The 137,787-nt window shown below is 36.9% G+C and overlaps 18 protein-coding genes across 36 annotated transcripts in view; 9 read left to right on the forward strand and 9 right to left on the reverse strand.

Moving 5' to 3' along the window:
* Positions 1-5,775: 5,775 nt before the first annotated feature.
* Positions 5,776-10,038, reverse strand: LOC110769768 (stearoyl-[acyl-carrier-protein] 9-desaturase, chloroplastic). Its single transcript, XM_021973802.2, has 3 exons — positions 9,739-10,038; positions 7,333-7,837; positions 5,776-6,763 (listed from the first exon to the last, which is right to left on the reverse strand). The coding sequence occupies exons 1-3, from the start codon at positions 9,852-9,854 to the stop codon at positions 6,203-6,205; spliced, it is 1,182 nt and encodes a 393-aa protein (XP_021829494.1). The 5' UTR covers positions 9,855-10,038; the 3' UTR covers positions 5,776-6,202.
* Positions 10,039-11,851: 1,813 nt separating this feature from the next.
* On the reverse strand, positions 11,852-19,229 carry FAS1 (chromatin assembly factor-1 (FASCIATA1) (FAS1)). Its single transcript, XM_021973804.2, has 12 exons — positions 18,386-19,229; positions 17,872-17,971; positions 16,598-16,745; positions 16,383-16,506; positions 15,945-16,312; positions 15,539-15,859; positions 14,946-15,027; positions 14,727-14,867; positions 13,155-13,568; positions 12,788-12,925; positions 12,275-12,320; positions 11,852-12,196 (listed from the first exon to the last, which is right to left on the reverse strand). The coding sequence occupies exons 1-12, from the start codon at positions 18,860-18,862 to the stop codon at positions 12,033-12,035; spliced, it is 2,523 nt and encodes an 840-aa protein (XP_021829496.2). The 5' UTR covers positions 18,863-19,229; the 3' UTR covers positions 11,852-12,032.
* A 4,507-nt stretch (positions 19,230-23,736) lies between these two features.
* Positions 23,737-25,672, forward strand: FT (PEBP (phosphatidylethanolamine-binding protein) family protein). Its single transcript, XM_021948448.2, has 4 exons — positions 23,737-24,101; positions 24,323-24,384; positions 24,724-24,764; positions 25,021-25,672. Exons 1-4 carry the CDS (start codon positions 23,904-23,906, stop codon positions 25,242-25,244), a joined length of 525 nt encoding a protein of 174 aa, XP_021804140.1. The 5' UTR covers positions 23,737-23,903; the 3' UTR covers positions 25,245-25,672.
* Positions 25,673-28,059: 2,387 nt separating this feature from the next.
* GLC (HXXXD-type acyl-transferase family protein) lies at positions 28,060-30,350 on the reverse strand. The gene is made up of 2 exons (XM_021973811.2): positions 29,805-30,350; positions 28,060-29,065 (listed from the first exon to the last, which is right to left on the reverse strand). The coding sequence occupies exons 1-2, from the start codon at positions 30,285-30,287 to the stop codon at positions 28,079-28,081; spliced, it is 1,470 nt and encodes a 489-aa protein (XP_021829503.2). The 5' UTR covers positions 30,288-30,350; the 3' UTR covers positions 28,060-28,078.
* Positions 30,351-40,063: 9,713 nt separating this feature from the next.
* Positions 40,064-45,564, forward strand: LOC110769775 (phosphoglycolate phosphatase 1A, chloroplastic). The gene is made up of 11 exons (XM_021973810.2): positions 40,064-40,530; positions 41,136-41,203; positions 41,434-41,526; positions 41,624-41,695; positions 41,891-41,962; positions 42,666-42,725; positions 42,951-43,003; positions 43,465-43,562; positions 44,084-44,183; positions 45,091-45,194; positions 45,287-45,564. The coding sequence occupies exons 1-11, from the start codon at positions 40,230-40,232 to the stop codon at positions 45,391-45,393; spliced, it is 1,128 nt and encodes a 375-aa protein (XP_021829502.1). The 5' UTR covers positions 40,064-40,229; the 3' UTR covers positions 45,394-45,564.
* A 1,288-nt stretch (positions 45,565-46,852) lies between these two features.
* On the forward strand, positions 46,853-54,963 carry ARI8 (IBR domain-containing protein). Its single transcript, XM_021973803.2, has 15 exons — positions 46,853-47,274; positions 48,478-48,602; positions 48,833-48,938; positions 49,084-49,174; positions 49,772-49,944; positions 50,322-50,426; positions 50,832-50,920; positions 51,682-51,789; positions 52,304-52,394; positions 52,502-52,591; positions 53,089-53,136; positions 53,343-53,414; positions 53,484-53,583; positions 53,657-53,783; positions 54,187-54,963. Exons 1-15 carry the CDS (start codon positions 47,086-47,088, stop codon positions 54,470-54,472), a joined length of 1,800 nt encoding a protein of 599 aa, XP_021829495.1. The 5' UTR covers positions 46,853-47,085; the 3' UTR covers positions 54,473-54,963.
* A 407-nt stretch (positions 54,964-55,370) lies between these two features.
* On the reverse strand, positions 55,371-59,783 carry LOC110769773 (Calcineurin-like metallo-phosphoesterase superfamily protein). Of its 5 annotated transcripts, none has more exons than XR_015836759.1 (6): positions 59,379-59,783; positions 58,668-58,909; positions 56,908-58,464; positions 56,297-56,405; positions 55,943-56,196; positions 55,371-55,796 (listed from the first exon to the last, which is right to left on the reverse strand). XR_015836759.1 is itself a non-coding variant. In XM_088255566.1 (6 exons), exons 1-6 carry the CDS (start codon positions 59,650-59,652, stop codon positions 56,147-56,149), a joined length of 2,154 nt encoding a protein of 717 aa, XP_088111692.1. In that variant the 5' UTR covers positions 59,653-59,783; the 3' UTR covers positions 55,824-56,146. The 5 variants fall into 5 exon arrangements, 4 of the variants coding, with proteins under 4 accessions (XP_088111692.1, XP_021829500.2, XP_088111693.1 ...); XM_088255566.1 differs by lacking the exon at positions 55,371-55,796 and having other exon boundaries at positions 55,824-56,196; positions 56,908-57,090; positions 57,169-58,464; XM_021973808.2 differs by lacking the exon at positions 55,371-55,796 and having other exon boundaries at positions 55,824-56,196.
* Positions 59,784-60,127: 344 nt separating this feature from the next.
* NPQ7 (antigen receptor-like protein (DUF565)) lies at positions 60,128-62,808 on the forward strand. Of its 4 annotated transcripts, none has more exons than XM_088255774.1 (3): positions 60,128-60,391; positions 60,766-61,313; positions 62,123-62,808. In XM_088255774.1, exons 2-3 carry the CDS (start codon positions 61,141-61,143, stop codon positions 62,565-62,567), a joined length of 618 nt encoding a protein of 205 aa, XP_088111900.1. In that variant the 5' UTR covers positions 60,128-60,391; positions 60,766-61,140; the 3' UTR covers positions 62,568-62,808. The 4 variants fall into 4 exon arrangements, with proteins under 4 accessions (XP_088111900.1, XP_021829486.1, XP_021829487.1 ...); XM_021973794.2 differs by having other exon boundaries at positions 60,129-60,391; positions 61,138-61,313; XM_021973795.2 differs by having other exon boundaries at positions 60,129-60,340; positions 61,138-61,313.
* Positions 62,809-78,185: 15,377 nt separating this feature from the next.
* LOC110769765 (protein FAR-RED IMPAIRED RESPONSE 1-like) lies at positions 78,186-80,150 on the reverse strand. Of its 6 annotated transcripts, none has more exons than XR_002528635.2 (4): positions 79,975-80,150; positions 78,987-79,552; positions 78,659-78,888; positions 78,369-78,509 (listed from the first exon to the last, which is right to left on the reverse strand). XR_002528635.2 is itself a non-coding variant. In XM_088255084.1 (3 exons), exons 1-3 carry the CDS (start codon positions 79,980-79,982, stop codon positions 78,309-78,311), a joined length of 723 nt encoding a protein of 240 aa, XP_088111210.1. In that variant the 5' UTR covers positions 79,983-80,140; the 3' UTR covers positions 78,186-78,308. The 6 variants fall into 6 exon arrangements, 4 of the variants coding, with proteins under 4 accessions (XP_088111210.1, XP_021829490.2, XP_021829489.2 ...); XR_002528636.2 differs by having other exon boundaries at positions 78,374-78,509; positions 78,644-78,888; XM_088255084.1 differs by lacking the exon at positions 78,659-78,888 and having other exon boundaries at positions 78,186-78,509; positions 78,987-79,500; positions 79,975-80,140.
* A 181-nt stretch (positions 80,151-80,331) lies between these two features.
* Positions 80,332-82,601, reverse strand: LOC110769764 (uncharacterized). Its single transcript, XM_021973796.2, has 3 exons — positions 82,430-82,601; positions 81,471-82,012; positions 80,332-80,758 (listed from the first exon to the last, which is right to left on the reverse strand). Coding segments are annotated over exons 1-3 (753 nt in total). The 5' UTR covers positions 82,431-82,601; the 3' UTR covers positions 80,332-80,548.
* A 5,996-nt stretch (positions 82,602-88,597) lies between these two features.
* On the forward strand, positions 88,598-92,528 carry LOC110769777 (uncharacterized). Its single transcript, XM_021973813.2, has 8 exons — positions 88,598-88,908; positions 89,242-89,935; positions 90,052-90,134; positions 90,321-90,329; positions 90,422-90,510; positions 90,871-90,995; positions 91,068-91,144; positions 91,311-92,528. Exons 1-8 carry the CDS (start codon positions 88,860-88,862, stop codon positions 92,465-92,467), a joined length of 2,283 nt encoding a protein of 760 aa, XP_021829505.2. The 5' UTR covers positions 88,598-88,859; the 3' UTR covers positions 92,468-92,528.
* A 4,140-nt stretch (positions 92,529-96,668) lies between these two features.
* On the reverse strand, positions 96,669-102,242 carry LCAT3 (lecithin:cholesterol acyltransferase 3). 2 transcript variants are annotated; one of them, XM_021973805.2, is made up of 11 exons: positions 101,702-102,242; positions 100,938-101,029; positions 100,468-100,595; positions 100,167-100,302; positions 99,993-100,044; positions 99,385-99,485; positions 98,665-98,844; positions 98,017-98,174; positions 97,824-97,878; positions 97,265-97,318; positions 96,669-97,097 (listed from the first exon to the last, which is right to left on the reverse strand). In XM_021973805.2, exons 1-11 carry the CDS (start codon positions 101,928-101,930, stop codon positions 96,933-96,935), a joined length of 1,350 nt encoding a protein of 449 aa, XP_021829497.1. In that variant the 5' UTR covers positions 101,931-102,242; the 3' UTR covers positions 96,669-96,932. The 2 variants fall into 2 exon arrangements, with proteins under 2 accessions (XP_021829497.1, XP_088111679.1); XM_088255553.1 differs by lacking the exon at positions 101,702-102,242 and adding an exon at positions 101,419-101,673.
* A 2,214-nt stretch (positions 102,243-104,456) lies between these two features.
* LOC110769772 (large ribosomal subunit protein eL38z/eL38y) lies at positions 104,457-105,964 on the reverse strand. Its single transcript, XM_088254218.1, has 3 exons — positions 105,821-105,964; positions 104,878-105,061; positions 104,457-104,655 (listed from the first exon to the last, which is right to left on the reverse strand). Exons 1-3 carry the CDS (start codon positions 105,821-105,823, stop codon positions 104,633-104,635), a joined length of 210 nt encoding a protein of 69 aa, XP_088110344.1. The 5' UTR covers positions 105,824-105,964; the 3' UTR covers positions 104,457-104,632.
* Positions 105,965-110,005: 4,041 nt separating this feature from the next.
* HCF109 (high chlorophyll fluorescent 109) lies at positions 110,006-113,935 on the forward strand. Its single transcript, XM_021962731.2, has 8 exons — positions 110,006-110,038; positions 110,141-110,361; positions 110,684-110,755; positions 111,142-111,362; positions 111,695-111,898; positions 112,724-112,939; positions 113,103-113,289; positions 113,426-113,935. The coding sequence occupies exons 2-8, from the start codon at positions 110,196-110,198 to the stop codon at positions 113,728-113,730; spliced, it is 1,371 nt and encodes a 456-aa protein (XP_021818423.1). The 5' UTR covers positions 110,006-110,038; positions 110,141-110,195; the 3' UTR covers positions 113,731-113,935.
* A 2,228-nt stretch (positions 113,936-116,163) lies between these two features.
* On the forward strand, positions 116,164-128,150 carry DCL2 (dicer-like 2). 5 transcript variants are annotated; one of them, XM_088254341.1, is made up of 23 exons: positions 116,165-117,866; positions 118,062-118,151; positions 118,449-118,626; positions 118,950-119,063; positions 119,575-119,709; positions 119,956-120,040; positions 120,145-120,209; positions 121,193-121,333; positions 121,683-121,811; positions 121,895-122,024; positions 122,126-122,225; positions 122,457-122,670; positions 122,757-122,917; positions 123,136-123,354; positions 123,460-123,671; positions 123,791-124,065; positions 124,158-124,579; positions 124,755-124,858; positions 125,313-125,509; positions 125,914-126,123; positions 126,331-126,741; positions 127,157-127,435; positions 127,610-128,150. In XM_088254341.1, exons 2-23 carry the CDS (start codon positions 118,066-118,068, stop codon positions 127,949-127,951), a joined length of 4,209 nt encoding a protein of 1,402 aa, XP_088110467.1. In that variant the 5' UTR covers positions 116,165-117,866; positions 118,062-118,065; the 3' UTR covers positions 127,952-128,150. The 5 variants fall into 5 exon arrangements, with proteins under 5 accessions (XP_088110468.1, XP_088110467.1, XP_088110465.1 ...); XM_088254339.1 differs by having other exon boundaries at positions 116,165-117,627; XM_088254340.1 differs by having other exon boundaries at positions 116,165-117,627; positions 122,475-122,670.
* A 259-nt stretch (positions 128,151-128,409) lies between these two features.
* On the reverse strand, positions 128,410-132,679 carry LOC110760421 (NAD(P)-binding Rossmann-fold superfamily protein). 2 transcript variants are annotated; one of them, XM_088254346.1, is made up of 12 exons: positions 132,463-132,679; positions 132,268-132,323; positions 132,105-132,138; positions 131,501-131,599; positions 131,261-131,409; positions 130,951-130,989; positions 130,689-130,781; positions 130,224-130,322; positions 129,728-129,829; positions 129,486-129,569; positions 128,981-129,046; positions 128,410-128,766 (listed from the first exon to the last, which is right to left on the reverse strand). In XM_088254346.1, exons 1-12 carry the CDS (start codon positions 132,542-132,544, stop codon positions 128,680-128,682), a joined length of 990 nt encoding a protein of 329 aa, XP_088110472.1. In that variant the 5' UTR covers positions 132,545-132,679; the 3' UTR covers positions 128,410-128,679. The 2 variants fall into 2 exon arrangements, with proteins under 2 accessions (XP_088110472.1, XP_088110473.1); XM_088254347.1 differs by lacking the exon at positions 130,689-130,781.
* A 106-nt stretch (positions 132,680-132,785) lies between these two features.
* On the forward strand, positions 132,786-134,976 carry MTACP2 (mitochondrial acyl carrier protein 2). Its single transcript, XM_021962685.2, has 2 exons — positions 132,786-133,150; positions 134,522-134,976. Exons 1-2 carry the CDS (start codon positions 132,926-132,928, stop codon positions 134,696-134,698), a joined length of 402 nt encoding a protein of 133 aa, XP_021818377.1. The 5' UTR covers positions 132,786-132,925; the 3' UTR covers positions 134,699-134,976.
* Positions 134,977-135,826: 850 nt separating this feature from the next.
* LOC148293434 (calreticulin-3-like) overlaps positions 135,827-137,787 on the forward strand; it is a 4,224-nt gene continuing 2,263 nt past the window's right edge. Inside the window, exons 1-6 of the mRNA XM_088254344.1 lie at positions 135,827-135,998; positions 136,289-136,396; positions 136,746-136,938; positions 137,115-137,373; positions 137,581-137,637; positions 137,747-137,787. The exon at positions 137,747-137,787 is cut by the window's right edge and continues 7 nt beyond it. Of these exons, the coding sequence (XP_088110470.1) occupies positions 135,863-135,998; positions 136,289-136,396; positions 136,746-136,938; positions 137,115-137,373; positions 137,581-137,637; positions 137,747-137,787 (794 nt within the window). The 5' untranslated portion in view covers positions 135,827-135,862. The remainder of the gene's footprint in view (positions 135,999-136,288; positions 136,397-136,745; positions 136,939-137,114; positions 137,374-137,580; positions 137,638-137,746) is intronic.

Genomic DNA, 137,787 nt, shown 5'->3' on the forward strand with positions numbered 1-137,787 from the left:
TGGTTGTCCATTTGCTCCCACAAGCCGTTCATAAATTCTTGTCAATGTTGTGTTCATGGAATTGGGTTCGAATATCTCTAGTTCATCATAATCATACTCATCCTCCACAATCATGTTATGGAGGATGATGCACATCATCATAACGCTCTGAAGCACATCTTCATCAAATATACGAGTAGCCCCCTTAACAATTATCATACGAACTTAGAGGATACCAAAACACATTTCCACATCTTTCCTATAATCCTCTTAATAGGAAACAAAGTATTTTTCCTTCTCCAATTGGGGATGTAGAATTATTCTAACGAATGTCGTCCACTTCGGGTAAATTCCGTCTACTAGGTAGTACCCACCCGAGTAAATGACAGGACCCGCCCCGAATTCCTCAGAATTCGGGACGAATCCTGTGAAAGTTCCGGCATCAAACCGATGTCGGGCCCACTTACTAACACATGAGACTTTCTGCCGAAAATTTGGTAGAGTCTCCCCTGAAAATTGGACGTTTCCCAAATTCCTCAACATGTTAAAAATATATTTAAATATCCCCACAGGCAGCATGCAACAGGTACAATTAAACTATTTACAACAAAGGCCTCCGGTCTCACAAATCAAACCCTAGCACGAGCGATAACAAAGCAATCTAAGAGTTTCAATTTACAAACGAAAACGAAGTTTAACAGAGAGGAATGAATAAAAGAATCCTAAGAAAGCTCTGGATTCAGAAGTGCACGACTCGGCTCTTCCGCTCAGCTCAGTCAACTACTATCTAGGGGGGCACAAAACAGAAAAATGTGAGTGGACAAAAACAAAGTTTAGTTCATAGTTGAAACCCATATAATATAACCCCACCGTTTAGAAAACGATATCGAAAACCATATGCATTCAAAACCGATACAACCATATATATATATATATATTTAATTGGGTCAAAACCATAACGAAATCCGAACTCCCGAAATGAAACTTTATTAATCAACTCATCCAACTTTTCCTTATTATACCCAAACTAATCTCTCGAAACGCGTGCCCTTTGGCACAGTGAGCGAGGAAGTATCCTCACCGATAAATAAGAACGAATGAATAGATATATATAAGTATGACACCAACAAGTTTGTATTGAGGAAACAATCCAACCGATAGATTGTTTGACTAGTCCACGTGGAAGAATCCTCAATTGACCATGTGGCTAGGGAACGAGCCGTCCAACTGGGACTAAGCTCACCAGCATGTACAACATAATCCTCAATACTCGTACGCCTGTGACAAGTCCTACGAGCGCAGACTACCTCGCTAAGGGTCTACAAAACACCCCGTCAAGGGTGCCTGAGTTCCAACACATCCAAGGATCTCAACATTCCAAAGTTCCAAATCCGAGGAGGTACATAGGATAGTGCTTATAACACTTCAAACTGACATAACTATAATCCACTCTCTTTTCACAATCTCAAACCAACATCCCACGTACCCCACACATAACCAATCATAGATAGAAATTCTCGAAAATATTATACATCAACTCAAGATACTTGCAATATGCCAAAACCCAAATATATTTCGAAAATATATAGAAATATCATGTTCAACAATTAATAAAATAATAAACTCAATAAACCATTAAATCATCATTCATAGCTTCCCGCCTTAAAAATAATGATAGCCTTTGAAAACAATGTCCACTTACAAATAGTCCCACGCTGCTTGACCCTGAAAGGGTCCCACATGCTGCGTACGTGTGGTCGGAGCACCTATTTCAGAATATGAATATGAAATTAATATAGAACGCTTCGAACGAGAACTTTAAATTAAAATTCTAGTTTCTCGGGTTTCAATTAAGTGTACGAGGAATGAGACGTTCCTAAAGTCCAACTACGTGTTTCGGATGATGGGATAGCCTCGGAAGACGCTCAGTCAACCGGGCAGTCAAACTTTCCATAATGGGTCAACCGGGCCCACGGGACCCACGACCTCCGTTTTACGATCCGGAAGTTCCTATGAATTCAACAAGGTTCATAATACACGTCTTGCAAGTTTGTTTCGAATTGAACGGTTGGATCGCTCACGATCGCATGATCGGACGGTTATTGTTTAACGCAAACTTTAAGTTATTGAATTGGAACATCCGGGGTTCCGATTCACAATCCGCGAGTTCCTACATGATCCTAGGGATGCCTAGAGCAACATATATTGAAATGAAGTCGATCCAACGGTCTGAACATGTCGAACCCGAATAACTCCTAATATGCGATATCCGATCGACGGTCAAATGATAACCAAATTCATATCCGAGCATACCGTTGTGCTCGGGACAACATGAGAATCATTTTAGGACCAAGAGACCAGCCAAAAAGTGGCCCACGTGCCGCCCCACGCGCCGAAAATACGTGGGTGCCCAAAGCGATTTTTGGCGATCGGAAAAACCCCAAACCACCAGTCAAGACTTATACCTACATGATCAGGACATTGAGTGGAGCAAATTTTGTTCTTGGGACCAACCCCAAAAGTGGCCGGAGGTGGCCAGAATCGAGGGCCGAAACCGGCCAAAACTTTAATCGCTTAAATCCGTTTCAAAACGCAAAAATTAATCCTAAACAACCCAACTAGCAGCTAAAACACATTGAGAGGATGACAAAACATACCAAGTTCAAAGAATTTGGTTGCAAAAATTGCCCAAACAAGCGTCGGAAAATCACGAAAAATCTGACCGTATTTTGACGTTTTCCAGCGACACGAGCTGCGAATCAGGGCTGAGGAGGGGTGGGGCTGGAAGTGGGAGAAAATGCGGTCAATTTGGGTCCGATCCTGTGGCCAACTGTGGCCTATGACGGCGGTGGTGGCTCTTTGAGCCACCAGATGTTTCAAAAAAAGTCGAGGGGAGAGGTGCTGCGCGTTGGGGAGGGAGAGAGAGTGAGTTTTCAGATTTTAATAAACCCATTTTGAAAAATTTACAATTGTGCCATTGAGTTTGTTTTGATCGTAACTTCTTCGTTACAACTCCAATTCGAGCCCACTACGTGTCTACGAACTCATCTCGGTACGATCTACGTAATAGTACCAGTTATGGATTAAAAAGTGATCGAAATACCCTTACCCTCGGGGGGCAAAATTGTAATTTCAAATTTAAATTAATTAAATTAACAATTAATTTAAATTTGGGTCGGGATGTTACAGTAAATGGTATTGTTGATTTCATGCGTGATCTGAGGGGATTGACCTCTCAACACATCGTTGAACACTCGGGATTTCCCGAGCACGTTAAGGTCGTTTTGAGATCCCACAACTCCAAAAAAGGCATGTCAAACCCAGGTATCGAATAATGCAATAGCTTCTAAAATGATACTTTCTTTTGCCCCTCTTATTCCCATAATCTTCTTGCCAAGCAGTTGGGCAATTCTTCCACTACTAGCGCATGCAGTTGATGCTTCCAATCATGCCTGGGAAACCTTGAGCCTCAACTTTTTGTATAAGACTTTGGAAGTCCCTAGGAGTAGGTTTGCGGAGGTAATCCCTTGTGTATATAGTTTTGATTGTTACACAGAATTTGACCAAGCTCTCTAGTATAGTGTATTTCCCCATTCTAGCAATCTCATCCATTGGTCTGCAGATGCGCCAACAACCTCATCGTGTAAGACATTGAAAGTATAATGTGTTTTGTAAAATCTAAGAAATGAAATGATAGAAAGAATATGGATGATTGGTGTGAGTGGAAGCTGTAGTTTTATAGAGGGATTTAGAAGATAGAGATGGCACATGGTGCAATTGTAGCAACTGAAAATCTTATATGTGAATTTTTAATAAATATGGACACATGGCAACCGAAAATCTTATCCGAAATATGATATGTGAATTTTATAATAAATATTGACATGTGGCAACCAAAAATCTTATCAAAATTAATCTTTTAAGTATAAAAAATAAAATTAATTTGTTATAAATAGTAATTGCCCTTTGCCATAGCAATGGGTGGAAACTCAACAAAAAAATTGCATGGGCAGGCACAATTCATGTAAATAGTAACAACCATTTCCTCCCATTACCTTTTGTAATGGCAAATGGGTGGAAATGCTTTTAGAACACAACCACTCTAGCAAATTTAGCTTAAGCTCATGTCTACAATTTAGTATATTTAAAGAATGCTGCTATTTCCAACCCGTCTTATTTCCCCACTCACCTTATATTCAAAATTTTAAATACAAATTTAACCATTTGTAAAATGACTTCTAAGCCCCTCTGTCTCTTATTTGAGGTTTTGACACTTTTTCACTTTTTTTTTCCATGAAGAAAAAAGAAGCTTTTATTAAAGTCGAATATGAACTTTTGCATCTGTAGCCAAACAATTAAACAAGCACTCAGTGCCTACTTCATCCCACAGGTGTGACCCTTCTACTCTAGACACAAAAGAAGCCACCAAATGAGCAGCTTGGTTACATGCTCGTGGTGCATACATAAACCGCACCCTTCCCAATTGTCGGCCCAGCTCCCTAATGTCAAACACGATCCCACAGTCCTACTGAACAAAACCCCCACCAACAAAGCCTCAACCGCCACCTTCCCATTCAGTACTCCGATGAATTGAACAAAACCTCAATTTAACAATGTTAGGTCTTATAAAAATTGAAGAAAAAATTGAAGAAAAAATGATGAACCTATCAGTTACCTACCCCATTGCAGTGGCGGCAACTCCTCCGCTCCTCATCACTAGCCAACCTCCTCTATTTCTTTTTCCCATGTTTCTGATTCAACTAAATAAAATTCCACCTTGGGTTTTCTGATTCAACTAAAAAATTATTTTGGAATATTAGAAATTGTTACTTAACCACTTGGTTGTTAGGAGATGGAAAATAAGATGCATCAATTGACAATAAATTTTCATACTTTGTAGATTCAAATTGTGGGTATAGTGGCGAAGTGGTGGAGCGTGAGAAAGAGAAGACGAGAGAAGACAGGAAGAGAGAGGAAGGGATGTATTAATTAAAGGGTATTTTGGGAATAATGGTGGGTGAAAAAATAAAATCGTGTTTTTTCAAATTTACATAGTGGGTGAGAAGATAAGATGAGTAGGGAAATAGGACAAAGGTGGAAATAGCAGCACTCTATTTAAAAGATGCCTTGTTTGCGTTCTTGGAATGGGCTTCCATTTCAATTCAAGGAAATGGTCGAAAATGTCAATAACTCACTGGCACAGCCAGCCCTCTTTCTGGAGAAAAGCTTAGTTGCAATAGGGATAGCACCGTTTTGCTATCTCCGGCCAATAAAACTATGCCACGTGAAAGTGTTATCACGCATGTCATAACGTTATTGGCCTGAGATAGCAAAATAGTGTTATCCTAGTTTCATGGAAGTCTTTCTCCTCTCTCTATGCACATAATGGTTCGCTATCATATCTTGGCGGTCTAATAACTTAGGCCGCGCCTCTATTTTGAATTTTGATTGAGATTGAGAGAGATCCCGATTATATTCCAATTAATATCACATTCGCTTATCTGGGACTCACTTTAGAAACTGACTCAATTGTGGTAATCTAGTTGTGATTAGAGCTGCTTATCTTCTACTGCTTTTTGCATGCTTCTCTCTGGGGTTGGGTTTTGTTCCTAAAATTGATGATACGCAACGCATGCATACACATATAGTGATAATTGGGTCAGAATTGGAATTCTCTTTTACGACTAGCCGAAGAAATAGATGAAGCAAGCAATCAAACAAGAACAATTATGCTGGACTTCAAATATATGCAGTAAGTATCTAAATCACAAAAGCTCAAATAATAGATAGCATGAGTTGATTTTGCAAAGAGAATAATAAAACAAGGGTCTGCTTTCCGGAAAAGCATTCTTCCTTGACAAAGAAATGTTTTGACAGATAATTCCTTCCATTACTTTAGATAAGCTCACCATTCTATCAAAAGGGCAGCAGCAGGTACTCTTACAGAAACACATTTTAAAAGGAAAAAGGAAGATGCTTACTCTTTTTAGTTTCTAGGTTGAACATAAACACTTGTACGAACAGCTATAGTTCACTCGACCCAAGACCAACACAAGAAAACAGAGTATCTACAAAAGTCTTCATCACAGAGAACTTCCCAACCATCTCACACAGAGAAGGGGGCATCATAATGACAAGGCCAAAATGTAGATTGGCAAATTCTAACTATTACTCTACGAGACAAGATAAGATGGGGGCCAATGCTAACCACATGCAGCAGCACTTATACCTTTATTTCTCTACCAAAAATCCAGCTGAATGGAACAGTGGATGATTGCTTCGCCCTTCCCTGAGCCCTCTCCTCCAACCTTCTAATTCTTGGCGGCAATCCACACACGAAATCTTGTGCTCTACGTCCCTCGCCAGAAAGACCCGTCAACTTCTCTATGTTCCATCTTCCAACCAAAAACTCCAAAATATCAGCATAATCCCTAGCAGTATACACTTCAAGCCGCTGGGCAACAGCTGAGAAATGTTCGAAAAGATTATCATCTTGACCATCGTACATCAAGTGGGCTGGCATTGATATTTTTTTCTTCATCATGTCAGCTAAAGCCAAGACAGTGCCATTTGGATCAATCTCAAAGAGCTTTTCCACAATTTTTGTATAGGCAGTTTCATGGCGTTTTTCATCTGAGGCAATGGTACCACATATCTGAGCCAATTTCAGGTCCCCATGCTCTTTGGCTTGCCTGGCTGTGTTCCCATGGGAGATGAATGTTGCCCTCTCTTGAAATGAAGTATATATGAACCCAAGGTAGGGATTGTTTTCTGTTTTAGGGTCCTAAAAAGGAACAGATAATTGAAAACTAGAATCCAATAATAATCATAAAAATAACAATATAAGGAGAGAAGAGGGTGCAGCTATGTTTCAAGTGTGAATGTCATATAGCAGTGAATCAGGCAAAAACTAGACTGAAATTCCACTCTAATTGACATGCAGATGTTCTCTGAGTAACTAGAATTATGGAGATATGATCATAAAGGGAGACTTCCAGAAACAGAAATGACATGGAAAATTTAAGATCATGATGTACTTTTTAACATTATATAACTGGTTCTAGTCTTTCCTATACTTATGACCAGCTAAAAGGTCTTAAGCTTCTTAATCTGTAGTCAAGGGGAATGATGTAAAAGGAAAAAAAAAAAGGAAAAAGAGAAAAAAGAATATAACAATTACATTGCACCAGCAGTTAGCATCCTTTATGATTAATATAATTTCAAAAGCTTTCCTACAATGCCAAAATTCCTAAGTGTGGACTCAGAAAAGTATCCCAAAAATATTATTGTTCAGAAATAACCAAAATTGAAAGAAAGAAAAAAAATAAGAGAGAGAATAAAAAAAGATCTCACCATTCCTGATCCAATAAGATACTGAATTGTCTTCTCAATTTGTCTCATATCTACTCTTCCCGAGAGATAAAGATACTTGTGAAGAAGGTCACCATGCCTATTCTCTTCGGCAGTCCAGGCCCTGGTCCATACCGCCCAGGAAGTAAGGCTTGCACCAGTCTCATCCCGAACTCCATCTAAGGTATTAAGCATTGTCTGGTATGTTGGTAGGGCTTCTTCGGTGATCATATCTCCAACCAACACAACAAAATAATCATCAGGAATTTCCTTTGCTCTTTCCCTCAGCTCCTTAACTTGCTCATAGAATCCATCTGACTCAGGGAGTGGAAGAAAATCTTGTGGTTGCCAGCACTTCTCAACAGGCTTTAGGTGCACCAAGATGTTATTCTCAGCCCAACCTTCTAATGATGTGAAGATCTCAATCTGTTCAGGAGGCATTGAATGAGTCACTTGAACATGTGTCTCACGTGGAGGGCAATAAGACTTCTTCAGATTCTCGGTCTCTCTATAACAAGCAGAAAAAGAAGATCTTAAAATGGTATACTTCAAATGATAAATCTAACAACCATTACGAAAGCTTTCTAATTCCCCAAATAACATACTTCAAGTTACATTGCAATTAGATACATATTCCTATGAAACCTCATATTTCACCTATACATAATTCTATATAGGTGAGGGAGAAAACATACATATACAAGAAGCATATGAATAGATAATGAAAATAAGAAACAAGCAAAAGAATTCGAATACCAACGGGGAGAGAGGGAGAGAGAGGGAGAGAGAGAGAGAGAGAGAGAGAGAGCATTTTGCTTTTAAAAGTATGCTCATCTAATAAGACACAGGAGCAAACTTGAACAACCACCATATAGATAATAGAGAAGTCAAAGATACAGGCGGCTACCAAACTCAGAAGTAAAACCAAACGGAATAAACATAATTTGTTTCTTGCAGTTGTTACGGCTAAAATTGAAAACTTGAGAACATGACAAAGGTAGATTTCATGTATACCAATGCAAATGACAATCAAAATACCACTAACCATGTCAAAAAAAAATATGACACTTCACATTTGATAAATGAGAAACCAGGGGGAAATAAACTTGGATAATATTGCATTATATGAATAATAGACTATGATAATTAATTCGGGTGCATATGATAATTGTTTAGCAGAACTCCTGAACATAAAGATGGAGAGAGAAATAGAGTTTAAGAAATTCATACAATGAGCTGACTACCTACATTGCACCAATCCATGAAAATATATACAATTGAAAAAAAGAAAAAAAAAAGTAAAAAGTATAGTGCAAAGACTCAAACATTAAACAAACGAAAGTAGCTGTACTTAATTGGAAAAAGAGACCGAGTATCCAACTAGAGTGACAATCGTCAATCATACAAGTTAAATATCTGGGGTGGATACAATAATTACTCAAACACAGAAATAAAAAAATAATTTAAGTATTGGAGAAAATATAAAACATCAAACTGCCAGAAATGAAGGCACAGGGGACAACAGGACATCAATCTTTGTATATGAAATCTCATATTATTAAATAGTATGTTAAACAAATGAAACTAGTCCACCTACAGAACCTAGTTCCAAAAGAAAGTATAAACCCAAGAAATCAGACCTACCTCTTAACAAATGTGAGAAATAGTTACACAGCACAAGCACACCTTCAGAATTCAGATTGAAAAGAAGAAAAAGAAAATCACCGTATCACTTTCAAAATCTTACCCGCTAGATCAAATCTTACCCGCTACAGATAAAATTCAATAGGAATAAAAGCATAAAAGAATTCTCTTTAAGAAAAAGAAACTAAAATAGGATTAAAAAATAACATTTAATCATGATTGGAAGTTCTTTTGTATGTTTCCCCAGCAAGGATTGAACAGATATACATGCATGCAGTTAAAAGAAAAATCCTAATAATAATAAACAAGAAGAGACTAGCTTACAACCTGATCTCATCAAAGAAGTGCCCATGAATTATATCTACATAGAGCATCATGCAACGTGCAAAGCTAAATGAAGGGAGAGGACAGAATAAGAAAACATAATTTCAATTATGTTTCACCGATCTCAATAACCACATAACATTTCTCAAAATGTGTACAATCTGAATGAGATTTATTTAAAAAACAAACCCCAAAATTCAAAAAACACCATCAGAAAAATAAGAAACAGAAGAGTTTTTCTTTGTTTCTTTAAGAAATTAACCCCATATTCAGTTGCATTAGCATAAAAGATTTTAATTTTAAAAAAATACAGATCAACAGAATGGCTAAAAAATCATTCTTGAAGATACCAATTTGAATTTTTTGCGAAGGGACAGAGAACCCAACATGATCAGTCAAGCAAAATTTATTTAAAAAACAAAAGCAAAGAAGGAAACTCACTTAGGGGAGGAGTGAAGAGTGGAGGCCATGAAGATTTTTGGAGATCTGAGATTGTGGGACTTAGAAGGGAGGTTGTGAGATGGGAAGGTCATCATGGAATTGAGACTCAGAGCCATTTCTGCTTGATTTCTTTCTTTCTCTCTTTCTTGAATCCAAAAGAGCTTTGCAAAACTGTTGAGTTGGTTTCAGTTCAGCTTATATGACGTGTTTATTTCTTATAAAGTGGGTGTGGGAGAGAGAGGGAGAAGGCAACACGAAGAGATGAGAAAGGAACAACCGCAACCAAACGAGGAAATGTTTGGCGAGAGAGACGGAAACTTCATTATTAAAGTTGCCGTATTTCCATAAGGACCAGTCATTTCTAACCTAATTACGTTACTTGCCACTTTGAATTTGGGTCGGTTTGGTTTGGTTGTCATTTTTATTTTTGGAAAATGCTAGGCTTACCACATTTTTCATACCACATTCATACCACCTCTCTAATAGAGGTGGGCCCCATTGTATTGGTGGGCTCCACCTCTATTAGAGAGGTGGTATGAATGTGGTATGAAAAATATGGTAAGCCTAGCATTACCCTTTATTTTTTAGGCTTGTTCTTGCCGACTTGCCGAAACGCAAGCCAAATCTAGTCTTATATTCTGTAGAGTCTTATATCCAGAAAAATCTCAAATAATAATACAACATAGCAGTGCAGGAAACAAAGCCTAGAAAGAATATAGGTTGCAATTCTCCACCAAGCATGTAATTAATTAGTGTGTAAGGGGAAATCCTTGACCTGAAAACGTTTGGAGATGCGTGCTTGTAAATTCAGCTGGAATTAGGGACAGATAGATAAAACCAATGAATTAAGGTGTTGTTTTTTCCGTAAACAAAATCTGAGAGAGCCAGAAACAGCCACCACTACATTTTCATGGGTGCGGTGGGTGGGACCCAAAACAAGAAAGAAGAAGATCAAGAAATAATATTCCCACATGGATCCGTTACTTGCTGGTTGCTGCAGCATATAGATTATAGAGATATAGCCTCCAGTCCAGGTGAGGTGACTCCCCATAATGCATAATGAATAGAATGGTGAATATTCATCTCGTCTGATTCTTTGCGTTTTGTTGTCACACTCACATCTCATGTGAGATGAGATGCAATGTGATGTTTCTTTTTCTTTTTTTTTCAATTATTCTTTTCTTTTATTTATGTCTCTTTTGTAAACAAAATTATTTCAAGGAGCAAAACTGTAACAAGAAAAACGAAAGGCAAGTAAGCAGAAATTTTCATGGCGATGGACATGGATGGTTGTAGTAAATACTAAACAGTGTAAGAAGAAGGAACCAAGTTCCCCAATTAATGACATTTAAAAGGCCAACAAGTCTAGCTCAATGGAAAATGGCATTAACTTGTAGATCAAAAGTCTCGAGTTCAAATCCCCACGACATCATAATTGTGTGTGTGAGATATCCCCTCCCCTTTAATTTTGACAATCAGTCAAGCCAAACTTCAAGCTGGGAGTTGGGTGTGTGCCCCAACCCCAGACAGCCCCAGGTACCATATATGAATTACGAACAAAGGCAAAAGCAAGAGCAAAGGCAAGGACAGCCAATAAATAAACCAATCTCCTACCTGTATTTTCCTTCAGTTTTAATTGTCTAATTAGCTCTCTCAGGCGAATGTCAATTAGCTTTTATTTGTGTGCCTCATATTTCATTTGTGTTTTATGCATGTCCCGTTAAAAGTAAATGTATTTGAAGAATATTTGGTGAATAAGAGCAGTTTTGAATAATTTCAACCATGATTACTTTATATATATATATATATATAACTATGGACAAAATCCTGAACGTTTATTGTCAAAGCTTTTCCACCAATAACGTACCCATATTATATAGTGACTCAAGATACTTTCCCAAAAGCCAAAAGCCAAAAGCCAATTTACGTTGAAAAGTCACGTGTAGATGTTTATTTCAACAACTAATTGCTGCTCTTTAATAAGGGCATACTTTGTATCCAAAAACACACAAGAAAAGGACATTGTTTGATTATTGATAGTCAGTCTGTCAGTCTCAGTCTTTGTAATCGTAAAATGATTAGTTAGATATCAAGCAAGCAGCAGACGTAGAGATTCCTAGCCTATTGAATCTGTTTTACTTTCTGAAACAAAAAAAGAGTTTACACCAAACCTCTATGGGATTTGGATTGGGACAATCTGGGTATCTGCAGCGGATTACATGCTATGCTATTGACCGAAAAATCAGCCCATACATCCATTCCATATATTACAAAAAGAAAAAACAAAACGCAATCTACGGGCGTCCATATGTGCAACTCTGCTGCCCTTGTCCATAACAACCTGGCTTCACAGCTGGCTGAGGTGAGTTTTCATTAGGATTGAAACTTTTACCAGTAGGCGGCAAGCACCTTTTCGAGAAAAATGCAGCAATACTCTTGGTCTGCCCAGCTCTCTTTTCTGTTGATCACAAAGGAATATTAGTCTTAAATAACCAGATTCATTATGGTAATTTGAGGATGGTCAGGTCAAACATACCTGGAGATATTGACAAGCCAACTTTTTCCAAAATTTCTTTCTTCACCTACATTACAAGATGAACATGTATTAAGCAAACCACAACTTTCTACAAACATAGATTACTGTATGTTGTATATCCATTCATCAGCCAAAGCAACTCAATTACTACTAACCTTACCAGTTAGCTTACCACCATAGTAACTAAATTTTATAAACTAAGCAAAAAAGATAAGTATCTACATGAACCCCTTTTTTAAGACACGACACTAGCGAATGTGCTTGTTCTGGGCCTAAGCTCAACACAATAGAGCACCAGAGGGCACAGACACATAACAATTCCATAAACAATTGTGCCTAATTGAAATATCACGCAGATGGCAGCACAAACCATTTTACATCTCTACTCCTGAGTGACCAAACTCGGAGATTTCAAATATTCAAGACTTAGAGTGTGTGTGTGTGTGTGTGTGTGTGCTGGGGAGAGTGGGGCGGTGGGGGAAATGGCAATTAACCAAGTTATGAGTCAATAACCTGCCAACGGTTATCTGCAAAATCTGATATCTCACGCACTTTATTCCTTAACTGAGACTTCGACATATCTGGGAACTTTTTCTGCAAAGTTTGTAACACTTTATTGATGCCCTGTGAGCATGACTGAATGGCAGACACCTGAAAATTGCAAGATTATAATATTCTTAGCAACCAACTATTGACACTGTCAACAAGAAAGAAATTCAAAGCAAAGCAAAATATTTATGAAGCTAACGCTCTCCCTATTTATAGTTCATACTATCAATAAGTTTAAATTGGATGCAGTACTAATGAAACAGCTCATGTAAAATTGAAACCTCACACAAAGGTTTCTGATTCAAGATGTAGAAAGAAATACACTACTTACTATTGTAGGCAAATCCGATTCTGGTATAACAGTCACAGAGGAGATTGATTTAACACAGGGCGTGCCATTTGAAAGGCAAACTTCTTGGTCTTCTTCTGATATGCCATCAACTGATATCTCCACAGGTGAACTGCCAGGAAATACGTGCATACTAAGAGCTTGCAAGCACATCTGTTCGAGCTTAAGAATACCATTAAGATCTTCAGCTGTTAGCAAAGAGACCTTCTCATGCATCAAATTTGATATAATTAAAGGCTGATTTTTCTGAAGAGAGCGTTCTGTCAAATTTCCTAAATATTTTTGCTGTCGAAGCAAAATAGAGAATTTCTCGCTCTCTAAATCTTGCTTAAAACTAGGTGAGATTCTGGTCTCCTCATATGTTATATCAGTTTCCATCCTGTCAACTTGTACTCCCTGCATGCATAAAAAAGGGTAAGTTTCATAAATAGGTACTTCAACTTTTTGATTACATGGTGATCATTTCAGCCAAATCGTTAACGATGTGTTCATCTATTTATTTTATCAAACATAGATGCCTCAGTGGTTTCCGGCCGGGCTGATTTTTATCAACAATATCCTTAAATGGACTTTAAAAAATAGACAGTTCGGATAATCAATTTATAAGTAGAGTGGGACCCACAAATAGTATTACATGAGGAACCATCGACTCAAACCCACTGTACATATATTATATTACAGTAACCAGTTAAGGTATTTCCAAGCTATGGAATAAACTTGCCCCAAAAAGCGTTTTACATGGGGCATTCTCTGAAAGTAAAGGAACAGCTCAAACGTTTCAATTAAGACCTTTTTAGACCAATACACATGAATCTCTTTTCGAGGGACTGAAACATAAATGAATCCACGTCAGCTAAAATTAGAATTTTTTTTATTAATCATGAGTTTTCAGGTTTTCAGGTCTTCAGGACTTCTAGCAAGAATTTGATTTTCAAATAACATCACACGAGGGAGAGTTGAAACAATTAATTTTAGTTGTACATGTAGTTCAACAATTTGACAAGAGTACTTTGCAAATGGCTCAAGACAATACAAGCACAAGTCTTACACAAGTCAGCTAGGATAAGTAAAAAGAAGTTTAAGGAATGTAGGCACCTAATAAAATATTTTTGCAAAGTAAATCATTCACATTATACTCACCAATTGCACCTGTAAATGACTAGAAGGAAATGAAGATGTGAATGACTTAGATATCTCCGTACAATACTAGTTGAGTACAACTAGATGAGAATTATGAGCATTTCGATACTACGGAAGTCTGAAAATTATGTAACTAAATGAAAACTCATCCATGAAACTGAAATACAACTATAAACCACTCTTTACCTTTTATTCTGTGAATGGGAATGGACAAGATTTCACTCATTAATAACAAGTAGAACAATTTAGAGTGGAAAATGTTATGCCTAAAGAGTCACTCCATGGCATTAGTTTTTACAATGGCCTACACACATAGCACACCAACCAAATTTGTGGACATACTCAATGACCATCCAAAACATTATCACAAGGGTAAAAAGTAACTTCGCAACTTCAATCATCAAAATTACTGACCTCGTTTTCTGAGAGATACCCATCAGGTACAAAAAAGCCATCTTCACTTTCATCTTCATCATCAGCTTTTGAACACCCCTCTTCTAAGCTTTCCTCTGCATCGTCTTTATCACAATCAGACAGGCTTTCACCAGGATCCTCCTGGATAATGACACAGTCATTACTGACAATTATCGCCTACATATCAACTACATGGTATGAAAAAGAGTCACATATTACCTCTTCCCACTCCTCATCACTATCCACATCATAATCCAAGTCCGGGTCCTTCCTAAAAGGGTGACAGGGTCGAACAACATGACTGAAAACCACATTATAACAAAAATAATCAGTCTAATATTTCCGCCGCAAGTAGCTGAGCCTTCCAGGGGCTAGGCAACCAGGGAAAAAAACCTTTCTATACTAAAACATAACACAAAGTGTTATGAGTTAATTCCACTATTGCATAAAAACACAACAGAAAATTCCCATTCACAACAATATGCATTGTGTAAATTTAGATCCAAATAGACAAACAAAAAACATGTAAAGCACTCAAATGCTTTACTTTCTTGCTCCCCTTTTACTGTTGTAACATAGCTACCAGATATTATAAACAAACATGGCATGTTTCCAACCAATTACTTGGCAATTGACAAATGATATGTTGCTTTCTCAAACTTCAAGCAGTCATCCAAGTTGACTGATCAAATAGTGGACTCTTTGTGGGTGCCTATTTTAGACCCTCTCCTTTCAGACACAATTTGGGCTTAATATATCTCACTTAAGTCTCACTCTCCCATAACTAAAATTCATGGAAGAGATGAACTCACCTTTTCTTAGGCCATATACCATAGAATGCAGGTCTACAGCTCTTATCAAATTGTAGCAACTGCTTTCCCCGTTTGCACTTTTTAACATCAGTAAGAGAAAAATCTGTATTAGCCTGACATGATTTATCATCGGAAACATGTTCTCTCCATCTATCTACAAGTTTCTCTGTGCTTAAATCATCACCATGAACTAGTCCTTTACTGGTTGTGAGCTTAAGTTCCTTAAATAGTTCAGTCTTAGGCTTCTGACGTATGCCCCAGTGTTGGTTTCTGTTTGACCGAATATAATGGCCTAAGTGGCGCCAGGAAGACATGTGCAACCTGCAATGTACAAAGAAATTATCATTATAAATTGAAAAGAATGCATCTTTAATGGTTATATGGTTTGAACATTAATGATGCCAACCTGCGGATATCCTCAGCAATAATCTCCTCATTAGATGAAAGAGTATGATCCATTGACTGGGTGACTAGGTCAGGCATATTTTCACTGTTTTTACTCAACAAATCAGACATAATTGCTTTAGTTGGAAATTGGTCACTCTCGCATGCCATGATGGTTTTGCTTCTTTTGACAAAACGTTCCATGATTGAAGCTTGCTTTTTAATGGATAGTTGCTTTTTCAACTCAGCTTCTTCCTTTTCTCGACGGCGTTGTTCTTTTTCAGCATCTTCTTGCTGCTTCCTCTGCAGTTTCCTCATTTCAGACTCTTCTTTTTCACGACGCTTTTCATCTTTTTCTGACTCTCCTTGAAGCCGCTTTAGCTCCTTCTCCTGAAATACTTCTACAGTTAATCCTGACAAGAAAACTAGGAAGCCCGGAGGGTGTCAACAAATAACTTACACTTAACCATTCTTCCTTTTGACGCTCACGTTCCAATCTTTTTTTCTCTTTCTCAGACACTCGTTTATCTCTCTCCATTTGTTTGATTAATAATTTCTCTTCTCTTTTAGCCTCTTTCTTTGCCCTATGACAAAGGTCAAACAAAAAAAAACCTTATTAGGAAATCAAATGAAAATTTGATATACTCTTTAATCATACTCACTGAATATACATACATGTCTGCGCCATTTTTCACTGATAAGCGATCCATTAATGAGCGGATCTTTGCCTCGCACAGTGCTTTATCAAGCTGTTCGGATGCCTTCATCAGGTCATGTATGTAATTTTGATCGCTCTCTGGCTTTTGTAATGCCATTGCCATTGCTAGCACAAACATAAATGTCAGTAACCACCTCACAATCCAAAACTAAACGAATGTAATGAAGATGACAGTGTAGTATTTAAAGGTGCAGAATGTTCAAGTCAGGATCATGGACACCACTAAACTAACTTATATTTCTTTTCATAGTCAAATGAAAATGAATTAGATAAAACTTACATCAATGAGCCAAATTTATGTGTACAGTGGATAAACTAACAAGACACTAAATGCGGGCTCTAAAACTTAAAGAAACATAGTCAAAAGGTATAAAAGATTTGTCACATCAGCATACAAGAGAATAGGACTCCAGTTTGCACCACCTTTAATTACTCCACACTCTCAGCCATTCACTCGGACCTTGGAAACATTGAACAACCTTTTCTCCAACATAAAGAGACTTTTTTTGTACCAAGGCATGTCACTACCCAAAAAAGATCAAAGAAATCGAATATAAGTTACAAAGATAATCTGTAACAATGTGGCACCACCCTTCCCAAAGAAGCATTTTGGAATTTCTGATTGTTGATTGGAAACATCAATCTAGTGCAAACAAGTCACTTCCTGTCTTTATTCTTCAATTTCTATGCATCGTTCGCTTTTCTACATTTACATTAATCAGCTTAGAGTAAATGAAAGGCTAGCCAACCCCTTTTCTTATTTCTGCTTCAAGAGGTGTTTATGCATGGCTAGTCACATCAAAACTAGTAAGCATTGAGTTAGTACATCAATGCTCCCTAGATACATCATGTGCATTTGACAAAGCATAATATGATTTTTCTCTTGGTATACAGTCTCAGGGAGCCTTCAAATTACAAAAAAAAGGGACAAGGAAATCAACTAGATTGCATTCTTCTGTTTCAGCCAAACAGCAGTAACATGTTACAAGGTTTTTAAGGATAGAGGTAAATATTTTGGTGTATTGACTAAGAATGATGCGGAAGGCAATATTTATGTTGACTATCAGAATTAAGGTGAAACCCATCTGGCATGTGATGACAAGACAACTATCATGTGATTCAATTATAACACAAGTAAAAAAGACAAACAAATCCATAGAATTATTGCTCATCATTATGTAATGCACAAGACACCCAAAACCAGTCATTTAATTAAGGAATCAATATGTACCAGAAACTGCAGTAATCCTCTCATGGATCTTTCTTCGACAAGTGCGCCTAATATTCAACACTCCGCGCACAGGTGCTGGCATCAACTTTACATCCCTTGTCTATACAATAGGTAAGAAAAGATAAAAACTTAAAATACCAAAGATAAAGTAAATAGTATGCCCAACAAAATATGTAAGCAAGAAAATGGTAAACACTCAACATATCAGAAAAAGAAAAAGAAATGTGGGTAAAAAAAAAAAGCCTTTTAACACACATCGGTATTCCCTCCCAGCGCCAAATTAAATAAGCCCACAATAGAACTGCAATTAGATGAAGACCTATACATACAAAAGAAGCACAATAATATAAACAAAATTAACCAAAACATAAAGTAACAAGCAAGGTTCACAAATCTATCAACAATTCAGGAAGCCACATAAATTGAACATACTCAGTTATCAAAAAACCAAAACCAACACAAATGGGTACAAATTGAACATTCATAAAAATTCAATAGTAAAAAGAACCATCACCTCCCAACACCAAAGACACGACTCGGACTCGTCCTCCAAAACATCAGCATCAACATTCGGCACACCGTACATCACTCTTTGTCCAACAAAGAGCACAATGCTCTTCACATAGGCCAAAGTCACATTCCCAAAAGCCTCATTTCCGTTCTTGACCTTCTCGAAAACCTCCTCAACAAGCTTCGACAATGGCAGCCCACTCTCTTCGATCAAAGCCCCAATGACCGAATTCATATTGTTACCAAATTGCTTCACATCTAAATCGACTCTCTGACCCGTCACTTCCTTGTAGAACCCAAACAACCCATCAAGCTGTTTGCGAAAAGATTCAATCTGAACCTCTTTTGCCTCAAGTCCCAAACATTCTGGGCTCAGGCTAGCCCTCTTTCGCTTCTGGGTCTTCCTCACTCGATCTTGGTCGTTGGATTTCCGGCCTCTTGGGTTATCTCCGCCGTCAATTGCCACCACTTCACACATCATTTTCAAACTCTAGGGCTAGAAAAGTCCGATTCACTCAAACACATATGAAAATTCACAGATCAAAAGCCCGAACTCCTAGATAATCTGAACCAGACGGAAAAACGACGCTGCTTGGGTCCAATGGATTGGGGATTAAGAAGAAAACGAATAGGACAAGTGAACAGCTGAGTATTTCAGAAACCCTAATGAGAGAAAGAATGGCTTTTCCAAATATCTTCACCGTCTTTTCTTCTTTTAACTTTTTAAACAAAGAAATTCTTGGAGATACTGAAAAGATGGGTGGGAGTTGTAGAGACAGAGCGGCAACCAGATATATGAAGTAACAATTTTTCCAACAGCTATGAATAATTTTGAAGACGAAACAAATTTATTTATTTTTTCTGTTTTCTATAAATAATTAATAAAATGGTCTTGGAGAATAATATTACCAAAAGGGTTGCCATACTTTTATTTTTCCCGCCAAAAAGGTTTGCCTCCAAAATTGCGAAAATAACGCTTTTTATGATTTTCGTTTTTCGCGCCACTGGTGTTCGTTTGCGCGGGACACCGGAAAATGAGACACGTGGGGGACGCATGGCATTTGCCAGTACTCGTGGCGCCGGAGGAAAATAGTATAATTAAATTCCATGCAGAACAATTTAGAAACATGGTTAACAATTTTGCCACAAAATAATTAAAATTAAATATTTATTTTTGTTTTTTTTCGAAAATGTGTCTTTTTTTATAGTAATTCTCCCTTTATTACTCGAAAGTAAACTGGTTTTGTAGGATGTCAAAGACTAATAAGAAAGAGAACAGCAAGAAACAGGGAGAGATTTTATTTTATTTTTTTAAATCTTATGTTCAAAATGTCTGCCAACATAAGAACTGACCTCTTTCATTACTTTTGCTTTTAATAAGTGATAGTGAAGATTCAAATATTCTAAGTTGGATCCCTTAGGCCATCTTCGGTAGTGTAGTGGTGGGCTAAATACAGTCAACCCATAAAATTTAGTCCATTATTTATAGTTTTTTAAGGAATAGTATTGGGCTATATTTTTATTGTCTCGAGCAGTGCATGACTAAATCATGACTAAATATTTTATTAATTTTTAGTATATGATTTAAATATATTGGTTAATTTAATTAAAGTACTATTTATACCCTATTCAAAATACATTTTAGAATGGAGTCACCATTTTGGCCAACACTTTACCCCTTACGGGCCGACCCGGTGTGAGCGGGAATTAGTCTGGGTTGTGGTTAAGACTTAAAGGTGTTACCCATAGTTGGGGCCCATCCAAGACCACGTCGTGGTTCAAACCTAAAAAAAAATACATTTTAGATGAGGGGACTTTTTTTTGTATGAAAAGAGGAAGGATAATAGGTAAATGATGAAAAAATTGTGGGAAATTCTATAGAAGGTTGAAAAGAGTAAGGATAGTATGTAAAATGAAAGATGAAAAGAACGTTGGAAATTATGTAGAAATGAGGTTGGTATTTATAGAAAATGAAAAAGGATTTGTTTAGATTATATATATATATATATAAAATACCAATTTTTTGGATTTTTTTGGAAAATAATAATAATGGCTAGCTGACGTCAACCGACCTTAAATAGCCCACCCATAAATCAAGCCAAGTTTGGGCCAACAGTTTGCCTCCTTGGTATGGTGATTAGATTTGGCCCAATGACATGGCATGTTTAGCTCATTTGCTGAAGAGGACTTTTGGATGTGAAATTGCTAAATTTGTGGGTGTAGCCCACTGCTTAGGCCATTTCCAACTTTAACGAGCTAAGCGTTTGGTTTTCAGCCTAAAAACGTTCTCCGACCCATGTATTGCGTGGCCCTATATATTGTCTACTGGATTGCATGGACTGGTGAACTCCACGGAGAGAAGAAAAGTAGCCCACATGAACAAGTGAATAAAGAGGGCCCCGTCTAACACAAGCACTGGGATCGACCAACGCTAGTGCGCTTCGCGTGGCAAGATCAGGCGAAGTAGTCGTTATCCAACGACCACATTTCACGACACTTTTTGTTTTTTTGTTTTTGTTTTCATTCAAACCCAATGTTGTTTTCATTTTAAGTGAAATTATATTATATTTTGAATGCTGAATTTTTTTAGGGTAAAATATTTATAAAATTAAATCACGAATATTTAAACAAAAATAATGTAAAGATAAATTAACGAAAGAACAAAATTATGGGTTCACCATTCTTGAACAATTTAATAAAGTTACAAACTCAAATTATAAGTGTGCATGGCTGGAGGAAAAAACTAGTTGAGTCCGAAAAATATATGAATAATTGTATTTTGGAGGGTGGAATTTTGAGTTTAGCCCAAACGTGGTTGGAGATGGTCTTGTAGTTTCTTGAAGATAAACACCACTAAAAGTCGGTTTGTTTAACAAAATAAATTTATTGGGAATAAAACTCTCATGTCTAATATGAGAGGATATTAATAGGAGATGTTCACTCATGTGTTTAGCAACCCTGAAAAATGTCATTTTATCTAATTCCCTTGTTTGGTTTATGTAGTATTAGAAATGAATACTTGTTCAATTTTCCAATATTACCCTTCATTTTGTTAAAGTTATTAATGAAAAGTGGTATTTGAATAAGGGTAAGTTAGTACAAGAGAAAGTGCATTACATTCCTTCATAGGTATATATATGAGAAAAAGAAGAAGTAGTAGGCTGGAAATGGCATACCAAAATGGAACTGAGAGAGCCCAAAAATGAGAATGGTAATATATTCATGAATTGAAGATCAGGTACTGTGCTGTGCTGGACCTTGAAAAAGGGTGGTTGGCACACCTCGATGGCTTTTCACTTATCTTTTGTAAGTGGACTGGACTCTGGTGGTGTTTGTGTGTCCGCCTCAATGAAAAAGAAGATGGTATTTACGTGCGAATGTTTTATAATTATATATGTGGAATTTGATTGGCAAGAAGACGCGGGACAAAACTTACAAGAGATAAAAAAAAAAACACAACAAGTGGGTCTGCTTGCTTTATGTGTGTGATGGATAGGTTTAGAGAGGCGGAGGAGGAGAATGGAGTTGTGGTTTGGCCACAAAGCGAATCATTTCCTTATTTGGAAGGTTCTCTGGTGACCAATACTTTATGTATCTCGAGAAATCGAAGTATATATATTGATGGGCGACAATTGCTGAACATCCAATCCAAATTGATTCTGTATCCCTTTGTTCCTTTGTTTTTTGGCTACGCACGCAGTCTTTGTCCAGCTTTGATTCACTCACTTGTTCTTTTTTTTATTTATATAAAAATAAAATTGATCGGTTGGAACTGGGAAGAAGAATAATGAAATCATGAAATGATCCCAATTCCCTCGATCGAGGGCTTTCATCAACTACTAGTACTAGTACCTAAAAAAGAGTCGGGCTAAGGCCCTCTCTTGCTCATCAGTCAATTCTTGTATCTATTTATCTCTCTTTTTCTTGTGTTTGTGCGGCCTCATCCTCTCACTCTCACACCCAAAAAAGTAACAAGCGCACACCACAATGTCAAAATATGCAAGGAAGGCCCTTTGCTCATTGCTTCCTCTCAATCACAATAAAATTAATTTCTTTAAGTAAAGCATATATATATCTGGAAGGAATGAAGTCATATATACAATAACTATACGTAGGTAAGACCAATAGAAGTCCGTACAAGGGCTATATAATCAGTTGAGAAAGGACGAAAGAAAAAAAAGAAGAAGAAAAAAAGTAATGAAAATATCTGCCATATAGCTCGATCATCGTGAACTTTTGACCTGTCCAAATGAGCACGGCACTAGATGGAGACGGATCGTTGGGTCTAACACTCTAAGGAGAGAGATTTCGGCAGTTGATAATAATAATATATGTACGTTCTTATATTTAGCAGATGAGATCAGAGACAGACAGGACAACCGATATGTATAGTGGGGAATGGGAATGGGAAGTGCATGCGTAGGTACTAGGTCCCCTGAAGATATCAGTATTTAGGTGCATGCGTGGTTTGCTGCTGCTCATGATGTATATATCTGACTGACTCATCACTGCTCACACCTACTGACGATATATATATAAACCAGTGACATGATATGATATGATGATACGATGAATATATAGTTTATGAGTTGGCAGTGTGCAGTGAATCCTACAGTTTTGAGTTCATGAGCTACACAGCCTACAGTTTTGAGTTCATCGTCAACTATTTCGAATCTCATAATCATCTATGTCCACACTCAAAATTAACCACATTCTTGCGATTCTTCTAAACCCTTCGGTTCAGTTCATCACATCCACACACGTACTCATTCCAGACTAGCAACTTTGTTTAAATCCCACCAAGATTCCCTGAGAAAGCGATCTGCCACTGCCTCGCCTATGCCACACAACCCAATAACAAAACTTACGCTTTAATTTGCATTTATGTTTGTTTTTCTTTCTCTTTTTATCCGCTCACACCATCACATTATCTCCAAATGTAAGAATAATTATTATTCTTAACTAATTCAGTTACAAGTCTCTAATCACTGACTATTTCATATATTTAATGAAAAAAAGAATTTGAATAATTTGAGATTGCCAGGTAGCTAGAATTTTCTTCTGGAGGGAAAGAGCAGATTTTGACAACATGTACGATGATGGGGGAGCTTTTTGGACCGACACCGCATAAACTGATGAATGGGAGAATAAAGAGTGGTGGTCCACTACTTGACTTTACAGGTTTATGAAAGAGAGGAACTTAGTAAGAATCAAAAGAAAATAAAAATATCTCAAGAGCAAAAGGCAAAAGCGGTCCACGGAGCAATCAGAATATCTTTTTAAGTTACTGGTTACACAAGAAGAAAAACAAAATGCGCAGCGCAGCATGCAACAGAATATAAATAGCCAATGGCCCTCTCGAATTGGATCACCAAACCAAATCGATCTTCTCAATATCCAATCCAACTAGTTATTTGGATACTTTGTGTTTGAGTTTGAGTTTGAGTGTTTGAGCTTCGTATATATATATATATATATATATTTATTCGTCAAAATATATAAAAAGAAAGAAAAGGAAGAAAATGCCTAGGGACAGGGACCCGCTTGTTGTTGGAAGAGTGGTAGGTGATGTTTTAGACCCGTTTACAAGGTCTGTTTCTCTCAGGGTCACTTACGGTATGAAGGAGGTTAACAATGGTTGCGAGCTCAAACCTTCCCAAGTTGTCCACCAACCTAGAGTTGATACTGGTGGGGATGATCTTAGGACTTTCTACACTCTGGTAAGTAAAGTAATATACTATTACTACTTTATTAATCTACTTTCTTCCATTCCATCTCATCTTTTGCATATATAATATATTTGCATGCTTCTCGACTCCCCCCCATCTTATTTTGCATAATTAAGTCCATACGTACGGGGTCAATCCATCCTCTTGCTTGCATGTTTTTTATTTATTTATCAACTCTCCAGTACATATGATACATTAATTCATTGTTGCAGGTCATGGTGGATCCTGATGCACCTAGCCCAAGTGACCCCAACCTAAAGGAATATTTGCATTGGTGTGTATTATTTGTCGCTTCTCTCTCCCAAGGAATAAAGACATCTCTCTCTCTCTCTCTCTTTCTTTCTCCCTCTTTTCCATAGAAATTTGTCATATTCCCTCCCTATAGATTGACTATATCTTCCCCTTTTGGCTTAAGCAATTTGCCATCAAAGTTGAGGTTTCCAGCTCAAATCTTCATGCCTTTTCCAACCAAATATATATTGGGGAAAGAGTATATATAGACGAAGAAGGATTTGCTTAGGAAAAAGAAGAACGTTCATTCATTTATTCCTGGTTGTTTTCGGAATATCAGTTAAATGTTGGTCTTATACTTCTGATTGTGCCAACTTTTCAGGCTGGTTACGGATATTCCAGCAACAACTGCGGCAAGCTTTGGTGAGTAGTTTCTATTATATTATAGTTATGGTAAATCTAGCATTTTCTTTCTAGTTATTGGGGTTTGGGACCATATAAGTTGGAGCTTCTACATTCCTCCCAATAGTAGTGTGACATGTGTGCATAAAATTTTCAAAGAAATGTCCAATTGGGCTCGCTAGTCTACAAAAGGCTTAATTAATTAACATTTGATTATATTTTTGGATGCATGACCAATTTATAATGAAACCCCATATACGTACATTTATTGATGTAGGGCAAGAGATTGTGTGTTATGAAAGCCCACGGCCAACGGTGGGGATTCATCGCTTTGTTTTGGTGTTGTTTCGGCAATTGGGTAGGCAAACAGTGTATGCTCCGGGATGGCGCCAGAACTTTAATACAAGAGACTTTGCGGAGCTTTACAATCTTGGATTACCGGTAGCTGCCGTCTATTTTAATTGTCAAAGAGAAAGCGGCTCCGGAGGAAGGAGAAGATAATTAAGTTTGATATTATTAAGCGTGTGATACGTGTAATATTATTAAAGAAGCTAGTTAATCTATATATAATGTGGAAACTAATAATAATAATAATTTAGCTAGCTAGTGGTAATCAATCTCCTACTAGCTAGCTAGTACATGCCATGGCACTAAGGCACTAGGGCACTAGGGCACTAGGGCACTAGGCCACCAGGACACCAGGGCACCAGGGCACAGCATGTTGTATGCTTGTTTGAGACTACATCTTCGTACGAACTCCACTTTCCAATTAACAAGACTAGCTATATATAATTAAGTAAATGTCAAAGTTCTCTTCTTCGGTCTAATTAAGGGGATGTCGACTCGTTATAGTTATACATATATACAAAGTGTGGGGTGTAATTGTAGATCAAATATTCATAATATATTATATTTATTATAGAGATCAATTCAATTCTCGAATGATGAATGATTATGTACTTTCCATTCCATGCATGTAACATGTTGTCGTCTAGTGCTACTCAGATGACATCGCGGTCAGCTCAGGTATCATTTGTGCCAAATTCTGCACTATAATTCCCACTAATTCTCACATCCCTCGAGTTTGACTAACACCAACAAAATAAATTGTTTTTTTTTTTTTTTTGTCATACCTTGAGTTTGCCTAATAATAAATACACGCAATTACGAATCTCGCAAATTATTAGACAATAAATATATGTTTTTCAGTATGTCATTCCGTACAGTTCACCTACTACTCCATATGAGTCCAATTTTCCTGTTATCAAAACTCTTGTTCCCCCATGTTTCTTCCTTAATTTTGTGAGTGATATGTGGCACACAACTTAACACTCATTTAACTATGTTAATTGTTATTCGTATTAAAAAAAAATAGTAGAATATTAAAATTAAAATAATTTTATTCACAAGCACAGTCCCTTCGTCTTCTTCGCCACACACCCTGCGATGCAACAGATCCAGATCCATACATGCCTTCACTTATTGTGGTCCCTTTATTTCAACACACACACCCTCCCTTTCTCCTCTCTCTCTCTCTTCGCACTGCCGCACTAGATCCAGAACCCACATGTCCTCTGCCTTGACGATGCTGGCAAGCTTCATCGCGAGTACGACATTCCCGCGGCTACCCGTCACGACCTTGAATTTCCCATGGTTGCTTCCTCCAAGGAAGAACAATCCATAAGGTTGATGGAGGATCTGAGTCAAAGAAGATAAATATGTTCTGTTGGGCTAGAAATTTGATGAGAAATAAGAGGAAAGAGAGCCTTAGCTAGGTTGTGGAGGATAGGGGGTTGCCATACGTTGGTGGCCGTGCGCTGAGTGGTTGTTGAAGATCGATGGGAGGGTACTGGGATTTTATTATTTTACTTCAATTTATTTTGTTAAACATGTATTTTAATATATTTTTAATTTTTTTTAAAGACCTAAAGAGTTAACAGAGTGAAATCAATGTTAAGTTTTGTGCCACATATCACAAAACTAAGAAGGAAACAAGGGGGTGCAGGATTTTGGTAACAGAAAAATTGGACTCCTGTCTATATATGTTGTAAAAGAATCCATACAAAATAAATAAACTATAACTATATATAATATATATTAATTAATGCACCTTTTGGCTGGAGTTCTTCCGATATAGACCCTTACAACTACTATATCCTAGTTATATACCAACTTATTTTTAAAATTTTTACTGAAAACTCAAATTTAAAATAGGTTTCTATGTGAGATAGATTTGTCATAGTATTATTAACTAAATTACATTATATGCCACCTACCTTCATATTTTATTTATAATTTATTTTCAAGCATGTCATGAACTACATTAATTATAATTAATACTTCCTATTAATAGCATATCAATCACCCCATTCATTTTGGTTGGCATTCCCTCTACACATCTCCAATCCCTAAAATTTCAAACAAACAAAAAATCCCTAAATTAGATATCCAATAAATAATGTATCTATAAAAAAATATAAATATGTATATAATATAGGTACTTTATTTACAATTTTTTTTTTAAAAAAAAAGAAAAAGATTCGTTACTTTGTAATTGAAATTTCTGTAAATATTTTTATAAATGAAAAATAGGTACATTATTTATAAATTAAAAATTATGTGTTTTTTTTGCCAAAAAATAGGTACGTTGTGTAATTGATTCATAAAAAAAAGGGTGGAAAAAATAGATTCATTATTTTATTTTAAAACATTATAGTTATATTAAATGTTTCTTCATAAATTCAATAGACCCTAAACTTGAATTTTTTAGATACTGAATATAATTTTTTTTAAAGAAAAAAAACTTACCCTAAAAATTCCTCAATTTAAGCCAATTTAAAAAACCATTTTCCTATACAACAAAACACCACCATTTGAATATTACTGATAGTATATTCAGCACAATCAATGGAGAAAACAACAATTGCAAATATGTAGGGGTATTTTGGGAATATAAAAATTACAATAAATCATATATTGAGCTTGATAAAGTAACTTGATAAGGTGGATCTTAGTCATGGGTTTTTACTTATAAAAAACGGGGTTTTTAGTAATAGGAACAAAAGTAACGAATTGCAGTTAAGGAAAATTCAATTTGGAGGAGGTAAGCCAAATCTACTATTATATGTGTATTTGCTTCAAGAAGGCTTATATAGCATACAATACAATACCACACGGTCGTTCTTCTCTTCAACTTTAACCTCCGTCTTCGGAAAATCGTAATCAAGATACAATACCCAGCTAGTTACACACATATAGATATGGTTCCATGCAAGCATGTTTTTTACAACATTTATGTGTTTTCTTTATTTATTTATATATATATATATATATATTCAATCATCGAATAAGAACTTGTGGAAGAGGGCTTGGAACTTTTGCATTTCCTTATGAGGAAGCGCCACCAAAATATTAACCCCAGCAGCACCAGCTCTTCCAGCCGTATTAGTAGTACTAGTAGTTGAGGTTGAGGATGAATATTCATGCATATCTTGTTGTTCAGGAAAGAGCAAAATGATATCCTTCCTGTGATATACAACGGGACAGCTGTACCTGGGTTTACCCCAAGGATACTCCACGTCAGCAAAGCCCAATCTCCACCAGGATGAGACCAGCACCTCCCCGTGAGGAAAGCCCTTGTGTAGCTCTCCCCAGTCGATGACGGATCTTGCATACTCATCTGTCATCCTTGTTGCTCCCTCAGACACCATCTCCACCATTTTCGAGAAGGGCACTTCCTCCAGTTCCCTGCACTTGGCAGAAGCGTAGGCAGTCAGCACTGCATTCCCAGTGTAGGCTTTGGGCAGCGGAGGCTTCAGCCTCGGCCTTATGTCCACCGCATAAAGAATCCTTGATTCTCTACTACTACTACTACTACTTGCCGCCCTCTTGTAATTAACATCTTCATCATCGTCTGATGATGATGATAGTGCCTTGCACCGCCAAATGAGGGCCGTGACCACGTTAAAGCTACTACGAGCAGTGGTGGATTTCGCCTTGTCTTTGAGGCGAGCCACGTCGGTGGCAGTGAGCCGGAAGATGTTGAAGTCAAGCTCTTCTTGGGTGGCTTCAAACACTGTAGGGTTTAAGTCATCGAGGGTGGACATATTCTTGAGCTCTTGTAACTCAGGGTGGAGGAATGGGACATGGGGTGGGGATCGAGCAGCTAAGATATGACGGTCTTTGTAAGGAATGGCTACCAAGGGCTTGTTCGCAGCCACGGCAGCCAGATTGTCCAAGAACAGTCTGAAGCTTAAACCATCAAATGTTGCGTGGTTGTTAGATATGCCCATCGCAAATCCACCACACTTAAATGTTGTCACCTGTTCAATTCATAATTAATTAATTCTTCAATCAAAGTTCAAACCACAAACTAACTAATTAAAACCACCACTGACTAAATATTTCCCTATATATATATATATATATATAACATATTAACTGCATATGACTCGCTAGTATACTGGTTTGGAGTATTTACTCTCTCATGCAAGGTCCTAGATTCGAGTTTTGTTGTAGGTATCTTAACAGCTTTCAATTATTACAGAGTCAGAGAGGCCAAAATAGAGAAGCATGAGAGAGGGGAGAGAGGTGTGCACGCATATAGAAACTAACGGCAAAGGAGCTAACCTATATCCAAAACGGTGCGTTGGTGGAGAAAAAATATAGTTATATACTGATGTGGCTTAATGAAAGAAAGGTGGAGGTGTCAGATCTCTTAATTGGGGATCCAGATCTATCTATGCATAATGCATGCACCTACCCCGGCGGCCCGTGTAAGTTTATAATGGACGGAAAGTGAAGGGATGCCATATTTGTCAGTCTCCTATAGGTTGATGAATATCAAAGACCAATATATATATATATATATATATATACATATATATATTGTGGTATAGTAGATTGAAAGGTGTAACATCACTTTCAAGGGTAAGGGTAATATGTACCACTCAATGAGCCAGCATATGCATGCGGATGTACCATAGAAAACCAAATGGCACTGAATTATAAGATGTAGCTTTATGCAGGATAAATGACGGTGATCAAAATAAAAATTAATACCTGCAGAATACAAAGTGGCTGATCATGATCATGATCATCGCCAGTAGCAGGGTTCAGTATACGAGAATCCATAGCGCTGCAAACCAGTTGTGCAAAAGCTGAATTAGGATAAACCAAGTCTCCAATCTCATCTAAAGCATACTCACTAGAGGCCACCACGAAGCCTGCCCCGGATGCATTGCAGTCGATCTCTAAGCGACTCGTGTTGGGGTTCAACTTCAATCTTCCTGCCAAGAAATCATAGGGAACCAATATCTTGGCAAGGGCATCCTTGACTTTCTCAGCTACAATTTGGGATTCAGGAAAATCTTTGTGTGCTCCAAAGAAATGGACGGTTTGGACATCGAAATTGAGAACTTGGTCTATGTTTGATAAGAAGACGGTTTTTTTCTGTGTTTGTTGGGATGGGAAAACCAGGCATGAGTGGTGGACAGTGACCTTGAGATCTTGGAGGAGACTCAGAGGATCATGGAGACTTCCCATGTTTCACTTAATTAATTTTGCCTTTTGCCTTGTAGAATTCTGATCTATCAAACTGACTCTCATATTTATATTTATATATATATATATATATATATATAAAATTTAGCACCAATTAATTAAAGATGTTTAAGAGCTGATGACAAATAATAATGTCAAATAATTTCCATAATGTTCACAACCAACATAATTAATTATGGTTGAATAAGTATGACGATTATGCAGGCCCTTTAATGATAGACTAACAGTATTTAGACACAACTTAAACGACAAAAATTTCAAAATTTTGCAGATACATTATAATCTAGCTAATAGTGATGTGTGATCATTTGATTCGGAATCGATGCCGCATAAATTGATCATACAAAAGGTCAAGCACTTGACAATTTGAGTAAGAGCAAACTTAAACTTGTCTTTAGAAAATTAATACGAATTCAAGTGACATCACATGATCATCCCACACCCACCCACATTTGTGTAACATTAATTTCCTTGTTTAGTTTAGACAATAATGTAGTCATTGTCTCAACAAATCACGATCAAAGAAGGGGATGGGAATGGACCGGCAAGCCTTTGCTCAACATATAAAACCCTAAACTTTAAAATTTTATATAAAAGTGGGAGGTGTCGGCATTAACTTCCGTAACCACTTTCATCAGCTAATTAATTAATATCGCTTTTCACTTTATTGTTAGATGTAAGGTATAATGCGAATCACCATCCATATCATGAATATTATTCTTCATGCATCGCCGTTTTGAAATTTTAATTATTGGTACGGCTTATTATCACAAAACGTCTTTAAGGTTTAATAAACTATCAAATTGTATCTTTAATGTTTTTTCGTGTCATTCATGGTCCTCAAGGTTAGTATGTGTGATCACAAAGGTCCATGCCGTTAGGTTCCGTTAAAAACTCTGTTAGCTTGTTGACGTGACATATATATATATATATATTACAAAACATCCCTGAGTTTCACACATCTATCACAAATGGTCCCAGCGAAATTTTTTAATTTTTTAATTTAAAATTCATAACAATTTTAAATGAAAAAACCATTTATAGAAGGATTTTAACCTTGAGGACCATTTATGAACTCTAAACCCTTCGTTTTTTCATTTTTAAATTTTATGAATTTTAAATTATTTTTTAATAACTCCATTAGTTTGTTGATGTGACATATATGTGGAACCCACATCTACAATAATATAGTGTCATGTGTATTTAAAATACAATATATATATATTTAAATAATTTAAAAAAGAAAACCAAAATTTTATGAATTTTAAATGAAAAAATAAAAATAAAAATTGCAATGACCATTTGTGATAGGTGCATGAACCTTAGGGGTGTTTTGTGATATATATATATATATGCCACGTCAAGCAAACTAATGGAGTTTTTTGACGGAACCTAACGGCAGTGACCATTTGTGATCACAAATACTAATCTTGAGGACCACGAATGACAAAAAAATAATATTAAGGATGCAATTTGATAGTTTCGTAAACCTTATGAACGTTTTGTGATAATAAGCCTTATTTGTACACATATTCCCTTAGAATTTATTATCAATAGTTGCTCTAGGTGATGCGTCATTTTTTGCGTGTTGATGAAGAGCCATCATCCAACTCAAGCACATAAATATACAACAAAAAGTATCATCTGCGACATTGACAATTTGACATGTCATGACTCATGTATGGATACTTGTAACTTGCCTTTGCCTCTACAAACGTGGATAACCATCCGATTGTCCATTACGTTACATGTATGTATGTATGGACTGTGTATGTTTGATATCAGGGCCGTTGGTCAGATCATGAATAATTCAAAAATTATATCATATGATATGATCAAAGCTGTCTGTTTTATTATATATGCATGGTTGATGATAGGCTTCAAAAGCTCCACGTACATATGCGAGAGAGAAAACAAAAATAATAAAGCATCCATCTATCTTTCTTGTCCACCTGCACTATCATTATGTGGCCCCCCATTGCATGGTTTTCCCTTTAGCGCTTTATCTAGTACATACAATCATCTTAACCACCCACCCCCTTCCAAAAAATGTTAGGTCCATTTGGTTCATGAGAAAAGAGGCTTGATGATGAAAAATTAATTACTTTCTTATGCTTGGTAAGTTTAAGTATGAGAAATAGTTAACTGGTACATAAGAAACTATGAGGGAAAGTGAAGCCCTCCTCCTCTATTGAGTTTTGTTTTCCCTCCTCATGTGAAAGTTTGAGAAAATAAGCCAACATTAAATGCACATTTTTTAGGATTATTTTGTCCCCATTAACAATTTAGAATTACAATATATCATTAAATGCATTCTTTTTATTATTATTTAATTTAATACAGGTATAATTGAAAAATTATACAAACTTCATTTTTCCATTCCTACTCAAAACAAACATGGGAAATGAAATAAAGTGATATATTCGGGTTACTTTCCCAACATTACCAAACATGGAAAAAGAATCTTTCATTTCTCATCCTTTGATAAGTAACATGGGAAGTGATTTCCCCTCAAATCCATTACATGAACCAAACAGGGCCTTAGTTGAAATGGGAATAGCACTATTTTATTATTTTTGACCAATAACGTTGTGATAACACTTCCACATATATGGCAGAACATTATTGGTCAGAAATAGCAAAATTGTGCTATCCCTATTTCATGAAAGTCTTTCTCCACTTCCACACATGAAAGTTGGCAACGTCAAAAGTTAATGATACAACTCCACTCCCGGTAGAAATAGCTTCCTTGGACAACGCTTTAGTAAGAAGCACTTTTGTTGACCTATCTTATATATAAGCGTTTTTGTAGAAAATACTTTTATTATAAATATGTTCAAATTTTTATTAAAAGTCTAACTGTAAATCTTGAAAAACGATGCTAGAAATGAGTTTGATTATGTGAAATTATATTGGTTTTAGTATTTCTATAAACAATTCTAAAACATGTAGTTTTTTATTATTATAGAAATTCTAGGATTTCATTCATAATTCAGCCACAAAGGGCCATTATAATAATGGAGTGACTTAATATCAAAATTAAGACAATTTGTTGCACATCCACTAAACAATTAGTTTTTTTTTTGTTGAGAAATTTTGGAAGAATTCATAATTCAGCAAAAAAAAAAAAAGCCACAAGTCACAAAGGGACAATACAAACTATCCACAAAGGCCCATTACAAACTAGCAACAAATGGCCATTACAATAGCAGAGCGATCTAACATCAAAATGAAGACAATTTGGGGCTCCTCCACTAACGATCTCGCATGATCGAAGAAACTCTATCATAGACATCCCAACTAAGAGTTCAAATTCATAATAACCAATAATAGATAAAGCTTGAAAAAACTAAGCCATAACAATACAAATAAAACTCCCACAATAGATATGTGGAAAACTCTCACAAAGGAGGAGAGGTTAAAAACTCTCACAATATGATAAATGAAAATTACACAGAAAACCCAAAGAGTCTTTGCGACTTATTACAAACAAAAAGAAACTGCAAAAATGATTGTGATAGAGATCCGACATTGAAACACATATGGAGATGGTGCATCGAGATGCATCCGCTTGTGATGAGTGGAGGAAAATCATTATAAAACTAAGACAAATAAGGGAAACCTTATGTCTTTGAAAATTGGGAGAATGAGAGAAGGGAGGAACAATAATGGCTTCCTTCTTCCTCAAAGTGGAAACGGTTGTAGAATATTTTTTGAGAGAGAGGGGACTAAAGTTTTTGCATTATTACTCTAGTATAGACTTTGTTTTTTTTTAAAATTACTAAACATGTAGTTCTAAACGTGTCATAATAATTACTTATTAATTTATTTATCGAACATAATAATTACTTATTGTTATTTAGTTCAATCGATATATAATTTATAAACATCGTGACATTGATTGACTCATCTTTAGATTTGCAAACTACCAATATTAGATAGACATATGATACGATAAGGATCTAAGTAGCAATAGTTTATTGTAGATATACTTTGCGGACCTTAATTGTTATATTTAGATATATGTCGACATCAAATTTATTGACAAAGGGACCATTTGGGTTCCCAGTACTAGAGGCAAAAGGGTCATCAGCAGTTCAATTACAACAACTCCGCATAAGAGGCTGAGCTTAAAGCTTAAGATTTCTATCACAAAACCAGCTAAGTTTTTCGGTGTTAATGCCAACATGAATATGATCTATATTCCGTTTACCATCATTGGAAGAGCTACCCTTGGGTCTCACCTAAAAAGAATATGATCTATATTCTAGACACTAGTACACTTGTACACTATTCCACAATTGAACAGAAGCAACGATAAATTGAGATTAGACGGCCAACATTGAAGCATCGATATGAAGCTTGACTTTGATATATACAACGACACAAGTACCATGTGATTTGACATTTCGTAGAGGAAAAGCAAACCATGGCTAATGGCAGACAAAGTGACAAGTGAGACTAATATCATCTTGTAATTGTTTACAACCGACATTTCAATTATTCCGATTTTTGACTTCTGTTTTCACTTTTTATCACCTAGAGGGGACAACACAATTACACAGAATCAACACAAACAAGACGGAAACGAGAGACCCCAATCAAATCACCGCTTGCCATTTATTTATTTACATAATATATATGTAATGTGTCACATAGACGTTACAATTCGGGATTCAATATCTGAAAAATCTGGAATTTAATTGATTAGGAAATAGTTAGACTAGTTATTATCTCCGTTATTTCCCTTTATTCCCTGATGTGGTTTATATTAATTTCACTCATTCCAAATAACTAGCGGAAAGACATTCTCTGATCACTACAAAAGGCCCGCTTCAGATCACATTTCTTTAACGGGCTTATATCAAATGACAAGGGCCAATACATGGATGGGGATATGAACATGATAAGGCTCGCAACCCCTTGGCCCTTTTTCTTTTTGGGCTGAAAAATGCTCCATATTGCAGCCAACCCCAAAACACACGACACACAAAATTAACATCGAAAGAAAACACTTTTTTCTTTTGTGTACTTTTTCCCTTAAAAAATTGCAACTAGTCTAGGGGGGCTCAGCTCAGCTCAACTAAAAAGAAAGGGAAATTGGAGGCTTTACCCCTGGCTCATCTAATTTATTCACTAATATCCTTATTTTGAAACCCAATCACAAATGCCTCTTATAAAAACTCCATTGACAGCCTATTACCCATTTTTCACTTTTGTTTAGTCGTTCTGAGCTCTCTGAAATCCTCTTTCACAATTTCACGATCTCACTCACTCATCCCTCCTCTCCTCTCCTCTCTTCTCTCTCTCTCTCGCTCGCACCCACATCGGCGACAATCACTGTCACCTCCTTAGAAACCCTAACCCACATCGGCGACAATGACCTTTCCACCTCTATATCTCACTCTCTGTCACCTCTTTCGACCTCTATACCTAGAGATGGCGTCTCAGGTAGCCAAATTTCTCCTACACATTTGGGTTTTCTTCTCCTTATTTCAATTTCATATATGGGTTTGGATTTTTGGTGCTTGATGTGAGTTCAAGCCGCTCCAAGTCAAATTTGGGTGAGATAGTACAGAAATTTGTTGAAACATAATTGTGGGTTGAATTTAAAATTTTACTCTCTCTGTTTACAATTAATATTTTCAGCTTGTGTAGAGAATGTTATTTCAGTGGGATTATACAAGAACTTTTTGAACCAAAATTTTGGGATTGTGCAACAAATATTTCTCAGTTTGTCTTAAGGAATATTATGCTTGAAACTTGTCCAATCTACAATGATTTTGAAGATTTTATTTTGCTTATTGAATTTGATTATTGAGTTAGGTTTTTATTTTGACAAAAAACAATTGAAGAAACACAGTTATTTGGTTCAATGGTCTCTTGGTTCAATGATATGAATTTGTTTGTTCTATTTTGGGATGTGATTTTTGAATAAACTATATAAATTGATTATGTCCTGAGGTGGAGGATATCTCCAAAAGTGACTGTGGAGTTTGTAAGTTTTATAAGAATGCCAATATTTTAACATAAGTTTGATACTGTAAAGTTGGCATATGTTGGATCTTGGTTTTCTCTATTTTTTGTAATTCAATCTTGGATATGTTTTTGGTGCAGTTTATAATCCTCAAGGTTGGTATCATGCCAAGGTTGTGTTGGTGCCGTGAAAAGGGTTCTTGGAAAACTTGAAGGTTTGTTGACAGCTCTTGCATTTATCCAGTTCCATTGTCTTGCTCTTCTTCTTCTATGAGACTGTGCTTCTTTAACTGTTTGAACAATGCCAAATGCACTATTGATGATTTCCTGATTTGTATTTTTATTCGCCTGCCAGGACACATATTCATTTTATCCATGTTTATAATAACTTTTATATTGCAATTTAGTAGTATGAAATCGTGTGCATGAATGTGAACTTTAATTTTGCAATGGTACTATCTTGTGAAAGTTTGCTATATGAAGAATTGGGCCATTTAGAAAAATCAACAATCTGTATGAAGATAGGATTCTTGAAGGTAGTCCTTCACTGGAGAAACCCCAGATAGATTTCTCCTAGGTACATATAACTCAGCAAACTTCAAGCTCAGCTCTTAAATGATGTATATCATAATTTTTTCTTTCTTTCTTATATTAAAAAATGTATGTCATACTGCAGTTTTACATTTATCCACTCTATTTGTTGTAGTGCATGTAAATGTATGTTTATGATACTTGTAGTGCCTGTAAATATGTCTGAACTTGTTTTGGTATTGGTTTCTGAATCTGTTTTGGTATTGGTTTTTGTTATGAATTTTGGAATTGGTTTCTGTTTTGAAATTGATTTCAGTTGTGATTGAATGTTATGTTTTTGTTTCCATTTTGATTGAATGATTTGCTTATAATATGCATTTTTGATTCATTTTATACAGATGGCAGTGTTCTCTTGGGGAGGAAATTGTTAACTTTCAACTTAAATTCGGTTCTAAGAGGAGATGTCGTTGAATTTTGCTAATGTGTTAAAATTCCAGGGCAAGAGTAGATGTAAATTTTTTGTTTTTTGCCACTTTCTTATGTATATCTTAAGATGTAATGAGATAACATTGTTTGTTCATCAATTTATGAAAGTCAAGTTAGAAGGAAATTTGTCCCACAAGCTTGGTCTCTAGTGATTCGAAATCCTAACTCTTAAGTCTTGAGATAATTGACTTTTTTTTTTCATGACAGTTAGACCTAGATTTTTGGCTTCTAGAAGATTGTTGTCATTGAGAACCTTCATCAATTTTGGTTGGGACAACATTCCATTTAGTTGCAAGAAGTGTATTGTAGTTATAAGGAAAAAAAAACATGTAATTGAGGGACTACTTGTGTATTAGACAGACCATGTAATTATTTAGTCCTCATGGAATGAAATTGAGTTCAATTTATTTGAGAAATTTCAGTCTTGAATCTTTTGTTTTTATATATTCGCAAGTGTATGCAATGGAAAAATACTTTTATTCAATTATACATTGAAGAGAGCACATTATATACATTATGTGTATATATAGCTCATTCTTCTTGCCCTTGTGGATGACAATGGGTCGAATTGGGGGTGGGTATGCCATTCCCATCCCTATCCCTGTGAAGCTTTTTTCCCCCATCCCCACCTTTATACCCTCAATACAAACTTGAAAAAAAAAAAGAATGTACGAGGGCAATACAGTAGCAATACACATGCAATAAAGGGCTATACAATGGCAATACACAAACTTCATACTCCCCCTATAAATTTATTCTAACACTTACTTGAAAACAAAAAGATATGAGGGGGCAATACAGTAACAATACACAAGCAATAAAAGGTTATACAATGGCAATACACAAGCAAAAAAAGGCTATATAATGGCAATACACAAACTTCATACTCCCCCTATAAATTTATTCCAACAGACTTAAAAAAAGAGAGGATATACTGAGGCAATACACAAGCAATAAAGGGCTATCCATGTGCAATACATATGCAATACATATCTGTCATGGCATTTGCCAATGAAATCACTTATTTGGTTACATTTGTGTTTTTCTTCTTTGCAAGGGGAAAGATAAAACCATGGAAACTAGAGATTCACAAATTTCCTTCTAACTTGACTTTCATAAATTGATGAACTAACTATGTTATCTCATTACATCTTAAGATATACATAAGAAAGTGGCAAAAAAAACAACAAATTTACATCTCCTCTTGGTCGGGAATTTTAACACATTTTATATATATCAACAAAATTCGACGACATCTCCTCGTGGTACCGAATTTAAGTTGAAAGTTATAGCAATTTCCTCCCCAAGATGACGCTGCCACTTGAATCAAGACAATCTTCCATCTGTATAAAACGGATAAAAAATGCATATTATAAGCAAATCATTCAATCACAATATAAAAGTTATTATAAACATGGGTGAAGTGAATATGTATCTTGGCAGGCGAATAAAAATACAAATAAGGAAATCATCAATAGTGCATTTGGCATTGTTCAAACAGTTAAAGAAGCATAGTCTCAGATAAGAAGTAAAGCAAGATAATGGAACTAGATAAATGCAAGAGCTGTCAACAAACCTTAAGTTTTCCAAGAACCCTTTTCACAGCACCAACACAACCTTGGCATGATACCAACCTTGAGGACTGTAGACTGCACCAAAAACAGATCTAAGATTGAAGTACGAAAAATAATGAAAAACAAGATCCAACATATGCCAACTTTACAATATCAAACTTATGTTAAAATATTGGCATTCTCATAAAACTTACAAACTCCACAATCACTTTTGGAGATATCCTCCACCTCAAGACTTAATCAATTTATGTAGTTCATTCAAAAATCACATCCCAAAACATAACAAACCAAATTCAGATCATTGAACCAAATAACTGTTTCTTCAATTGTTTTTTGTCAGAATAAAAAACTAACTCAATAATCAAATTCAATAAGCAAAAGAAAATCTTCAAAATCATTGTAGACTAGACAAGCTTCAAGCATAATATTCCTTAAGACTAACAGAGAAATAGTTGTTGCACAATCCCAAAATTTTGGTACAAAAAGTTCTTGTATAATCCCACTGAAATAACATTCTCTACACATGTTGAAAATATTAATTGTAAACAGAGAGAGTAAAATTTTAAATTCAACCCACAATTATGTTTAAACAAATTTCTGTACAAACTCACCCAAATTTGATTTGGAGGGACTTAAACTCACATCAAGCACCAAAAATCCAAACCCTTATACGAAATTGAAACAAGGAGAAGAAAACCCAAATATGTAGGAGAAAAGTCGAGTTGGCTACCTGAGACGCCATCTCTAGGTATAGAGGTCGAAAGAGGTGACAGAGAGTGGGAGATGGAGGTGGAAAGGTCGTTGTCGCCGATGTGGGTCGGGGTTTCTGAGGAGGTGACAGCGATTGTCGCCAATGTGGGTGCGAGCGAGCGAGAGAGAAGAGAGGAGAGGAGGGCTGAGTGAGTGAGATCGAGAAATTGTGAAAGAGGATTTCAGAGAGCTCAAAACGACTAAACAAAAGTGAAAGATGGGTAATAGGTTGTCAATAGGGAGTTTTTATAAGGAGTATTTGTGATTGTGTTTCAAAATAAGGATATTAGTGAATAAATTAGGTGAGCCAGGGGTAAAGCTGCCAATTTCCCAAAAAGAAAACATGATGAAGGTGGAAAAGCCATAACCAAAAAAAAGAAAAAAAAAAGAAAAATGAAGGCACAAGTGTCATCCAGTCGGATTGAATGCGAGCTCAGCCACCCAAACCACCACGCGGCGACAAACAACTCCTTCAAAGGGAAAAGCGAGCTAACGGCTTCAAACAACCAACACCTAAGAAAGAAGAAAAAGAAAGAGGCTTTTGTTATTTTTTTTTCTTTCTATATTTCTACCCGCTCTGTAATAAAGAAAGAAGAAAGAAAGAGAGATGCTGAGCAGAACAACAGCCATAGCAGCTTCTCTTTCAGTCTCTACTGGTTCTACAAACCCATCAAAATTAAACTATTCTCGATCGTTGGGGCTCAACAACAATCTCTCCTACACTGCTTCAAACCCTGTAATTGTATCATCCAACTCCAACTTTGCGAGCTTCGCATGGAACACCAGCAACAACAGTAACTATACAAAGCCAAGAATGGAGAGGTTCACAACCCGGGCTTCGGCGCAGCCCCTCACGAATGCTGATGAGCTCATAGACTCTGTCCAGACTTTCATCTTCGACTGCGATGGTGAGCCCTGCCCACCTCGTCCTTCAACTCCAAACTCGTTATTTTATACTTAGATTGATATTGATTAAATTTGATATCGGAGGCCTGAAAGTGTGATCATTTCAAGTAGCTCCAAAAACTGAGCGTCAAGTACTAACCGTGAGTGTTGGCTTGGCTTAGCTCATTTCAAGTAAATTGCATTTCTTTTTTGTTTTTTTGTTTGTTTAGAGGTGATAATTTTGTTGGTTAATGTTTGAGATAGGTAGGGGGCTTCCTGTATGGTGATCTTAATCTATCTGTTAGGCTTAGGATCTTAAAATATGAAAAAGCAATTGTATTGATTTGATTTCCTGTGCATTTATCTGAATCTGATATCCATTTTGTATGGTTACCTCTTTAAAGGAAAATTCAATATATTCAGAACAAAGTGTCGTGTGTGTGGGATGTTGCTTACCCAATTTATAAATATTGCTAATTGGGTGACATAAATTTGAGGGGGAACTAGGATTACTCAATCATGTTCCATTAAAATTTGAATAATGTCTTGGACAATCTTATAATGTTAATTATGTTTTGGATGTAATGCTCCATTACTAATGTTTGAACTCATCACCAAACAACTGCAGGAGTTATATGGAAAGGAGATAAGCTCATAGATGGTGTGCCAGAAACTCTTGATCTGCTACGGTCTAAGGTCTCTCTGTGAATGCGGTCATGTATTTGTACTAGTTTTGTACACATTCATATCACAAGCAAAATCATTCTACTTCATACATTATATTTAACTATTTCTTTACCCTTACTATTGGTTCCAAATGTAGCATAATATTCTCTTCTTTGTCAGCAAAAAGACAGGGACATAATTTTAAGAGACAAGCATTGTTATGTGGCCTCAAACCACTTGCATATTGTCTTTTCCTTCAGGGCAAAAGATTAGTTTTTGTTACCAACAACTCAACAAAGTCTCGGAAGCAATATGGTAAAAAGTTCGAGACACTTGGTCTGAAAGTCAATGAGGTCAGTCTGACAGTGTGCCACTTTTTTTTATATTTTTTTTTCCATGTTCATAGATTTCAGCAAGTCGGTAATTCTAATCACACCTTAAAATTTTCAGGAGGAAATTTTTGCGTCATCTTTTGCTGCTGCTGCCTATTTGAAGTCCATTAATTTCCCCAAAGATAAAAAGGTAACTAGCATGCCGGTTGGTAAAAATAAAATGAAAGCTGAAAATTTTGTTTCGATTCCCTTTGCCTAAAAGTGGGATTTTCGGAAAAGGGAATGGTTTGCTTCTGGTACCTCATGATTAGCACTAAATGAATTAACGGGTGCATGTTAATCATGAAATTAGATGATAATAGACTGATGATCGAGCCTTTTATAGGTTTATGTGATTGGTGAGGAAGGTATCTTGAAGGAGCTTGAGCTTGCTGGATATCAATATCTTGGTGGACCAGTAAGTATAAGTCCGAAATCATACAAGTTTCAGTACATGATGATGTTACTTGTACTTTTTCTATTTTATATCCTAGCCGTGAAATCGAATGACATGTTATTCATTTGGCTAACAAGAACATTGCACAAAACTTGGTGTCAGTATTTCCCTTGCATTTGTATCTTCAGTTTCGTTTTAAATTTAGGATAAAGCTTAAAAGCTTACCTATAGTTTAAAAGATCTTCAGGCACTCCGTCCATAATATGTACATATCCTTCTAAATAGCAAATTGTTGCTTGAGAGACATAACGAGGTCTACATCTTCTTTGGATGTAAAAGTAAATATTTGGAAACTGAAAGTTCCTCTGGTAATTATTTAGTATGAATGTTGAGGTAGTGGATGAAGTAAAGGAGGATAGCCTGCCTGCCCCTCTCCCAGGACCATGCAGTTTGCTCCAGAAAATCTAATTGTTTTCTCTCCCCCACCCCCACCAAACAATAATTTTTTGAAATCATCATCTTTTTGTGTGCATGCATCTGTGTGCTCGTGTGCCTAAGGCCCTAAACTATCAGGAAAAGTTAGGTAGTTACAATTGTTTATAATTAGTAGTTTGAGGGATGGACTGGGCTACAGTTGTTTATAATTCTTTTTATTCATTAATATTCCCCTGTTATATTACATGTGATGAGAAGTATTTTTTTAAATGCTTTCCTTTTCTTACAGGAAGACGGTGGGAAGAAGATAGATCTGAAGCCTGGATTTCTGATGGAGCATGATGAGAATGTATACTTCTGTCCTTTCTTGCTTCATAGAACTTTGTTTATTATTGGGTTTGTACTGATAGAAATGCAAGTAGAACTTTCTCTCAATAGAGCTTTTGCATTCCTTTTTGGAACCTTAAACTGACCATACACATGTGAGGTTCTTTCTTTCTTTCTTCTTCTTAAAAAAAGAAAAAAATAAATCAACTTTTAATATTGCTAGATCTGTTTGTTTGTTGTCTTCTAGGTTGGAGCTGTTGTGGTTGGGTTTGACCGAAATTTCAACTACTACAAAATTCAGTAAGTTCTGGTAGTTCTTGATTATGTCAATGTATGTGTGTTGAACACACTGCAAATTATTTTTGTTGCAAGGTACTGTACTTTCCTTTGTAATTAAAATTTGAAGAATCACTGCTGCTTCAAGTACCTTCTGTTTTAGATTCTTCTTGCCTCAGAAATTATTAGGGCTTTGTTTTAATTTTTAAACGTCTGAAGGTTTGGATTGAAAAAGAGATGCCACATAACTGCCACAATTCACTATATATTTTTCTTTATTTTTCTATGGAGTGTACTTGTGCTCAAATTCAGATGTATATGCAAACATTGTGTTACAAAGTATTAAATGGAAGGTAATGTACATGTTACTGTACCAAGTACCAACACCATATGGTCTTATTATATATGCAGTGCACTTGTTACATGTATTGCATTTGGTCTTCTCTGGTGGAAGTTATCATAAATCAATGTTTATGTGATGGAAGGTATGGGACACTTTGTATACGTGAAAACCCTGGATGTCTTTTCATTGCAACAAATCGTGATGCTGTCACTCATCTCACAGATGCTCAGGAATGGGCAGGTTCATTTCTCTCCTCTCTTGTTGCACTTTGTGTTTTAATTACATTATTTTCAACTGCGTTATGCTGTAAAACATGTAAAGATTTTCCTAATTGGATTTTTTTTTCAAATTCAAAAGTCATTTGTTAGGGGTAGCCATTTTCACACTCCTATTTGTACACTTGGCACTCACATTATATATGCTTTCATCTCCTTGTTTCTGTTCAATATATCAAAGCATAAAATAAGGGAGAGGAGATAGGATTGTGAAAACGGCCACCTTTTATTCGATCTTATAAAAAAAAAAAAACTTTTTAGAATTTATTAAACTCGTTAATATTCAGAATACTGAATCAAATTATCTCTGATGCACGGGTTAGTGGTTCCAAATGACTTGATTATATGAGACCTAAACTTCTAAAGTTGACTGGGAAATTTTGAAATTCTGGACCTGAAAATACCTAGCCAAACAGGTTGTTACCGAACTGATGAAGCTACTATAATTTTCTCTCAATAGCTACTATAATTTATACTCAACTTCAGGTGGTGGTTCTATGGTTGGCGCTATCCGTGGATCTACTCAACGTGAGCCGCTGGTTGTGGGAAAACCCTCAACATTTATGATGGACTACTTAGCAAACGAGTAAGTCCAATGCTTTATTTATTGTTCTTCATTGTTTTATCTTAATTCTTAAGTAACATGAGTGCTGTTATCTTTAGCAAAGACCATATTCTGATAAGAGTTTTTATGTTATATAACACCAAGGCATTCTCTTAATGTGGATATCATATATCGTGAAACATATAATGCGCTTTAATTACCTTTGTGTACCAAGTATTATACGTACCACAATATCTGTACTCCGAGATGCATTATAAGAGATATAAATGAGTATTGCATTGTAAGACATATAATGCACCTACTTATGCTGATGAATGAAGACAGCGATTGATTTGCTTTGTAAGCACAAGACTACTTCTGATAACAAAACCAATGAAGTGCTAACAAATTGTAGTGTTAGTCCATCCAAGACTTGCAAAAATGAAATTAAACTGTGCACAGAGTACACAAGTGTGTGTGTGTGCCTGCACATTTACGCTCAGAGATAGAGAGAGATCAATGCTGTCTTACATAATCTTCTTTTATCTTACTGTAGATTTATTCTTTAGTTATTGAAATTAAATTGCTCTATTTGGTTTTCTGACAAACATTAGAGGAGTTTCATCATTGACTCATCTTTTTAATCACTCACTATGCTTAGCAACCATCTAGATTATATCACCTGTCTTAAAAGTTAAAAGACACTCAAAGGCTAAAAGACGATTTTGACTAATGAGGTAAACATCAATGATTTTGTAAATACAAGAATGCAATTATTGTAACAGAATGTACAATTTTCGTGATGTAATTTTGCATTCTAATTAGTAGCTGACATGTACTAAGTCGCAGAACACTTGACATCTTAAAGAAGTGAACTTCAATGGATCTGATGAAAACATATTGGTCATATAATTGCTGATATTAGTCAGTTGAATTTAATCAATGACAGATTTGGCATCCTGAAGTCACAGATTTGCATGGTTGGGGACAGATTAGATACTGATATTCTGTTTGGACAAAATGGTGGTTGCAAAACTCTTCTTGTTCTCTCAGGTAACTAAACTAAAGTCTGCATTTTTGGCCCAAGTTTTCTTGAGTTTGTGATGTATTTGAGCTAATTAAGGCTTTGCCTTTCTGTCTAATAGGTGTCACCACTTTATCAGTGCTTCAGAGTCCTAACAACTCCATACAACCAGATTTTTACACGAACAAGATTTCAGACTTTTTGTCTTTGAAGGCTACAACTGTATGATTATTATGTTACCCCTAAAATCAATCTTGGGCGCATCTCTCATTATTTGTCTCTGCCAGTCATCACTTTTATATTATTAATGCCCATGTAATTTTTTTTTATGGATGTAGTATTCTGAAACAAATAGAAACAGAGTACATTAATAAATAAAAGTTATGCTCTTGAGATCTCTATGCAATTGTTAAACTGGTTGCTAATGTATTCCTGCATCTTCTTCCTGGCAACCAGACCAGCACATAGCTGCAGCCATCCGTGTCTCTGAATTTCTTGTTTTTGCTTCTCTTTCTTCTGTGTGATAGGCTATTGCGCTTGGATAGGTAGAGCTAGCTAAGGAGGTGTGTTCATTTCATGTCCCAAAAGTCTCTCGGTCTCACCCTAGTGGAGCCTGTTATTTGTCTCTTGTCTAAGTTGTGAAAATTGAAAATAGTATTTTATTATAATATTATTGAGTATTAGATTCCATACAAATAGATAGCGGAATATGTGATGTTCATTCTGTTTGAGGCTTTTTGTCATCCGAAAGAGACAAGTCCTCATTTGATAACCATGCTTAGTGGAGGAGAAGGAGCCCGATCCACCATTTTACCCAAATATAATTGGTAATCGTTGATTGAGATCGTGTTTTTTTTTTTCTTCACTTTTTTCTGGTTGAATGAATGATATTGGATTCGTATTCAATACGGAGTGCATAAACAAAAGTTCCATTACCATGTTTAGGAAAAAAGGAAAAAAAAGAAGGTAATAGTTCCTTATATATATATTTTTTTATAACTACCATCCATGGATGGTTTATAAAGAAAAAGTACCATTACATAAGAAAAAACATTCAATTCCAGTAACACATTTATATCAATAAAGAAAACACATAGTTTCTTATTTGAATAGTACAATGTTCGAAAAATCGTTAGATGGTAAGCGGGAGACAGGGGCCTAGCGCCTAGAGAAGTACTCGAGACCTTAGTGGGCATCTAGGCATTTTATATAAAAAAAAATTGTATTATAAATTATAAATTTATACTAAAATCATGTAAAATAAAAGGATATATAAAAAACAAGGCATGGCCATGGATAATTAGAGAGAGAGAGGGTCGCGAGTCATGGCGGGTTGTGAGGAGAAACACTTACATAAAACGAGGATAACATTATTTTGCTATTTCTAGCCAATCACGATATGCCACGCATAATAACTTCTCCATGTAACAAACTGTGATTAGCTGGGGATAGCAAAACAGAGTTATCCCCGTTTCATACAAGTTTTTCTGGTGGGCGAGGGGTTGTTACAGCCTTGTGTCAATAGGAAAACCTAGGTTTTCTTTGAAGTCAGGAAAAAAAATCTAGAAAAAAGGGAACCCGACCCGCCTAAATCCCGCCTAGCGCCTAGGGCGGCCCATTTTTCGAACCCAATTTTTTTTTTCTTTCCTATTCACATTTATTTCTCCCCCTACCCCCCATCTTTTGTTTTTTGATCGAATACCCTACCCCCCATCTCAGTCATCATGAAAAGCAACATTTTCCTCTCTTTCTTCCTCTCTCCATTTCCTCAGAATCTTCCCTCCTCCTCTAATTTACGTACTTGCCACTCCCTCTATTTCTCTCTTTCCTCCAATCCCAACCCCAGCCCTCTTTAGTTCAATGCAATTAGGATTGGTTCCCAATTAGGGTTTTGATCCTCTTCACCAGAAAACCCACGAAATGGAATCAGACGACGAGTTCGACATGCTCGACGCCAATGATGACGACGACAATGACGAAGATTTCTATAGTGGCGGCGACGACGACGCAGCCGCCGCTATGGACAGCGACGAAGCTGGAGTTGCCGATTACGAGTTCATTGACAACGACTCCGACGATTCCAATGATGTCGCCTCACATCGATACCAGGTGGCTTTCTGCTTATTTTATTTTTAATTATGACAGTTTCAGCTCTTTTATTTTCTTATTCTAGTTTCTATAAAATGATTTTGGTTATCTGAATTTTCTTCATTCTGATTCTGGGTTGTGAAAGTCGAGCCTTTTTAGTTGTGAAATGTTTATTTCGCTTAATTTTGGTGTTGGGTTTGATGACAAATTTTCTTACCTTTTCCCCGTGTTGCGGTAATGTTAATGCTGCTGATTTTGATCTTAGGTTAGGTTTTATTGATTTATCAGAAATGTGAATTTAGTTTGTGTATTGTGCTAATGTTTATCGCGTTTGATCTTGATATTTGATTTAGTTGAGGTTATAAAAAATCTGAGCCTTTGCTTATATCATGGTAATGTTAATTCTGCTATAATTTTGAGATTATTTTGATGGGATAGATTTTGACATTTGGGTTAATTTGGCTAGTGTAACAAAGGAAGGATTTGCATAGGTGCTGATATTCTTGACAAAAAAGTGATTTACATGGGTTATGGTTTAATTATATCTGATTGGTTTTTACTTATTGTCTCTTGATTTATTAAAGTTAGAGTCTTTTGTTGGTTGATAATATCAATTCTGTTTAGAAGCAATTTGGTATTTATTTAATTCGTAGCTGACCATGGTTGAATTAATTGGTTTTTGTCACCGTTGTGACAAGGTTGTTCATTATTCCATTGAACCCATCGATTTGGTAGCCTGTCTCTTGAAACACTTGGCTCTGGAAAAGTAGAAATTGAAAATCTGAGCCATACTGCATTATGCGATGAATTTGACTTATTGTTGAGTCTAAAGACGAGAAAATTTTGTCAGTTATAGATACATGCTAATTGAGCCTTTCAGGCATGGTAAATTGTGTTTGTTAGTGGTTTTCTCCTTGGGGATCCCAAGTTTTGCGTATTCTGAAAGAACTTTATTTTGTTGTGATTTCCTTACTTTCCTTTTTCTTTTTTGGAATTCCATTATATATCATTGTTTACTAAGACTATGTATGCATATTAATGTTACGACTTTTGGATGAGTGTATGTGGAGACAGAAAATAAGAATGAATATGTATATATATTTGACTGTTTAACTCAGTTGAATTACTCAAACACGCTTTGATGCTTGTCTATACACCCAAAATAAGTTTATCAATTTGGCTTTGGTCTATTATTGTTGTAATTTCTTTGCTTTCTTGTTGCAGCAAAACTACACTGTTTTGACAGAAGCTGACATTCGTCAGCATCAAGAGGAGGATATTATGAGGATATCTACAGTGCTTTCCATTTCAAAGGTTTCAGCTAGCATACTGCTCCGCTACTATAGTTGGTAAAATGCTGTCTCCAGTCTGGTGTATTTTTTATTTAGCTTTACATTTTTCTGTCCAAATGGACTGCCTTTACTTTTAGTGCTGGATATCTGGGTTACTGTGAACTAAATTTAGTTTGTCAGATCATTTCCATCAGGCCTTACCCAATTTGTTTACCATGCATTTATTTGAAAAGCTTTATGCCTTGGTGCGTTATTTGTAAGAATCTATACTTCCTTTGTACTCACAGGAGTGTCAGTAAAGTACATGATGAGTGGTTTGCAGATGAAGAAAAGGTTCGCAGGGCTGTTGGCTTACCGGAGAAACCAGTTGTGGATTACCCTAATGCTCAAGAAGTAAGCAGCCTAAGCTTTAGGATCTCATCAAGTTCTAGCATTTTTCGCTTGATAGTTGGGCATGTTGACTACTTTTTTGGTGTTTTAATGCACCAAACAGGTATATATTATTTAAATCTTTTTATAATGTGTTGTTTTTTGACAGCATAACTGTGGGATTTGTTTTGAAACCTATCCTCGTGATAAGATGCATGCTGCAGCTTGTGGCCATCCTTTTTGCTCCTCATGCTGGGCAGGTTTGATACAACTTTCATAGTGTTCCTTTTTCTTTCATGGGAAATCTGAACTTTCAGTACAGTGTGGCAAGATTTTTTCACATTTCTATTATTACCGGGGATGAATGTTGTATAAGAAAAATATGTCGGTAATTTGGTCAAACTGTTGTCTCAAGAGTCCTCCATACATATGCACCTCACCTATCTGTTCAAGGTCAGTGTCAATGGCATTACTATGGCCGCCCTTAAAAAGAAAGACTGGTGGCAAATGACCTCTCTTCTTGTCATAATTTAGTGGGTCTTTTATTGTTAAAATATATTTTTTTTCCCATAATAAACAGTATTTTGTAGGAGCTATATTATATATAAATTATGTATGTATACATGATATGAATGTCAATAGTGCAAAGCTACGTTATTTGTATTATAGCTATATTTTCTTCTACTTACTACTGAGACAAGTTTTATATTTGTTTTTACATGTCTGTCATTTTATATCCCGGAATTTGAATTTTTGAATTTTTGAACTTTCTATCTTTTTTCATTTTGTTATTGTGTATCCAAATGAGTTTTGAGTTTGATCTTACATTCTGTTATCATTTTCTTATTCCCTTCAAGGTTATATTAGCACAGCCATTAATGATGGCCCTGGCTGTCTGATGTTGCGCTGTCCGGATCCATCTTGTGGTGCCGTTGTTTGCCAAGATATGATTAATGCTTTGGCTTCCGCTGAAGACAAGGAGAAGTATTCTCGCTACTTTATTAGATCTTATGTTGAAGACAATAGGAAGGTAATCTTAAGTTGGAACTTTGACAAGTGTTTTTCTTCTCCCAAAAAATGCAAAAATGTTTAATTATTTACGACTGTTGTTGGCAAGTTGACCAATTAGCCTTAGTTTAGCTGATAAAAGATTGCTTTATTGCTGATTAAAAATCCAGCTGGAGTTCTATGGCTATTATTATTTTTTCACTATAAAACACCATTACTGACTCAACTACTGGATACCAAACCTTTTCATTGTCCTGTACAACATCATCATTACCTTCGTACTATATTACTTTGTGGATTCTAAGTGAGGTTCCAAACTTATAGTTTGCATTGGAGTATTCCTTTAACAAGTCTTCATTCAACATTTTGCTGACTCTTGTTCATGCTGGTTCTTTGTAGACCAAATGGTGTCCTGCTCCAGGCTGTGATTATGCTATAGATTTCATTGTTGGTGGTGGAAGCTATGATGTTACCTGCCGCTGTTCATATAGCTTTTGCTGGAATGTGAGTTTCTTCGAATTCTTCACAGATTGTTTTTATCTTCGCTGAATATAAATTTTGAATGGAACTGCATATCTGTGCATGTTGCATGCACACGGGACACAGGATGTGTTGATAAAATAATACATATATATATATATATTTGTTCTTCCTTCCTATTCTTATTTTATGCTTTGTTTTGTTTTCATATCACCCCTTAAATATTTTAGAATAGCACTCGGCTATATATAAATGTTTTTTTTTCAAAAAAAGAAAAGAAGAAACAACCACGTAACTTTTGAAAATTATCCTTGGATCCCCTTTTCTTTTATCAAAAAGGAAAATTACTTGGATACTCAGTGTTTGAAAATTTTGGCCTTGTCTCATTGGTGCTCATGGCATTTAAATCATATGAATTTTACATTGCAGTGTACTGAGGAAGCTCACCGTCCGGTTGATTGCGGCACTGTGGCAAAATGGATATTGAAGAATAGTGCCGAATCTGAAAATATGAATTGGTATGCAATACGTTAGTGATTAGTGACAAAATTAACTTATAAAGTTTGAGGACAGTGATCACATTTGAACATTGGACGACTCCTTGGGCCATAGGATGATGGGACAATAATCTATGTACTGATGTAAAGTGGTGTGTGGTGAAAGCATGGCCCAGTACCTGCCTTGATAATTGTGTAGCCTTTCTACCCTTGTCCACGTGGATATGCCTTTTGATCATATTACAGCATAATAACCTTATTAGCTAGATAGTACACAAATATGTGGTACTGGCCAAAAGTTGGTGTGGAATGGTCACCTTAACATGGACTTTATAAGTCGGGAACTAAGTTCTAGATGATTCCCAAAATATTGAAGGGAGTAAAATATCTCAATGTTTGGTTTGTTAAGCTTATAATAGGGACAAAGTCATGCTTATATTTCAGTTCCTATTACAAATATTTTGAAGGGTATAACCACAAAGAGAGATGGGTATCCTGGGTTACAACAGGGATGGATTGAAAGAAGACTAATCTTTAAGATTCCCCTTGTTTTGCATGATCTCACAAATACTTCACGAATATATACATGTATCCATTCCCAAGAACTTTAAAATCTTAAAGGGCCTATATCTCTCTTGTGCACATGCCAACAATAGGTCTGGTTATTTACTGTCATGTAAATGCCTTCAATACATTATAATAAACAGTGGCTCACAAAATGTTTTGTTGCCTGTATTGATTTTAGGCCAAAAATGCTAAGTTAAAATGTTGATGGATTTCAGGATATTGGCTAATTCTAAGCCGTGCCCAAAGTGCAAGCGACCGATTGAGAAAAACCAAGGCTGTATGCATATCACTTGCACACCACCTTGTAAATTTGAGTTTTGCTGGTAAGCTTTTTAGCTATACTACCTGTTGTTTTTGATTTCTTGTGCATCATAATGAAATGTGACTTATTACCTTTACGTTCGTTTCTAGTCTTTTAGGTAGTCATCTATATATATAAAGCAAAATGCAAAGAATGGTAAAACATTCAAATTACCAGAAAATGCCCTTGGTTAATGCAAACATTAAGAATTGAAATTATTAATTAAATGAGGATAATATGGTAAATTCACACTTTTTCATATTAAAAAAAATTAAAATTAAAAGAAAAACAGGTAATGGATCCTATTTTTATGGAGCACAACTACCTATTATCTTTTTTAATTCTAAAATAAATTTAAATTTTTTTAAAAAAAGCCTCTTGCAGGCGCGGAAGCGCGTGCGGAGAGGCTAGTAACTTGTTATGTCAAAGCTGGATTTCATGTTGTCATGCATCTTGTGTGAACCATATCTGCTATAAAAAAACCCCAAAAAATAATCTTTCTGGAACATTTTGATACAAGTTGTAGATGATTTCAGGCTTTGCCTCGGTGCATGGTCGGATCATGGTGAAAGGACAGGTGGATTTTATGCATGTAATCGTTATGAGACAGCAAAGCAGGAGGGAGTGGTATGTTAATGTAGTTTCCGTCTCTATTTTGATGGTTGAGTATTTTCTCAAGCTACTATTTCAGTATGTGGCATGTTATATAATTATTATTGTAATGTTATTTACAGTATGATGAGACAGAGAAGCGAAGAGAGATGGCCAAGAACTCTCTAGAGAGGTACACTCATTATTATGAAAGATGGGCAACCAATCAATCGGTATGTACAAGTTTGTCAAAAATATAGTAAAACTGATTCAGTTCTTGTCATTGTGCTTGAAACGATAGGTTTTTCCGAAGTTCCATGTTTGCTCATGTTGTAATGTTTGTTAATTATCTAAATGGCATCTTTCTAAATTAAGTCATTTTGGTTGAGTAACTTATTTAGCTATATTTTACCTTTGTAGTAAATAATTGATCTCATCAGTTACAAAGATACAATGCAAAATCTGTTGACAAACCGGTATTGTGCTTGATGCAATCAGTTTGCTTAACTATCTTTTATAAAATGTCTTGTTGCTTTTGGTTGACCTGTGTACACTTCACTCCTTGGTAATAAATAATCTTGTAAGTGTGCGTCCACACATGGATATACCTGTTAAAAAGAAATTATTCTTTAGCCCTTTGTATAATTTTAAATACATGTTTTCCATTTTAATCTGTGAGAGTATTTTAAGTTAGAACCTAAAATATTCCCTTTTTTCCCCATCACTACAGTCCAGGCAAAAAGCACTTGCAGACTTGCAGCAGATGCAAACTGTGCATGTAAGTAAAACCTTTTACTATCAGGGCTTTCTTGGTTAGTGATGCTGGTATAGCTGATTGATGTGGCTATCAATTGTGGTGAATGTGTTCCTGGGCCCATGTGTAGCATAGTGCATTTAATAAATGTACAATTTTCTCCTTTCTTTCCTACTATTTGGCATTCTGCTTGTTAAGTTATCTATAGTTTTAATTTTGTGTCAATGTAGCTTGAGAAGCTGAGCGACATCCAGTGCCAACCTGAGTCACAGCTGAAGTTCATTACAGAGGCCTGGCTACAGGTACACCACAAGTTCACTTTTCTACTGAGAGCCGATTGCTTTTTCTTATTTGATTTTCTCCATTTACAGATAGTTGAATGTAGGCGAGTACTAAAATGGACTTATGCCTATGGGTATTATTTACCTGAGCATGAACATGCCAAGAGACAGTTCTTTGAGTACTTGCAAGGTATGTCATTTTCTCAGACTTGAAGATAGACATTGCATGTTGTTGATTTATCCTAATTAATCTGTTTCTGCAGGTGAAGCTGAGTCTGGGTTGGAACGACTTCATCAATGTGCAGAAAAGGAGCTACAAGTTTACCTCAATGAAGAGGACCCATCGAAAGATTTCAATGAGTTCCGCACAAAACTTGCTGGATTGACCAGGTTATTTTGAACTAAAGATTTTACCTTCTATATTTCTCATTGGATAAGTTGACTACAGCTGGGAGGTAGTGGCTGGGTCAAAGGGAAGGGTGGTTATTTGTTAGTATTATTATTTGTGTGTGTGTGTGTGTGTGTGGTTTTGGCGGTGGGGGTTGTTGGCAACTTGGTAAAGTGAAGCAAGGCAAGTCAGATTGTCCACATTATTCTATGATTTTTAAGATTTCAAAAGCAAGTACGATCGTGTGGAAGCCTTTGCTCAACGTCATGTATTAGAGAGTTTGTTGTTTAATTTTTTTAGATTATCAAACTCATTTTCAAATCTTTTTTACTTTACATGTTGACTGACTTGGGATGATATAGCTTTTCAACTTATTGATTTATGGTTCAAATTCAATGAAAACAGTGTGACTCGAAACTACTTTGAAAATTTAGTTCGAGCTCTGGAGAATGGTCTATCAGATGTGGACTCCCATGGTGCCTGCAGCAGGACAGCAAGCTCAAAGAATTTGGGAGGCACAAGCAACAAGGGAAGGGGTGGGAGGGGCAAGGCAACAACATCTAGGTCAAGTAGTTCCAGTAGAAATATTGATGATTTAGGCCACTGGTCCTGTGAACACTGCACCTTTGCAAATGTCAAGTCGGCCACGGTGTGCCAGATGTGTGGCCAGATGTGTCAACAACGCCGATAACTTATTTTTCCTATGCAAATTGACCTACTTGGATGTCAAGGCCTTGGTTTTGCCTCTTTGGCTGGCAGGTTTCTCTGGATAAGCACCCTAGCGGTTTGCTAGGGAGGGAAAAATTTCGATTGGTTACTTTATATTTGGAATTATAGGTGCGAGGACAAAGCAGAAAATAAGAAGGGTGGGAGGAAGGAGTAATACTCTGTCCGTCTTGTTTATTGGAACATGAGCTGTATATAGTTCCTACTGTTTGTCTAGCTTCGGTGGCTGTCTTTGATTCATGCAAATGCCTTCATCTGTAATTTTCTTGTCATTATCAGTTGCTGATAAACTTGTAGCAAGTTTGAAGCTTTAAAGTGGGTTGTAAGAGTAAACTAGTTGGGGACAAGAAACTGAATTGGCCCCTGCACAAATGAAATAAGTATGTACAATTTATCTTTCTTTTTCTCATCTTGAATACCAGAAAAAAAAAGAAAAAGGAAATCCCTTTTGGCTTTGATCAGTTCTCAATAATTTCCTTTTTCAGTAGGGTGAGAAAACTCAGCTTTTCTTTGCACTAGCGTTCCGCAATTAGCAAGGCTTCCTTGATTAGATTACTCTTATGCAAGGGGGTGTGCACCTGTTTCTCTTTCTTGATTTTTAAAATGAAAAAATAAAAAACAACAAACAACTGAAAAACCAATTGACACACGCCTGGCTACTAGCTAGTTAGTAGAAAAAGAAAAGGTGGAAGGTGCGATAATATCAAACAGGATTGTGTTTAGGTCTTCATGTTTTAGGAGTTTATTTCTTTTATTTATTTATGAGAATTTAGGAGTTTATCTCAATGTAAATAAATTTAAAAGGGAGAAAGAGAGAGACAGAGAGGAGAAATCTCATAAAACTGTAGAGATCAAGCAGGAGTACATGAGGTTTTCACAACTCATCAACTCCTTAAATTACAGGAACGTAAAAAAAATTACATACTTCATTGGTCCCAGACTCTGAAGCTCTGGATGAAACTCACGAATTTTCTGCAATATATACAGGTCTAAAAGGAGAGAGAGAGAGAGAGAGAGAGAGAGAGAGAGAGAGGATTCGATCATGTATGCGTCCCACAGCCACTTCAAACTTACAGAATAGATCAGTAACAATTGTATTCCTGGAGCTTAATTTTTAGTGGCTGAGATGAGATGGATTTGGATTTCTTGGGTTTTTCAGAGTGGCACACAAGTGAACCATCAGACTTCACTAGGTTAGGCTGGGAATATCAACACGAGATGATACCAAACAACCACGGAATTGCTGCAGCATATTGTCGGCAAACCGATTTCAGCCTCCTCTCCACTTTCTGTATTTCAAATAAATCATACTACGCTTTTAAAATAACTATCATAAAAGTTCCAGTTTAAATTGACAAAATGGATGCAAAGACTGCAAGTCTTCTACAACTGCATAGAGCCATATTGTATTACACAACAAACACAACTTCCTTACTTCAGTTTTCTAAATTGAGCCACAGCACATTAGGGGTACAGCCTACAGCCACTTGTTGCAATTAACATGCTAGGGGACTAGGGCTGCCTCCTCTCCCAACATCAATTTCTTAATCTTAGGAGTCGCCTTGCCTTCTTAAATGCAACACAACCAATTCATCACCAAATCCAAACCCACTTCAAATATTATCTGCCATAGCAGACCTCAAAGCATCACTTCTTCCTGTTGTTTTGTTTGTTCATGTGAACTCAAGCCTGCATGAAATGCGTTCTATTCAGCAACAAGGAATGTTGATACAACTTGAAGAAATGTGAGCCCAATTTTGCACTCTGCAATGTGCATAGTATTATATACTTCTGGTTTTGTAGACAGTATAAGCCAACAGTAGTGGAATTGTGAGGCTATATCCTGGAAAATTGAGAATGGGATTCATCTCATATGCTTTGATGAGAGCCCTGCAATTCTGTAATCCAAGGACAAAAGAAAGAAAGAAATCAAAGTAAAACATACATGAGTAAAATGATGCAAACCATTTACAGAAAAAGAAAAAACAAAACAAAAAATGCATCTCCATTTATTACCTAGTAGTCATTTCTCCAATACGGTTCCCAGGATGACAGAGGAAAGAAAATTTAGTTTGGAGACCTTGTAACGTTTCAGAATGGTGGTTGCAAGGTTCCAAACAATTTCTTGCCTCCATCATCTTAAGAAGTCTGGATGAGTATTCACATATGTACTTCACAAAATAAAATGATGTGATTTAACAATTCAAATAATATAAGAGGACAAGAAAGGTCTAACAAATAAGCCTATCACCAAGGGTTGGAGAGGTCCCTCTGTAACTTGAGAGAAAGCAATGAGGGTTAATGACTACACTCAAATACTTTAAATAAAATGTACCACGATCCCATTCCCATGAACTACATGTATTTCAAGCAGAAATGGATTGGAGAAAGGAACCTTACCATAAAATGCTTCCAACAAACTGCCAAGCAAAGAACCAAAAGAACTTTTCGAATCCACCGGTTTCCAACACAGGAATTTGATTTCCTACTCCCTTGGTAATCATACCATAAAGAACTCCTTTCCTCTTGATCATAGTCATCTTCTTTCTTCCCCGTAAGTGAGAGAAAGTTTTCCCTGGAGATCTGTTTTTCAGTAGCCAAAGCCCCAGTCAGCAAAATAGCAGGAAAAACCACAAAGAAGAGATGTGGAAGAACAACCACCATTATATCTGGAGATCCGGCATATTCATGTTTTCCCTTTTGATTGAAAGATTTAACTACCCACCCCATATAGGTCATGTATCCTTTATCCTTGTCGTCCGTGAAAACTTTCCCAATAAACCAGGGGAATAATATAAGGTAGAATAAGTATCCTAAAAAACCAAACCATGTGAAGGGAACCCTGCTAAGCTCCTGTAAAACAAATCCTATGCCATTTAGGAAGCCCTTATTCTTGTAAGTGAAATGCCTAATTGAGAAAATGAGGAGAGCTTTTGGAATAAGGAGAATGGAGAGTATAAAGTACACAGCACACCAGAACATTGGGTAATACAAAGCAGCCCATTGACAACCCATGACCATAAACTCCTTCCATGTCCATGAGAGCATAGTACTAAGACCATTAACAGAAAACGGCCTTAAATCAGTTGAAGTCGATCTGCCCATGAAGTCAGTTGCTTCTATTTGCAGCCAATATCTATTAGGAATTGGATCCTCAAAGGCTCTATAATTCCATGGAGCAACATAAAGATCTCCCCTGGAGGTGTTATCCACGAGCTTTCTCATGGGTGCCTCAAATACCAGATTGAGATATCCAGGTCTTGAGTCATAGATCCTAGTCATAACCGACACAATTGGAGAAACAGAAAATACCAGGGCTCTTACTGTCTCGTAAGATACCACAGCATGACATTCATACTTATGATGGGATGAAGATGTTGACATGAACTGTGAATCCAGGGGAAAAGTTGGCAATATGATAGTCTTTTTGGTGCCTGACATGAAGTCAATGTCAACATACGAAACATGACCTCTATCAATGGCCAAAATTCTCATGGCTCTGCTCTTCCTCCAGTCACCCATCTCCCACTCCCAGAATTCTCTAGCCGCTGGGGCTTCAATTGAACAATTAGCAGTACCATGAAAAGATAATTGGTGTACATTTGGCTGGAAAAATTTCTGCAACGATAAAAAATGACGACTCAACTGATGATGCCGCTTCAAGTTTTTACCAAACCGTGTATGGAGATGCCCACATATATAAGCCGATATGGAATGATTGAGGAAGATATCTTTTAGGCTCTTCCCAGAGTATGAGGTTGCTGAGAATGAAAGAGGAAAATGCCCAAAGGAAATCTTGCTTAATGGTTTTTCTGATTGAGAATCCCACTGTGAGAGCTCCATATCCAGTTCTGCTAATAGTTGATCAGTTGGATGCCCAAAAAGATTAGTGGGACCTCGTAGACCAACAGACATTGTGCTATCTACTCCAACAAACAGATGCTTCCGCTCACCAGTCTGGATGGAAAGAAAAGTGTAAAATTGGGGAAATTATGAAAAGCTTTTGAATTAACAAACACTCAATGGAATGCCAGCATCTGTAGTTAAAAATTGGGAAATGGGAATGTACAATTAAAGTTCAACTCTTAGGTTACACAACTTAAAGTTCAGTTATTGAAACCTTGGAACTGTTTGGGATTTCCTTGAAAGGAATAACTCACCTGAAGTGTGACACTATTGACATTCCCAGTTCTGCCCAACTGCCCATTGATGCTATACTTTGAAAAGAAATCAAAGGAACCACCAAGCACCGGTACGCCAAAGTTATCGTGATTCCCTCTAAGATCAAAGAAGATACTCCTGTCAAGTCTACTCCTTTTTATCACATCTGCCATCATGTTCTGGTATTCCACCCACTCCTCCTCATTTTGCTTCATTGTCAACAAATCCTTGCTTTTTCCATCTGAAGGAGATAAGGAAAATAAGATTATTAAAACTATCACTATTAATATTGTTATAGAAGAAAAGCCAAGCATAACTATGAAGATTTTTTATTGAAGTATGGTTCCAAATAGCAAACACTTTGCATCCATCTCTTGCCCCATTAGTGAATAAGCTAAATGCGTCACAGGGCTTTCTATTATCATTTCAAGCCTGAGACTTGACTCATTAGTTATCAAAATTTGAGAATATCAAGATTGAGTATAGTCTCAGATTGCTAAGCTATTTATGACTTCCCCAATCCAATAAAAAATGAGAAAGCGAAAGAAAAATATTCCTCTTTTACGTACAATACAATCCTGAATCCTGACTTGAGGGATAAAAAATCCAAACATAACATGAAATCTTCGACATACATGAAGTTAAATCAGCAAAACATAAAAGGGAAATACTTTCAAAGGGGAACGGTAAAAAGAAACAAAAATAAGAACCTGTGAGATCACCGGTGATGAGGACCAGAGAAGGGTTGATCATGGAGAGAGCAGGCCCCACAAAGTTCTTGAAGTCAAGTGCTCTGTCAGGATGGTGGACACTGAAATGAAGATCAGAAAGCTGAACCACCCACACTAGTGACTCTGGGCCTCCCTTTACATCTATCACTCTCCTGTGCGAACTGGATTTTGAAGACGAGAATTCGAATTCTTCACTTGCTGCATAGACAGTGAGGCATAAAAAGAGCTCTAGCATCAGAATGGCACTCCCCATTTTGTTTTCCCCCGTAATCTTTAAATCCTCCACTAAATAGCTTTCTTTTGTGTCTTCAGGAGATTCAGAAACAGGACAAAGTCTTGTCCTTGGGCCTTGGCTATCTGTAACTTAGAACAAGAAAGAAAGAAGCAACAGATTACATACAACAACTGAATACGTTAGACATATGCAATATAGGTATAGCCGAGCGGCTATACTATATAAATATTCGAATATATTTGAGAAGTATAGCCGCGCGGATATACTATTTAAATATTTGAATATATTTAAGAAGTATAGCCGGGCGGCTATACTATTTTGACACTCGGAAATAATTAAGAAGTATAGCCGACCGGCTATATTATTTAAATATTCGAATATATTTGAAAAGTATAGCATAGTCGTATATTTAAACTTTTGTTTTTGGTCGAAATTTTCGTAAATTCGTATATTTAAACTAAAAGGAGAAATGTCAAAAGGTAAAAACAAATGGAGAAAAAGAGTAATATTTACAAAGAGAAAACAAATAGAGTGATGCTGAGTCTCATGTTCTGGTCTGGTTGCTGATTGCTCAAATTAAGAACACAATCCACTGCTATCAACAACAAAAAAACAGAAAGCACTGCCTGCAAAGTCCAGGCAATCCCCGACCTCACTCATGCCTGCTCCTCATTTGTCATTCATGAAGACATAAAGATACGCACTTGTAATTCTATCGCCACTATCTTCTTGACTACTTGTCCTCTTCTTTTTCAGGGCGAGTAATCTTTTTATCTGTCTTTTACGAATTTATATTTGTTTCCCGGAAGTTGCTGCTATCTGGGTTATTTATTATTCTTTATGGTATTTATTTGAAAGGATCCCTAGTAGTTGGTTCAATATTTCTTCAAGTTTTGGTTACATTTTCCTTTTCTCTGGGGTTCTTATCATCGGGGTTCTTGGTGATTGCTCAAATGGGTTTTTAGAGGTGACGTTAAGTATTTTATTTATTTTTCCTTGTTGCATTAGTGTTTGTTTGATTTATGTTCTTACGGATTCTAGTAATTACTAACTTAGGTTCTTAAATTCCTAGTGTTAATTATGCAATTTCTTCTCTTTTATTAATTTTCATTTGGTTCTGGACGACTCCAGATAAAAAATTTGGTGGCTTGAGCCCAGTGTGGCTGTGGAAATTGATGGAACCCTAAGAATGAGTTGGTTTTGAAGGGTTAACCGAGTAAGGTTTAGGTTTATGTTCTGGTCTTGGGGCTTGATGAGATCCATACCACATGCTGCCTACCATCTTATTCTGAATCGTACTTACATAATTACAGTGGACTAACAAATAACCTCCTTACGTCTGAAGAGTATGGCCTAATGATTCTTAGTTTCAACAATGACTGAGTAATCAAAAGTGTTCAATTGAAGCCTTGAGTACTAAAAGATAATCCATATTGCGTCATGGTTCTTATGAGAGATCATCACTGTTCACATTGTGTATCCATTTATTTTCTATAATTGTAGTTCATGGCCTGTCGAATGGGAACTACAATGCTACAGTCAAGTTTACTAGCAGTGGAGAATCAAATCTCTGAAAGATTGCCTATAACCCTTGCAAACCAGAACTGTTGCAGTGAACCAAGTTTAATCAGGCAAACTTCAAAGATTGGCATAAAGTCTGTGCCATTCCTCCAAAGGAGGTATGCTTAATGAAACCAAATGTTTTTTTTTCTAGATCATGAAGTTTTATATTGTATATGGCTTCATGCTGCGTCTCAGCCTTTTCATTTTCGAGTTTATCTGAATATTGGCCATCATGAGTTTTTCTTTCTTCTTTGTTCTTGTTTCTTCACGAATTAAAGTCGACTGCATTATCTTTTCTTTATGAATCTTAGATGATTTGAAATTTCTCTTATTTCTATGACACCTGAATAATTAATCAAATCCCTAAACCCTTCTGAATAATAGTGAGTTGCATGCATCCTTCTTGTGGCAAGGACTGCTATTCTTTCATTCATTTTTGGATTTCCTCTTTTCGCTCTGCTCTGTTCCTACCTATTTCTGAGTTCCAGAATATTATTATGCAGAATGATGCCCAAATTTTGAACGTGGTGCTGTATATTAGGAACTTGTACCAAAATCCTGCCTTCACTAAGAATTAGGGGCTTAAAGGAATGGGAGAGGGCTGCCTCTCATCCTGTGGCCATAGACCTAATGGACCTTGAACGGATGGAAGTATAGATTCTGCTTAGTCCACTTACAGAGAATGAGTTGAGTCAGTTTTGGAAATTTTGTGGGCAGTCAACAGTTGATAGAACTTTTCTTTTTGGTTTAGTTTACAGTAGATTGATTATATATCCACGTCAAATCCAAGTTCTCCGAACTGTACTTAAGAATTATACATGTCCTGGTCCAAGTATGACTAGATAAAATACTTGCTGATGCTTCTTCTTTTATAAGACTATATCGATGCCCCCTCTTAACTTGCTTATTTCTTATGCGGACACAGTTTTCATTCAACAAGGCATCGGTGGAGAATAGCCTTTGCCTTGGACACAGGTGGGGTTCCTGATAATGGTGGGCAAGAGGGCATCAATGGCAACAGCTCTGATCTCAATCGCACTCGATTGGGTCGGATAGTGACTGCAGGTGGAAGACAGCTATTGGAGAAGCTGAATTTAGCCAGAAAAAATTTTCCCATGAAGATATTTCTTCTTCTTTTGGGTTTCTACACAGCAAATGCATTGGCTACAATCCTTGGACAGACCGGCGATTGGGATGTTTTGGTTGCAGGTATTGTGGTTGCTGCCATTGAGGGTATTGGTATGCTTATGTATAGAAAGCCCCCCTCTCTATCAAGTGGGAGGCTGAAGTCTTTTGTCATGATGATAAATTACTGGAAAGCTGGTGTATGCTTAGGCCTCTTTGTGGATGCTTTTAAGTTGGGTAGTTAAAAGGTGCTTTTATCCACCTCAAGTTTGGAACTAAACTCGTGTTTTAAGTATTAACCACCCTCGCTCCATTGGTACCCTGTCCTGTCCGGACTCCGGACTAGATCCACGTGTATCATAAGATCACCAATCTCAACTTCAGTTTTGCAGATAAAAGTTTGTCCTGTCTGTCCTGTTTCTGTACATGCAGCTCTCAGTTTATTGTTTCCTGAACTCCTTTATTTATTTATTATTTTTGTTTCTAGAGAGAGAAATGAAGAGAAATGAATGAAGTTAAGTCATCACTATATATAGGCTTAATATCACAAAACATCCATAAGGTTTACGAAATTATCATATTATATCCTTAATGTTTTTTTTGTGTTATTCGTGATCCTCAAGGTTAGTATGTATGATCATAAATGGTCTCTACTGTTAGGTTCCGTCAAAAACTCTGTTAGTTTGCTGACGTGGTATATATATATATATTACAAAACATCCTTGAGGTTCATGCACATATCACAAATGGTCCTTGCGAAATTTTTTAATTTAAAATTCATAAAATTTTGGTTTTCTTTTTAAAATTATTTAAAAATATATATTGCATTTTAAATACACGTGACACTATATTTTTGAAGATGTGGGCTCCACATATATGCCACATCAACAAACTTGTTTGTACAATATCTGGCCAAGCATTCCCCAAACACTCCCAAGCCAAAGGGAAGGGAGTCCCACATCGACAAAACACAAGAGGAGGGGACTCTCCCTTCTTTATAAAAGGAGACCTCTCCCCTTCAGGAAGAAGGGGGGTTGGGCAGGCTACTTGGGCCTCATGGGCTTACCCATGAGCCCATTTACAAGCCCACGGAACATCGGCCTTCAGCCAGATCTTCAGCCTCAGACCTTCAGTCTTCGGCATTCAGCCTTCGGTATTCTTCCTCTTCTCCTTGAGTTTAAACCTATGTGCAATGTATACTCACATTATCGTAATGAGAACATACTTCTCCGTGGACGTAGCCCATTATTCGGGTGAACCACGTACATTTGTTTTCTGTATGCATGCCTATTTACTTACCGAATGCTCTCACACACTGAGGGTTCTTACCTTCAGCATCCACCTCATCTTTAAGTTGGCATATTTACTATCCATCTAGTTTTAGCGCAAATAGATTGGCGCCGTTTGTGGGAAACAATACAAAACACTGTCGTTCTCCTTCACGAGTGCTCTCGGCACCCTTTTGAGCCATGCCCTCGGCACCTCCTACAACCAGCCTTCGGCAACCCTGCATCATTCGGCGCGTGTGATGTCTTCACATCCCCCCAATGATTCGGCATCTGCCTTCGGCCTTCGGCACCCATGCATCATTCGGCGCGTGCGATGTCTTCACATCCCTCCAATGATTAGGCATCTGCCTTCGGCCCTCGGCACCCTTGCATCATTCGGTGCGTGCGATATCTTCACATCCCCCCGATGATTCGGCATCTGCCTTCGGCCTTCGGCACCCCTGCATCATTCGGTGCGTGCGATGTCTTCACATCCCCCCAATGATTCGGCATCTGCCTTCGGCCTTCGGCACTCCTGCATCATTCGGCGTGTGCGATGTCTTCACATCCCTCCAATGATTAGGCATCTACCTTCGGCCCTCGGCACCCTTGCATCATTCGGCGCGTGCGATGTCTTCACATCCCCCCGATGATTCGGCACACCTGCATCATTCGGCGCGTGCGATGTCTTCACATCCCCCCGATGATTCGGCATCTACCTTCGGCCTTCGGCACCCCTGTATCATTCGGCGCGTGCAATGTCTTCACATCCCCCCAATTATTCGGCATCTGCCTTCGGCCTTCGGCACCGATGCATCATTCGGCGCGTGCGATGTCTTCACATCCCTCCAATGATTAGGCATCTGCCTTCGGCCCTCGGCACCCTTGCATTATTCGGCGCGTGCGATGTCTTCACATCCCCCTAATGATTCGGCATCTGCCTTCGGCCTTCGGCACCCCTGCATCATTCGGCGCGTGCGATGTCTTCACATCCCCCCGATGATTCGGCATCTGCCTTCGGCACCCCTGCATCATTCGGCGCGTATGATGTCTTCACATCCCTCCAATGATTCGGCATCTGCCTTCGTCCTTCGGCCACCAGTCTTCGTCCTTCGGCCACCAGCCTTCGTCCTTCGGCCATTGATCGGTTCATAATTGTATATTATTTCTTACCCTTCTAGCTTATGATTTGGTTATGTTTTTGAGTTAAACTTGTGCTTTTAATCCTTTTTGTGTTTATCTTTCAGTTAATTGAGCTTTAGGTAACAATGATGGCTTTGGAGAACATAATTCATGCAATTCAAGCATGTTAAGGCCTAATTTGGATGAATTGATGAAGAGCTTAAAGACAAATTCATTATGGCTACAGCCCCCTGCCAGTCCAGTTCCGTAGGTCATATTGCAAGCTTTGTTTCAGCAACCTACATAGCTCGGATGAGGCCACATTCTTCATGAAAGTTGCTCCAATTGGTGTGTACTATAACATATCCAAAATTCAGCTCCATTGGATAAATCTGGAGTCCGTTACCTAGCAAACACAGAACCATGCTCAGGATGGATCTTATCAGCGCGGAAAATGAGTTAGCAATTTGTTTCGGCCTTAACTTCTTCCTCCGACCTTGGATTGGCCCAAATAACATATGGCTGGAAAGAAGACATTCTGAACTTCAATTTAGAGTGCTTAAAGTCCTAATTTGATTAAGAGAAGCCCAAGTTGTAAGCCCTTGAAGTTGCTGGTCATGCTGACCTCAGCATGTGCTGGTTGGATGCTTGGTCATGGTGAGCTAGGTATGAGCTATCATTTCTGGTTGGAAGCTTGGTCATGGTGACATGAAGATGAGCTAGGGCTGCTGGTGGGATTTAGTGGTGAAGTGCATCAACCAATTCAAGATTTTCTAATACAAGTGCATCACCCATTTCAGATTTTCTAATACAAGTGCATCAACCATTTCAGATTTTATAATTCAAGTGTTGTATGCATTAGTCTTATTGAATTCTGATTTTCACTTCCCCTAGGCCTATAAATAGGGAAGTTCTCTAAGCTTGTAATAACACCCCAAGGGGGGGAGCTCTCAAGCACTTCTCTAGAGCTCCCTTCCCTTCTCTCCCTCAAATTCTCTTAGTTTCCCTTTGTAGTTCTCAATTGTTGTAATAAGATCATTCTATTAAATTTTCTTTGTACTAAATATCAAACACTTTTCCTTTCTCTTCTTCTAAATTCTTCAAATACTCTCTTCTCCAAACACTTCCCAAACACTTCTCCCATTTCCTTCATCAAATTCTCTAAAGCTTTCAAACACATGTTCTTCCAAAATCCTCAAAGTTCTCAAACATCTCTCTACTTCCCTTCTCTTCCAAAAGTCTCCATGTCTCAAACACTTCACAAACACATTTCTCTTCCTTCCCTAAGTTCTCAAATTCTCCAAGTTCACAAACATCCTCCAAGTTCTCAACCACTCTCTTCCAAATTCTCAAAGTTCCTAAACACTCTCTTCCAAAATCCACAAAGCTCTCAAAACACCTCTCTACTTTCTTCTCCAAATCCTCCAAGTTCTCAAACAGTCTCTTCCAAATTCCCCATGTCTTAAACACATTCCCTTCCAAAATCCTCAAAGCTCTCAAACACATGTTCTTCCAAAATTCTCTAAAGTTCCCAAACACTTTCTTCTCCCTCCTCAAAGTTCTCAAACACTTCCTTTCTTCCTCAAAGTTCTCTTAGTTTCCTTAATGTTTTCTTAGTTGTAATTTATTTTTCTTTGTTATGTAAATTCTTTTCTTAAGTTTTCAAGTTGAATTAGTTTCCAAGTTTCAATTATGGTTTTTGTTCTTATTCATTATGCTTATAAGTTAATATGCTAGTTTGAAAGATTGATCACCATTTAGGCTTGCATGTTAGCTATCTTGGTTTGAATTAAGAGTATACACCATGCTTTAATTCGAATTGAACTATGAATAGGAAGAGTATGTATGGACATTCGACAACAGGGATTAGATACATACTTGGTTGTTTAAAATGTTCTTCTATGCTTAATGGGTTCCTAATGCTTAATTTTAGGTTAGACAACAAATGATCAAATTAGGGAATTAGGAACACAAGGTTATGACCACACACCATGGCTTAATCATACTTTAGCTAGAATCAATCCATTAATCTAAATTGAACTTGGGAACTTATTTGCTTGAGTTACTTATTTCTTTCTTCCTTGTTTTATGTTCTTTGTTTTTGTTTCTATTTTGTGTAGGGAAACTAAATTGGATCATTCAATCACCAATCCCTGTGGAATCGACCTCGCACTTACATATGCTATACTACCAACGGTTCGTGCACTTGCGAGTATCACAAGTTGAGGATGCAGCTTAATCCATTTTGGTGGAGCTAAATCTATGCAACAAGTTTTTGGCGCCGTTGCCGGGGATCGGTAACATTGTTTGATTCTATTTGGCTTTCCTACTTTATTTTTTTTTTCTTAACTGGACAATTTCAAGTTTTAAAGTTAATGACATTAATGGACAAGTTGTGTTTGTAGTCCAACAGAAAATGACAATTGCCCAACAAGCAAGAGAACTGGGTTTAAGTCCCAGCTTACACAACCCATTGGTGCTTGTTGCTTTGAAGCATGGAATTGGACATGTGTTGATTTTTCCTTTTTATTTTTAGTTTTTTTTTTATATTTCGTAATCCTTTAATTCTGTTTCAAGTTTTTTGTGTTCGTTTTAGCAATTTATGATAGCTTAATAAAAATGGAGAGAGATGGCAACCTCAATCATAAGAATGGGGAGTGTGGAGCAGTGGGAGAAGTCGCGACCTCCAAATGCATCATGCTCGACCTAATCGCTTCAAGGGGGAGTATTCCAATCCTTTCTCTTTAGTTGTTTTGTTATTACTTCAGTAATTTTAATTTTCTATTTCTTTTATTAAAAAAAAAATTAAAAAGATTTTTTATATTAGCTGACTCGTGGTAACTCCAGTGAGCGTCTCCGTCAATACAGTGTCTAGGAGTTCTTTAGGCGACACCTTCGGTGTCTAAGAAGTTTGGGTTTTAAGTGGGACCTTTGTGACCCCTCCAACCTTCCCGGATCCCCTGGCTGTGTTTTCTGAGGCCCTTAACTGGTCATCCATGAGTTGCTTGTATATTTGTGTGTTTTTAAAAATTAAAAAAAAAAAAAAATTTAAAAAAATTGAAATTTCAGTTTTTATTTTTTTTATCCTTGTAAATTGCAATTTGGAACTTCTTTTTATTTATTTATTTATTTTTCTTTGTGTGGTCAGTTAGTTGTAAATAATAATAAATTTTTTTTAAAAAAATCAATTTGGAACTTCTTTGTTTTCTTTTTTTTGTTTTGTTAAGTTAGTTTATGTATTTATTTACGTGGTGTGGTTAGTTAGTTTATTTCTGAGTGTTAAAAACATATTATTTTTATTTCACTCAAACACTGCATTACAAACAAAGAAAAAAAAAGAGTAAAAAATTTAAAAAACAAAAACAAAAACAAAAACAAAACAAAAAACAAAAAAAGAACATTCAAATAAATTAAAAATAAAAACAACTTCTTCTTCTTCTTCTTCGTCTTCATCTTCATCTTCATGGCATGCCTCTATTGTCTCTTACTTGCAGAATCTGCAGCAGCTCCACATGGTCCTCATTTTTTCTCTGCAGTGCTTCCACGTGCTGATTGGCACAGTAGAGCCGCTTCTGCAAGTCCGCCACCATAGCCTTCAAGGAAGCTATTTCCTCGCTCATCGCGGCACACTCCCGTGTTCTCGCCAGCAATCGCATACCCAAATTGGTAGCCGAGACCGCATGGAGAACAGTTAAATTATTGGACTCCTCCACCGCTGCTTTGTCAGACCTCTGTGCCACATGCAGATGATCTGTCGGTGTGAGCTTGCTGCCAATCATGCCTCCAAGCAGCGCTGCTCTGTTCGGCATTGCCTCAGAAAAGTTCGGTATTACCTCAGCAAAGTTTGAGGCCGTACCGTGATGATATGTGGAGTTTGGGAAGACATGGTTTTGAGGAGCCCTTATCTGCGCATTCGGTGGCGCAAGGGATAATTCAAGGTTGAGATCATCAAGGTGAGTGCATGAGGATGCCATTGTTTTGTTTTTGGATTTTTTGATGTTTTTCTCTGAATTTGCAGGAAGAAATGCGGGGTGCTCTTCTACTTCACCGAGATGAGTTTAAATAGACTTATGCAGATGAGGGAGCCGAAAGCACTTCGGATCTCGAGGGTGCTATCCTGTGCTCTTTTCTCTCGGATCCCTTCATTTCTGGCGCAAATTGCGAGCACGTTTTTTTTAAAAAGGGAGCATGTCTACACTTTCACTTACTTTTGCCTCCCTGTTTTCTGATGTTTGTGTTTTTGCTTTTTCAGTTTTTATTTTATTTTATTTTCAATTATTTTCTTCTTGTTTGACTGGTTTCTTAATAATGTAGTTGGAAGAAAAGACAAAATTAAAGATGCGTCTTGGACACCTGGTGCAAGAATCCCAACTCTTCTTTTAAATTATTGTTTGAATTGCGTGTTTATTTCAGTTTATTTATTTATTTATTTATTTTGTTTTTTATTTAATTAGGTAGTATAATTTAAAACTCATAGGATATTCTTTGAAGGAGCTAAATTTTTGGTAACTCCAGTGAGCAACCGCAGTCTATACAGTGTCTAGGAGTTCTTTAAGGCGACACCTTCGGTGTCTAAGAAGTTAGGGTTTTAAGCGGGACCATTGTGACCCCTCCAACCTTCCCGGAACCCCTGGCTGTGTTTTCTGAGGCCCTTAACTGGTCATCCTTAAGTTTTTCTCTTAAAAGAAGAAGCAGTTATTTGTGTATTTACTTAACTAAAAAAAAAAAAAAAAAAAAAAAAAAAATCTTGTTTGGGTCTTCGTGTTTTTGTTTGATTGTCGTTCTTTACATTTAGGGTCAATCGTTTCTTTGAGATAGCTAACGTTTTTATTTCCCAATTAAAGAAAAAAAAAACACACATACACTTTAAAATTAAATAATAAATAAAAACTGAAATCATTTCTTCTTGGCGCTCGGTGTCTCGACCATAGGAGCTTTGAGTTTGGCCCTCTGGCTGTCCTCTTCCGGGGCTTCACGCACAGCCTCTTGGGGCTCATCACTTGAGCTCCCAAAGATCGCAATTTTAGCTTGAGCGTAACTACTCTCGCGATCTGCTTGCTTGCGTTTACCCGGTCGGTCTAGGTCCTCCAGCTGCTTTCGCATGTCGCGAGAATACAACTCTACCATCTTTGATAGGTTTTTATTCTCGTCCCGCAATACTTCTAGCTGGTGTCGATTCACCTCCACTATCCTTGACCTCTCCCTTTTTAAGCTCTTTATAGCACTTTGACAATCTTCAACCATACTTCGCTCCGCCGCCAACTGAGCTTTCAGCACCTCTACCTCATGGGACTTCGCAAGTAGGCGATGACCCAAACTTGCAACACATGCTGTACTCTGCACGCTCAGTGCCAGGGCATCACTCGTGACTCGGTTGTCATCCCTTGTCCCGAACACATGTATATCTTTGGGAGTCACTAAATTTCTGCCAACTCCAATAGCAACATCGTTGTCTAGGAGTATTGAGTCATTGACAGACACAGGCCCCCGTGAGGAGCCAAAGTAGGGCATCCATACTGGTGCTGCTGCTTGGCCCCGTGTTTGAGTCGGTGGAGCTAGGTTGAGATCCAACGAAAATGGGTAGGAAGAGGCCATTTGATTTCTCACTTTTTTCTTCTTTTCTCTTTTGTGTTTCTGAGTTTGTGGTTTTGTTTTTATCCCCTTCTTTTTCCTTCTTATAGATATAGTCTTTGACAAACCCTAGCCATTGCAGCGTCTAAGCATTTCTGAATCTCCAGCATTCATCGAGTCCCACAACCTTCTCGCTTTCCAACCGTACCCAACACATTTATCTCGACGTGACCTTTCTGAACGGACGCGTTCAGTAAAGTCATCACGACTTTGTATGGCCCCGTAATTTCTGCTTGTGGAGTCTGCGGCGCCTCTATGCGTCGACACGTGGCTCTTGCTTTCTGCCCGTGACTATCCATGAGACGACATCAGGGACCACGTGCTTTCTTTTCAGAAATCCCACTTTGCGCTCATAATTCACGTTTTATCTTCTTTTAAAAAAAAAATTAATAATAATAAAATGTGTGGGCTTCAGAATTCATTTTGGGTCGGTTTTTCACCTTGTTTGGGTTTCAAGGTGGGTTAATTTCATTGTGGGCTTTGGGCTTCAAATTTTTTTTGGGTTTCAGAATTGTGTGATTAGGGTTTACTGTTTCATTTTTTGTTTGTTTGTTTGTTTGTTTTGTAATTTTTATTTTTGTAATTATTTTATTTGTGTATTTTAATTCTTGTGTGTTTTGTGATTTATATTTACTTTAGTACCTTTCATTTCTTGCTATGACATTGCTTGTTCCTAATTTTTAAACATTGAGGACAATGTTCATTTCTAGGTTTGGGGGTATTGGAGTTTAGCATGTAATTTTTTTTTTTTCCCTTAATTTAATTTAATTTTTTTGCTTGTTTTTATTTTTATTTTATTTTGTTTGAGTCTTGCTTTTATTTTTATTTTGATTTTATTCACTTTCCGAACACATTTGATGAGATTGTGATAAATGTTTGCATGACTTAAATGAAAATTGGATTTCATTTTATTTTAGTGTTTTTTTTCTTTATTAAAAAAAAAAATTATTTAAAAAAAAAAAAATTTAATTTGGCATTGTTCTAACATGATATGCTTGAAACCTTCTTTAAACTTGCCATTTGTTTCATAATTTTCCAATTAAAGGATTTGCATGATCTAAAGAATTGTATGAAGCATAAATTAGACTTATATAACCAACCATATAAAGTGAGCTTTTGAGCCTTGTACTTCAATTCATGAGTGTTATATACATACTCTTATTTTCTTGTCATCAAAGTTGTTGTTTGATCTCATTATTCATTGATTTGGTTGAACACTTAAAAGTCATTCATTCTTATGCAATTTGATTTCATGACATTTAAGAAGTGATATTAAGGCCCTCTTTGGATCGTTTGTGCCTTTCAAGCTAACCTTATGCATGCTTAAGCATGATTTTCCATTGTTAACCATTTTGAGCCTACATGTAAACCTTTTCTTTCATTTACCAATTTTATTTCCTCGCCTTAGCCCGAAAAACAAATATTTACCTTTCTAAGGAACTCATGAGCTTTAATTGGGATGTGTTTTTCATACTAAGTTTGGGAATGGGTGTTACATTTCGAAGAAAAAAAAAATCACACAATTGGTGAAAGAAAAGAGAAAATTTAAGTGGTGGTTGATTGAAATTTCATTTTTGGGCCTTCAAAATAAATTGGTGTTTGTTCAATTAAAGGAAAGGAGTATCAATCAATGTAAATGAAGGTATAAGGAGTTTTGATCATGTAAAAGAAAAAATCTAATCGTGATGATTCGAAGTCTTGTAAACAATTATTTTATGCTCTTACATTGCGAGTTCCTTGGACTTTGTATTATCCATACCTTTTATTTTTTTACTCACCTTACTCCCTTGGCCCAGTTACAACCTTTACTAAAGACCTAAATTGATCTTAAATGTCATGTGGTTGAATTGCATTCATTTTCTGCTTTTAAGTGTTTGGCATCCTTCTTGAGATCATATTAATGCAAGTTCTTCATCTTTCTATTTTGAGTTAAGTCTTTATGGTTTAACTCTAATCTCATGTTTATAACTGAGTGTTGCATTATAGCCCTCTTCTGAGTGATTCATTTGTGAGAGGACAACTTTGGTGAGATTTGAAGTTGAACTTGTGCTTTGTATGATTTTTGAAATTGTGTGAAAACTAAGATTGGGGAATTTGTTGCATTTGGCTATCACACTACTACACTTTGAGCATATTATGTTTTGAACTTTGCCGCTTTGTGAATAATGTCTAAAATTGAGTTTTTATTGTTAAAAACTTTTGAGTCATGTGCATGAGTCATTTCTCTTCAGAAAATGTTCGGGAAGATTGTTTTGAGTCTTATTTTTGTTTTGTTTTTATTTATTTATTTTATTTATTTATTTTTTGGTTTTTGGTTTTATTTTTGTTTGTATAATTATTTTTATTTTTATTTTGCTTAAGGACTAACAAATCTAATAAGTTTTCTAACCATTTTGTTTTGTAGAGTTAGAAAAACGTTTGTGGGTATCGTATCTGTTAAACCCTCAGGAGACACAACTCCTCCTACTAGGGATGCCTAGAGGTTTAAAGGCTTGTTGCATATGCTAAATGCAATCGAGTTACCTACGAAAGTGGTTTAGTTAACTTCTAGTTTTGTTTTTAACTTTGTTTTGTGTTGTTTTGCTCGAGGACTAGCAAAATCTAGGTTTGGGGGTATTTGATCGGTTCATAATTGTATATTATTTCTTACCCTTCTAGCTTATGATTTGGTTATGTTTTTGAGTTAAACTTGTGCTTTTAATCCTTTTTGTGTTTATCTTTCAGTTAATTGAGCTTTAGGTAACAATGATGGCTTTGGAGAACATAATTCATGCAATTCAAGCATGTTAAGGCCTAATTTGGATGAATTGATGAAGAGCTTAAAGACAAATTCATTATGGCTACAGCCCCCTGCCAGTCCAGTTCCGTAGGTCATATTGCAAGCTTTGTTTCAGCAACCTACATAGCTCGGATGAGGCCACATTCTTCATGAAAGTTGCTCCAATTGGTGTGTACTATAACATATCCAAAATTCAGCCCCATTGGATAAATCTGGAGTCCGTTACCTAGCAAACACAGAACCATGCTCAGGATGGATCTTATCAGCGCGGAAAATGAGTTAGCAATTTGTTTCGGCCTTAACTTCTTCCTCCGACCTTGGATTGGCCCAAATAACATATGGCTGGAAAGAAGACATTCTGAACTTCAATTTAGAGTGCTTAAAGTCCTAATTTGATTAAGAGAAGCCCAAGTTGTAAGCCCTTGAAGTTGCTGGTCATGCTGACCTCAGCATGTGCTGGTTGGATGCTTGGTCATGGTGAGCTAGGTATGAGCTATCATTTCTGGTTGGAAGCTTGGTCATGGTGACATGAAGATGAGCTAGGGCTGCTGGTGGGATTTAGTGGTGAAGTGCATCAACCAATTCAAGATTTTCTAATACAAGTGCATCACCCATTTCAGATTTTCTAATACAAGTGCATCAACCATTTCAGATTTTATAATTCAAGTGTTGTATGCATTAGTCTTATTGAATTCTGATTTTCACTTCCCCTAGGCCTATAAATAGGGAAGTTCTCTAAGCTTGTAATAACACCCCAAGGGGGGGAGCTCTCAAGCACTTCTCTAGAGCTCCCTTCCCTTCTCTCCCTCAAATTCTCTTAGTTTCCCTTTGTAGTTCTCAATTGTTGTAATAAGATCATTCTATTAAATTTTCTTTGTACTAAATATCAAACACTTTTCCTTTCTCTTCTTCTAAATTCTTCAAATACTCTCTTCTCCAAACACTTCCCAAACACTTCTCCCATTTCCTTCATCAAATTCTCTAAAGCTTTCAAACACATGTTCTTCCAAAATCCTCAAAGTTCTCAAACATCTCTCTACTTCCCTTCTCTTCCAAAAGTCTCCATGTCTCAAACACTTCACAAACACATTTCTCTTCCTTCCCTAAGTTCTCAAATTCTCCAAGTTCACAAACATCCTCCAAGTTCTCAACCACTCTCTTCCAAATTCTCAAAGTTCCTAAACACTCTCTTCCAAAATCCACAAAGCTCTCAAAACACCTCTCTACTTTCTTCTCCAAATCCTCCAAGTTCTCAAACAGTCTCTTCCAAATTCCCCATGTCTTAAACACATTCCCTTCCAAAATCCTCAAAGCTCTCAAACACATGTTCTTCCAAAATTCTCTAAAGTTCCCAAACACTTTCTTCTCCCTCCTCAAAGTTCTCAAACACTTCCTTTCTTCCTCAAAGTTCTCTTAGTTTCCTTAATGTTTTCTTAGTTGTAATTTATTTTTCTTTGTTATGTAAATTCTTTTCTTAAGTTTTCAAGTTGAATTAGTTTCCAAGTTTCAATTATGGTTTTTGTTCTTATTCATTATGCTTATAAGTTAATATGCTAGTTTGAAAGATTGATCACCATTTAGGCTTGCATGTTAGCTATCTTGGTTTGAATTAAGAGTATACACCATGCTTTAATTCGAATTGAACTATGAATAGGAAGAGTATGTATGGACATTCGACAACAGGGATTAGATACATACTTGGTTGTTTAAAATGTTCTTCTATGCTTAATGGGTTCCTAATGCTTAATTTTAGGTTAGACAACAAATGATCAAATTAGGGAATTAGGAACACAAGGTTATGACCACACACCATGGCTTAATCATACTTTAGCTAGAATCAATCCATTAATCTAAATTGAACTTGGGAACTTATTTGCTTGAGTTACTTATTTCTTTCTTCCTTGTTTTATGTTCTTTGTTTTTGTTTCTATTTTGTGTAGGGAAACTAAATTGGATCATTCAATCACCAATCCCTGTGGAATCGACCTCGCACTTACATATGCTATACTACCAACGGTTCGTGCACTTGCGAGTATCACAAGTTGAGGATGCAGCTTAATCCATTTTGGTGGAGCTAAATCTATGCAACAGCCATCAGCCATCAGCCATCGGCCATCAGCCATCGGCCTTCGGCATCGGCTATCGGCCTTCGGCATCGGCCATCAGCCTTCGGCCTTTTCTCAAAGCCATGCCGAACGGCACCTTCCAGTAGACACTTCTCCAGTGCCTTTTCTCAAAGCCATGCCGAACGGCACCTTCCAGGAGACACTTCTTCAGCGCCTTTTCTCAAAGTCATGCCGAACGGCACCTTCCAGGAGACACTTCTTCAGCGCATTTTCTCACAGCCATGCCGAACGGCACCTTCCAGGAGACACTTATCCCTTACGGCGCCATCAGCCATCGGCCATCAGCCTTCGGCCATCAGCCTTCGGCCATCAGCCATCAGCCATCAGCCATCAGCCTTCGGCCATCAGCCATCGGCCTTCGGCATCGGCCATCGAGCTTCGGCATCGGCCATCAGCCATCGGCCATCAGTCTTCGACCATCAGCCATCGGCCTTCGGCATCGACCATCAGCCTTCGGCCATCGGCCATCAGGCATAGGCCATCAGCCATCGGCCATCGCCTATCGGCCTTCGGCATTGGCCATCAGCCATCGGCCATCAGCCTTCAGCCATCAGCCTTCGGCCATCAGCCATTAGCCTGCTGAAGAATGAGCTGAAGCATTACTTGGCCAGTGCATTAATGACTACAAGTCCCCAATCAAGAAGTACCTCCTTAATCGGGAACTTGGGGGACTCCTGTTTGTACAATATCTGGCCAAGCACTCCCCAAACACTCCCAAGCCAAAGGGAAGGGAGTCCCACATCGACAAAACACAAGAGGAGGGGACTCTCCCTTCTTTATAAAAGGAGACCTTTCCCCTTTAGGAAGAAGGGGGGGTTGGGCAGGCTACTTGGGCCTCATGGACTTACCCATGAGCCCATTTACAAGCCCACGGAACATCGGCCTTCAGCCAGATCTTCAGCCTCCGACCTTCAGTCTTCGGCCTTCGGCCTTCGGCCTTCGGTATTCTTCCTCTTCTCCTTGAGTTTAAACCTATGTGCAATTTATACTCACATTATCGTAATGAGAACATACTTCTCCGTGGACGTAGCCCATTATTCGGGTGAACCACGTACATTTGTCTTCTGTATGCATGCTTATTTACTTACCGAATGCTCTCACACACTGAGGGTTCTTACCTTCAGCATCCACCTCATCTTTAAGTTGGCCTATTTACTATCCATCTAGTTTTAGCGCAAACAAAACTAATGAAGTTTTTTAAAAATAATTTAAAATTCATAAAATTTACAAATGAAAAAACCATTTATGGAAGGATTTTAACTTTGAGGACTATTTATGAAACCTAAACCCTTGGTTTTTTCATTTTTAAATTTTATGAATTTTAAATTATTTTAAAAAAAACTCCATTGGTTTGTTGATGTGGCATATATGTGGAGCTCACATCTACAATAATATAGTGACACGTGTATTTAAAATACAATATATATTTTTAAATGAAAAAAATAAAAAAAATTCGCAGAGACTATTTGTGATAGGTGTATGAACCTCATGGATGTTTTGTTTTATATATGTATATGTCATGTCAGCAAACTAACAGAGTTTTGGACGGAACCTAACGACAATGACCATTTGTGATCACACATACTAATCTTGAGGATCACGAATGACAAAAAAAAAACATTAAGGATGCAATCCGATTGTTTCGTAAACCCCAATCCAATTGTTTCGTAAACCTTAGGGACGTTTTGTGATATTAAGAGAGAGAGAGAGAGAGATAGATATATATATATATATATATATATATAGAGAGAGAGAGAGAGAGAGAGAGAGAGAGAGAAGTTAATATACAAAATAAAACTATTTTCTAAGGCGAGGCGTCACCTTTAATTTTGGTGCTGCCTTAGCCATGGCAGCATGGACCATGCTAAACGAGTCTTGCATAGACAGTTTGCAATTGGTTTTTTGCATGTTCAGTTTTTTGAATTATGCGTCCACTGGATCATTAGGAAGTTTCCCTCAAAACGTGTATACAAGAGAAAGTAACAGATGAAAGAAAGAAAGATAGGAAGAAGAAATGTCAAGACCCTCTTTGGTACAACTACTTGAAAGCTCTCATCATGAGCATGACATCCTTCTTCGATAATGGCCTCCAATTTCGGATAATTATTTGAACATCCTTGGACCTGGTGGTGTTGGTAGTGGTGGGATATAAGAAGGGATTGTGCAACTTCACCCCAGGTCTGCATGTATCTCAATCTCACCTCCTTTGCCATCATCTGATTTCTGATCTCTCGTCTCGTCTCGTCTCATCTCATCTCGTCTCAGCTAATTAAAGGGTTCGATTCGATGGATCAATTTTCTCAATGAAAGCTACCCAGCTTTTGGGGTTGGGGTTAGGCTAGCTATAGCGATCCGAGAAATACTAGCAACCTTCTCTCTAACCTTCTCCTTTGGACCTTCTCCCCTCTTTGCTTGACATGTGTCATTCTCTCTACACTTAAAACAATGCCATGAATATATTATACAAGCTAACTTTTGCTTTCCAAGTTTACCCTTATTACATGTATTCAATTTATCCAAAAAAAATTCTCAACTTTCTTACAATCTTATTATTTTTTTTATAAAGAAAATATCTGTTTTTTTATAAATAAAAAAAAGCGGAAATATCCCCTATTTTTTTAACGTCAAGTTTAGACTTTTAAAAAAAAAAAATCTAAACCCTTTGTGTTTTATAAAATTAAAAAAAAAAAAAGGAACATTTCCTCTTTTAAGAAAAAAAGCACATATTTTCTTAAAAAAACTAATTTACGTTAAAAAAAGATTAATAAGATGGTAAGAAAGTTGTGAATTTTTTTTGGATAAATTGAATACATGTAATAAGAGTAAACTTGGAAAGCAAAAGTTAGCTTGTATAATATATTAATGGCATTGTTTTAAGTGTAGAGAGAATGACACATGTCAAGCAAAGAGGGGAGAAAGTGAGAAATGCTAGCAACCTTCTCTCTAACCAAACTCATATTTATCATTGCAATGCAAAGTAATACTTGTTCAGTAAAACAAAATAAAATTATAATGCTAATGTGAATATATACAGTATACATTAGGTTTAGGATGCTACAACTATCCGAGGTTATAGCGCTTTTTCCCTTCCGATTCAATCTCCTTTACCTTGTCGACAACATACTGAACTTTCTTTGACAGGTCTTGCGTATGTTCCTCAATGTGATCAAATAGAAGATCAACTATTTCTCTAAGTGAAGCAGACCGCTTTCTCTCAAGGAACAGCGCCCGAGTTAATTCTTCAATCTTTGTCTTATCATCCTACAAAAGCATTCCACATCTATTAGATAATGTAACAGTTACCCATTGACACTGAGGTCAATCAAATGAACTCTTTGGAATAAATACCAAAGAGACAATGAAACACCAGGAAGAAGTTTGCTTGAAAAGAATACCCGAGTTAAACTTACTAAGATCTTCGCAACTTTCCCCTCAATGGATCAAATTAAATTGCAGAACCAGAACTTTGACAGATCTAGAAACAACGATTATTTTGTTTCTGAGTTTTTTAAATAATAAAAAAGGAAATGCTTTCCTGTCCCACCAGCCAATTCAATTTAACATATTTGACCACTCCAATATCAATTCCACATATACAAAGAGTGTGCAAGCTTTCCAGTTGTCCAATTTGGTTTATAATCTGAGTCAACATGGCAAAATTTCATGAGGCAAGACAAAAAATTTCTTCGAACAAATTAAGTCAATAACTATCAACTGAAAAAGAGGACAATAACTGACCGGTACTTGATCAGCAATCAATCCCTTTTGACCTTTGTTGGCAGTGGCAGTCAATGCATGAGTGTGCCCCTTCATGAACCTTGTAACAACCCATTTCCCAATACTAATTTTCTTTATCGATACCATGGCCTTACAACCTACCCTAGTGGGAGCCCGAGGCTTTATGGTAGTCTTATCGCGCCTATCAGGCTTCCGGTAACCCTCCTTGTTGCATACAAAAGTCCGGCCAATAATGGTTCCATCATGTTTGGATCGAGACAGGTAGTTCATACGAGTCATGAAACCCACACGCATGCCATAGGCATTATAAAATGCTTGTGCAGTTTCTTCTGTATCAAATTCCTGACCCACATACGGCTCATCTGCTTCGACCGCTACACCTACACTTGATCCATCTGTACAAGGATTTTGAGTCACTTCATCATCTTGTCCTTGTCCAAGATGAGACATCTCTTCAACTTCAACAAAGCTTCCTACCAATGCACCATCATTAGAATGCTTAAGCTCGGCATCACTTGAATCATTTAACACCCCATCATTAATATTTATATCAAGTTCAGAATCCACTGCGACATAACATTCATGGAATCAATCATGAGGATCCTAGTGCAATGCAAATTGTTCTTTTTTCTATAATCAGTAATATCAGTGGAATTCATAACCAAGAAAAAACAAGTCACTATCATATCATATCATATTTAAGCAGATTTATATAAAGCATATGAAACGAACAGCGTAAATACACAATGTAAAAAGAAAAAAGAGTCCTTATTCAATAATTCAAAGACAAAAAGAAATAAGAAGATTACAAGAATAAGTTTAACGGTAAAACCACGGTCACACCCAGAAACTAAAAGGAAATTGGAAAACCCAATTGACAGACAATCAAGATCAAATATTTTGTTTTTTGTTTTTTTTCCAAGATAAGTAATTGAAATTGAGATAGGAATTCAAAAACCAGTGTAAAGTAACTGAATTTGAAACTTACTGAGTCATTTGATTTTTCTGAAGCCCGAAATGCCGGAGGGTCAGATCCGCGGGAACTCCATGTTTGTTTCAAAGCGAGAAGCTCAGTCCCAGCGAAAGGGAAGAGGCTTTCTGGGATTTCAGTCTTCGTAATAATAATGTAATCGATATTATGCACGGGTCGGGCTTTCTAGTTGAATTGGGTCGGGTGGTTTTGTTTATATTATGCAATTAATATAAATTGTTCTATTCTCTCGAACATGGCATTGGGAGCCAACTGCCCTGTGAATCACAATCACATCACTTATGGTTATTCTACTCATCCCCCTTATACAAGTACAAACCAATAATTATAGGCAACGAAACGATTAATCCTAAATTAACAGGTAAATGTAAATTCGATTCTATTGAATAATTGAACAAAAAAATTATTTTGATCAACAGCCATCCATCCCATAGAAAAGGAAAAGGGAAAGGAAATACACACTATCATATCAACTGATAGGTAGGTAACATGACTTGACAATAGATTGAGATGGCAAATGTGAAAATTCAATTTACAGATTTCACATTTACATTACAAAACGAAATGCAGACTAGGGGACATTTCGACGGTCTTTTCCCTTTCCCTCGGATGATACAATTTCTTGGAGATTATCAGTTATGCGCTGGATCTTCTGCGACAGGTTTTGAGTGTGCTCTTCAATGTGATTGAATAGGAGGTCTATGATTTTTCTATATGAAGCAGACCGCTTTCTCTCAACCAGCAGTTGTTGAGTTAATTCTTTGATTTTCATCTGTTCATCCTGCAAGCAAAAACTAAGCACAATAAGCCCTTAAGAAAGGAGGACATGATGAATGAATGACTATGTTGTGAAAGGCTAATTAAGGACAGATTGCATAATGGAACTCCAAAACACATCTTTCTTTGTTACTACTGAACAACAATGTTACTACTGAATAAAAGGGAGGCTAGAAAAACAGGCTAACACTTTCAACTGCAAATCTCACTTACACATAGCATATTTCCCAAAACCAATAAGTTTTGAGATTAATGATTTCATTTATTCCTTAAAAACTTTTAGCAAAGTACTAACCACCCTCAGAACATTAATAATTACACCCTCAATATGCATGTAGACGTGTGAAACACAAGACTTAACATAAGGCTAGACAGACACCATGGAGACATGAGAATTAGTGAATGTGCTTATTAGGACTTGAATATCAAGGAAAAAGGAAAACCAAAAAGGGTTCATCCATAGTTCCACAACATATGGATATAGGAACAATCAATTTTTAACTAAACAAGAATTGCTTTCCATGGGTCTCTCAAACTAATTTGAACTCCGATAAAGATACTGCAGAAGGCAGATAAGCTTATAGCATCCAAACTGAGAAACAATGCCAGTTAACATGCATTTCACATAGACAAGTATTTAAAACCCTAATCAATTCAAAAGAGCATTAACTAACACCGCACTGGAAAAAATAATGAAAACAATAAAGAGAAGTTACCGTAGTAGATTGATCATTTGATCCTTTTTTACCCTTCCCTGGAGACAGTGTATGGGTATGCTCCTTGACAAACTTTGCAACTACCCACTTTCCAATACTCAGTTTCTTAACTGAAATCATTGCCTTGCAACCAACCCTAGTGGGGGGTCGAGGTCTCACACTCATCCTCTCACGCTTATCAGCCACTCGGTAACCCTCTTTGTTACATACTAGCGTTCGAGCAATGATGGAGCCATCAACCCTAGAACGAGATAGATCGTTCACACGTGTTCTGAAACCTATTCTCAGTGCATATGCATTATAAAATGCATGTGCAGCTGCTTCTGAGTCGAATTCCTGGCCCAGATATGGTTCGTCTCCTTCAACTGCATTTTGTTCCACTCTTGAAGAATTTTGACCCACTTGCTCAATTTGCCCAAGACTAGAAGCCTCCTCAACAACACAAGTTGCTAGAATTGCACCATCATGATTTAATCTAAGCTCAACATCTGCTGAATTATCTAAGACCCCATTTTGAGCCTCTGTATCAAATACAGAATCCACTGCAAAAACATAAACTTTGAGTTTGAGCCATTGCCAATCAAAAATAAACAAAAGCAACATAATACAAGAAAAGCCCATGTCCATGACATAAATTCTCAGCTTGAATTAAGCAACAAAATGGTCGGATCAGATGGGCTACACATACACTAGACTAGGAGGGTCAAGAAATCAGCATATTCCATCTCAATGATTTGCATTCATCACAATCACATGCTCATTCATTCTCAAATGGATAAACATAAATGTGTGTGTCTGTATGTGTAAGGCACAGGCTACAGACCCAATACTAAAAAATTAAAAAGAAATAAAGAGGTAAAAAGAACAACACACAAACACACAAACAAAAACACCATGAATCAACCGAATATCAGATTCTAGTTTGTTGTAAATAAGGAATCTTTAAAAAGATAACTTACTGAGTGATCGATGGTAAAGCTGAACGAACCAGAAGAGGATAGTATTAGTTACAGGCTTACAGCCACCAAACCCAATTGAACGCAACCCACTGAGAGAAAGAGAAAGGAAGCTGTTTTCTGTTCTCTCTCTCTATCGTCTTATCAGAGAGGAGTCGTTCTAGAGATAGGTGAGCGATGAATCGGGTAATCCGGCCTGTTGTGTACATTTTTCTGTTTTTGGGCCGCTAGAGCTAAAGTGTGGACTCCCATTCTCAGCCAAGATTTTAAATAAAATAAGTAAATCCAAAGCTCAACACATCTTCAATTCCCTCTTTGGCCTGCCCAAAGCCCAACAATACCCAACCTTTTTAAACCCCACTCACTTACCTTTTTTTTTAATTTTTTGCTGAAAGAGATGCTTTATTAAAAATAGTGCTGAAACAATAAATACTACCAAAACTCAAGTTCCACTTGCTTACTGTTGAGGCCCAAAAAATTCAAGATTGGGCCCGAGCATATTTCTAGCCCAACACAATGTTTAACTAGGGAAGAAGCCCGACTAGGATATGCAAGAAATTGTTGAACGCGCTTGCACAAGCTATGAGGTACATGCCACGCCAAGCAAACACACAACCCGCCATGCGAAAGGGTCAAAATGAGCCCGTAAAGCATACTGACTCTGTGAACCCACGCTTATGACCCGTTAAGCGCTATCTGGCCCAGCCATAGCCTATTACAACGCAGTAGAGCTCGAGCATAAGTATGCCAAATAAACACGCAATGTCAAACGAAATATAGTCATTTTGACACCAAGCCATGCTACAAGCTTAAGTGGGCCCAAGCCATGTGAATGCCTGGGGCTTGCTGAGAAGGTTGTGACATGGATGGTTACAAGTATTTACGAGGCCCATTGAAGGTTCAAAGGATATAAGTTTTGAGCTACTTGGGAGCACCAAAACTCAAGCCCATTTCTTAAGCCCAAACATGTGGGTAAGCAAGAGAGAGAAAGAAGGTGGCTCAATGCCTTAGGAGAATATTCTGCAACACTTAGGAAAGTCCCACATCAACCAAGACATCCAGCACCTCGTCAAAAAGCTAAAGCAAATAAGCTACTTCCCGCAGCTTGACTAAACCATGAAGACTTAGCTGATTGCTTGAAATAAGAGGCTAATAACCCAATGCCTTAGGAAAAAGCTCCGCCCAACGCCTTATAAAAATCTATCATCGTATCCAGCCATTATAACCAAGTCAAATAGAAGCCATTACAAGGACCAAAGGAAATTCATAGGGCAGGAGGAATACCCATTGGACTAACATCCCTACCCTTATTTCTTTCTTCTCCAAGCTCTAATAGGAAAACCAGAGGGAAAAGTGGGTGGCGCCTCACCCACATGAAGAGATCCAGTTGTGTGAGGTCCTTGGAACCCCAAAAAGCTTCGCATCTATGGGCTTAGGCTGGGGAAGTTTCACCAAAAAAGGTTAAATGGAAGAAAGTGAAGAAAAAAGGGAGGGAGGCTTAAAATTGAGGTTTTTAGCGCCTATAAAAGGAGGTTGTTTCTACTCAGCAAAGACACCATCATCCAGAGTGCAACCAAGCTTTTTCTCAAGCAACTGGAAATTTACTCAAGACACCCTATCTTCTGTTTCCATCTCTTCCTCTCTTCCTTTGGCAAAAATCCTCCTAGTTCTCTTCTTCCCCCACTCTGAACCTTTGTTTCTGTAAGAAATTCAAGCTTTTTTTTTTTTTTTTTTTCTCTCAATTGCTAAACTCGTGAAAGCTTAGCTCCCATGCCACAAGTTTCTCAAGCCAAGCCATATCATTAAACTGTCATATTCATCTGGTTTACTGGTGAAAGGAATCCAATGTGTTTTCTAAGGTTCTCACAAGCTTTTCAAAACTCTCTTGGAGCTTGGTTCTTGAACTCAAATACAAGGGGGCAACCTTATGTCTTTTCTTTACTGCAGCCCAAGTTCATTCGTCAGTCTGCTGGAATAAAAAGACCCCTACACTTACAATACCCAACCTTTTCAAACCACTCACTTACTCTTTTTTTTTTTCTTTTTTGCTGTTGAAAGATATGTTTTTTTTAAAGATAGCGCTGAAATAGTAAATACTATCAAAACTCAAGTCCTGCTCGCTAATTTACTAAGTAATAATAATAAGCTCGTATTTTCAAACTATAGATAATAATAATAATGATAATAAATATAAGAATGTGAGAACTGAGAGTCTCAGGTCACTCACAGGCATAATAATGTTGGCCACTATAAAATCTTGTACCCTATTTTACGTGACCTAGGCTATATATATATATATATATATATATATATATATATATATATGAACATTATTCCTTTGAAGCTACATTGATTGACCACTTAAATTGCCACTCCCCTTAGCTACCTATACCTAGCAATAAATCACTCCGCTATTTTCTCCTGCTTGTTACCAGCTGCCTGTCTGTCTATCTCTCTCTCTCTGGGGCTGGTAAAAGATAGAGAGAAAGACAGAGAGAGGAGCTTCGTCCACTGTTACTCTGATATTGGCCCAGCCCATGTTCGATGCTGCTTTGAATATGAAATCCAGTCAAGTAATGCATGTATGCATGTATGTCACCCATGCTGTGATGCTGATGGTAGCTAGCTACCTTCCTTGATCCCAATCAATCACCACCACATCAGACTCCGAGATTCAGAACGCAATCCATCAATCGAGCACACTAGACTGTATGGTACTGACAGGCAGGTGCGGCATTTGACCATTTCATGTAATTTACACACAATGAACATAATTTACATGTGGATGTGGAGTACTAGTACGACCATCAGTGCATGAAAATGAAACCCATGTGTTGATATATTGGGAGATTAGATTGCCATGTGTATAATTACTCCATTTCATGTCATGTCTGTGCTGTGGTTATATATATTTTATTGTTTATCATTCACTTCACTCATCACGGCTCAGTCGGTCATCGCCATGGGGAGTTCACCGTAAATTTACCACGGTCAAATTTGAAAAGCTAGCCATTCCCATTCACACCATATACAATAATATTATATTATAATGACCTAGCTAGGGTTAGCCATTTTCCCAACCCTTAATTAAAAGATGGTCAAAAGTCATACTCTCTCTCTCTCTCTCTCTCTCTCTCGCTCAAATTTCCTTTTTACATCTTCTCTGATAGGGCATGATGGTGATTAGATTACCGAGAGTATTTATTTTATTTTTACAGTGGCAACAGGCTTTGATTTATAATTGTTAACTAAGATATTGATAAACAAATAGTTAAGGCCATGTGTTTTACCGTCTTTGATTCCTTCCTTCCTTGACGGTCAAACTTACAGGGAGCTATTTTTTGAAGCCTTCGAGATGAATCTCTTCTCTCTCTCTCTCTCTCTCTCTCTCTCTCTCTCTCTCTCTCTCTCTCTCTCTCTCTCTCTCTCTCATTTCTGCACCCACCTCCACCCTTTTTTTTATTTTCTCTCTCCTTCTCTCTCTCTCTCTCTCTCTCTCTGTACCCAATATTACCCCATTAAGAGATATATCACAAATTTTCAAATAACATATAGGTACGCACATATATGTATGTTTCTATAATACTATATATTATATAAGCAGACGTCTAATTTCTACTAACGTTATGCAAACATATCAAATAATATATCCTATGTATCTAACAATATATACAAACAGCAGGTAAGGTAGCTAGGTTAGCAGTGCACTAATTCTGAATATATACGCAGTGCAACTTGCAAGTTTTACAGATTGAAAAAGACAATAAGTATATACCTGTAAGTAAATAAGTATGATATACACGTTTCTTTGTTTGTACGATTGGAGATATATACGTACAGATGGGAACAAATTCAGAAATTATAAAGAGCTAAGGCATAGAGGCAGTTGACAAAAAGTGCTTAAACTGAAAGAGGCGTGTTACGTATATATATATGAGACAATTGGATTTGAAAGCTTATATATATATATATATATATATATATATATATAGGAAGGAAGGAGCTCCATCTTCTTGCAAATTGCAATTGATATGTCCCTTTCGAAATGACCAAGTTATTTAGAGAGAATGAAGTTAAGATTAAACTCATCAAAGACCCGGAAGACAAGGGTTAATGTCCTCACATAGGGGTGCAGGCTGCAAACCTCTCTCCCCATACAAAAAAAAATAATATATATCTCTGCTAGCTGCATGCCTCTCTCCCCATACAAAAATAATATATATATATATGATGATATAATATTATAACTTGTCTTTCTTTCACTGTATCTGTATGTATGAATATATACAATACAATGCTTATATACTGATTAATTAATTAGACTACTTTAGGATTCCCGAACTTTTTTTGTGTTTCTTTCACTGTCAGTCGTATTCAGAGAGAGAGAGAGACCCCCGTTTGTAGCGGGGGAGCAGAGCGGATTGATGATTAGGACGAGAGGATAGGGATAATAGTTAAATAATGTGATATGGATGGATGGAATGTGAAAAAGTTATGGGTTTTGTTTGTTTGGGGTAGCCAGCCAGAAGAGTCAGAGAGACAGAGAGAGAAAGCTGGGCAGTGCAAATTGCATTGCAGTTAAAGAAAGGAGAGCTATAAATTAAAAGAAGAGAAGAATTGGTGTTGCTGGGGTGGGGATGCTGGAAGGGAGAGAGTCATGCAAAGGGTATAACTCTCTGTTGTTATTGATGGATAATGACACGTAAAATAACTTCTTCACGTATTATTATTGTATTATTGATTGAAAATGGTAAAATAGTTCTATCCTTAGAATAAAGTTTTCCTGGTGCGGAAGGAGGGGGTCGAATAGTGATGATGATGAGTCTGTCTGTCTGAAAACATATGTATCTGACATGAAATGACTAATGTCCAAATGGGCATGAATAAATGGGCGTGGACAGGAGAGGGGGCTGCGTGTGGGTTTTTTGTCACACTTTGTCAGATATATATAATTAATCAAATTTATTTAATATCATATTCTTCTACTGCACAGGTGTTTCACAGCAAGCAAATTGAAGAGAGAGAGAGAGAGAGATGGATACTGATCATGCATTCAAATGGAAGGAAAGTGGAGAGATATTTCTCTCTCTAACCTCTCTCTCTCTCTCTCTCTCTCTTTCTGGTTAATTCATACTAGTAATGACTTACATATATGATATACAATAATAATAATAATTTATTATTGGTGATCAGGATTGAGGTTACAAAATAGAATAGGGTCAGGGATAATATCTTTCAAAGTTCATATCCAAAAGGAAAAGTAATAATGAAAAGCAAGAAGCACACAAGGGGACAAATTATATAATTAGTTTGTTTTAAGACTACGAAAGCACACATGCTCATATCTAACTAAGCATTTATAGCAATACTATACAATGGACCTCCCTCAAAAATCATCTTGTTTTTTTACCCTCGTACGTGTACCTATTTATTATTCTTACTCTTAATTATTATTATTATTATTTTCTTACCCTCGGCACCTTTTTTTTTTCTTTTCTTTTTTTTGGATATTAACTAATTAATAATTAATAATTATGAGGTGCAAAGTTACAGTATCACCCTCATCACCACCCATCATGTCCTTATTGTTCATTAATCTTATATATATATATGAGTTTGATTAAAGATCCTGCAAGCGCCCGTACGTGTGAAAGAGGAGAAGGGGGGAAGAAGAATAGAGAGAGAGAGAGAGAGAGAGAGAGAAATAAATAAAAGATTGTTGCATTGGAAGAAATGATTGTCATTTTCAATTAATTCTAGGTCTGCAAATTTTTTGACCTTTCCCCTTCTTCCATGAGTTGCAATAGCTTATACCCATATACGGCCATGGAAATGGATCCTCTCTTTCCTCTCTTAAAACAGTACAACTTGCTCCTCCTCAAGTAATAAGCTAAGCTACTTCATTATATATCTTCTTCTTCTTCTTCTTCTTCTTCTTCTTCATGCATGGAGGAGCACTAGCTAGCTACACTCCTCAGTCCTGACCGCCCTCTCTCTGCTCTGATGTATCATTTTTCTTTTACTAGCTAGAGCTACAACCATTAATTCATCAAACAAGTGCTGATCTTGATTTTTGAACAATATATATATATATATATATATATATATATATATATATATATATATATATTTGATGGGTTCCATGAACTGGTTGGGTTTCTCTCTTTCCCCTCAAGAAGTCGTTCCTGCTGATCCATCCATATCTGAGGGTGATCATCATCATCAACATCATGACGGCCATGAGTTATCTGATGATCAGACCGCCACACTAGTCTCTCGCCTTGGCTTCAAGTACTCCGATGACATCTCCGGTACCGATGTCACCGGAGGCTGCTTTGATCTCACTTCTCATGATGACTCATCCGCTACTACTACTGCTGCTGCTGTTCCTAATAATCATTCTCACAACCACCTCATCCCTCCACCTTTTGGCATGCTTCATCAAGCTGCTGCATTCAACACCACCAATATTCACTCCCAAGGTTAATTATACATCACTGCTCTGAATAAAACCCTAACCCCTAACCCCCTTCAATATCTCTATATACATATTTTGTTCTCACTTCTCACAGATAGATCAGTATATAACTATACACGTGAAAGAAAATAAGGAAAGACGTATATCACTAAAAGCTTTTTCTTCTAATTCTTTCTTTTAAAACTTTTAATTTTATTTTTAATTTTTCTATTTCTGTCATTTCATTTGGGGCTTCCTTGATGATCATCATCTTAAAAATTAGCAGATATATTAATCGTAAATTTTAATTAATATATACAGTTTGGTCTACCATATTAATTAATATATTGTATATCAGGTGCAGATTGGAGTAATATGAACTCATCAGATAGCAGCACCTACAAGACGACTTCAGACCACCTGTCTATGCTGATGGGAAGCAACAGTTCGTACAGAAGCCAAAACCTTGAAAATCATCATCAACAGCCAAAGCTTGAAAACTTCCTTGGCCGACACTCCTTCGTTGCGGATGAGCACCACATCGGCGGCCAGAGTAGTAGTGGCACGCATGCATACAATAATAATAGCACCAGCAGTACAAGTACTAGTAGCTCAAATATTGGGCTTTCCATGATCAAGACATGGCTGAGAAATCAACCAGCACCAGTAATGCTACCTCATCATCATGACCATCATGACCATCATGATCATCAGCAGCGCATCAACAAGAACGATATTAATACCACCGATACTACAACAACTACTAGTAGTAGTGCAGTACAGACTCTTTCGCTTTCGATGAGTACTGGATCTCACACTCATCATAATACTACTAGTACTACTGCTGCTGGAGAAACTTGTTCATCAGATCGAGATAATACTTGTAATAATAATAACAAGCTGGCAGTTGTTAGGACCACCGCCTCAACCGCTCCTCCCCCTGGGATCGATAGCCAGACTACTAGTACTACTGCTACTGCTATTGAGGCCGTGCCCAGAAAGTCCGTTGATACTTTTGGACAGAGGACTTCTATATACCGTGGTGTAACCAGGTAATTAACAGTTTTCATTCTAGCTATCTCTTAATCATTTTAATTATTAATTATTAATGCCTTTCATTAATTAATACTATTAATTAGGGCTTATTTATTTGTTTCAATGCGTACAGGCACAGATGGACAGGTAGATATGAAGCTCATCTCTGGGATAATAGTTGCCGGAGAGAAGGACAAACTCGCAAGGGAAGGCAAGGTACGTAGCTAGTTAATTGTTGTTCCTTTTCGAGTTTATTGATTTAATTATGTAATTTAAAGATACAGCGATGGTATGGTGCATGTTTTGAATTAACTAATAGTGCTTTTCTTTTCTGGGATCATGTGATGTGGTGTAAATCAACTCTTCATCTGGGCCGGCTTTCCATCTCAATCCTCCTTGCAGTTTATCTGGGTATGTATGTACCAAGTCGTAGAGATTTTTACTTCATCATTTTCATATAAATATGTCATTTTTACTTGAATGCATGCATCCTCGATCCGTAGGTGGTTATGACAAGGAAGAAAAGGCAGCTAGAGCTTATGACTTAGCAGCATTGAAATATTGGGGTACCACAACCACTACCAACTTCCCGGTGAGTTCCAAAAAAAGAATTCTCAAACATTTTACCTATTTTGTTTTTGTGGAGCAAAATCTGCTCAATGTCGGCATTGGCATTGACATGCTCTCATGCACTTGTTTATAGCTTGGTATTCGAATCTGGGGAAAGTGTTTTACAGAGAGTATCTTCTATACATAATGCAATAGAAATACTCTCCTCTATTCCCAGCAATTAATTATTATATATAACAGGGAAAATATTTAAAGTAATCCCAGAGATAATAGATATACTTTAGGTGCATGCATGGCTTTAATTGATTATTATCTGATAATTGTGTATGAGACACTGGACAACCTTTGAGTATTATGGCTTTAATTTGATAATTAATGCCAGATCAGCAACTATGAGAAAGAGATAGACGAAATGAAGCACATGACGAGACAGGAGTACGTTGCATCTTTAAGAAGGAAGAGTAGTGGCTTTTCTCGTGGTGCATCCATTTATCGAGGGGTAACAAGGTATGAAACGAAGACAGAGAATGTCAAGTGCCTATATCAGAGTAATTGATTTTGTTCCTTGTGCATAAACAGACACCACCAGCATGGGAGATGGCAAGCAAGGATTGGTCGAGTCGCAGGGAACAAAGATCTCTACCTGGGAACATTTAGTAACTTCTCTATCTTTTCCTGCAATATCATTTGACCTGGAAATTATTCAGTCAGTCTAGCTACCTCTATCTATCATATATGATTCCCTTCTGAAACGAATTAATGTGTCTAGAGGAAAATAAGTACGCTAGTTTTGATAAGATTTTAATTAAATAAAATATCTAGGTACTCAAGAGGAAGCAGCAGAGGCGTATGACATTGCAGCCATAAAGTTCCGTGGACTCAATGCAGTAACAAACTTTGACATGACCAGATATGATGTGAAGTCGATTCTGGATAGCAGCACATTGCCCATAGGTGGGGCTGCAAAGCGATTGAAAGACGTAGAGCAGGCTGCTCAACATCAACATCATGAGATGAGTCTGCTTGTTGATGGACACAACAGATCAGCACCAACAGATGATCATCATGACAAGATGATGATGATGATGATGAATGGCAGTACTGGCACTTGTCATGATCAATATCATCATCAGCAGCAGCAGCAGCAGCAGCTGATCATGGGTAGTGGCACTGCTGCAGCTGATAACTATGGTAGTGGTACAGCAGGCGGTTGGCCAACTCTTGCATTTAACCAAGCAGCTGCTGCTGCTCATCAGGCGCCTTTTGGCATGCACTACTACTCATCACTAGTACCATATAATAATAACAGTGGGCAGAGGGTTTGGTGCAAGCAAGAGCAAGAGCAAGAGCAAGACATTCATTCCAACACTGCTCCTCAAAGCTTTTATCATCATCAGCAGCAGCAGCAGCCGCAGGATCAGGATCAAGATCTTCATCATCATCAACTACTTCAATTAGGAAGTAGCCACAATTTCTTTCGGGCAGCTGGTATGGATTCTATGGAACATAGCTCAGGCTCCAACTCTGTCATGTATAGCACTGCTACTACTACTAATGGAGGAGGAGGAGGAGGAGGAGGAGGAGGAGATCATGGTGGCTATATAATCCCAATGGGTACAGTTATATCTAATGATCACAATGATGGTTTTGGAGATGGCACTAATCATGATCATCAGGTGAAGGCGGTGGAGCTTGGATTTGAAAATGTGTTTGGCTCAACTTCTGCTTCTGTTAATGCTACAAATGTTACTAGGGATGCTTATAATAATCATGCAAGGAACTTGTATTATCTTCCGCAGCAGCTGCCGCAATCGTCATCAGTGTCATCAGTATCATCAGCAGGTGTGGCCAAGGGCGGCAGCGCATATGATATTCATGAAGCAGGGCAATGTAACAATTGGATGCCCACAGCAGTTCCAACGTCGACTAACAGTAACATCAACATGCCTCCTACTTTCACTGTCTGGAATGACACATAATATTTTATACAGTTGACTTGTGCTTCTATGCTAATTACTAGATCACCTAAATTAGCTAGCTGGGGAAGTTAGGTTTTTTTTTTCTTTTTTTCTCCTTTTAATTTGTTCGTGCTAATTACTAGATGGCCTTGCAAATTTCACAAGGGATCTGTGTATTTCAAGTTCATAAATATCATGTGAGATGCACTTTCTCATTTGCTATCAATTTTGGGAACTTGAGATCGAATCTTCTAATAGATCCTCGGAAAGTTTTATTAACACTAATTTCAGTAGCTTTTGTAATAATTTTGAATAACTTGATCAATATTTCATATATATTGTATATATGATGATACATGGAGCTTCGGTTGAGGGATTCTTCAAATAAGCTTATTTGAGGGACACCCTTGTAGGGCCCACTTCGTATTGTATTTCACTAATCCAAATCGTCTATTTTGTAGATACTCATTTAAAGATCATCTCTACAAAGAAATCACTTGAATCCAATATCATTTGACCACTCAATTGAATTATTGAAATTTTAGTACTTTCTTAAAGCACTGTATTCATTGATTTTGTAGGACACAATTGGATATCGAAATGGTTTCTGATTTGTCTAATTTTTTGCAAGAATGATCTATGAATGTAGACTTCAAAAATAAATAGTTTGGATCTTTGAAAAAAAAAAATTTAGGGATCCCTCAATAAAAGGGGACTGTATGATGATAGGCACATATGATTGTCTTGTATATTTATAATCTAGAGATATTTAGTCATATACCCATTAATTAGCACTAATATTATAGATAAACCCTACACAATTTAATTTCTATAAACAAACAAAAAAAAAACCCAAAAAATGACAGTTGTCCCTATTGAATTTAATTTTGATTATTAAATTACTTTGATGCCCTATTGAGTGTTTTGGGACTTTTTATGAGGTTTTGGAGTTGGGTTTGTTTTAAGAAATCAATGACAATTTTGTAATTTAAAAGAAGTTAAAAGCATTTTTGTTATGTTGTAAATGGGCTTTGGGTGTATTTTTAAAGTCCATTTCATATAGATTTTATATATATATAACTTGGGCTCATATATTGGGTATAATAGTGAACCTCCCTATAATCTAAGTAATCAAATGTCGAATGAGCATTATTTCCACTATTGGTTTCGTTTCGTATAGTTTTCTAGTTTACTTGAAAACAAAGGAAAATGAGTGGAAACGTATGTACTATTGGCTTTTGTTTGTTTCTTTGTGGTTGGAGATATATATATACAGAAATTCTCTTATGCGGACATCCGGATGTTATTATTGTGCGGACGTCATGTATTTTGTACTACCCCTCTCTACTTTTCTGCCTATTTACAATAGAATCCGCACGATAATAACGTGCGGACATCCGAATAAGAGAATAACTATATATATGTATTATATGCATTTGTTAGGCTATGAATTTAAACAATATATTCATATATATAGGAACTCCTTATAAATTTTCAACTCCAACTATGCTTCATAGTTTAGTGAATCATAAATTTTTATTTATTTATAGTTTATCATAAATATTCCCTCTTCATATGAAATAATAATAATAAATAGTTAGCATTAAATAAATACTTAAAATAGCATTAAAGTAAAGAAATATTTAATTATAGAGAGCCACTAGGAGTCCTTTCTCTCTCCTCAGATTTAGGAGCTCCTAGAGGTCTTCCTATTTTAAGAGTTGGATAGGGAGCATAGTTGGAGGTGAGTTTTCTCACTTCCTCCTTAAATTTTATCTAAAGAAGTGATTTAGAGAGTCCACTATTTGAATTCTCTAAGAATTCGATCAAAACTGCAGACTAGTCTAATATTAGAAACAGTTTATGTTGTTGACAGACAAAAAAAACATATCCTTGAATTAATAATTATGTATGTATGTATATGTATATGCGTATAGTAGTTTTGTAGTTATTAGTACGCAGTTATATAATTCCATAAATATTATATGATGACTGGAATTACATAGGGAGAGAGACGGGTAAGGTAAAGGCAAAGGCAAAGGCAAAGAGCAAGGCCGGTGGGAACTGGGATTGCATTGGAGAAATCAGCGGAGCACCCGTGCCTTCTTGGAAAGAATACCGTATATAATAAACACCACACACCACACCCTCCACTGCGTCAAAGATTTTATATTATTTGCTTAAATAATCACTACTTCTCTCTCTCTCTCTGCTTCTGCTTGCGGTTGCACCCTTATCCATGCAATGCAACTTCTCTCTCTCTCTCTCTCTCTCTCTCTCTCTCTCTCAAATAAGAGCTTTATTAATTCCAGCCCTCCCCAAGGAAGGAAGAAAAGTAAAACTTTAGTTATTAAAGCTTAAAAGTTAAAAGGGTTCCAACCCCTCATTTCCCGTCCCATGCGGTGTTCTTCTTTTTCTTCTTTTCTTGACAAACTTATTTGCACTTTTCTATATTTCAAATATTTGTCTGTCTGTCATACTTGTGTTAGACAAATGTTCTGTATATCATATGCAAATCCATACAAATTTTAAACTCCAAAAATTTGTATTTTCTGCTTTGGCTGCGGAAACAAGTATATGATGAATACATGGTGTGGATGATCATGGACCATTCCCTCTTCTTGTTCCTCCCTCATGTAGACGACAAGGCACAAAAAACCAATGCAGTAAAAGTCAAGTAGCTAGCTAGCTAGCTACCAAGAGACAGAGACAGAGACAGAGACAGAGACAGAAATTAGATGGGATTTGGGCTTTGGTTTTCATCAATATATAAGTTGTAGCGTAATTATTAATATTATACCTGGGAATGGGATGAGAGGAGCTGCATGCAAGCCTCCTCATGGGTGTCTGTGTCTGTGTGACTGCCTCAAACAGGAGAGAAGAGATAAGAGAATCCTCTCCCTCCCATCAGCTACCCTACCGTAAGTAGTACAAGTCCTAGGAATGCTCATTCTCCTCTCTTTCTTTCTCGGGCTTTTCTTTCATCTCTCTCTCTCAAATTTATTTGATTATTATTATTACCTCGAAACCCAAAACCCCACTAAAACTCTGTTTGGGATTCAAACCCTTTTGACCTTTGACCATGCATCCTTCCACACCTCTCTCTCTCTTCCTCTGAATAAAAATCTAAAAAAATAATAAAAGTGAGAGAAAAAAGGAAAGGAAATATTTCTTAGCAAACAATGTATATCTTGGATTGGATTGGATTTAAGTGTCCAGGTCCCAAGTCGATCTTCTTCCTTGCCAATGCGTAGTATATAAATGTGCCCATTGACACACACTCTCTCTCTTTCTCTCATTAAAATTTAAAAGGAGCGAAAGCAAACAATTAGGCATGCATGAACTCAAATTTAATTACAATACAAGTATAGGGACATGATTTGTGTGTGACTTAAGGTGGCTGCCTTGCATTAATTATTTTGAAATCTCTGACCACCAGGTATACTGTATACATGAGTCATGAGTCATGACTCATGAGAGAGAGAGAGAGAGAGAGAGAGAGAGAGAGAGAGAGAGAGAGAGAGAGAGAAGAGATATTGTTAGTTTTATTTATGATATATATATATATATATATCTGGGCTGGCTCCTTCCTTCCTTACATACTTTGATTTGATTGGGTTGGGCGAATGCATCCATATATCCTGGTGTTGCGTTTCCCTATAAACATATAACATTATATACAAAATTCATATTTAACAATGCAAAGCTTCATTCTGCATCTGCACCACACAACACCAATGAGGCAGTTACCATGTTCCTGTACTCTGCAGAGCCAACCAAGGGTGGATTCTAGCTATATATAATTAACCAAAGTTTCTTCTGCTGCATATATTCAATTACAACATTAATTTGAACAAGGTTAAAATTAAATGAATGTGATCTGATAGTGTGAATATCGATCGAGTAGCTTAATTAGTCTGGCTGGCTGGCCATATAGTATTAGTAATACCAAGGGGGCAAGATTTGTCAACCGTGGACATGACATGAGGCTGCTGCTGCTGGCCAATTGCAAGAGCAAGACATGGGTGGGGATCTACAAACACGTTTCGGTGATAAATAAAATGTTAAGGAACCTAGACTGGCTTCAATTCCATGCCAAAATACAATTCACAACATTTCTGCTCATTCCCTTCAGCAACCCGAAGAAAAAATTAAAACTTTTGTGCTCATTCCCTAGTATAAGCACATAGGTATCGCATTTGGGAAAACGACAATCATGAAATTGAAACACTGAAAAATACTGAGCATAATGCAGCCTGTTTAGTGTATGTAATGTGATTTAAAGTTACAACAACGCAATTCATTGTTCAAGGAAACATGCTCTCAGTACACCAAGAATACTATACATTCAAATAACAGATAAGGCCCAGCAATAACGAATTCAGTTCAAGTTTATGGTGCTATCACAGTTATTTATAACTTGAACATAAATATGTGAAACAAGTGTCCCTTTTCAAGCAGAAAAGGATTTCAGTCATTCACGCGCTTATTTTGAAGAGGCATCTGCAACTCTGGATGTCTTAGAATGTATGCTGACCCTCTGTTCAACTCCCAACCACCTTTGGATATGTTGAAAAACTGTTTTGTCACGCAATAGTTCCCGGTGCCTTGCAGCTATTGCTACTCTTTCAACTGCAGCAAATCCATCTGCCTGTGGAATAGGAAGAAAAAATGTTTGATAAAATTCGCTCAAATTCAGAAACCACTAGTGCTTGAAAATAAAGCGCAGCAGGAACTATTGGATACAGTATATATTACAGCCAATATGTTCTCGCGTAGCACTGGGTAGGAACTAAGAATACAGATCAGATAGAGCACCTTTGCTGACTCAGCCGGAACTGTTTCATCTCCATCCACATAAGAATATTGAGGCTGGAAAGAAACAAATCAATCATGTAAATCATAGATAGCACAAAGGGGATAAAAATATTGACATCCAAGGGACATGCTGAGTGTCAAAACTGGAAGTTACTATTTGATTCGTAGCTGGATAAAGCAGCAAATGACTTAATCAGAAAGTTAGAGGTGCAAGTAAAGCAGGGCATAAGAGTCAAGGCTTAATGCATATAATGTGCCAGATAAAATAGAAACAACAAGAAATAGAAAGAAACTGTGACAATAAAATAAAATAATGCAGATTAGAACTTCAGAGTCTGGATAATATTTGACAACGTGGACTAAAAAATTTCAAAAATAAAGCTCAAACTCAGGTACAAGTACACAACTCTCTCTAACAATGATAGGGTTGATCATATCAATGACAATGCCAGCGATCGGAGACCAAAGGGCAGAGGATTTAGGTTGTTTGAACCCATAGGATAACTTCACACATGACTTTAAAGAAAATTCACGATTTCACAAACAGTACATGACTCACCATTGAATGGCATATTTCAGACAAGTCCTCAATTGGAGATGTCTTCGAACCATAGCTGCATTAGTAGTACATAGGTCAGACACTTAGCAGCAGTGAAAGAGATTGAGCAATGGTTGACCAGTCATACCATGGGTTACAAACCCTGTTCACATGTCTCTTGTTTTGATTTAAATAAAGTAGTTCTCTTACATACCAAACATCAAAAGGTGTGTCGAATGATGTTCCATAGATGTTATAGAAGCAGACTCCATCTGGTAGTTTAGCATTGTTTAAAACCTGGCGAGTCTCAGCAGCACATCTGAGAACAGAAAAGTTAAATGGCAAAGCTACCGTTTTACCATCATAACTTAGCTGCAGTGAAAGAGATTGACATAAGCTCTGGCTATTGGTTAAGGGAGAAAAGTAATTTTGAGACACTAAGATATATGCAGGGAGACAAATTTCAGAGTACAATTGCATCCCAAAACATAAGGAAAAATTCAGGCACAGGAATATGGTCATTGCTTTCCAGGGACTGAAAAGGTGAACATGAAAATACCCAGCAAATCAACTATTGTCAACTGGAATAGACGACATGATCAGCGTGCGACACTATTGGGAAATGATTTTATATTTTGCAACCGCTAAACTTGTCTATAGTGCAAACATAGTCCTTATCACCCACAAAAATTATATGAGCTTTGATAGTATGGGATTTGATTATATTAGATGTATAATATGTTTTTCCTAACTACAGTTCAAAATATAAGGACCAGAAATACAAGATAACAAGACAAGCCAAAATGACATACAGATGCTTTGGTAAAAGAAATTTTGAGAACTTTCCTCTAAAGAGGGGTACCTCATTATGTTTCAATGCTTCTTCAAACAAAGGTATGCTTTCAATTGGGCCATAAGACTCCAGATCCACAAAAGTTTCCCCATCCTTAGAATGCTTCCTCCAAACCTGAATTTCTGGCAGCTCTTTCCAATCAAATTTAGGATTTGCCAGCATCTCATAGATTGATGGGCACTCAACCAACTATATGCGAAAATAAAGTCAGGTTCAGTTCTTCACGAAAGTAGCAAACATCTAGGAGAATAAATAACTGTAACAAGTGAAAAATGTAGCCCAAAACTTGATATATGGATGAAAAAATCAACTATAATTTCTTCATCATGGATAAAATGCTGTTACGTTAATTAGGTGGAGGGATATCTTCCACTTCCCAAAAAATAAAAAATATGTATGCAATTCAGTTACATATTACAAGAACACTGAACAATTTTTTATGGTGTTCAAATGCTTAAAAAATGTGTTTCATGGGTGCCAATATGAAACACGTTGGGGATTCTCTAACACACAGTTAGAGCATATTGACTTGGATCAGATGAAGGGTGCATTTCCTAGTGGCAACTCGGTATTCAAGTACTTCCATTTATAAATTTGTTTGATTTGTATTGTTACTAAAAGATAAAGACTCATTCACAGCATGTCATGCTTCCACTTGAGATACTAATTTTCCTATTATTAAGTTTAAATACACACATGAAGCCAAGTTAGCTTGATTTAATGTATTACCAGCTGGTGCATAGTCCACCTTGATACGAAAAAGTAGCTCTCCAAGCCTTCAACAAACTGCAATCCAGTTAAGAGAGAGTCATTGATGCATCCTGGCGCACCTGTAAATTGAATTTTGTAATCAATAGTCAAGGACAAAAACATATTAAAAAACCAATAAGGTTCATAAGTTTTTGCAGTCTACAGCCTACCAACAGTGGGCTCAGACTCTTTCCTAAATTGATGTGAAGGCATGTAATTGTTTCTTCACCTTAATTTTCATCTAAAGCTTTGCGGGTTGAATATTTTTTTCATGAAAATTTGGATTGGACACAAATACTATTTTGTTCAGGGGTAGCAAAACCAAATGCTTTGAGTTCCAGTCTGTGGCGGTTACATCTTTCAAGCAAGTAATGATGTTTGATGATAAATAAGAAGATAAAATATAACCCACTATTAACAGAAAGGATAGTAAAAAACTACTGTTGTGATTTTGATCAAAAAGACCGAAAGGGAAAATATTTCTAGCAACCTGAGAAGATTCAATGGACAGATTTCAAGAACTATTGACATTATACATTAAAGATCATCAGTCCAAATATGAACACAAACGGGAAAAAGGAAACTACCTTGAAAAGGGCAAGCTATGCAAATCCATTTTCTCACATACTTCAAAAATACCTGCCGATGAACGGTTTAAACCATCGGTCATGCCTCTTTCAAGATGAGGAGTTTATATTTTCTGCATATATTTGATAAAAATTCATAAACATCAACTAGCCACTAAGAGAAAGTATGCGCACATCATTATGGAGTGACATAAAACATGTGACTAGCAGTCCACCCATTGAATGTGAAATTATATTTACTTTTCTACCCCCAGAAGCCTTGTAAGCAGTTTCCAATTTCACCTTAAGACCTTCCATTAACTTGTCAATTCTGCCGACACAAGAACCATGGTGGTTAGATTAGTAGAAATAAGGAACCTAGTTGTCAGACATTGTCACGATAGTTGAATACCTGTAATTGTCGCTTTCGGATTATAAATGTTATAAGATAAACTTCCGCCACCAAAAAAGAAGTAACCAGTTGAAAATAAATTACCTATTGCTTTGTCGGAAATCATAGCCATATCCAAACAAAGTGGTTCCTTTCTTATACCCACATCCCACTAGCATATCAATCATATCATGGAACTGGTATACCTCTTTCAAATGTATGCATTTCACAAACTGGAAACAAGAAAAAATATAATATAAGAATTTAATTTCCGAGGAATAGTAAAATAAAAAATCAAGTTTGTCATTTAAAGGTGCAAAAACAGTTGCATGTTTCTAACGCTATTCATCAACCCAACTTCACCAAAACAGAAGAGTTCCACCATCACTAGTGTGCTACATTCAAAAGTCAAAAGACCCTTTCACAGTTTTGTGATATAACGGATGGAGTGCTCCCTTTTTGTGCTAAGGACTGCCATAGTCATCATTTTCAAAAGGGCAAAAACTTCGAATTTAGTGAGGTCGTAATATTATATGCTGTATAAACCAAACTATGAGAACCCATTTAATTCTTACCCAAGAAGGATCTAGAATATCAATTGCGTATAGCCCATAATCGTCATCTGGGACCACAATTTCAGTGTCTTTGTCTAGTGTTTCTGTATAACCTGGAAATACAAGCAGAAGCGGGACATCAAAGGAAAACTTAGACAATGATAAGAGATGCAAAATTGGGGATGAATCTGTTAGTTCCCTAGAATGAAAGTTTACCCTACTTTTATGATTCAAATTCTACCAAACCAAACCAACCCCTTTGGGTTTGATGTTTCATTCATTCATGTATATTGAAGCGAAATGATAGTATTAGTAGCTCTTCAAATAAAATTATGACTTTGATATATAAATTTTGAATGAAATTGTTAGAACATAGATAAAGCATGTTTGAGTATCCAATTGATCTGAATATCAGTATGGATATCATATAATATAATTAGCTATGAAAAGTATTAAAGAAGATGGTTTAAAAGTAGAGATTTTTGTAGAAGAAAAATATTACTAACAGTAAGTATCATGTAAATATAAACAAACAGATGATTGACAAAATTCCACAGTTGCCTTGTCTCCCTTTGCTCGCTAGCCCTAGACACATTTTCTTTTCCAATTGCCGCCCGAAACAAGGAATCCAACTATGAATAGTAAAAAGGAAAAACCAACAACACTCGTCTCACTTGACTCTCCTGTTGCTCTACCTTGTCACCAACCAAACAAAGCCCTCCTCCTGTTATATTATATAGGTACAGATATTCCATATTAGAGAGAGAAAGAGAAGGGGAAGGAACCTGTTTGGGGATTATAGACAGACCAGAGCTTCTTCTTGAACTCCAAGTCGGCCAGTAGGATCCGAACCCAAACCCGGGTGTCGAACCCGAACTTCTTCCTCTTGGAATGCAGAATGGAGCCTCCGATGCCGGACACGAGTAGGACGGGGTCGAGCTCGGTTTGGGCGGTGCGATTGTCGTGGTCGTGGCCATCGCAGTCGAAACAGGGGCAGAAGCAGCGCGCTCCCATTCCACTCCGACTCTGCCCTCCCTTCCCTGTTATTTGGTGGAAATTGGAAATAGGGTGTCTTATGTGTTAGTCTAAGAGTGGCAGTTGTTGGACTTGGAACTGAGAAGAAGAGAATTGTGCCGTTGCTCTTCTTCTATAGGAGTTAATTAAAAGAGCCAACCACCAACCAACCGACAGTGTCAGTCAGAGTGAGGCTGAGACTAAACTAACTGAAAGCCCTTCCTTCCATTTTGACTTGGTTTCCAGTTTTCAATTGTTCCTTTCTTCTCTTCCTCTGTAAAATTGTATTGCAATTCCAATTTGAATCAACAGGAATGCATTACTTTACTTTTCGTATTCCTAAGAAATAACGTGAAATGAAACAGAGCACGTGTTCACCTACCTCTGTGGTTGTACCTGACCGTCCACCAAGGACAACACTTGCCGTATTAAAACAGAAATAAGGCCCTTCCAAATACGACACATACGTTAACGCCCAACGTACTGAGATAATGATGATAGATACTAGTTATGGCATCTAACAAGGATATTCCTAAGGAATCTATAACTTAATTGCTGATAGATTGATAGATACGGAACTTTTATCACTCAACTTTCATTGGATTGGATTGTACTGGACTTGCTATTTGTGTCTGTTGGTCCTTTTTTCCAAAATGTATTCTTTTCGTCTGTGGTAGGCGTGCTCGGAAGAACACAGGAATTGTTGGACCTACACCAATGCCCCGATTGTATCTCTTTGGCCCACGCAGATGTTACTTCAATGTTCAACAAAATTGAAAGTTGAATCAGGTTGACAAGAGATCCAGTCCAGCCCTATCTTGGGCCTAACCTCCGAACTTCTTCCGATTCATGAGTTCTGCATTATAGGCGTGCCACTGTTGGGAGTATGACCGGTCCAACAGATCTGGTATGAGCGAGTGTGGTTAGTTTTTGATGGGGTTTGCGCCTTCTTCCCGAATCTCTATTCAAGCCACTGTGCACCAGGTGGGGTACTGGCCTGGTTTGGTTCTTTTCTATGCCCCAGTTAAGAGGACTTCACAATTCTTTCTCTCGTGTATTTGTTGACTATGGCTTGTGCGAGCAACACCTATCCAAGCAAGGGAAAAAGATAGAGTTCCTAGTCAGCAAACACCTTACGTGGGTTTACGGACCTAAATTTGATTTTGTATAAATTATTTAATCATGATTTCGGGCCCAGCTACCTGACTTTGGGGCCTGATTGGTTCATATCCCTCGAGCCTAAGTGGCCCGAATCGGGCTAAAAAAAAAACCTTTCGTAATATTTATGATTTAGATAAGATGAAAGCGGGTAACAACTTAAGTTCTGCAGATATGAAAATGACAGCAAACATAAACATAACAGAATTCCTTAGATATGGGTTCCATCACTCATATTTCCTTTCACTTTTAAATTAATGACAGAAACAGTAAAGATCCATGCTTATTACTTTCAAATTACGCAAAATACACTATCACGATAATTTGAGGTTTACAGCCGACTGAATTATACAAAAACCAAACTGAACATTTTCAGAAGTTAATCATACCATGGAAATGGCAGAGAAATAAAAAGACGAACACGGAGATCGCCTGGCTATCTGAAGTCTGAACGAAATAACTGGAATGCTTTGAATGCTTTTTGAGTGTTTTACGAGACGTTGCGTCTGGTTTTGGAGAGAGAGTCCTCTTCTTCTGTGCTGGAAGCCTTCTATTTATAGAGGCAGAGGAGGTCTCAAATGATGATGACTGGGTAAGGATATTTGCCTGTCATCCAAAGTCAGCTTGCTGATTTGACGTTCTGAACTGGTCCGTAGAGGGGAAGATTGATCTTTCAGGCGAGAACCGATGGCTTCTTGAATTGGTTCCTTGGTCTGAAGCGTCTTCGTCCTTTAGTGATTTGATGGGCAAGTTGGCTTCTTACCTGGCTTGGTGGCTTCCTTCGGCGGCTGGCTTTTCTTCTTGAAAGGGAGAAAAGTCAAATCGTCATTTAATGCTGATGTTCCTTCTTAATCTCGCGTGGGTTTGGAACGGCTTTCGATTTTTATTCTGTCAGTGGTCCAATCGTTTTGGGCCCTCTGCCCTTGGGCCTCGGTTTTGGTTATCTCGGTACTTGTTATAAATCAGAAATGGTCTTTTGAAGAAAATACCTTGTAAACGATTATTGGGCTTGGGCCCTTGCCACATTCCCTTCTTTTTTTTTTTCTTCTGGGGAAGTAACCAGTTTTGGTCCATTGACCAAAATTGGGTATAAACAGTGTCATTATTTATGTTTTAACATGTTAACCTCTCGACTCTCGTAATGCTTTTTTTTCAATCACCCAACTATTAAAGGTCTGTTTGGAAGAGCTAAAAGCACTTTTTGACAACTAAAAGCACATCCGACAGTGTTTGGCAGAAAAATTTAAAAGTGCTTAGTGCTTCAAGAAACACTCCCACGTGCTTTTTCAAAAAGCAATTGAATTTTTTATGAAAATTCAAGATTTTTATGATGAAAGCGCTTATGAACAGAAGTGCTTTCTAGAGAAGTAGTCCCAAACGAGCTCGAAGTGCTAAATTTCAAACAGCACAGTATCCATAAATAAAACCACTAAAATAAAACTCAAGTCCACACATAAACCCCAAATACCAGGGCTTCAAAATTCCCAACAAAAAACAAATCCATTGCATTCCTTAGATTTTGTCAAGCTACCCAAATCTCTTCTTCACAGGTCCTGCACGCTCAAACCTACAAATACAAAATTATAGCAAACTAGTTGTTAGTTATACAAGTGAGCCTTAAAAACAAACAAACAAACAAACAAAGTCCCTTGATTGTTCCATTACTGGAATATTAAAACAATAGGAACCACATGTGTGCATGCTTTCTCATACACCTAAATTCACAGAGATGACCATATGCGAGTTGCAAATCATAATAAATGACACAACTGAACACGAAATGCTATACCTGGAGGAAGGGATTGCTTCAACTTGTCGGCCTTCTCCGAATCAAACACGCAAAGAGTGTAAAGGTACTTGGAGCATCGAACCTTAAACTTGACAGCATCTTTGCTCCTCTTGATTTTGACAGAGCGTGCATCCTTCCTTCTTGCAGTCAGAAGGAAATCCTTAATCTCGTGGATTTGCTTCGGCTGTTGGGTACAGAGACAGAGTACATACATTAACATTCTCAAATTTAAAATCAACAAGGCTTGTATGTTCACATGTTTCTACAATCCATCACTTAACACAGCTATACCAGATTATTAGTGTGTCAATTACTTTTTTTCTTTTCTTTTCATGAGGATTAAATCCATATTGCCAGAAAGATACAAGAACAACGGGTGGGACAAACCCTGGGCAGACATGCTTCAAATGAAACACACAACAACCTGTTCATTTTCCAGAATCGTTACTGTATGAACCACTGCTTTTGTATTCAGCTCCAAAACACAAAATCACTGAGGCGCATTCTAAATTGGAACCAAATACTAAACCTTTTAAAATAATTTTGATCTTTAGTTTTTAACTTAAATATTTATCATGTCCTCCACAAATCAAATTTGAAATTTGAAATTGATCAATATACACCCAAATCATGAGGTACACAAATTTAGTTCAAGCACATAAGAATTTAACCAAAAAGCACTTCATCGGGAAACAAAAATTAGCTATAAATCAACTGCATGGTATATATATATATATATATATGCAATTCAAAGTACCTCCTTTAGCTATCATCAAACAAATACGAAAGCTGTAAGCTCACACAAATGATACTAATATTCTAAATCTCCATTCAACTTTTTTCTCAAATTTACTGAGAAACCGAAACGTTACGTAACAGCATGACTAAGAGAAAGGGTGAATTCAGTGAAAAGCAAAGTGCAACAAACTCAAATAAAACGTACCATTTTGCTTCCTGTTTGATCTCGAGGCTGCGACTTCTCTCTAGGACCTCAAGGCGGAGTTGGATATAGAACGCTAAAACCCTAATTTTAAAACTTTTTATTACCCATTTTGTCCTTAGGGCTTTGATGGGTTGTCGAAAGAGGTTGATGGGTATAGGGCTCCGAAGCCCATTTTACATTTTGTACTAGTTTTGGGCTACCCAGACCCAAATATCTCTTCATTTGAATATAGTAAAAATATTTCTTTCTTTTTTTAATTTAATATTGGACATATAGTAATTTTATATTTTAGAAAAGTGATTCTATGGACACCAAAACGTTGTGATTAGACACACTCATGCGTACATTTTATCATTGAGTAATAACTACACATCCAAGAGTTATTCCAACTCTCTCACATGAGATGATGGTTACTATAAAAGTATAAAATCACATCCAACTTACGTAAAGTCTAGTCTGTGTTAGAGAGTTAGAATAATTTTCTAGTATTTTACTTTATATTTTCTAAAGTTTACTAAACAATCTAAAATACTTCGAAGAATCATCAATTTTATTTCTTAAAATGTTAAAGACTATATATTTTTTATTTTAAATTTAATAAATAAAAAAATGAATGAGGAAGATGAGGAGGAGGAGGTGGCCGCCATTCCCCTCCCCTTTCCCGTTGGAACTCCGCTACACTAATTGCCTACTATCTCATCCTTTATATATTTATTTGTTTTATCTCATTTTTCCTTTCTCACATTAGAACTTCCCTCATTTTGCCCATCAAGAATTCCCCTATTTTCAAACTCTATAAACTCTCTCTCATCCGAACATTCGTCACATCATCCATTCTTTTTCTATCTTTCAATTCTTTTAAGGTTCGCATTTAAATTCAAAAGTGATATGATAATATGAGCTAGCTAAGATTAGTTATTGCTTAACGTGGATTTATAAGCATTATGTAGTTTCCTAAATAAATAACAAATTGAATTAGTATTAATTTTTAATACAATAAAGTGTTGTGTTCACTTCTTAATATGATTATGAAGTCTTAGTGCCCGTTTGACATTGCTTATTTGGGGTGATAAGTGATTTTTTAAAAAATTTGGGAAGCCCAGACCGTTTGGTAAACTATGAGAAAATCACTTATTGTTAAAAATTGTTGTGAGAGAAAGCTATAAGGGAAAGCAGCTAATGAGGTGCTTTCATTTTCTGATTATGCAGGAATCAGTTTCGAAGAGGGCGCTAGGTTTAATGATTATGCTGCAATTTTTTTTCTAATTATGCAGGAATCAACACCAACAATACTTTTAACAAAAAGTTTACCAAACGTCAAACTACTTTCTCTCACAGCTGATTTCTCTGACATCGATTATTTTCACAGCACAGCAATGCCAAACTGGCTCTTATACACATATATGATTATCTATCATCAATTTGATAAGATTTAGTGATGAAGTGAAATTTGTCAAAAAGGTTTAGCCCAATAAGAAAAAGGGCATTGATTTTAGGTTTGAATCTCAATGACACATTGTTTGCATGTGTGTGTGTTTGTGAAAAACTCTTTTTCCCTTATGATACTTGGATTAAATGATATAAAAAAGAGAGATGAAGTGAAATATTTTATAGCTCGCAATATAAAGGCTCGTTTGGGAGTGATTCTCATAAGGCTAGAATCACTTTTGGGGAGAAGCACCTTCCACGTGCTTCTACGTACCTGTTTGTCATTGATTATTTGGGCTAAAAAGTGATTTCTGATAAAGTTTTTCAAGTTGAGAAATGCTAGCAACCTTCTCTCTAACCTTCTCATTTGGACCTTCTCCCCTCTTTGCTTGACATGTGTCATTCTCTCTACACTTAAAACAATGCCATGAATATATTATACAAGCTAACTTTTGCTTTCCAAGTTTACCCTTATTACATGTATTCAATTTATCCAAAAAAAATTCTCAACTTTCTTACCATCTTATTATTTTTTTTTATAAAGAAAATATCTGTTTTTTTATAAATAAAAAAAAAGCGGAAATGTCCCCTTTTTTTTAACGTCAAGTTTAGACTTTAAAAAAAAAAAATCTAAACCCTTTGTGTTTTATAAATAAAATAAAAAAAGGAACATTTCCTCTTTTAAGAAAAAAAGCACATATTTTCTTAAAAAAAATAATTTACGTTAAAAAAAGATTAATAAGATGGTAAGAAAGTTGTGAATTTTTTTTGGATAAATTGAATACATGTAATAAGGGTAAACTTTGAAAGCAAAAGTTAGCTTGTATAATATATTAATGGCATTGTTTTAAGTGTAGAGAGAATGACACATGTCAAGCAAAGAGGGGGGAAGGTCCAAAGGAGAAGGTTAGAGAGAAGATTGCTAGTATTCCCCTTTGAAGTTTACCCTGTTTGGTAAAAGACGGGATAATCACTTTTGAGATAAAATAGTTGTCGATGACCGTGATTTTGGAAAGCAGCTCAAGGGCTGATTTTATTTCAGCTTTCGCACAAAGCAAAACACGGAACCGGTGGTGTTTAATGAATTTTAATGAAGTGCCTATAATATCCTTGTTAACTTTCATAATTTACATGATATATCCCTCATCTTCTTCCAGACAAATACGTTCCAACTATTCCTCATCTTCTTTCCACATAGACCATCTCACAGTGTTTCAAAAGTGAAAACCTCTCAGACCTTACTTTCTTAACTTTCTTAACTTCCTTAAATCCTCCAATAAACATTTTGATAAAGAAACCCATTCCAACTCCTCCCATTTTTATTGACAAAGCATTATTGCACACAACAAATTGAAAACTTTGAATATTTGATAGAGCAATAGAGGGTTTTTCATCCCTAAGCTTCAATCAGCCAAAGAGAGGCATAACTCCCTCTATCTGCCACGAAGTCATAGCACTAGGTGGAGAGTGGATTATTTTTGGATGTTGTAGTCAGCTAGGGTGTGGCCATCCTAGAGCTTCTGGAGAGCAAAGATCAACCTCTGCTGGTCTGGCAGAAACTCTCCTTGTATTGGATCTTGGCTTTGACATTGTAGACTGTGTGGGAGCTTTTCAGGGTGTTGATTCTTAAGAGCAGTTCCACCGAGGCCCCCTTGCCTCGGGCTGGGGGAGTTTTTCCCAAAAATTGGTTTCCAGCGGTGAGCCCAAGCACAGGCTGGAGTGGGTTCCACGCAACTCGGGCTGGCCCGAAGGCCAGTTCAGCCTGAGGTCCAAAACGAGGGCTGCTGACGTCAGCAACAATTTTTTAATAAAAAAAATTGAAAAAAATTGAAAAAAAAACCAGAAAAATTCAGATTTTTTAAAAATAAATACTTAGTCATATTTTTCACTTCCCACACCAAAATCTTATCCGAAAATATTATCCAAATTAATTATTGAGGTAAAAAAAATTGTAAAAAACAAAAAAATGAATAGTAATTGCCCTTAGCCATGGCAACGGGTGGAAACACAAAATATACTATTTGCAAGGGCAACCACTATTCATGTGAATAGTGGCTGCCCTAGCACCCCCTTTGCCATGGCAAGGGGCAAATGGGTGGAGTTGCTCTAAGATCAAGGTGGATATGTTTGTGGGAGGGAGAATGGTGCATAGGGGGTTCTGTTTTACTGTTTTAAAAAATGTTATTGTTTTAGGGTATCTCTCTCACAAAAATATTTAATAAATTATTTGTATAGTTGAAAGTGAGAATGTTTTGGCAAAAATAAAAGTGAGCTTGATTTTTCTTTTTAATATCACAAAACACTTAAATAACAAAAATAATTTCAACTTCATATCCTGTTTAGTCATTATACAAAGCTCACAATACTTTCACACAAAAATTTACCAAATACTCATAAACTGATTATTATACCAATATCATTTTTGACAAAAAGTTTACCAAACGCCAAACAACTTTCAGTCACAGCAAATTTGACAATGATTATCATAGCACATCAATGCCAAACTGTAACCACTTTAAGTGATTCTAAGCGATTATGGGGAGAACGACATAAAAAGTGATTCTCCATAGAAGTAGAGGTGCTTCTTCATAAAATTGCTTAAAATTACTAAAGTGATTAAATGAAGGAGTAATTATTGGTATATCCACAATCACTCCCAAACGAGCCCTAAATGGTGGACTTGAAGATGTCACGATTATAAGTTATAACACACTATTACTTACATAATAAAATGGTTAGATTTTGCCCTTAACCCGTGGGTACTCGATACAAACCCAAACACCACACAAGGTAGGACGACTTTCTTTGTTATCCATAGCAGACAAACATTTCTACAGTTTTTATTTATTTATTTAATACAAATTTCGGTTCGTCTGTTTTTTTTTCCTCCAGGATTTGAACTTCTATCACCTATTCCCTAATCAAAGTTGAAGCCGAAGCCGCAGCGATGGAGGCTCATCTGAGACCTCTCTGCAGCCCAACAGCCATCTTATGCCCCAAGCCTTCAAATCGCAAACTACCACAGTTACTACAAAGGCCCACTTCGTATACTTCTCGTTTTTGGCACACTGTCTCTACAAAGCTTTCAAGCTCTTGTCGATTTCCTCCTACTGGTGCGTTAGTTTGAGCTTTTCAGTTTACGTACTTGTCTTGTGTTAATCGGTTTTGCTTTCTCTGTGTTTCCATTTGGAGCTATATGGCGGAACTTATGCGAGAGTATATTGCGTTTGTTCTATTTTTCTATTTTGTGATTGTGTGAGATTATATGTGCCCGCAGGAGCTTCATTGGTTTTATATATTTCATTACTTTCCTTGCTGGGTTTTCATTGGTTTATCCATATGATTATAATGGTTATTGTAGATAATTTTGATTCTTCAAATTTTCAATTTCGGATTGTTCAAGTTGTTTTACAGTTGATGTTTGATTTGACTCAGTTTTACTTGGGACACCGGAGAGTCAAGTAAGCACGGGGCTCAACACCGACACAAGAGAATGGGCAATGCAAGGTCTGTTTGGAGAATTTTAGTTTGATATTGAATTAGAGCATGCTTGAGCAATGAGAGGTTAATCTCCTTTTCTCTTCGGTTGACAATGCCTAAATGCCCTGAACTCTCTGTGTGTGTGGGCACACTTGGTTTTGAGTATTGAAAATCAAGGAACGTGGTGTTTATTTGGCATTCTTATCCTGTCTGCATATTTTGGAGCATGAATTTCAAACTTAAGTTTCAGTGTTGTCTTACCATTTTGGAGCATGTATATCATGCATAAGCTGTTATTTATTTTTCTTTAAACGCAAACTGTGGCTTGCAATCAGGAGTTTGGTGTAAGGACGTTACTACTTGCATCTACACATCAATCATACAATGTCATAATTTCATCTTATCTGTCACAGATTTTTATTTCTTAAGAAGAGATGTTGAAACCACGGCGGCACGTGTTAAAGAGATAAGAGACTCTGCCTGTCTGCAACAGTTAGAACAAGAAGTTGCAGATTTGGAGTTGAAAGCAGCTGATAGCTCCTTTTGGGATGACCGAGCTAAAGCTCAAGAAAACCTTTCGGCCCTGACTGATGTTAAAGACAGGATAAGATTGCTGAATGAGTTCAAATCACAGGTCAGTGCACAAATTTCGTTTAGAATATTGTTTTTGCATCAATTTTTTTTTTGGGGTGCCATGGCGTCATGGTTGTTTTTCAGGATAATAAGAGTATGCTTGAAGTGTGATATGACGATAATTATTTATGAAGTGTTTTAATATGATGACATTTTATAGTATTTTGGTGACATTTTATAGTAATGCTCTCTTGCCAGACAGTAAAATGTCAGACTATCTAGTAGGAGATCATTACTAATTTACTCTACATATATTTACTCATTTGCAGATAATGAATATCAGAAAGTGACCTCCTCTTAAATTGCATTGTGGATAAAATACATTGGATGCAGGTTGAAGATGCAGAAACAATAGTCAAGCTAACTGAAGAGATGGACTCTGTAGATAATGGACTTCTTGAAGAGGCTGCCAGTATCATCAAGGAATTGAACAAGGGACTGGATCGGTTTGAGTTAACTCAACTTCTTTCTGGACCTTATGACAAAGAAGGTGCTGTCATCTTTATTACAGCTGGTGCTGGAGGAACTGATGCACAGGTAATTAGAACAATAAAAAGCAAGAGCAACAAGTTCTCTGGGTTATATTACTTTAATGGAAATGTTACATTCTGCGAGATGCATATATAGGTGGTGAGTTTACCATTTCGACCAAGAATGTTGCATTGTTCATAAATGAAATTCTTTCAGAAATATAAAAGGCAGCTATCTGTTTCATAGCTGACCAGAAGTAGTTTACCGCAGTATGTTACTACTGCTGAGAATACTGCATGGGGCTAGTTAAGCTATTTTAGCAATGACTGAATTGGCATCCACTATTCATTTCTTTGGCTGGACTTCTGCTTGGTCCTTTGATGGTGGTGGTAAAGTTAGAGGAAGTTCATTTTCATATGGTTACTTACAGGCCATGTCCCCATGTTAATGTTTAGCCTTGATAGCGCCACACCCTTGTTTCTTCTAGTTCCATTTCTATCAAAACCAAAATTTAACTCCCATAGGATCTTTCTTGTATTCCTCTTTAGGGCTTTAATGAAATCTAAAGCGCCATTATGTGCTTTGTGGTTGTTTTTTTTCCTTCCAATTTACTAAGGGTTCCATTCTGTTAGCTGATTATTTTTTCTGAGTAGTCATTATCTGATTTTTATGTGAATATCCTGACCACTGAAGGACTTAACACATGAGAAGTATATAAGGTAAAAGCCTCAACACATTAGATATAGCCCAAAAATTGATGGATCAACCATGTGCGTATTTTTACGATTATGTGTTATTTATAAGTTATAACATGTCCAGGTTAGTTCACAAACCTTTTCTCAGTTATATGCTTATGTTTTTCTTGTAAACCTTTGATAATTTTCAGTGCAGGATTGGGCTGAAATGTTACTCAGGATGTATGTGAGGTGGGGAGAAAAGCAGAGATACAAGACACGAGTAGTTGAGAAGTCCCAAGGAGAGGAAGCTGGAATTAAGTCAGCGACAATTGAAGTTGAAGGTCGTTATGCTTATGGTTATTTGTCTGGGGAGAAAGGAACACACCGCATTGTGAGGCAGTCCCCTTTTAATGCCAAAGGTCTTCGCCAGGTATCTATCTTGTAAACTATAAATTATTAAACATATAATGCCAGAGGTCTTTGCCAGGTGTATATTCACACACATACATTTGAGGGTGTGTGGGGTGTTAGGGGAGGGGGGTGGAGTTGCCGCATATATCCTATTGTATGTTCTAACTTGAAGTTACGTGCAGACAAGCTTCTCTGGTATTGACGTCATGCCTCTTCTACCTGAGGAGTCGTTGAAAGTTGATTTACCTGAAGAGGACCTGGAAATAAGTTTTTCAAGGGCAGGCGGGAAAGGAGGGCAGAATGTGAACAAAGTTGAAAGTGCTGTCCGGATTACTCACATCCCCACTGGTGTTACTGTTCGCTGCACAGGTTCCCTTAGCCCCATAGTTTGTTTTTAGTTTTCACCATTAACCATCCACTTGTTCAGTTATTAACTTTGTATTATAGTTCATCTGATTGAAAACACAACCGCATGACCTCTATTTCTTCTTTGACTACAATGCAGAAGAGAGATCCCAGCTTGCAAACAAAATAAAGGCTCTAAGCAGGTTGAAAGCGAAGCTGTTAGTGATAGCTGAGGAACAAAGGGCATCAGAGATTAAGCAAATACGAGGAGATGTAGTGAAGGCAGAATGGGGCCAACAAATAAGAAATTATGTGTTCCATCCGTATAAACTGGTGAAGGATGTAAGGACAGGATACGAGACGTCGGATATCACTAGTGTAATGGATGGTGATTTAGAGCCTTACATTAAAGCTTACCTCAAACACAAATACAGTATGAAGGTGACTGCTGCAGGTGTAGTGTAGGTGTAGCTACTCCTTACTCCTACTAGCTAGTTATGAAAATTCAGCATATAAGATTTGGGTTGGCACATAACATGCTTTGAATTGTATTGTATTGTATAAATGAATCTTGTCTTGGATCAGGAGGAGGTAGACAATGTGGTCTTGTTAAATTTACCCACCATTTAAGAAATAGTTGCGTGCTTCTGAAAGCCCATTGATTTCAAAAGATATGTTGTACCTTTCTTTTGCATTGGGTCTTTGTTGTGTGTATTGGGGGTGGGGTGGTAAAAATATGAACAGTGTTGGGCTACAAACAAACCACGAGAAATAAAATAAAAGATATGTCGGGGACAAATCAAGCATGAATAACACCAAGAAGGAAAATCAAAAAGCATAAGAAAGCTTTCTTGTGAAGTATAAAGTAACAAAAAACAAAAAGATATCACTCAAACAAAATTTCAAAGCCTCTTCTCTTGGGTAAGTAACACCAACCATCCCCTCTCTAATATCATCAATTGCTGCAAATTAAAGATTCATGGTTATTGGAGCTGCGCTGTCCATCATATCTATCGAGAGATGAATACTGCTGCGGATGCCTTGGCTGCGAAGAGTGCTGATTTGGCCCGTGGCATTCATACTTTTGATCTGTGTTTCCCTCTTTTCGGCCGGGTAGGCCGATGGAAGGAGTTTTTGGTCCTTCTTCTCTTGAGATGCGTAGGCGTGCCACCACCAAGCCACTTGATGGCTTGGATGGAAAAATCGTGTGAATGTGTTTGCGCTTCTGACTTTTAATCAAACGATTGATCGGCCAAGCAAGGAACCTCCTCTTGGCCTAGGTTCTTTTTCTTCCTTGAGGACAAGGATGATTGAGCTTTGTATGAATATTTTTAGGATTTTTGTGATAAGTGTAATGAATGTAAAGGCAATAAAAGAAATGACAGAAATGTAAGTGCGATAAACGAAATGACAGAAATGTAAATGCGATAAAATAGATTAAAGCGATAAAGACTTGAATTAAATTCGAATGTAAAGACAATTGAAATTAAATTGCAAGAAAGTAAGCTTACACTAGGAAAACGAAGAACTTGGATAATATGAAAAGCTTGAAAGATAAAATCCTAGACTATGAATTGAAAAGTACAGGATAAAGAGATAGATTTTGTGTGTTTAGTCGGAGGTCCTTCTTTCTTCATCTGATGTTCTATTTATAGAGCTCCTCAGCTCATGGGCTTGGCCATTCAACTAACTCTGCCTTGGAAATCCTCCCGATATTAATGCCTTCCGGAGCTCGAGGCGTGAACTACCCGATGTCTCGGAAATCTTCCCAATGTTAATGTTTTCCTGAGCTCTAGGCACGAGCTACCCGATGTCTTGGAAATCCTCCCGATGTTAATGCTTTCTTGTCTTTGAACTCCGCCACTTGTAGGAAAACATCTGCTGAAAACATCTGCTAGAAAACATCTGCTGAAAACATCTGCTAGAAAACATCTGCTGACAACATCTGCTAGAAAACATCTGCTGAACTTCTGAACTTAGTTTCGTAGGCTGAGCTTTGGACTCGATTTGACACTTGGTGAGAAGTTGTGGACTTGGAGCTTCTGACTTGGTTAAGACTCCCACCAACGTTAAGTGACATGTGAACTCCAAATATTTGGATGTCGGCTGCGTGGGCTCCCCACTCAACCAGACATCTTAGCTTTTTGTCTGTCGCATGAAGCCATCTTGGTATGTTGGTCTGGCCTCGGTAGCATACGGCATTAGGGTTTGATTAATTATATATAAAAAATAAAACAAGACAAAGAACCTCTCAACCAACACTTTGGCCAACTTTGCAACCAACGATTTTGGCCACCTTTGCAGCCGCTATTTTGCATCCAACACATTGCAACCCACATTTTGCAACCCACGTGTTGCAACCCATCACTTTGCAACCCACATTTTGCATCCAGCATTTTGCAGCCAACATCCCAAGCTTTCCCACGTTTTGCATCCCGCACGTTGCAACCCATCACTTTGCAACCCACATTTTGCAACCCACATGTTGCATCCCATCACTTTGCAACCCACATTTTGCAACCCACATGTTGCAACCAACATCCCAAGCTTTCCCACGTTTTGCATCCCGCACGTTGCAACCCATCACTTTGCAACCCACATTTTGCAACCCACATGTTGCATCCCATCACTTTGCAACCCACATTTTGCAACCCACATGTTGCAACCAACATCCCAAGCTTTCCCACGTTTTGCATCCCGCACGTTGCAACCCATCACTTTGCAACCCACATGTTGCATCCCAAGCTTTGCATCCCACATTTTGCATCCCAAGCTTTGCATCCCACATTTTGCATCCCAAGCTTTCCCACGTGACTTGCTGCTTCCTTTGTCCAAATGTTAGTCAACAAAACACCACTTTTGACTGCAACTTGCATTCATATATATAAATAACAAGACAATTGGATTCCAACCCAAACACTTGCAATCCAATTTGCAAAGAGACCAAATACTCCAGCCGACCAAGTTTGGGAATGCCAAAGTAAACCCACGTGGGTCCTCTCATTTCCAAGCCATTTCTTCAGCCAAGTTCAAAACCTCCCTTCTTGGTTTACATGCTGGCTACATTTCTTTTCCTCATTTTCTTCTTCCTCCTTCTTCTTCAAGACTCAAAACCGAGGGCACTGTTCAGAAATCCAGAAGTCATATTTCAGAAGCTCCAATCAGAAAACTTCCTTCATGAAAGTTGTTCGTCTACCTGAGGACTAAAATCTATGAAATTTGTAGATTGTTCTCAATTTTCCTGATGCCTCAAAACGGGTTTCCATCTTTTGTGTTCAGCCATGGCTGCTGGGTTTCTGCAGACTCGGTTTCTGCATTTGATTTTAATATGTGATTCTCGGATGGTTGTGATTGCTTCACGAAACTTGCTCGAAATTGTGTTGGCTATAACATATCCAAAATTGAAGATCATCCAACCGTTGTAGTTCCCCCTGCCTTTATTTTTCTGAAGTATGGACTTGGAGACCACTTGACTTAGCTTGGATTTGGAGACCACATCCAAACAATCTGCCCCCGACGTTTCTTATTGACACTCTGGCTGCTGATGCCAATGGCACCTCCAGACCTCGCCTTCTCCTTTCGTAGCCTCTCTGTTGCTGGGTTTTTGCCCCTCCTCCTATTACCCCCCCCAAAAAAGAAAAGTGACAATGTTGTAATTTCAAAGCAAGAAGAGGTCTTGACGAGTGACAATGTTGTAATTTCAAAGCAACTACGTACATGATATCATATCGTATTACTATTAGGCTGCGTTTGGTTCATGGGAAAGGAATCTTGGGGATGGGAAACCAATTGCTTTCCCATGTTTGGTAAGTCAGGCATGGAAAAGCGTTGCCTAGCACATGGGAAAATAGGAGGGAAAGTGAATCATTCCTTCCTACTTGGGAAGGGAAAGTAAGACTAACTTTTTTTCTGACTAATTTGTCCTTACTAACAATTCATAATTACAGTTTTTATCCAACAATTATTGGTATTTTTTTATTATTTTAATAGGGGTACAATTGGGAAACTAAACAAAATTTATTTTTCATTCCTACTCAAAACAAACATGGGAAAGGAAATAAAGTGATATTTCCGGGTCACTTTCCCGGCATTACCAAATATGGGAAAGGAATCACCATTTCCCATCCCTTGGGAAATAACATGGGAAATGATTTCCTATTAAACCCTTCTTAACCAAGGGAGGGACCCACAAAGTCCTTCCCCCTTCTCCAAGAAGGGAGAGAATGTAGGAAGAAAGGAGGAAAGAACCCAAGGAACTCTCTCGCTCTCTCTCACTCTCTCTCTCTCTCTCTAACTTTATATTTGAATGAGGATGAAGTTACAGGAGGGAGGGGGGGCTGCTTCCTCAGTAAGTTGTCGAAGGTAGGTGACTTAGCATCATCAGGGGCTCTTCCCTCTTCACTTTATTAAATTCTGATGTAATTAATCCCCCTCCCCCATAAATCTCATACAGATACTTTGCTTTCCTTCCAGTCCCTCAGAATCAGCTTCTTCTTCTTTATTTACATTTCCAACACAGCACAACACACACACACACTCTATCTTACTCAACTCTTACATCATTCTCAGCCTCTGCTTGGATCACTTTCTGTGAGTGTGAGGTGAGTGCCGAGCCTCCCTTCTTCTGCCATGGCTTTGGCCTTAGCCTTCCCTACATTGCTGTTTCTTTTCAATTGCTTTCTTGTTTTTTTTGGCTTTTCATTTATGTTTTAGTTACTCGTAAGTGTCCGTGAGATACAGAGAAAGTGAGAGTCTCTAAACAAATGCCTTTGTGTTTTTTTTTTTTGGAATTTCAGTGAAATGATGTCGGCAGAAGCTACGGAACCAGTTGACATGGAGATGGACGGAACCCAACTATCTGCTGATCCTCTCCCATTCGCCAGAAGGTTGATTTTTATTTTTTCCTCCTTTTCTTTTCATTGTTTGGTTGGTGAGAAAAATGAAGGAAAAGGAGCAGGATGAGGAGAATGGATGCTTTCTTTATTCGTTAAGAAATTAAAATTTCATTCAATTCATATATAGATTGTGATTGCCCTCAGTTTGCTTCTTGTTTGTTTGGTTAATCCGGAAGGAAACCAAAAGAACGAGTTTTCTTTCTAAAGGAAGGGTTAATGAATTTATGAGTCCTGCATTTTTTTATTTTCCTTCAATTTTAAAATTTCTATATTTCTGATTGCTTACAGTTACCAGCTAGAAGCATTAGAGGCAGCAATTAAGCAGAACACAATAGTGTTCTTGGAGACTGGCTCTGGAAAGACTCTGATTGCCATCATGCTTCTCCGGAGCTATGCATATATGCTTCGCAAGCCTTCTCCATTCGTTGCCGTCTTCTTGGTTCCTCAAGTTGTCTTGGTCAAACAAGTATGCAATTTACAACTCTCTGTCCCTGTATGTGTGTGTGTTTTGGGCACTCACGCCTGACATTTATAAGTTAGATATTGTCATATTTATGCAAGTATTCTGTGAATTGTTGATATCACTTTTGGCATTTTTCACTAAGAGCTGAAAATTGAAAAATGTACTTGTTCTATGGTAGTTATTTAGACTAAAGTAAAGAATCTCTACATTTCCTATTCCTGCTATATCACGGATAATAGATTTTTGGGATCCTTAGATATATCTGCGAAAGGCTTAAAGCTAAGGTTCTATATTCCTCTTATTCTTGCTGTGTCTTACAATATTAGCAAGCTGAAGCTGTGAAAATACACACTGACTTGAATGTGGGAATGTATTGGGGAGACATGGGAGTTGACTTCTGGGAAGCTGATATGTGGAAGCAGCAAATAGAAAAATATGAGGTGGGAGTTTTGACTTTTTCTTTCATACGTATATAACATATATTTGCAAATGTCTTATGTTATTTTATCTTAGAAGCTGCCGTATTTACTCAGCTCATTTGGACATTTCATGTGATCTTAGTTTTGAACATCATGTTTTTGGCTGCTTTGATTTGTTTCATATTTTCTGATTTTCAAATTGTGTTATTTGAAAACTGTTTGATGACCAAAAGCCATCTGATGTTTTCTAAAAGGAATATAGAAGTCAAAAAAATCTTTTAAAAGTGGCTTGAACATGTTTCTTAAATGTCTAAAATGCCTGATTAAAAACAGCCAATGACAGTTACTGTGAAGCAGTTGGTAAACAAGCTTCCCAAATTACCAAGAGACATGATCAGTGCTTCAAAGTTTCAGTTTTTCCTCTGTCAAATGGGTGTTTAGTATTTTCGTGGATCAAGAGTAGAGAATTGTGTGATATTTGTTAACATATGCCAAACAATATGTTCTTTAACTTTCAGCTTTATAACTGTAGGTGCTCGTGATGACTCCTGCAATACTGCTTAGTAATTTGAGGCATAGCTTCTTCAAACTAAGCATGATAAAGGTTTTGATTCTCGATGAATGCCATCATGCGAGGGGTAACCACCCATATGCTTGCATAATGAAGGTGAGCTGTCTATCATTTATTTGTTAACTTTTTGTTCATTGCCAAAATATTTATGATATCGTCATGGGAAACCTGGTTGAACATTGATTAGTTCTTAGTATTTGTTCTGTGGCAATGTGACGTCACACTAGCAATGCAAAAAAACTAACTGAAAGTACTGTTCCCTATTTGTGTTGATTCTTCTTCATGATATTGTTCCGTTTACAGTGCATGCTTTAATGCTTGAAGGATTTGGCTGATGTGCAGGACTTCTTTCATCGTCAACTACATTCTGATGCAGCTGAACTTCCAAGAATATTTGGAATGACTGCTTCCCCCATAAAGTCAAAAGGTATATTGCCTTGAAAGTATTTTATATAATTTATATCTACCATATTATTAAATGCTTATCCTTTTTATTCTGTTTTTCATGAAAATATATATTTTTGGATATAGGTGGAAAGTCAGAGTCATTCTATTGGAAAATAATTGATGAACTTGAGGCCCTGATGAATTCAAAGGTTGATTCTGTTCATTTGAGGAAAATCTCTCATGTTTCCTCTCCTATTTTCCTTCTTCCTCACCCCTTTTTTGTTCTTCAAAGCTTTTAGTGGCAATGGTAGACTAAAAAACTTTACATAGTATCAAGTTAAGAGATCCTAAATTTGGATTCATGCAATTGTAACCCCCTAATACATGTATAATTATGGGACCCTGTGGTGGTGGAGAGAGGTCCATATGTTAGAGAAGTGCTAGAATGTGGAACAGTTAGTGGCCCATTTCTAAAAGCTCAAGCTTTTGAGAGTAGTGGTAAACCAACAAAACTCGTTAGTGCTTATATGTTTGACTTGAAAGGTAAACATTACAGGGTCTATAATTGATAAACTGTTTTAGTTCTTGAATTACTGTAGCATTGTATTAGGGTTACCAAATATAGTTGATTCCTCAAAGTAGAACTCTAGACTCTATTTCTCTGGTCCTATTAAAGATAAAAAAAACCTTTTCTTTTGTTGATGTCTAGGATGTTTAGAAATATACTTATAGCCATCTTCCATGTCCAAGTTGAATCTATTTGTCGTCATCTTGCTGCCATGGAAGTGTATGGTACTTTCCCTTTTGGTGCTAGGGAGTTGAATGCATATGTTTATTGAACAAAAACTTAATCTAATATTGGTTTCTTCATCTCTCATTTTATGTGATTTCCAAAGGGAAAGTCCTTGGAACCTTTTTACGTTTGTTTGGATGTGCCTAGAGCACATGAATGTTCTGAACCATCTATTTGTTAGAAAATGTTGTATTTAATTATTCATTTTATCATGGTTCGTTGTAGACATTTTTCTTGTTCCTTCTTCAGCTTTCTTCATACATGAATATTTACTCTCCATAGCTGAATTGCTTTACAGTAGTCTCTTCTTCATTATTTGCGGCTTTAATCTGTCATTTCTTCAACATGTTTAAGATCACTAACCCTTTTCTTTCCTCCGCTTTGTGTTGATGGTTCAAGGTGTATACATGTGTTAGTGAATCTGTGCTTGCTGAGTTTATACCACATTCGACTCCAATGTTTAAATATTACAGGCACAAGGAGATTCCATATGCCTTGTATGCACATATAACAAACCAGTTGAAGAATTTGAAAGAAAAGGTGTGTATTTTTAATGCAATACTAGAATTGTTTTTTCCCAGTATGATGCATGTAAAAAAGGGAAATGAATAGAGGTAGAGGATCATCTGGCGATTTCTTAGCAATGAGAAATAGCTTTTTTGGGGCTGAAATTTTGTGCAAACCTCTGTAATTCAAAACTTGAATGAATATTCATGCTGTACTTTCTTCTTTTCTTTCACTTGGAGGTTAAGGAGTGTAATGTTCGTGTCTTTGTGATTGTTTTTTTAAAGGCATATATTCTTCTTTAATCCTATTTTCGTACTTTTTAATTCGCAAAGCGCTAGAATGTTTCTCTGATAGTATTGGCAATTGTTTTACTGCTTTCCAGCATGAACTGTCACTAAAAAGTTTGGATCTCAGTCAATCTACATCAGAATCCATAAGCAGAAAGATGATGAAGTTTTTTTCTGCTTTAACTTTTTGTTTGGATGAACTTGGTGTTTGGCTGGCTTCAAAGGTATTAATCATCGTCCTTGGTTTTTCTTTAGCTGTCCTTGGAAACGGGTAACAGAAATAATTGGATTTGCATTTGAGAAACAGGCTGCTTGGTCCTTTTCACACAAAGAAACTGACTTGTTTTCATGGGAGAAACTGGATGTGTTGGGTGATAAAATTGTTAGAAGTTTTAGCTTCGAAGCCTACCAAGCATTTGCATCTTTTCTACCATCTGGTATGTCTATTTAAGCTCATTTAAGTACTTTTGTGATTTTGATTTGTCATTACTGCTTACATTGTTTCCTTCTTTCCTTTTCCTTTACAACTTTCCTTTAGATCCAAAGTGGACTATTGCTGATGATGTTACATACGATTTGGATAAGGGGTTTCTAACTTCCAAAGTTGTCTGTCTCATCCAATTGCTTCTCGAATACAGGTTGGCATGGCCTGAGTGACTTTTTATGTTTGTGAACAAATGTAGAATGGTTTGGAATTTTTTCAGATCTAGATGTGTTCCTCATTTGGAATGTACTTCTCAATTTTTTTTCTTTGGGTAAATCAATTGCCACACTCTCAGATTTACTCACACACACACATATATATATATATATATATATATATATAATGTTCAATTATAATATTACATTTTCCCTCATTTGAACTTTAGATGTACTGAATTTCTTAGGGGATTGAAGGATTTGAGATGTATAATATTTGTGGAGAGGGTTATAACAGCTGTCGTCATTGAATCTCTGTTGAGTAAATTTCTTCCTAAACACAATGATTGGAAGACAAAGTATATTGCGGGAAATAACAGTGGGATGCAATCCCAAACCAGAAAAAAGCAGAATGAGATTGTTGAAGAATTTCGTAATGGCATGGTATGCTTACTTTTGTCCTTTCAGAATTACAGTGTCATGTCTCTTACCAATTGCCATGTCTGATCTTGCAAATGTATATGTTTCAGGTAAACATCATTGTTGCAACATCGATTCTTGAAGAAGGTTTAGATGTTCAAAGCTGCAATTTGGTGATTAGATTTGATCCTTCTTCCACTGTTTGTAGTTTCATACAGTCTAGAGGTCGTGCAAGGATGCAAAACTCTGATTATGTATTAATGGTGAAAAGGTAATTGTTCTAATTGTATAATTTCATTTCCCATACGACCTCTCATATCTGTTTGTATGGGGCATGGATTTGAAAAGTCTCCCTGAAATTAATGTCTTCCCTAACTTCTCTCTTGGTGGCATTGTTGCTGCTTATGAAACTTGACAAGTTTGTCCAAGGAATTTCAGATTTTACTCTCTTAGTTTGTGTACTTTGTCTAATCTTTTTGGTTTCTTCAGTGGCGATCGGAATACACTTTCTCGACTACAAAATTATCTTGCAAGCGGAGATATAATGAGAAAAGAGTCCTTACTCCATTCTTCTCTTCCCTGCACATCTCTGGAAATCGATTTGCAGGATGATGACTTTTATCGTGTTGAAAGTACTGGAGCAAGCTTGACCCTTGGTTCCTCTATTCAGTTGATGTACTTCTATTGCTCACGGCTCCCTTCTGATGGGTTAGTTTAGTGGAGCTGTGGAACACTCTATACTTTAATGCTGCTAAGTATTCCATTCATTAATTTTTTTCATATGATTTTTTAATTTCTTACACTCTTTTTCAGATATTTTAAACCTGCTCCAAGGTGGGATAAGGAGACCTGCACTCTGCATCTTCCCAAGAGTTGTCCAATACCTGATGTTCATGTAGAAGGAAATTTTAAAATTCTGAAGCAGATTGCATGCTTTGAAGCTTGTAAGCAACTTCACCAAATTGGCGCTTTAACAGATAATCTTGTTCCCGATATTGTTGAGGAAGAAGGCACACAGGAGCTTGGTAACCTCTCTAACCTTTATCTGCCTATGCTTTGATTGTGTCTTATACATGTAACATTATTAGATTGAAACACTCGCTGTTGCGTAAATTTATTTTTCTTCCATTTTTGTTGTGTGTAGGGTGTGAGCCTTATGATGATGTACAATCCAGTTATGTCCCAGTCGAACTGGTCAAGCCTTTTTGCTCAAATGATGCTAGTATATCGTATCATTGTTACTTAATTGAGTTGAATCAGAATTTTGGATATGATATTCCAGTTCATGATATTGTACTTGGTATGAGGAGTGAGCTTGATTGCGATATTGCAAATATGCATTTTGACTTAGAAGTTGGCAGGGGTACTTTAACTATGAACTTTAAATATGTTGGAGAGATTCATCTTAGTTCAGAGCAGGTAATGTTTTGTTTTTTCGTTACTTTTTTAGTATTATAAGATGCATAAGATAAATTAATGTGTTACCCTGTTTGTATGATTTTATTTGGTAGGTACTTCTTTGCAGAAAGTTCCAAATCACAATTTTCCGAATTCTAATGGATCACAATTTGAATAAGTTGGAAGAAGTTTTAGATGGACTTTGTTTGGGAGGAAATATTGGGGTTGATTATCTTTTGCTCCCAGGGACCAAAGTACCTCAGAGACCTCTGATAATTGATTGGAAATGCATTACATCTGTATTGTTTCCATGTGAAGAATATTCTAAGGATCATGTAGATTGTTCTCTACCGAATTGGATATATACCAAGAGCGGTGTTGTTTGTACTTGCATGATCCAGAATTCCTTGGTCTGTACTCCTCATAATGGTACCTTATATTGCATCACTGGTTTGTTGGGCGAGTTGAATGGAAACTCACTTCTTAGTCTTAGGGATGGCAGAGCCCTTACCTACAAGAAGTACTTTGAAGAATGGTCTGTGTTTTTTCCGTATGCCTTGTATTTGCATGTCATTAATGAACCTGTTTTTCCAAAAAGAAAAGAACTTAATGAAGTATGCAAAAAGAAAAGAACTTCATCAACTTTGAGTGTGTTTTATATAATAACCTAGCCATTTGTGAGTAACTCTAATATTTTTCCCTTATTGCAGGCATAGGATTAACTTGTGCTTTGATCAACAGTTGTTGCTGAAAGGGAGACGTGTTTTCCAGGTACAAAATTATCTTCAGAGGTGCAGACAACAGACAGAAAAAGGTTTGATATTCTTTCATATTTTATGTTAGATTCTCATGTAGATAAGAATGCCCAAGTGTTTTGTAATACTAATTAGTCTTGTCTGTTATGTTTAGTTGTCCCCTCGTGAGTTGTACAAATTTAAGTTTTGTCTTTTTTTTTTTAATCACTTATTCAACCGAAAAGCAGTGGATTTTGAATGACTACAATCAGTGAAGTTTTTTGGATATCTTTAGCAATGCATTTTGATTCTGTAAAGAGCACAAAATTCTTGCAATTTGACATGACATTTCAGTTATTAAACCAGAAGGCCACTTATGTGGCCAGCATGCATGGGCTTTTCATAAGAATGAGGTAAAAGTTTGAAAATTGCTCAATGGTATCACTTAGGGCAATTTATTGTGTTTTGGATCCAGTTCTTGTTTCTCATGCTTAATTATTGTTATAATAAACTTAATGTGTTTTTTTGTTGCAGAATCGAGTCATACATCTGTTGAGTTGCCGCCGGAACTTTGCTCTATAATTATGTCACCCATATCAGCCAGCAGTTTATATTCTTTCTCGTTTATTCCATCAATTATGCATCACCTGGAGGCTTTACTTCTTGCTGTCAACTTGAAAAAAATTGTTTTGGATAATTGCACGCAAAATATTATTATTCCAACGACTACGGTAAATATACTACATTTTTAATAGTATTTTGATACTTTTTTTTTAATGAATCATTTCTGAATCGAGAAGGCACTTTTCTTTGCACACAACTCATTAAATAGGGTTACTTATGACGAGCCTTCCCTTGGCTTCTCTTTTACTTCTGCCTTTGTGTTTTCCTGTTATAAGACAAATTGATTATTGTTAGTGGTTCTACGAGTATAATGGAGCAAGGTTTGAGTAAAACATCTGAATTATAGATAATATATCAGTAAACATGTTGTAGTCTTTGTATCATTAAGGTCTTGGTATTTTGTCACTTGAATATGGAAGTTATATCAGTAAACAGTAAACATGTTGTAGTCTTTGTTTCTTAAACTCCTTATCCAGAAGTTTTTGATTATTTTATTGATACGTACATGTAGGTCTTGGAAGCTATTACAACAAAAAAGTGCCAAGAGAAGTTCCATTTGGAATCCCTAGAGGCGCTTGGAGATTCCTTTCTAAAATACGCTGCTAGTCATCAGCTCTTTAAAACCTATCAAACTAATCATGAAGGCCTTCTCAGTGTAAAGAAGGACAAGATAGTTTCTAATGCTGCCCTTTGCAAGCTTGGATGTGAACGCAAACTTCCGGTAACATTTATTTATTCTATTTTCTGTTCGTGTTCTCAATTTTGTTACCCTCATTAGTTGTGCTCATAAAACTGTTATCAGGATGATGTAAGAACTTTTTTCACAGCTTCCTGACACCAAATTCATTTCCGCTTATAGGTTTTGTTGATTTTTAAATAAATCATTTTCTGTATTTATGACTCGTTTGCCATTGTTTTCATATTGTAGGGCTTTATACGTAACGAGTCTTTTGATCCAAAAAAGTGGATTATACCAGGAGATTATTCTGAAAGTCATTTACTAAATGAGGAGTTGCTTTCTAGTGAAAGAAAAATGTACTTCAGGGAAAGAAGGAGGGTAAAAAGCAAGAGTGTTGCTGATGTTGTTGAGGCACTAATTGGTGCATTTCTTAGCACTGGTGGTGAAATAGCTGCCATGTATTTCATGAATTGGGTTGGTATAAAGGTTGATTCTGTCCGTATACCATATGATAGGCACTTCCAAGTGCAACCAGAGAAGCTTGTTAATGTCAGACATATAGAGTCCCTATTAAATTACTCATTCCGTGATCCTTCTCTTCTAGTGGAAGCACTAACCCATGGTTCATACATGCTTCCTGAGATTCCAGGATGTTATCAGGTACATACAATGACGATGAAATTCATTCCATCCGTATCATGTATGCCAACTTCCTCATATGTGATATGCTAACACATTAACAGTGCTTCTTTGCTTAAATTGATTTGATTTCTACTCTCATTCTCTTTTCCCTCTCTATCCCTCCCCTCTCTCTCTCTTTCACTGACATGCATGAAAATACAAAATGTACTTTATTCCATTTCAATCTTTTGGGATTCTGTCTGTTGGATGCGCCATATTTTACATTATGGAAATTTGATGCCCTACGCAGCAGTTTTTTGTGCTCATCCTTGCTTAAACATTTTTTCAGAGTCCATGATGCTCTTAAATCATAGGCCAAACATGACTATCTCATGATCTGTGATCTTTCGATGTATTATCTGTTCTTCTCAGAAGTATATTCTTTGTTGTGCAGCGGTTGGAATTTCTTGGGGATGCAGTGTTGGATCATCTAATTACTATTTATTTGTACAATAAATATCCAGGGATGTCACCTGGAATTTTAACCGATATGAGGTCTGCTTCTGTGAACAATGATTGTTATGCTCGTTCTGCTATAAAGGCTGGATTGCACAAGCACATCCTGCATGCTTCACACAAACTCCATAAGGATATAGTTTATACAATTGAAAACTTTGAGCGGTTATCAAGCGAATCAACTTTTGGATGGGAATCTGAGACATCCTTCCCCAAGGTTTGTCACTAATACCTACCATGCCCATACCCTCAATATGTTTCTCTGCTGCCCATACTATGTAATTTTATAAGAATAATCTAAGTGACGAATGTCAACAATTAATCCCCTAGAAACAGGTACATGGAGATGTATGGGGTTTTCATAATATTTTTCCGTTGATGTTTGTAACAGGTACTTGGAGATGTGATCGAGTCTCTGGCAGGGGCAATTTTTGTTGATTCTGGATATGATAAGAAGATTGTCTTTCAAAGTATAAGTCCTCTCATACAGCCTTTGGTTACTCCCGAAACGATGAGGCTCCATCCTGTAAGAGAGTTGAATGAACATTGCCAAAAAATGCATTATAATTTGAAGAAACCCGTCAAGTCTTTCCAAAATGATGTGGCTACCATTGCAATAGAGGTCGAAGCTAATGGGTTCACATACAAGCATTCATCAACGGCTTCTAACAAGAAGACAGCACTCAAACTAGCTTGCAAGGAAGTTTTGAGGTCCTTGAAAGAAAGTATTTAGGTTAGGATGTTCTCTAGCGTACATTACTTACATAAACATAGCTTGCAAGAAAGTATTAGGAGGAATAATTTGTTTTACTGTATATTAGGATGAGAACCAGGTGTATGTAAGTTGTTGACATTTCTTATTCTCAGCCTTAATTAAGAACTTTTGGCCAACATAGGAAGCAGATATTTGCATTTATTAATTATTTTCTCAAGTTGTCGGCCTTGTTCATTTTCTCGTCTTCACCATGGATGTGAACAGAATACGCAGCGGCAGGGGCTGATATTGTAAATATACGGTAGCTTCTTGCTAAACTAATTGATAAGCACATGTCTGGAGATACAAAAATACTTTCATTCTGTCCAGAAAATTTATAAATTAAAATATGAAATCTGGATCGTATTAGCTTATTAGCTTTTGAATAATTATGAAAGCGAGATAATTACTTGAAAAATGTTAGCTCCACCACGGCCTTTCCAAGTAAAATTTTCATGATTTTGAAAAGAAATGACAGTGGGGTGGCAAACGGCCATAAACACACAACAAATTGAGGGCCATGCATCTTTAAGATGTACATATCACCGTACGTTTTAGGCTGTTTCCCTCCACATAGTTTCTGTCAGTTATCTTCAGGAAAGTTTGTCAACTAAACCTTATAATTGGGTATGTAAATACTAAAGTCGCATACAATCACTCTTCCTGATTGTTAACGCAATGAAAGATAGAGCTTCAAGTCAAAAGAATCATGATGCCTTCTTTTTCCCAAACAGTAAGCTAATTGAGTAAGTGTTGCCCTTCCGTGCAGCTGCTTCGACTCGATTCCCACCAATCTAGAAATCATTTAAAACAACAGCTCCAAATTAGTGTTAGAAATGCAGGCAATGAGCAAAAAATAAAGGGCAACTCACAGTAAGTAAACCAGAGAGGAATTCCTAATCATGAAAGCAGCTAACACGCTTTTATTCCACGATGCTATACTTGGATGTATTTTTTAGCATATTCAAGGTTCACCGAAAAACATTAATTTGACAGTACAGAAAATACCTTGTCCATGAGCCAATAACCAACAGTTGGCATGTATTGCACCAAGTACATTACAGCCAGCACAGGCTACAGTAGACAACAGAAAACAAATAAGCATAATTAGGATAATATAAAGATTAAGGACAACATGAGAAATAAGTTTCATATTTTACCAGACAGAAATCACAAAGGTGCCCATATTCTTAGACAATTCAGTAAAACAAAATCCACAGAGCTAATTTGAAAAGTAAATCAGAAATTAGACAATTGGTAATTATAAAGCTTAAAATATGTTATGTCTAATTAGATTTGAAGCATGACTTGTTTGACAAGAATAGACCACCTTTGTTAAATATACTATCTAGGAATGAGTGTGAAAATATGCTTAAAGGCCTTGCATTGATAGGTGGAATAGTAAAATGGTAATCCTAGGTTGTGGATGCTTTTCATCATCACCATCTAGGCCTAGCCCCAACTGTTATCTTGGTAGCTGGACCTAGACAAGAAGGTACACTGATGTCAATACCTGGTACGATATCCAAACTTCCTTCAGACAATGGGTGGCAGCAACTATCGTCAACTCTGCACACCTTTCTGATGATACACGCTTCTGTTAAAACAGAAAGATAACAAAAAATGATTAAGAAGCATTTCAATGCAAGAGATTCAAATGATCCCATGTCCCTAGCCCTCAAAGCCCTCTTGACAGCTCAAGTAGGCAGCATAAAAGTAACAAATGAAAAGAAATGAGATGCGTAAGGAGCTAACCTCAGAAGAAGCTTTATTTTCTGAGCTTGCTGTTCCAGAACCAGTTGATGTTTCTATTGGCCCAGGACAAACAATGGTCACCCTGATTCCTTTCTGATAGAGCTGCACTCACGAAATATGAACTAGCATCGTTAGGTAAAAATGGAAAACTGAAATTGTATTTATGTCAACAGTTTCATTTTACTTTATATACACACTACTACTCTTGGTGTCTTTAATTTTATATAAGCAAGCCTAGATACGATGGAGAACCTTGATCAGCGAGAACTGTAAAGATTTTCCACTTAGAAGACATTTACAACATTTTAAAGTTTCCCATCTTAAACATTCCATTTCTTCACTCAAAATCCTGAACTAGTGTCAAGTGTTTACTGTCACAACTGGTCCATTCTAAGGGACACATATTGCCTTTTAAACTTTTCATTAGCATAACGGAACACATATAAGTCATAAGCAACGAAATGCATCATTAGACTGAAGGAGTTATAATTTTTACCTCGGAGCGCAATGTGTGAAAGTACCCATTTAATGCATGTTTAGAGGCAGAGTATACGGCCTGACCTGGTGCAGGTGTCTTTCCTGCAGCACTGCTCATCTGCACATAAACTTAAGAAAACAATAAAAGAGGTAACAAGGGTAAAGGACAAAAAAGGGAAAACAAACACAATATAGAGATGAAAAGAGAATGTGCCTGGCAATTAGCAACAACAAAATTAAGCATCTAATGTACAGGAGTCACACGACAAATCCTATTAACCCATGTCTGGTTAGTCAACATAACTGCACAGTCTTGGACATTTGACATAGTCATGTGCACCAATCTATCTATTAGGAGAAAAAGATCTATCTATTATGTGCCTCACAAAATTGCATGTCGTGCTTCATCCAATATATTATTTTCAATGTAATGAGTGGGTCTGGCAGAGAAGTACATAGTAATATAGTGTCATTTCCCACATACCACGACAAAATGTCCCTTCCCCCGCCTCAGCATGTAAGGTGCTAGTAACCGTGTTAGCGTTATTGTCCCAAGAACATTGACATTGAATGTTGACTACTTGCAAGAAAGAGTAAACAGGATCACTTTTATTGATAAATAAAAAAGAAGCATTTTTTTTAGGTCAAAAAAGGAAGGGAACACAGGACCGTTGACCCATAGGCGCCAGTAATTTTCTTAGAGAAATATCTAGCACCAAATGACCCAAGGACTCCACATATGATACCTTCAGATTCTCCTCAGTAACATCCAAAGCTGTAGTTTTCTGCCATAGAACAAAAAAAAAAAAAAAAAAGAAGAGGTAGAATGGCATTATCTTAAAAACAAGCATTCTTAATTTGTCAGCTTATATACATAAAATCACATGCGAAAGAAGTGAATTGGCAAGTTTTTGTTCATATCATATGTGCATGCCAGTGCAGTGGTGCTGATTTACTGTCGGGAAAGACACTGGCTAACAAATCAGCAAGACTTTCAATTGATGTTTCAACAACTAACAATGTCTCGCACTCAAGAATTAGGAATTGCCTACTTACAGGACGCTCAATAGCTGCATTGTGGATCATAAAATCAACACCAGCATTAAGAAAGAATGACTCTGCTTTCTTTACAGCATCCCTGAGACAATCTTCACCAGATGCCAAATCCAATGGCAAAACCTTTACGCCATCAGGTGCATGTTTACCTGGAAAAGCTAACCAAATTAAGAGAGAGGAGAGGAGAGATGTATTTACAAAATTAATGGTAGCTATCCAGCTTGCAGATAAAGAACAAACCAGTCAGTTGTTTCTTGACTCGCTCCAATTCAGCTTCATTACGTGCAGAAATAATGAGCTTAGCCCCCAAATTTGCAAGTTGCTTAGCAAGAACCTCCCCTTCACACCACCATTACAGGGGGAAAAGTGAGATAGTTTGTACATGGAAAATAACAATTGAAACATATTCGGTGAGAAGGTTGCTTCAATATTTGGGCAGTTTTCACCAGATATAAACCACAGTAGAGATAAAAGGATCACCCCAAGCCATTCTGCTTATGATTATGAATATATAAGTAACATTACAACAATTTAAGATGCACTATCCAATGGAAAGTAGACGAATATACAGCTTTGATGTTACAACAACTAAACTTAAGTACGGAAGCATTGCCGATCTACTTGGATAACAACCATCATCATTATAATAATAGTAATGACAAAAACAGTGGTGATAATGAATGACAATGTCAATTATGAGAAGTGTGAGAGTCACAATGACAATTATTGAGGCATCACAGAAATTTTCACAACATCAATGGACCCTAATCTGCATAAAATGAGAAAGGAAAAGGAACGAAAAATGAAATGGAAGAAAAAAAAGGTAAGCAAAGCGAAAGTATACCAATTCCACGGCTAGCACCAGTTATCCAAACAACCTGAAACAACGTTCATAAAGAAAATAAAAAAAAATACTCATTTGAAGAAAAAGAAAAGAAAAAGGAAAAGAAACAAAGTTTGTAAAATTGATATGAAATCAGGATACAAGATATGGAAATGGGCTTTACTTTATCTTCAATTTGGTCGCGCTTTACAGAGCGTTTGGACATCAAAGTAAAATCCCCTGCTTGCATAGAAATACACAAGGAAGGAAGTTAGAGCTTAGAGCGGAGGAACTAATATATGTTTTATGGTATAAATTTGATTGGAGAGAGAGATTGAGAGAGGGTTGGGAATGAATTCGGAAAGAAAAGAATGAATACCATCAGCTATGGCAAATTTGATTGATAGAAAGAGGAAAAGAAGGAGAAACAAAGAAATGAAGACCACCAGCACCACCCCCATCGCCTTCTTCACTTTGGAATTCTCTCAAACTCCTTGTTTTGTTTCAGTTGGAAATTGGAATTGGCATCTCACTCTTCACTGTCTTCAGTTACTCTCTTCACTTGAAGGGCGGTAAATCGGTGGGATCAGATTCTTTTCGGCCCATACTTTTCTTTTTATCGAAAAAGCCCACATTTTGACTTCACCACTTCGTAAACGACGACGTTTGGTATCAACCAGAGTATCTTCTCTCTCACCCAACAAAACAACCGAGAATAACCATTTCTCGCCCTTTCTTTCGTTCGTTCGTTCGTTCATTCATTCATTCATATAGTTAAGTACGCATTTCACTCATCAGTAGTCGACTAGCTTAGCAGGCAGAAGGTGTAAAGGTTTTGCTCAATGGCGGCGGCTGCGAGGAGCGCGATACTTAAGTACCTGAGAGTTCCAGTTCCGGCCGTGCCATCAAACCCTAGCTCCACCACCCCTCTCTTTCTCTCCCCCTTTAACGCCATACGACGCCGTCTCTTCTCCGAGGAGGTCAGGGGCACCTTCCTCGACAAATCCGAGGTCACCGATCGTGTTATCTCTGTCGTCAAGAACTTCCAGAAAGTCGATCCATCCAAGGTATATATGAAACAGTGTTTTGCCTCTAGCTTTCTCTGATCTGTGGGTGTTTTCGGTTTCCTTTCTCAGAAAATAGGATTGAAAAAATAATTAAACCGATTGCATTGTCAATTGCAGCTTTGAACAACTCATTACTGCTTCTCCTATCCTTTTGTGGATTTTTCTGTTTGATTAATTAGAAAATGACAGAAAGTAGAGTAATTAGGATTCTTAAAAGTTGTTATTTCTTCATATTTCGCAGGTAAGATTCTCAGAAATTTTCAAAAAATTGTTTCTTTTGACTGAAAAATGTGGTCATTTTGTGTTTGAGGAGTTTATTTTATGCTTCCAAGATCCGTTCTATTGAATCATTAGGGTTTTGGTATGTCAAATGTAGGGTCATTCAATGTTGTTTTGCATTGTCCAGTCATAGCATCTTGTTCTTCAATATGGCACGCCCATTTGCACAAACATAACATCTGCATGCATAAATGTACATGTGGGAGTGAAATATTGCTGTTGGGTTTATACAAATTTTTGGGCTGATGGTGAAGTCATTTCTTTCAATGCAGAATCAATGGCTGATTGGTTATTTAGATTCGTCATTGTATTGTTTTTATTAGAAACTAAAATGTACAAGTAGAAAATATGCTAGCTTTAGCTGTGCTCAGATATGCATCTCAGGCAGGAACAGGAATATGTCATTACTTTATTCACAATAAGACTTTGGTATATCGTTTTCCATCAACCACACAGTGCATAGCTTTAATTTTTTGCGTCATATATATTTTCTTATTCAGTGCTTCTCAGACTTCTTAAATTTCTATTTTTGCTCCTCCAGGATTACTGGCGGTCTTGAGAATCAGATATTTTCTCATGAAGCATGAATAGAAATGTGGGCTGAAATGAAATATGTAATGGGCCTAGGTCGTACTTTATTGCTAATGTTAGGATTTTGATTAACATTGTTGCTCAAGATGGGTGTGAGCCTTGGTACTTGCATCCATTATTTAATAGTTGTAATATTTCATAAGCATTTTTTTTGTCTTTCTTCTTTGACCCTAGGATTGCATACATACTTGAACATATTCCTCCATATTCCTCCATTTTACTTTTACATCAATTTCTGTGCTTACATGTTGAAATCAATACATTGTGAATGTCCTATGTACCAAATTCCAATAGAAAGTAACATCCAGTCCTGATAATTGGCATGTTCCTTGCTCATTAGATTAATCTACTTTAGAGAACACTATGCGCACGTTCATTTCGTTCACATTTCATGCTAATTTTGTTTGTTTTTTTTGTGTGATTGTTTTAGTACGTTTCATTCCATTTTCTATAATCTAATGACCCCCCCTATTTTTTTTTTTTAATCTCCTCTTTTGGCAGGTTACACCAAATGCTCATTTCCAAAATGATCTTGGATTAGATAGTTTAGATGCTGTGGAGATTGTGATGGCTCTTGAAGAGGAGTTTGGGTTTGAGATCCCTGATAATGAAGCTGACAAGATCAACTCAATTGGTCTTGCTGTGGACTTTATTTCTTCTCACCCTAAGGCGAAGTAGGGGAAAGGCATGAGGCTCCATTTTTAATTTTCTCTACTTTCCTGCAAGGAATAGATGTCAGTAGAACTTTTGGATATTCTTACCTTTTTCTCCCATTTCTAAATACCCATTTGGGGTTTGCTGCTCCATTTATTGTTGTTTAAGAGAGTAGTATTTTGTTGGTATGCTTGAAACATCAGTGCTGCGGTTCCAGCTTATGGATGGAGAGTGACTCTTTTATTGTTTCATAGATGTTTTGTTTAAATAAAAATCATCCAAGTTTATTGCTGTTATCAAAACGCCAGTCTTATGCGTGATATGTGATTAAAATGTCATGATGGACGTTTTGCCGTGGATTTAGGTTTTAGGTTTACTTTATTGAAGAAAAATAAATCAAGTGCACTACTACTTAGGAAAGGAAAGGGGGAAGAAGACTCTGTAGGAAAGTCTTCGCGTAGCGTTCGTTTCAATTATCATGGGGCCCCATCTTCCTTTCATCGACACTGAAATTCTCTTCTTGGCCGACTGACCGGGAGAAGAAGACTTTTAACAGAAGTCGAGTCACCCACCAAGTCTTCTGTAATCTCATGCGCTCTTTCCTCTTCAAACGAATGCCCTTCCTTTTCCACAAAATTTACATTTATAATATTCCTGCAATTATTATACAATCACAAATTCACAATAATAATCTTAATACATTATATATGCATCCATTCCATTGGCTGATGCAGAAGAAGAAGAAGACAGAAGACCGAAGACCGAAGACCTGCTTGTGTATTTGATTATAATAATAAACTTGTCATCGTGCAGGCCCCATTGACTTGACTCGCACACTTTTGATTGGGTTATGCAACGTTTCATTCATCTGTGATTGGTTGGTTTGGGTTCAATTTTCAAAGTCAACATAATCTTTCTCTTTCCCATTTGACGGGGAAACACCATTCAATTCTTAATTAAACTTTAAAATTTTAAAAACAGACAAGAAACAAAGAAGGATACCCGAACACAACGGCAGTGCCCAGTCAGTGCCAGTGGGAGAGAGATAACATGAACATCAACGTCAACATTTTTATGCATTTTCCAAGGGCATCGTCGAAATTAAACTAGAATTCTTGGGCAACCTTCTGCTTCCACTAGTATAAGTAAGCCACAAGACAAACACTTTCTTGGACGAATTGAATTGAAATGGCGAAGCTGCCATGCCTCGTTACTCCTAGTCATCAGCACCTGTTTTTGCTAGTAACAATAATACCACTCTCCTTGCTTTCTTTTTGCTTTCGTTCTTCGCTTTCAGAGATCATTTTCGAAGAGCGTTTTGACGGTATCTTTATCTTACTTGCTTCTTTCTCCTTCCATCGCTTCAATTTTACTTTACTTAATTCAATCCTTTTATGCTTAGTATATCACTGACTTGCATTTCCCATTTTTACTTGCTCCTCTGAGAAAAAATCTATAATTGTTACCAGAAAAAGGAAAATTAGTCAAGTTTTCATTTTCGTTTTTGGTTGAGAATGCAGAGTTGCTTGTTTTCTGTCAAAGAAAATGTGTGAAAAGCAAAGCTTTGACAGTGTTTAAGTTTTAATCTTTATTTTGTTGATTTGTTTGAGTTAGAGGGGTGGCAAAGACGTTGGGTTGAATCCGACTGGAAAAGCAGTGAAGGCAAAGCGGGTTACTTTAAACACACAGCTGGAAAGTGGTCTGGAGACCCAGAAGATAAAGGTATATCTTCTCTCACTTAACATTGCTGCTATTATATATATATATATATATGTATGTATCCTTCAATTTGATTGATGAATTTCACTGCTATGCTATGTTGTAAAGTCCTGCACTGCATATATATACAAGTTGGTCTCTTATGTGTTTTAGAATTGTTGGAAAACCCTTGACCAATTCAATGTTATTTATCATGTCACCTTTTCTTCCTTGAAATAGAATTTAGGGTTGAAGGTTTGTGAAAAGTAAACGCATTTCTTTCCTAATGTAATGAATTGCAGCAGCATTAGTACTCGACAACAGTCAAGGTAGTTAAACTTCTGGTTTTATGATGGTATGTGAAATCTTGCAGGAATTCAGACATCAAATGATGCCAAACATTTTGCCATATCTGCAAAGATACCAGAGTTCAGCAACAAGAACAGGACGTTGGTCCTCCAATACTCTGTACGGTTTGAGCAGGAAATTGAATGTGGTGGGGGTTACATAAAGCTTATGTCTGGATTTGTTAATCAGAAGAAATTCAGTGGGGACACTCCATACAGGTTAGAATTCTCAATCCTCAACAATGTCGCAGTTTTGAGCTTCTCTTCAACCAGCAATGATTCCTTAAACGGAAACTGTTCATTTGTTAATTTTATCTATGGTTTTCTCCTCATCTCCTGTTTCCTGTTGTAGATGTTCATCCTTGTTTAATTAATGCTGAACTTTCTTTGTGTAGTTTAATGTTTGGACCAGATATATGTGGCACGGATACAAAGAAGCTCCATGTTATACTCTCTTACCAAGGCCAGAATTACCCCATCAAGAAGGATTTACAGTGTGAAACCGACAAGTTGACTCATTTTTACACATTCATTCTTAGGCCTGATGCAACGTATAGTGTCCTAGTTGACAACAGAGAAAGGGACTCTGGAAGCATGTACACAGACTGGGATATTCTTCCTCCAAGAAAGATTAAAGATGTTAATGCAAAGAAGGTAGATTAAAAGCGTTGATGCAAAAATCGGTTCTATCAAGTACTTAAATACTCACTACATATTCATTAGTCTTTTATGACTACACTATGATAATGTTTTCAAAGCTCAGCAAATCTGTGAACGACCTTTTTCTTAGAGAGTAGGTTATAAATTTGAATCTCTACAATTTTTTCCTTTATCTTATAAGTATGGTTTTCTCTCTCATAGCCAGCAGACTGGGATCTTAGAGAATACATTGATGATCCTGATAGCGTCAAACCTGAGGTATGGGAACTTTATTTTTCTTCTTTCCCTAATGCTCGTCTCTGGGACTTATCTTTGTAGTGAATGTATCATGTGTTACATACTGTTGATGCGCATCCTGGTATTTCAGGGATATGATTCAATTCCAAGAGAAATTTCAGATCCAAAAGC

This window comes from Prunus avium, chromosome 6, assembly GCF_965620075.1.
Source record: "Prunus avium chromosome 6, drPruAviu1.hap1.1, whole genome shotgun sequence".
Classification (NCBI taxonomy): domain Eukaryota; kingdom Viridiplantae; phylum Streptophyta; class Magnoliopsida; order Rosales; family Rosaceae; genus Prunus; species Prunus avium.

Coding starts and splice junctions, on each gene's coding strand:
- ARI8 (XM_021973803.2), top strand. CDS start 47,086: ATGGAATCAGACGACGAGTTCGACATGCTCGACGCCAATGATGACGAC. Junction 49,945..50,321: donor ATGTTGAAGACAATAGGAAG/GTAATCTTAAGT, acceptor GGTTCTTTGTAG/ACCAAATGGTGTCCTGCTCC. Junction 53,137..53,342: donor AGCAGATGCAAACTGTGCAT/GTAAGTAAAACC, acceptor GTGTCAATGTAG/CTTGAGAAGCTGAGCGACAT.
- LOC110769772 (XM_088254218.1), bottom strand. Junction 104,656..104,877: donor GAAGCAATCCCTTCCTCCAG/GTATAGCATTTC, acceptor TTGTATTTGTAG/GTTTGAGCGTGCAGGACCTG.
- DCL2 (XM_088254339.1), top strand. CDS start 117,572: ATGAGGATGAAGTTACAGGAGGGAGGGGGGGCTGCTTCCTCAGTAAGT. Junction 118,152..118,448: donor CCTCTCCCATTCGCCAGAAG/GTTGATTTTTAT, acceptor GATTGCTTACAG/TTACCAGCTAGAAGCATTAG. Junction 124,859..125,312: donor CAGACAACAGACAGAAAAAG/GTTTGATATTCT, acceptor TTTTTGTTGCAG/AATCGAGTCATACATCTGTT.
- GLC (XM_021973811.2), bottom strand. CDS start 30,287: ATGGGAAGTCTCCATGATCCTCTGAGTCTCCTCCAAGATCTCAAGGTC. Junction 29,066..29,804: donor AGCCACTTTGTATTCTGCAG/GTATTAATTTTT, acceptor TGAATTGAACAG/GTGACAACATTTAAGTGTGG.
- LOC110769764 (XM_021973796.2), bottom strand. Junction 80,759..81,470: donor CAAATGATCAATCTACTACG/GTAACTTCTCTT, acceptor TTTTGCTTGCAG/GATGAACAGATGAAAATCAA.
- LOC110769765 (XM_021973797.2), bottom strand. Junction 78,510..78,986: donor TGATTGCTGATCAAGTACCG/GTCAGTTATTGT, acceptor ATGCTTTTGTAG/GATGATAAGACAAAGATTGA.
- FT (XM_021948448.2), top strand. CDS start 23,904: ATGCCTAGGGACAGGGACCCGCTTGTTGTTGGAAGAGTGGTAGGTGAT. Junction 24,102..24,322: donor TTAGGACTTTCTACACTCTG/GTAAGTAAAGTA, acceptor TCATTGTTGCAG/GTCATGGTGGATCCTGATGC. Junction 24,765..25,020: donor AACAACTGCGGCAAGCTTTG/GTGAGTAGTTTC, acceptor TTATTGATGTAG/GGCAAGAGATTGTGTGTTAT.
- HCF109 (XM_021962731.2), top strand. CDS start 110,196: ATGGAGGCTCATCTGAGACCTCTCTGCAGCCCAACAGCCATCTTATGC. Junction 110,362..110,683: donor TTGTCGATTTCCTCCTACTG/GTGCGTTAGTTT, acceptor GATTTGACTCAG/TTTTACTTGGGACACCGGAG. Junction 111,363..111,694: donor TGAATGAGTTCAAATCACAG/GTCAGTGCACAA, acceptor CATTGGATGCAG/GTTGAAGATGCAGAAACAAT.
- LOC110760421 (XM_088254346.1), bottom strand. CDS start 132,544: ATGGGGGTGGTGCTGGTGGTCTTCATTTCTTTGTTTCTCCTTCTTTTC. Junction 132,139..132,267: donor GCGACCAAATTGAAGATAAA/GTAAAGCCCATT, acceptor ACGTTGTTTCAG/GTTGTTTGGATAACTGGTGC. Junction 131,410..131,500: donor AGTCAAGAAACAACTGACTG/GTTTGTTCTTTA, acceptor TAGCTTTTCCAG/GTAAACATGCACCTGATGGC.
- FAS1 (XM_021973804.2), bottom strand. CDS start 18,862: ATGATGTGTGAAGTGGTGGCAATTGACGGCGGAGATAACCCAAGAGGC. Junction 15,028..15,538: donor GGTATATGGCCTAAGAAAAG/GTGAGTTCATCT, acceptor TGTGGTTTTCAG/TCATGTTGTTCGACCCTGTC. Junction 12,197..12,274: donor TGGCTTGTCAATATCTCCAG/GTATGTTTGACC, acceptor TGTGATCAACAG/AAAAGAGAGCTGGGCAGACC.
- NPQ7 (XM_088255774.1), top strand. CDS start 61,141: ATGGCCTGTCGAATGGGAACTACAATGCTACAGTCAAGTTTACTAGCA. Junction 61,314..62,122: donor GTGCCATTCCTCCAAAGGAG/GTATGCTTAATG, acceptor ATGCGGACACAG/TTTTCATTCAACAAGGCATC.
- LOC110769777 (XM_021973813.2), top strand. CDS start 88,860: ATGCTTCATCAAGCTGCTGCATTCAACACCACCAATATTCACTCCCAA. Junction 90,511..90,870: donor CAACCACTACCAACTTCCCG/GTGAGTTCCAAA, acceptor AATTAATGCCAG/ATCAGCAACTATGAGAAAGA. Junction 90,996..91,067: donor ATTTATCGAGGGGTAACAAG/GTATGAAACGAA, acceptor GTGCATAAACAG/ACACCACCAGCATGGGAGAT.
- LOC110769768 (XM_021973802.2), bottom strand. CDS start 9,854: ATGGCTCTGAGTCTCAATTCCATGATGACCTTCCCATCTCACAACCTC. Junction 7,838..9,738: donor ACTCTTCACTCCTCCCCTAA/GTGAGTTTCCTT, acceptor TGCTTGTTATAG/AGAGACCGAGAATCTGAAGA. Junction 6,764..7,332: donor ATCTTATTGGATCAGGAATG/GTGAGATCTTTT, acceptor GTTCCTTTTTAG/GACCCTAAAACAGAAAACAA.
- LOC110769775 (XM_021973810.2), top strand. CDS start 40,230: ATGCTGAGCAGAACAACAGCCATAGCAGCTTCTCTTTCAGTCTCTACT. Junction 40,531..41,135: donor TTTCATCTTCGACTGCGATG/GTGAGCCCTGCC, acceptor AAACAACTGCAG/GAGTTATATGGAAAGGAGAT. Junction 43,563..44,083: donor AGATGCTCAGGAATGGGCAG/GTTCATTTCTCT, acceptor ACTCAACTTCAG/GTGGTGGTTCTATGGTTGGC.
- LCAT3 (XM_021973805.2), bottom strand. CDS start 101,930: ATGGGAGCGCGCTGCTTCTGCCCCTGTTTCGACTGCGATGGCCACGAC. Junction 100,303..100,467: donor GATTTCCGACAAAGCAATAG/GTAATTTATTTT, acceptor TTGTGTCGGCAG/AATTGACAAGTTAATGGAAG. Junction 97,098..97,264: donor TTCCGGCTGAGTCAGCAAAG/GTGCTCTATCTG, acceptor CCTATTCCACAG/GCAGATGGATTTGCTGCAGT.
- MTACP2 (XM_021962685.2), top strand. CDS start 132,926: ATGGCGGCGGCTGCGAGGAGCGCGATACTTAAGTACCTGAGAGTTCCA. Junction 133,151..134,521: donor AGAAAGTCGATCCATCCAAG/GTATATATGAAA, acceptor CTCTTTTGGCAG/GTTACACCAAATGCTCATTT.
- LOC110769773 (XM_021973808.2), bottom strand. CDS start 59,652: ATGGGGAGTGCCATTCTGATGCTAGAGCTCTTTTTATGCCTCACTGTC. Junction 58,910..59,378: donor CATCACCGGTGATCTCACAG/GTTCTTATTTTT, acceptor TATCTCCTTCAG/ATGGAAAAAGCAAGGATTTG. Junction 56,197..56,296: donor TACTGTCTACAAAACCAGAA/GTATATAATACT, acceptor CATTTCATGCAG/GCTTGAGTTCACATGAACAA.